The sequence below is a fragment of the Anomaloglossus baeobatrachus genome, chromosome 4, assembly GCF_048569485.1.
Source record: "Anomaloglossus baeobatrachus isolate aAnoBae1 chromosome 4, aAnoBae1.hap1, whole genome shotgun sequence".
NCBI classification, from domain to species: domain Eukaryota; kingdom Metazoa; phylum Chordata; class Amphibia; order Anura; family Aromobatidae; genus Anomaloglossus; species Anomaloglossus baeobatrachus.
Window position 1 is genome coordinate 653833631 of NC_134356.1, and position 144179 is coordinate 653977809.

At 48.5% G+C, this 144179-nt stretch overlaps 3 protein-coding genes across 3 annotated transcripts in view; 2 read left to right on the forward strand and 1 right to left on the reverse strand.

The window, feature by feature from the left end:
* Window positions 1-13461: 13461 nt before the first annotated feature.
* PPAN (peter pan homolog) lies at window positions 13462-29305 on the forward strand. Its single transcript, XM_075346488.1, has 12 exons — window positions 13462-13561; window positions 15205-15375; window positions 15701-15802; window positions 16112-16162; window positions 23149-23319; window positions 24222-24298; window positions 24874-24981; window positions 25854-25977; window positions 26093-26171; window positions 26651-26780; window positions 27813-27970; window positions 28387-29305. The coding sequence occupies exons 1-12, from the start codon at window positions 13547-13549 to the stop codon at window positions 29076-29078; spliced, it is 1878 nt and encodes a 625-aa protein (XP_075202603.1). The 5' UTR covers window positions 13462-13546; the 3' UTR covers window positions 29079-29305.
* A 20651-nt stretch (window positions 29306-49956) lies between these two features.
* Window positions 49957-117662, forward strand: P2RY11 (purinergic receptor P2Y11). Its single transcript, XM_075346489.1, has 3 exons — window positions 49957-50025; window positions 101156-101343; window positions 116194-117662. The coding sequence occupies exon 3, from the start codon at window positions 116227-116229 to the stop codon at window positions 117166-117168; it is 942 nt and encodes a 313-aa protein (XP_075202604.1). The 5' UTR covers window positions 49957-50025; window positions 101156-101343; window positions 116194-116226; the 3' UTR covers window positions 117169-117662.
* Window positions 117663-136870: 19208 nt separating this feature from the next.
* EIF3G (eukaryotic translation initiation factor 3 subunit G) overlaps window positions 136871-144179 on the reverse strand; it is a 27116-nt gene continuing 19807 nt past the window's right edge. The window contains exons 4-10 of the mRNA XM_075343089.1: window positions 139899-139958; window positions 139460-139564; window positions 138980-139172; window positions 138746-138853; window positions 137798-137934; window positions 137390-137496; window positions 136871-137134 (exon numbers count right to left, since the gene is read on the reverse strand). Of these exons, the coding sequence (XP_075199204.1) occupies window positions 137119-137134; window positions 137390-137496; window positions 137798-137934; window positions 138746-138853; window positions 138980-139172; window positions 139460-139564; window positions 139899-139958 (726 nt within the window). The 3' untranslated portion in view covers window positions 136871-137118. The remainder of the gene's footprint in view (window positions 137135-137389; window positions 137497-137797; window positions 137935-138745; window positions 138854-138979; window positions 139173-139459; window positions 139565-139898; window positions 139959-144179) is intronic.

The following is a 144179-nucleotide window of genomic DNA, read 5'->3' on the forward strand; positions in this document are numbered from 1 at the left end:
CTTGTCAAGGTATGCGAGAGTCTGATATGTTGTGGCAGAGTATTCCAGAGTATAGGGGAGGCACGCGAGAAATCTTGGATGTGATGATGGGAAGAGGAGCTGAGAGTAGAGAAGGAGATCGTGTGAGCATCGAAGATTACATGCAGGTAAGTACCGGGAGACTAGGTTAGAGATGTAGGGAGAAGACAGGTTGTGGATGGCTTTGTAGGTCATGGTTAGGGGTTTGAACTGGAGTCGTTGGGCAATCAGAAGCCAGTGAAGGGATTGGCAGAGAGGAGAAGTCGGGGAGTAGTGGGGGGACAGGTGGATTAGTCGGGCAGCATAGTTTAGAATAGATTGTAGGGGTGCGAGACTGCTAGAAGAGAGGCCACAGAGCAGGAGGTTGCAATAATCCAGGCGGGAGATAATAAGGGCATACACTAGGGTTTTTGCAGCTTCTTGGGAAAGGAATGTACGGATCTGGGAAATGTTTTTGAGTTGGAGGTGGAATGAGGTGGAGAGGGCTTGGATGTGTGGCCTGAAAGAGAGAGCTGAGTTACTCCCAGGCAGCGAGCACATGGGACTGGGGAAAGTGAGCAGCCAGTGACATTGATGGATGTGTCAGGTTGGGGAGTTGAGTGAGGAGGAGGAAAGACAATGAATTCTGTTTTGTCCATGTTCAGTTTTAGGAATCGAGCAGAAAAAAAGGATGAAATAGCAGACAGACATTGTGGGATTCTGGTTAGTAGGGAGGTGATGTCAGGTCCATAGAGGTAGATCTGCATATCATCAGCGTAGAGGTGATATTGAAAGCCATGGGACTCTATGAGCTATACCAGGCCGAAAGTGTAGATTGAGAACAACAGGGGTCCTAGAACTGAACCTTGGGGGACCCCAACAGATAGGGGGCGAGATGAGGAAGTAGTGTGAAAGTGCGAGACGCTGAAAGTTTGGTCGGATAAGTATGAGGAGATCCAGGATAGGGCCAAGTCTGTAGTACAATATATTTTTATTAGATTTTTGCCAACACAGACATTACAGATAAATACTTCCAATTTATGGGGGGGGGAATAAGGGTAAATGAGGTAACATCTTATTAGAAGAATATTATTGGAGAAAATGGGAAGGAATAGGGGAAGGGGGAAGTATTCCTAACAATGAAAAATAAGATAACTCTTTATGATTTATACATACAGTACTAAATAACACAGTAAATCACTGATGTACATCTTACTAAATGAGATCAATATATATCATCTGTGCTCACATTCCTCAACCAAAAGATACGGAGTTTAAAGCGGGCTTTACACGCTGCGACATCGCTAGCCGATGCTAGCGATGTTGAGCGTGATAGCACCCGCCCCCATCGTACGGCCAGTATGTGGTGATCGCTGCCCTAGCGAACATTATCACTACGGCAGTGTCACACGCACATACCTGCTTTGCGACGTCGCTGTGACCTCCTTTCTAAGAAAAGGAGGGGAGGAGATGAGCGGCCGGAACATGCCGCCCACCTCCTTCCTTCCTCCTTTTTCAGTGGACGGAGGTAAGGTGATGTCAGTCGTTCCAGCGGCGTCACACATAGCGATGTGTGCTGCCGCAGGAACGACAAACAACATCGTTACTGCAGCAGCAACGATAATTGGGAAGAGGGGGGAATGTCACCGATGAGCGAATTTGAACGTTTTTCAAACGTTTTCAAACGTTTTTTTTGCGACGATTCAAAATTGCTCATAGGAGTCACACACAACGAGATCGCTACAGCGGCCGGATGTGCGTCACTAACTCCGTGACCCCCAACGAGATCGCTGTAGCGATCTCGTAGTGTGTAAAGCCACCTTAATACTTAATGTAAAATACCTGGGGGGGATAGATAGGAGCGGTTATAGGGGAACTGGGGAAGTTCAGGGAAGAAAACCGGGTAGAACAGGTGTCGGGTTATCCTACATTATTTTTTTACTCAATGCCTAACTTATCATGTATAGTTTCTGGAATATGTTTACACTGCTGTCCACACTTTATATCTATGACGTGTTGTCAATTAAATAGGTTGTTCTTGTCGTCAACCGGCTATGCTTTAAGTGTTCTTGTGAAGTTGCTGATCCAAAGTCCCCATCTGGAGTTAAATTTCCCCATCTGGTTACTTCTCAATGTTAGGATAAACTCATAGGAATTATGCAGGGACACTCTTTCTATTAGGTCACTTATTCCTGGTGGGGCTGGATTTCTCCATTTGGCTGCAATTAACAATTTTGATGTTAAAATAATGTGACATATCAGGTGTCAGGTGTAGGGCCAAGTCTGTGATGCCCAGAGATGAGAGAATTTGTAGTAGAAGGGAATGGTCTACTGTGTCAAAGGCAGAGGACAGGTCCAGGAGGAGGAGGACAGAGTAGTGTTGCTTGGATTTTGCGGTTAGTAGGTCGTTAGTGACTTTGGTTAGGGCAGTATCAGTGAAATGATGCGGTCGGAAGCCAGATTGTAGACAGTCAAAGAGGGAGCAGGAAGAGAGGTGTGAGGACAGTTCAACATGGATATGCTGTTCCGGTAGTTTTAAGGCATAGGGGAGAAGTAATATGGGGCGATAGTTTGACAGAGAATGGGTCAAGGGAGGGCTTTTTGAGGATGGGTGTGATCGAAGCATGTTTAAAGCATGAAGAGATAGGTTGAAGAGATGGGTTAGGGTTGGGATGAAGACTGTGGTGAGATTGGGGATGAGGTGGGATGGGAGTGGATCAAGTGGGCAGGTTGTGAAATGTGATCTTGAGAGTAGAGTGGAAAGATGATCTTCTCTCATGGTGGAGAAGCTGGATTTGGAGGAAGAAGGCGGAGTAGTTGTGAGGAGGGACTGAGGTGATTGTGAGCCAAAGCGTGCTCCGATGTTGTCAATCTTCTGCTTGAAGAAAGAGGCAAAGTCTTCAGCTGACATGAGAGGAGAGGGAGGTGGTGCTGGGGAATGGATGAGAGAGTTGAAAGTGTTGAACAGCTGTTTGGGGTTCTGAGATAGAGAGGATATGAGAGATGAGAAGTAGGTTTGTTTTGAAGCAATGAGTGCAGACTTGAAAGTGGTGAGGGCTGTTTGTATGTGGCAAAGTGCTCGGTGGAATGGGACCTCTTCTATCTGCGCTCAGCAATTCTGGAAGCCCGTCTCAATTCTTTAGTCTGACTCGTGTGCCAGAGTTACCTGTTGATTGTGCGGGTTTTGGTATGTGCGAGGGGGCAGCTGATTTGAGAGTTGTAGAGATGGTGGTGTTGTATAAAGTGGCAGCAGCATCTACATCGTGTAGAGAAGCAATGTCTGCAAGAGGGAGAAGGGACTGAAGAAGTGTGTGTAAATCAAGGTGTTTGATATTTCTGTGAGGGTGTGAAAGTTTGTGGAGGGGGGGTTGTGTACTTAGAGAAGAGAGGGAAGAGAATGTGAGAAGGTTGTGGTCAGACAGGGGAAGAGGTAAGTTACAGAGGTTAGATAAGGAACAGAGGCGAGTGAAGATGAGGTCCAGTGTGTGGCCATCTTTGTGAGTAGCTGCAGAGGACCATTGAGTGAGGCCGAAGGAGGAAGTAAAGGGTACTTTACACACTGGGATATCGGTATCGATATTGCTAGCAAGCGTACCCGCCCCCATCGGTTGTGCGACACGGGCAAATCGCTTCCCGTGGCGCACAACATCACTAACACCCGTCACACGGACTTACCTTCCCTGCGGCGTTGCTCTGGCCGGCGAACCACCTCCTTTCTAAGAAGGCGGTTTGTGCGGCGTCACAGCGACATCACACGGCAGCCGTCCAATAGAAGCAGAGGGGCGGAGATGAGCGGGCGGAACATGCCGCCTACCTCCTTCCTTCATTTCCGGTGGACGCAGGTAAGGAGATGTTCGTCGTTCCTACGGTGTCACACGTAGCGATGTGTGGTGCCGCAGGAACGACGAACAACATCGCACCTGCAGCAGCAACGATTTTTGGTAAATGAACAACCTCTCCAAAACCAAAGATTTTTACCTCTTTTGCGATTGTTGAAGGTCGCTCGTACGTGTCACACGCTGCGATGTCGCTAACGACGCCGGATGTGCGTCACAAACACCGTGACTCCGACCATAAATTGTTAGCGATGTCGCAGCGTGTAAATGACCCTTTAGTGTTAGGCTACGTTCACATTTCCATTTTTTTGCATCAGTCACCTGCGTTGCATGACGCTTGTGACTGATGCGTTGTACAACGGGTGTCAAGAAATGGAATTTATTGTCATGAGAAAGCGGATTCCGTGAAATGCTTTCAGTATAAAAACGAGAGAGATAACGATCAGCTGATCGCTCTCAAAAGCTGGCCGCCGGGCGATCAGCTGATTGCTCAGAAAAGCCGACGACCGGGCGATCAGCTGATTGCTCAGAAAAGCCGGTCGTCGGCCTTTCTGAGCAATCAGCTGATCGCCCGGCAGCCGGCTTTTTTGAGCAATCAGCTGATCGCTCAGAAAAGCCAGCCGCCGGGCGATCAGCTGATTGCTCTCAAAAGCCGGCTGCCGGTCGAACAGCTGATCGTTCCGGCCGCTGGAACTGCATTTACAGTGGATCATGGTTTTTTACTGTGCGCATGCTCACAGTAAAAAATCGATCCACTGCACAAAAAAAACGTTATATTCAGCGTTGCTCCCGCCTGCCGGTCAGTCAGTAAACGACTGATCGTCAGGTGGCAGATGCAACGCAGGGCCATCAGTCACAATCCGTCGCTAATAGAAGTCTATGGGGAAAAAACGGATTCCTGCAAAATATTTTGCAGGATACCGTAATTCCTCAAGGCGACGGATTGTGACTGAGGCAAAGCAACGGAAATGTGAACAGCCTTAGAAGTTTAGAGACAGATGAGTGGGAAGTGTCAATGGGGATGTTAAAGTCACCCATGATGATGGTGGGGATGTTGGTGGAAAGGAAATGTAGTAGCCAGGTGGTGAAATGGTCAAAAAAGGCGGTGGCTGGCCCTGGAGGGCGGTAAATGATAGCCAGTTGGAGGCTGGAGGGGGAGTAGATGCAGACAGAGTACACCTCAAAAGAGGGGAGAGTAACAGAGGGTCGCAGTGGAATTGGTGTAAAGGAGCATTGGTCGGACAGGAGCAAACCAACTCCTGCACTATGTTTGTTACTGGGGCGGGGGTATGTGAGAGAGATGGAGACCACCATAAGAAAGTGCAGCAGGAGAGGCTGTGTCAGAGGGGGTGAGCCAGGTTTCTGTGATGCCAAGAAAGGAGAGTATATTAGTGATGAAAAGATCATGGATGTAAGAAGGTTTATTGCAGACAGAGCAAGCGTTCCATAGAGCTCCTGTTAGTGGGACTGGGGTTGCGGGGGCCGGATGAATGGGTATGAGGTTAGAAAGTTTGCGGAAATTTGTATTAGCTGTGGATGGCAGTTAAGCTGGGGTCACACTAAACGACAGCGACAACGACGTCGCTGTTACGTCACCATTTTCTGTGACGTAACAGCGACCTTGTAAGTCGCTGTTATGATCGCTGCTTAGCTGTCAAACACAGCGACACAGCAGCGATCATAACGGCGCTACATGTGCAGAGAGCAGGGAGCCGCGCACACTGCTTAGCGCTGGCTCCTTGCTCTCCTAGCTACAGTACACATCGGGTTAATTAACCCGATGTGTACTGCAGCTACATGTGCACAGAGCAGGAGCCGGCACTAGCAGCAAGAGCGGTGGAGGCTGGTAACGAAGGTAAATATCGGGTAACCAGGGAAAGGTCTTCCCTTGGTTACCCGATGTTTACCTTAGTTACAGCTTACCACAGCTGCCAGACGCCGGCTTCTGCTCCCTGCTCGCTTCATTTCGTCGCTCTCTCGCTGTCACACACAGCGATGTGTGCTTCACAGCGGGAGAGCGACGACGAAAAAATGAAGCAGGACATTCAGCAACGACCGGCGACCTCACAGCAGGGGCCAGCTCGTTGCTGGATGTCACACACAGCGACAGCGATGGGACGTCGCTGCAACGTCACAGAAAATGGTGACGTAGCAGCGACGTCGTTGTCGTCGTCGCTGTGTGTGACACCACCTTTAGATGTGACAATGGGGATGTGGTGAGGAGGGCTAGGATTAGGAGAAATATCCCCAGCAGTGAGGAGAAGCAGAGAGAGTGTTATAAGTGGGAGCTAGAGAGGCCATAAGGTGGCGGTGTGTGTCTGGAGATGTAGCGCCCCATGGGGCAGGCGGTTAACCTACTCGTCGCCGGGCCGTTTCAGGTCGGGTCAGGCGTTGTCACAGGGTGGCCTTGCACGGTAACATTGCACCGAGGTGTACAGTAAATGGTGGAGGCAGCGGAGAATTGGGGAGAGTTTGTCGTGACGCCACCAGTGGTACGCAGCCAGTAGTAGCTGCCGCTGCAGGATTCCTCTCCAGGGCAGGTGTTAAGGCAGCCGGGATAGTGTCGCTCCCCACAGGCGGAGCTGACCCTGGGTGGATGATGAGGGTTGTAATGGCCGTTAGCGCCTAAATGCTGGGCGGCGGCGCAGGTAAGGACGAGCCAACACAGTCTCTACGGGTTCAGGGGAAAGTTTACTCACAACTTGAGCTGCCAGCCCGGTCACACTGGTCACTGCTGTGATGGGCTCAGGTCGATCCCGAATCCGCGGGAGGTCAGAACTGGTAGTCTGTGGGCCCTGCCTCACTGCGCTTTGTAGTGCGGGTCCCTGTGGCTTGAAGTACTTAGAGTCCCTTCCATACTAGGTAGAGTACTGTTCCCTATGCCAGTAGCGGGGATCCCCTTGAGTCTGACCGTGATCTAGGCTCCGGGAGTCCTATATACCACCTGGCTCTGGAAACTTGGGTGGTCGAAGAAGCGTGGAACATCTCGGTCTGGCAGAATCTAGTGATGCAATGTGGAATTACACCACCCTAGGGTGCTGCACCCTGAACAGCGCTGGGGAACTGACATGGTATCCTCCTCAGTGACCGTTAAACTTCTATGTCCCACAGGAGCTACCGTGAAAGACGTCTGCTCACTGTCACTCCTACTGGAGAACTAGAAAATTGTAAACTCCATGTGTGACTCCTAACTCCCCCTTGTGGCCGCTCCTCCCCCTACCCAGGTCCTAAGCTAGTGCATTGGGGCCCCTGTTGTGATGGCATCCTGTAAATGACACACACTGTTGGAAACCCCTTTTATACCTGACCCTAGCCCAGTCCCCAGTGGGGAAAGGACAACCCATGTGTGTATGTGTTGTGGATTATGAAACCGGTACCGACCTCCTTATGGATCCATGATCAGCACTACACCCTGAGTGGGGTGCAGTACCCTGTGGCGACCTGAGCCTCAGGGGCACCAAAGAGACACAGGCTGTTATGTGGAACGGATCTGAAGAGAAGGTGAGGTGGGTGGGGAGGATGGAGTGAGAAATGACCAGTTCATTACAGGTTTTAGAGATCAGAGGGGTAAGTAGAAAGTGAAGTATAATTGGGGTGAAAGTGAAGACTAACACAAACATTGTTTACAGTGACTATGTATGCAGTTACCTTTTGGTCCCTTCTGGCCCAATTCGAACTTAATTCATTTTCTGCACACTTATAGGCTGGTTTCAGACGTCCGTGTTTTAGGTACGTGTGACATCCGTTTTTAATTCGGATGCCACAAGTACCCATGTTATTTGCTGTTACACGGCCGTGTTTTCACACGGACCATGTGATCTCTCATGACCCCGCACGCACACATGTCCGTTTTTTCTCCAGCAGCACGGATGTCACACGGATCGCACACTGATGTGATCCGTGTGACCTCAGTGTGACACATACCGGGGAAAACATGGGTCTTTTTAATAAAAATATTTTCTATGTTTACCTCTCTCCAGCGATGCTGTCTCTGGCTCTGCTGCCTCCCGCTCCTGACCCCCGCTCATTATACTCACTGAATATTCACTGCAGTGAGGAGCTGGAAGCCAGAGCAGCGCAGGGGACTTCAGTGCCGAGGACCGCATCGCTGGGTGAGTATATAGCAGAGTGTGTGTGTGTTCAGTGTATACATGCATGTGCGCTATGTGCTTGGAGTATCCATGTGTGTCTGCTCTATGTGTATACATATGTGTGTATATGTGCTCAGTGTATACGTGTGTGTGTAGTGAGAACCTGAAAGCCAGAGTATCGCGGGGACAGCATCGGGGACTCATCACAGTTTTCAATGAACTCTGATGAACCCGTGAAGCTGTAGCGCGGGTGTACTGGGGGTCATCAGGATGTCACCAGAGTTCATTGGGAAATCCGATGACCTCCTGGATGTCACTGTGCTTGCAGAATACTCACCTGTTTCCGCGATGCTGTGCCCGCGATGCTCCGGCTTCCAGGTCCTGAGTGCGGTTAATAATCGATGAATATAATGAGCGGCGGTCATGAGCGGGAGGCAGCAGAGCCGAATAAAACAGGTAAATGTGAAAAATCTTTTTATTTCACAGACCCGTGTTTTCGCCGGCGTGACACACATGTGACCAAAACCATGCGTGTGACTGGTACCTGATGAAACACGGACGTCTGAAAGCGGCCATAGATCCATATGCCGACAATGTCTAAACCAACAATATGTGCCACATATATAGTGTTAGAAAGCATTCAGGGGGATCACAGAAGGGAGGGTCTGGTACTCATTCTGATTACTTAAATCAAAGCTGAGCCCAGCTGTAGGATAGCATAGGCAGAGATAACAGAGGGTCATAAAGAAAAGTATATTACCTGTATGCCTCATAGCAGAAGCCTTGTTGAGTGTAGGTACTGTCCTGGGTACACCTGTTAAGTCACCACCGGAGTCCGCTCCAGCGACTTCTGCTCCGATTGCCAGGCGACGCCGTGTTCCTGCCGTGGATGGTGCTGGTGATGGGAGAGGAGTCGATGCCAGCGGCACCGGTGGGCGCAGGCTCCAATCATCCACTGGGCTTGGTTATCTTGGGATCTGCAGTACTACTGGCTGACTGTGGGTGGCGCGTGTCTTCCAGCTGAAGTTGCCAGCGTTCAGCTACAGCCAATGGGAAGACACCACACCCTTCTTATTCCCCCTCCTGTCTGCTGACCTCTGCCAGAGATAGTTCTGATTTCCTGGCTCCTGGTCCGCTCTATTCTGTTTTGTGATTCCTGTGTGCTGACTTCTGCGTGTTTTCTGACTACCCCTCTGCCTGCTGTTTTTGTACCTTGCTGCCCGATCCGGACTTGACCTCTGCTCCGTTTTCTGATTACGTCCTTGCCTGCAGATTCTGTCCTTGTTCTGCTATTCCTGGTTTGACCCTGCCTGACGCCTACTCTCATCGGACTGCAGCCTTCCACAGGTAGTGATCTCCAGGGCCCTGTGTAATTCCAAATCCCTGAATTGTATAGGGGTGAAAGGGTTTCAGGGTTCTGGGGGTCCTGCTTGGTGAATGGCTTCCCTCTAGTCTGTCCATTAAATCCCACCTGAGTCTGTTGATCCAGGCAGGCGTTACAACACCTTGTCACGGTGGGATGGCTTTACGCTTTTTTGATCAAAAATAGTGTTTACTAAGTACCCTATGTTTATTTATATATAAATTATGCTTTTACATAGTTACAGCAGAGTATATGTTAATATTATTTTCTTCTTTGTTTTTTTGTGCCTTATGGCCAGTGTGAACATGAGCTTACAAGTTACATGTACACCAACTATACTCCGGCTCCTTTTTTAATTTTCTTGTTGAAATATCATCTTTTATCAGTTTATGTTAATGAGTTCTTTCAGGCTATGGGGCGTATGCTGCCCAGATGATAGCCCTGCCTCCTTGCTTCATTAGCAGAGTTTTCGCAGCCTATTATCATAACAGTCTGCCTGTGACATGTAATTCCTGTTCTGAAATCCCGTGCGTGCACACCAAAAGTTAAGCAAAATAGATATTTAACAGGAGAATTATACTTACTGTGTCTTCTGCACGGCTGTCATACTGCTTCTGGGTCCGCTCTTTGGCTCTCATGCATATTCACTGCTTCCCCCGCCCACCTTCTGTGACAGCATCTGTGATTTGTTGCAGTCAGACTTCCGGCATCTGTGATTGGTTATGGAGTGTAAAAAAAATAAATAATTGGAAAAAATGGATCCCTCGTATTTGGACACCCACAGCAGATAAAGCAGATGGCTACAGGCTGCAGCCCCCAGCTGTGTGTGTTATCTTGGCTGTGTATCAAAATATGAGGGACTCCATGTGGCTTTTTTAAAATTATTTAAACAATTTTATAAAACGACATGTGTTCCTCCTCAATTTTCATACCCAGCCAAGATAAAGAGGACAGCAGAGAGCTGATATCCTCGGGCTGGGGAGGCCCATGGTTATTGAGGCCCAGGACTGTGGTCTCCCCGAAACAGGGAGGCTATAATCCCTACTCGCTGTTCCTCACTCTCTGAGGAATGAGGTCGGAGGTTAAAATATAACCTGGAAGCTCCCTCAAAATCTCTGCACTTATCTCACCCCCAAGAAAACCTGTCAGGGAGGGCATCCTTTGGTTCAGGCTGTGAATAGGCCACTTCCAGCAGACCCACCAACCGCAGATGATGCACCACCTGCAACCGCATCTCCACCACCTCCCCTGAAAGAGTCTGCAGCAGGTGCACCAATGCAGCCATCTGAGCCATTTTGGCTCAGCAAAAGGTATGGCCGGTTATTATGTCACACTCAGACTAGGGGAGGTCCGGTGTGAGGCCAAAAACACATCTAAACAGGGGAAATACCACGACAAACAAGGGGTACACCGGGGAGACTTTAACAACGGTGGGCCCTAGCGCTGAAACCGCATCAAAAGACATGCAGTTTTGGTGAGTTTTTTTGCCAGGAGATGCAGATTTGCTGCAACCAAATACTCAACATGCGCACATAGCCTAAGTCGGTAATCCGGCATGGAGTTCAACTCAGGTGAGTTCACTGAGTTCATCTGAGGTAACAGCTGCAACAACTTTCTGCACCAAATCTGCATCTCCTGGCAGAAGAATGCATCGGATCCGCATCAATACTGCATCACTTTTTCATGCGTTCTTTTTCCAGGAGATGCAGATTTGGTGCAGAAATCTGCATCTCCTGACAGAAAAGCACATCCAAACCACATGTTTTTGGTGCGTTTTTCTGCCAGGAGATGCAGATTTTCTGCAACCAAATACTCAACATGCGCACATAGCCTAAGCCGGTAATCCGACATGGAGTTCACCTCAGTTGAGTTCACGGAGTTCATCTGAGGTAACAGCTGGGGTACTGTAGGAACCCCAACTGTGATTTCAAGAGAACTTACTGACGTCCCCAATCTCACAGCTGCGGCTCTGCCAGTGTGTCCATGAAATCGTAGTAATTGGTCATATTTTCTAATGTGACCACGCACTGTAACCTCAAATGTAGCAGTGCCGGGATCGTTGTGGGACCTACTGTGGATTACTTTGGACCTGCAGGGGTGATTTGGGGGTTAATATTTTGAAAAAAAGAGGATGTTTTTGTGATTCTTTTTTAAATAAAGGATTTTTCTGTTTTGTCTATATTTCTTTAAAATTACAGGGTTAGTATTGGGGGGGTCTCATAGGCCAATATATGGGATCACTATGTATGCAGGCATTACAATATATGGGGGCGCTACAATATTTAGGGGCACAATGTATGGGGGCACTATAATATATGGGAGAGCTACAATATATGAGGGCACAATTTATGTGGGCATTACACTATATGGGGCACAATGCATGGGGGTGCTACAATATTTGGAGGGACAATGTATGGGGGCGCAACAATAAATGGGGACACAATGAATGGGGCGCTATAATATATTGTCTGTACATGTCTCCTCTGAATTGTAAAATACAAAAAAAGACAGTTTTCACTCTGATAATGCTAAAGTATGGAAACCATGAAAGTGTGAACATGGACCTGCATTACTGCTAAGGAAAATCTAAGAAAAAATAATCGTAAAGCGCTGCAGAATATGTTGGCGCTATATAAAAATTATTATTATTATTATTATTAATAATAATATATGAGGGCACAATGTATGGGAGTGCAATAATATATGAGGCACAATGTATGGGACTGCAATAATATATGAGGCACAATGTATGGGGGCGCTACAATATATGGGAGCACAATGTATAAGGGTGCTACAATATATGAAGGCACAATGTATGGGAGCGCTACAATATATGGGGCAACAATGTATGGGGCTCTACAATATATGGGGGCACAATGTATGGGGGGGTGCTACGATATATGGGAGCACCATGCATAGAGGTGCTACAATATATGGGGTCACAATGTATGGGGGCCCTACAGGGGGCACAATAATTTATGGGGGCCAATGTATGGGGGCGCTACAATATATGGGGTCACAATGTATGGGTCGCTACAATATATGGGGGCACAATGTATGGAGAGCTACAATATATGGGGTCACAATGTATGGGTCGCTACAATATATGGGGTCACAATGTATGGTGTGCTGTAATATATGGGGGCACAATGTATGGAGAGCTACAATATATGGGGTCACAATGTATGGGTCGCTACAATATATGGGGTCACAATGTATGGTGTGCTGTAATATATGGGGGCACAATGTATGGAGAGCTACAATATATGGGGTCACAATGTATGGTGTGCTGTAATATATGGGGGCACAATGTATGGGTCGCTACAATATATGGGGTCACAATGTAAGGTGTGCTGTAATATATGGGGGCACAATGTATGGAGAGCTACAATATATGGGGTCACAATGTATGGGTCGCTACAATATATGGGGGCACAATGTATGGGTCGCTACAATATATGGGGGCACAATGTATGGAGCACTACAATATATGGGGCACAATGTATAGGGGTGCTACAATATATGGGGCACATTGTATAGGGGTGCTACAATATATGGGAGCACAATGTATGGGGGACCTACAATATATGAGTGCACAATATATGGGGCGCTACAATATATGGGGGTACAATGTATGGGGATGCTATAATAGATGGGGGTACAATGTATGGGCACTAAACTGACATGTGTAATTCTCCAGAAGAAGAGCGAGGCGTGGATGCTACAAAACAGTCACTGCAGCCACGGATACATTTGTTGAGAGGTGGAATTCATTGAGGAGCCCAGTTTCCAAAATGGGGTCACTTGTGGGGGGTTCTGCTAGTCAAGTACCTCAGGGGCTCTGGAAATGTGACATGGAGCCTGCTGTCTATATCAGCCATACTGGTCGTCTCCTGACCAGTAAGATGGAGTTTCCCTATTGTCCATGGCAACCAATCAAACCGCTTCGTTTATTTACTAACCTGCAGTGTAATAATGAAAGCCAGAATCTGATTGGTTGCTATAGACTCGACCCTATTCCGCTCATTATATACACTATGCTCGTTTTCCCACTGATATTAGATGTATACAGCCCCAATAGACTGTACAGAATGTTCCCAGCAGCTTCCTATTCAGCGCACTCACAATCCCTGCCCGGAACTAAGTGAAGGCGGAACTAACAGAATGCGACTTTGTTTTCAACTCTGGAGACGGCGCAACCGGAAGTGTGTGCAGTTCTACCACGTGTGTGCAGTGGAGACTGGAGAGGAAAGCGCAGCATGGGGAAGGAGAAGGTGAGCCGGGCCGGGACCGGGGGAGACGGCACACTGCTGGGAGTTGTAGTTCTTTGCTGGAGAACCTGGCAAGGTCCTGTCATAACTGGGCATCTGGACTGGTGCTGGCAAGTTTGTGAAATTGGGAAAAACGAGTAACTATGGTGTAGAAACGACTTTGTGCTCCGGTGTGATGTCACCTTACTGTGCACATGACATCACCGCCCAGTGACATCACTATGATTGCTCATATACAAAAAGACTGACCCGCACATCCAGCAGGTGTGAACAGGTGCCAGCTGAAAACACAAAACTACAAAACATACAGCTGCACACTGAAGTGCTAACAATGAATATGGGAACTCTGGTATTGCATTACTGCTATAGGAATATATGAAAAAAGAGATATTTCGCTTATGTATTGGCCAATGCATGTGAGACCGGTCACCACGGCAAGGTAATCTCTGTATACTGGGAACCTACCTGCAATGCCACTATCTGGGGTGAAAAACTCCATGTCTGGGGGTTTTCACCCCAGATAGTGGCATTACAGGTAGGTTCCCAGTATACAGAGATTACCTTGCTATGGTACCGGTCTCACATGCATTGGCCAATACATAAGCTAAATATCTTTCTTTTTTTAAATATTCCTATAGCAGTAATGCAATACCAGAGTTCACATATACAATGTTGGCATTTCAGTGTGCAGCTGTATATGTTTTGTAATCTCTATGATTCCTATCCATCCAGACCGCCTGTTACATTGATTTCTCACCGTTAGCCCCCATGATGGGCATAGTGACTGCCACTTACCATCAGATGCCTCTGGTTTATTAAAGGGGCAGGGGGTCATCGCTGATCCCTAGAAAGAAGGGGGTCTCTGTGTGGGAGCCCTTACCGCACAGAGACACTTACCATTCATTGTCTACAAGATGGGTACAGATAGCGGAGCCCTAAGCCATCTTCTCAGCCCTAGAGACCTTGCAGTAGGGGTCTGTGATATTGCTGACTGGTCTTTAGTCATTGATGTGAGTCCGGTGGTCCCACTGCTCCCTGCACTCTATGGTTGTTGTTCTCGGACACTGCGGCTCAGCTCCTATTGGAGTGAATGTGATCTGAGTATACGGAGCTGTGGTCTACTGGCTCCGTTCAGTGGATTGGTGGGTTGCCCGGTGTCAGCCGTCAGCAGTGGGGCACCCAGTGATCATACATATCACCTGTTCTTCGTGGAGGGGGAATCTCTTTAATAAAGCAGTGCCCCTTATCCACAGTAGCCATATGCTTGGGAGCTACTCACCCGCAGAATATACCTGTCAGTATGGTGCATTACAAAGTACTGCTCATGTTGAAGTCCACCATTCCTGGCTTCTGTCATGGGTCCGTATCCAGGAGACCCCAATACACATGAGAGTATTTCAATGTGTCCTACAATGATGGGTTCATGTCCATCCTCATCGGTCTCTCTCCAAAGGTGTGTGGTCACTGAGGTCTGGACTGCATTTCTCTTTTGCAGCTGGGACCTGTGGCCTCCATCACTTTTTTCCTTTCTGACTTTTTCCTTTCTGACAGCCATGACTAGCTCATCAAACACTGGCTAAGAAAAAAAAATCCTGAAGCCCAGCGTCTCCTCTCCTCCTTACCTCTCACATTCTCTTCTTATTTAGACTAAGAACCAGAAGAAGCTACGAGCGGCCGCCGTTCACAATGCTGAGGAAGATTACTCCGGCGTTCCGCACTCATTCGTCTTCCATCGTGGACAGATTGGGAAGAACGTGCAGCAGTTGATCCAGGATGTGAGGAGAGCCATGGAGCCGTATACAGCCACCTCTCTCAAGGTAACAACCGGAGAGTGCAAGGCCGGGCTGGCATAGAGAAGGCAGGCAGGCTAGGAGCAGTATGTGTTGCATATGTATCAAATATGTATCGAGTGCAGGTTGCCATTGGGTATATCTGGTCGGCGGAGTGCAGGCTGCCGCCGGGCGTGTCTGGTCGGCGGAGTGCAGGCTGCCGCCGGGCGTGTCTGGTCGGCGGAGTGCAGGCTGCCCCTTAGTTATCTCAGCACTACTGCCGCCTTTTCTGGAGCACTTGCACTTCAGGGAGTTGGGCTCTTTGTATGAGGAGGTAACAGATGATTTCCTCACTTTGCATTTTGATTTTTAGGTTCGCAAGAAGAACAGCCTGAAAGACTTTGTCTCGGTGGCCGGGCCCCTCGGAGTCACCCACTTTCTGGTCTTCAGCAAAACTGAGACGAACGTCAACTTTGTAAGTAAACAGCTACAATGGCTCCTGTCCATGACCCTGAGCACTGAGCCCCTCAGTCTGTTACCATTAATAGAGGTCGCATGGTTTCTGGCCTCTGCTGACTATATGCCCCCTCTTCAGCATCAACGGGGGTCCGAACAATAAAACTTCACTTCATTATGTCTTAATGGGTTATACCAGTGGGGCAACAAATGTCCGTTCTCTGCTTTTTGTGCGTTCTTGGAGTTGCGGATGTTTCCTCCACATTCTGTGTAAAATGTTCTTGCCTCATGATGCAAAATTCACTTTTCTTTTTTTCCCCATCGCCAGAAATTTGTCCGTTTGCCGAGAGGCCCCACGCTGCACTTCAAGGTGACGCAGGTTGGTAACACCACCGTATTCTGCTCCCAGCTGTTTTTGGAGTGTTCGTCCTTATATTTTTTTTCTTCATCGTTCCTTATGGGAGACCCAAACCATGGGTGTATAGCTTCTGCCTCCGGAGGACACACAAAGTACTACACTCAAACGTGTAGCTCCTCCCTCCTAGCATATACACCCCCTGGTAGCCAGTCCTAGCCAGTTTCAATGCTTTGTGTTCAGGAGGTCACACACACATGCATTTTCTGATTTTTGATTTTTTGGATTTCAAAGATTTGGAAGAAAAGCGGGTCCAATCTGGACTCCCGGCATGTCCCTTCTCACCCCACTGTGTCGGCGGTGCTGTTAAGGTTGACTTTACAAGGCTGGAGCCTTCACATGCCGCGCTCCTTCACCATCCCCTGGGGCTCTGGCTGAAGTGGGAGCCAACTCGGTTCTCACTGCTTTGCAGGAGACCGGTCTCCATCCGCAGCCCTGTTCAGGATCCTGCCGGACGGAGCGTTTAACCCCCCCCAGGGACCTGGCACCTGCGTCTCAAAAGCTAAGTATGAGACGTTTTTACCACAGAAAGTGGTCTTTCCAGGGTCCCTTGTACTTTATTTATTGGGGGGAGTGTGTTATATGTCTGGGGTAACATTTCCGGCCGGTTCTCCAGTTTTCACTGGAGAACCGCGCCGATGGTGCCTGCACGCTGGCCGCATGTTTAAATCTAGGCCCCGGCTTCGCCTGAGGCCTAGTTTCGGTTTCACTCCCTCTGCATGTCAGTCATGCAGAGGGACAGTGTGGCTCCGCCCAGCGGCTGTTCAGCACAGGGAACGGAACCCCTCACTGAGGAAGGATTCCCTCCCCTGTATACCTCATTTGCCCGCTCTCAGAGTAGGCCCCGCCCCCTCTCCTCGCTCCGGTCGCCATTTTCTCAGCGTTCTCAGTGTCTGTATAGGCACAGAGATACCTCATTGTGACAAGTGGGGGCCAGGGCTGGGGGACTAGAGGGCACAGAAATGTATGTTAAACGGTCTTGCAGCCACAACCTCCAGTTGTGCAGCTGCTTATATTCTCTGTTTATATACTCTGCTGGGGGTCATTCTGGAGATGCATTCCCTCACAGAGCCCCCACTTCTGCAGCATGTCTCACATCAGAGCAAGGCTGCAAGGCTGTTCTTAATATGCTGCATGTAGACTCGTACTGCCTGTACTGAGCACATAAACACAGTGGCCCTCAGCCTGGAGGCTCGTCAGTGGTCCTCCAGCTGCTCCGGGGGTGCTGAGCATGCATTAGCCCCCTTCTCAGGGCGCTTCTGCTGCTACGGCTCGCTCAGCAAAGCTCTTAGAGGTCTCTTCATCTGGTTTTCAGACCCCGTCTTCCTATAATGGAGACGCAGGGTCCCCTGTCCTTCCCTGTCCCGCAGCTCTGATTCACGAGCTGACTCACTGGACGAGGAGGATGTCTTTACTGGGGGCTCGGACGCTACTTAATGTACCATTGATCTGTCCGAAGGTGACGCAGATGCTAATGATTTGATTGCGTCCATTATATTTGTACTGGACCTCAATCCGCCTGTATCAGGGGAGTATCCCCCTCTGGCAGAAAGGCATCAGTATACCTTAAGAGAACAAGGAGTGTGTTCCTTAACCACTCCAGTTTTCAGCCCACTGTGACCAAGCCCAGAGCCTGTCCTGACAGACGCTCCCAAAGCGTGGTTCTGATGACTGTTTCCTCCTTCCACCAGAGGTGGTCAAGGAGTGGGCTCATTCACCAAGCGTGGTCCCTCCGGTGTCTAGTATTTCAGCCCGGATAGTTGTATCAGTGGCTGACGGCACCTCTCTAAGGATCCCACTGTACATTAATTCTGTACTGGACCTCAATCCGCCAGTATCAGAGGAGCAAACTTCTCTGGCAACAGGTCACCAGTTTACCTTGCCTAAGAGAATAAGGAGTGTGTTCCTTAACCACTCCAGTTTTCAGGCCACTGTGACCAAGCCCAGGGTCTGCTCTGGCACACGCTTCCCAAAGCGTGGTTCTGATGACAGTTTTCCCCTTCCACCAGCGGTGGTCAAGGAGTGGGCTCATTCACCAAAGGTGGTCCCTCCGGTGTTTAGACTCTCAGCCCGGACGTTGTATCAGTGGCTGATGGCTCTTCACTTACAGTTTTGCTGTCCGCCAGTTTGTCCTTCTGGTCAAATCTGTATGGAGGCGGCAGGGGCCTCGTTCTCCCCATTTGCAGCAGTGCGGCTTTTAAGCCATCCCTGCTTCTCTAGAGGAGATGCATTCCCTCACTAGGGACTCTTTGCCCGAAATGGTTGCCTTAACTTCCAGACTTCAGTCTTTTCATCCTATACCATGTCTGCCATGCTGGAGACTCTCACCGCACTGCGGTGGCCTCGGCTAATTTTCTCGCTATCCGCAGGCTCCTGTGGCTTCGGAAGTGGACGGCAGATGCTTCTAAAGAAGTTCCTTGCTGGGCTCCCTTTTGCTGGGACCAGACTGTTCGGGAACAACTGGATGAAATTATTAAGGAAGCTCTTGGCGGGAAGAGTTTCTTCCATGCCACAAACCTAAACCAGGAAACCTGTCCAGGGCAGGAATCAGTCGAGGTTCGTTCATTTTGTTCCTCCATCTGATCGTTCTCTAAGCCCTCGGCCTCGCCCACTGGCTCAGCCAAGGATCGTAAACCCAAATGGCGCGCGAGAACACCACAGGACATGCTGCCACTAAGTCAGCCTCCTCCTGACTATCTGGCCACGCCAGCAACGTCCTTGGTAGGTGGCAGGCTCTCCCACTTAGCGACGTATGATTTTAACACGTCTCCGATCAGTGGGTGCGAGATACCATCTCCCACGGCTACAGGATAGAATTCTATCCAGCCCGCCAAACAGATTTTTTCTGTCAACTCCCCTCTGCTCCAAGGCCGCCGCCTTCTCACAGGCTGTGGCATTCTTGCAGGCCACTGGAGTAATTGTACCGGTTCCCGACTGGGAACGGTTCTGAGATTTCTGCTTAAATCTATTCCTAGTACCTGAGGAGGGCGGTGCCTTCCAACCTGGATCTCAAGCTTCTCAAGCATGTTCAGGTGCGGCAGTTTCGCATAGAGTCTCTGCGATCAATCATTGACCCAAGGAGATTCCCTAGCATCCATCGACATCAGAGATGCCTATCTGCATATGCCAATCGCAGTTTCACACCAGCGTTGGCTACGTTTTGCAATCAGAGTGGTCCAATTCGTGGCTCTTCCCTTTGGGTTAGCCACGGCCCCTCGAGTATTCTCAAGGTCGGGGCAGCTGTGATTGTGGTCCTGCACCTCTAGGGGTTGGCAGTGATTTTTTTTTTTTGTCCAGGACAGCCTTCTACTCTGGGTTTCTTCCAGTGCAGACTGTTAGCGGAGTGCCTCGCTCACTCTCGCCACTCTAACCAATTCGGGTGGTTTGTCATTCTGTCCAAGTCCACTCTGACTTCGACCCAGAAGTTGACAGACCCAGGGACGCAATTCGAGACTCTGTCGGCACTTGTGAATCTGCCCTTAGTCAAACAGCAGTTCCTCCGCTGGCGGTCGACGTCGTTCCATCAGGCACCTAATACAGGTGCTGGATCAGATGGTGGTGTCAATGGAAGCAATTCCCTTGCCCAGTTCCATCTGCGTCCTCTACGGCTGGATATTTTCCGCTGTCGGAACAAGCGGACTTCCTCCTTCCTCGGGGCGGTGGCTTTGCCACAGACCAGGGGCTCATTTCAATGGTGGCATCGTCCCCTCTGTCTCAGGGACGCTCCTTTTTGGCTCCGTCCCGGGTGATCCTCACCAAGATGCTAGTCTATCCGGCTGGGGAGCAGTATATCTCCACCATGGAGCGCAGGGCACTTGGACTCTGTCCGAATCAGCCCTCTGGATCAATGTGCTGGAAATCAGAGCTGTGTTTCTAGCTCTCTAAGCCTTTCACCATCTGTTGGCGGCCAGGCACATTCGAGTCCAGTCAGACAACGCTACAGCGTTTGCCTACATCAACCTCCAGGGCGGGGCACTCAGCCGCCTAGCAATGTTGGAGGTTCATCGCATTCTTCAGTGGACGGAGGACTCCTAGTCCACCATATCCGCAGCCCACATCCCAGACATGGAAAACTGGGAGGCAGATTGTTCTGCCGTCAAACCGTGGCTCCACGATCCTCAGGTTTTTGCGGCAGACGCACTGGTTCGAGTTTGGTCCCAGCTTCGTCTGTCTTACGTGTTTCACCCTCTAGTTCTTGCCCAGAGTCCTGCGCAAGATCAGAAAGGAGGGCCGTCGGGTCATTCTCATTACTCCAGACTGACCCAGGCAAGCTTGGTACCCTGACCTGCTCCGTCTGTCCGTAGAGGTGCCATAGCATCTCCCGGACTGTCCAGACCTTCTCTCACGAGGTCCGTCCTTCCGCCAGAACCTACGGCTCTCAGTTTGACGGCGTGGCGTTTGAGTCATGGATCTTGACGACTTCTGGTATCCCTCCTGAAGTCATCTCCACTATGACTCGAGCTCGGAAGTATCCTTTGGCCTTGCCGACCCTCCTGTCCCTTCTGCAGTCCGGCCTGCAGCTAGGACTATCCCTCAATTCCCTTAAGGGACAGGTCTCGGCTCTGTCAGTGTTGTGCCAGCGGCGTATCGCCCGGCTGTCCCAGGTGCGCTCCTTCATGCAGGGCGCATCTCACATCATTCCGCCTTACCGGCGGCCCTTGGAGCCCTGGGACCTTAATTCGGTCCCCACAGCTTCCGGAAACCCCCCTTTGAGCCTCTTAGGGAGGTTTCTTTGTTTAGTCTTTCACAGAAAGTGGTCTTTCTAGTGGCCATGACTTCCCTCAAGGGAGTCTCTGTTTTGGCTGCACTCTCTTCGGAGTCCTCCCTTCATCAAGACAAGGTGGTTCTCCGTCCGACTCCGGACTTTCTCCCTAAGGTGGTTGCTGCCACCTTAACCGGGGCATTTTCCCTGCCTTCCTTTTGTCCGGCTCCTGTTCATCGCTTTGAAAGGGCGTTGCATACTCTGGATCTGGTGCGGGCGCTCCGGATCTATGTGTCTCGCACCGCTGTTCTTAGGCGGTGCACCTTTCTTTTGTGCTGACCGCTGGTCAGCGTAAGGGCCTTTCGGCATTTAAGCCGACCCTGGCTCGTTGGTTTAGGTCGGTCTTTTTCCCAATACCTACCAGTGTACTCAAGTGCCTCTCCCGCCGGGGATCAAGGCACACTTGACCAGAGTTGTCGGTGCCTCTTAGGTTTTCAGGCACAGGCTACGGCTCAGCAGATCTGTCAGACTGCCACTTGGACTAGTCTGTATACCTTTTCGTAGCACTACAAAGTGCATGCTCTTGCTTCGGCAGATGCGAGCTTGGGCAGACGCATCCTTCAGGCGGCTGTCGCCCATTTGTGAAGTTAGGTTTCGCCTACTTCTCAGTTTTTCTGTTTATTCCCACCCATGGACTGCTTTAGAACGTCCCATGGTTTGGGTCTCCCATAAGGAACGATGAAGAAAAAGAGAATTTTGTTACTTACCGTAAATTCTTTTTCTTATAGTTCCGACATGGGAGACCCAGCACCCTCCCTGTTGCCTGTTGGCAGGTTTCTTGTTCCGTGTGTTATCACCGGCTGTTGTTGTAGACAGAGGTTCCGGTTGTTCCGGGTTTTGCTCTGTCTCTACTTGTGGGTGGATGTCCTCCTTCAGCTTTTGCACTAAACTGGCTAGGACTGGCTACCAGGGGGTGTATATGCTAGGAGGGAGGAGCTACATGTTTGAGTGTAGTACTTTGTGTGTCCTCCGGAGGCAGAAGCTATACACCCATGGTTTGGGTCTCCCATGTCGGAACTATAAGAAAAAGAATTTACGGTAAGTAACAAAATTCTCTTTTTTTGTACTATATAATGCTTTACTACAGTATACAGTGGAACCTTGGTTTACGAGAACAATCCGTTCTGGGAGCGTGCTCATAAACCAAGTTACTCGTCCAGCAAAGCAAAATTTCCCATAGGAAATAATGCAAGCTCAGACAATTCGTTCCACAACTTGTTCATTATCCCATCCTGGTCCCCTATTGTGCCATTCCACACACAAACATGCACAAACAAGCACACACACTCACAAGTACGCACAAACACACGTTATGCTCACTTTACCTTCCGTTCCCTCGCCGGCCTCCTGGTTCTTGTAGTTTGCCGGTACAGGATGTATATCTGGTAATCATCGCGACCGATGCTCCGGAGCTTCCGCTGCCAGAGCGCTGACGTCAAAGGGAGGAGCCGCTTGCCTCTGATTGGTCAGTGTACTACCATTTTGAGAAGCAGCTGACAGCAAAAGCTCCGGCATCAGTCACGATGGTTACTGATAAACATCCTCTACCGGCAAACTACAAGAACCAGGAGGCCGGCGATGGAATAGAAGGTAAGGTGAGCATAATATGTGTGTTTGTGCGGACTGCAAGAGTGGGCCAGAGCATGGTTGAAGTACGGACCCGGAAGTGTGTGCGGAGAGTATTTGCTCGTAAACTGAGTTACAAATTTACAGCTAGCTTTGCTCATATAGCAAAATACTCGCACACCAAGTTACTCATAAACCAAGGTTCCACTGTATAGTAAAAATCCTGGTTTCCTATGAAGCTCAGCCTGTGGCTGGACTTCAGAGGAGCATGAACATGGCGACTGTAAACCTTTATTGGCTGCCGCGGTATTTAAGATATTAACAGCAGAATTTAGTGCTAGTGCTGATCGCTGCGATCATAGGACAATGTGACACGGATGATATCTTTTTACATATGGAGCTGGCTCAGCTGCACACACCCTGCTGCACACACCCACGCGACTCCATGACATACATACATACATTAAGTGGAGGGTGTGCCGAGTGCCATACAGAGACATAGTAAGGATCACCGCCTTTGCCCGTACTAGGCTACAACAGTGCGAGGGGCTATATGTAGCTCTGCTGGGTGCACTAGTAAGTATGGAGGACGCTATAGCAATTGGTGGTTTTCTGTTCGCAGTATTCCTTGGTGAAGGATGTGGTCTCCTCCCTGAAGAAGCATCGGATGCACGAGAAGCAGTTCGCCTTTCCTCCACTCCTGGTCCTCAATAACTTCGGCACACAGGGTATGCACGTAAAGGTTATGGCCACCATGTTCCAGAACATGTTCCCCTCCATCAATGTGCACAAGGTAAGGAAAAAAAAAAGTCAGTCGTCGTCTTTTCCTCCTCTATTCTTTACACTGCAGCTCATTTAAAGGGTTAGTCCACAACTGAACCCATTTTTAACAGTTAAACTGCCCATCACAAAATAGAAAATATACTCACCTCCTAGGCCGATGCTGTTCCTCGGACATCGGCACGGTGTCATTGTCATGTCATATGACTGCTGCAGCCAATCAGAGGTTTCGGATTGTCTGCAGCCATCAGTATTCCACCAGAGTGAAAAGTCTGACTCCTCATAATCCTGCCAGTGGATGTCGGTGATGACTTTGTATAGTCTGCTGAGGGTTTCCCATGATCCTCATAGAGTGAGTTTTCTGAGACATCCATGTTATGTTCACTGAGCAGCAGATGAACTACAAGTCCCATTATCCTGCCATGCCTTGTCGTTCCTGTAGCATTGTTGTTATATTAACCCCTTGCCCACGCCCTGGCATACATGTACATTTGTCGGTGCAGGGCTGGCTCTTCTGTGTTATACATCTGGCAGCGACCAGAGCAAACTAAGATCGCTACTGGTAAACCATTTACGTGCTGCTTTCAGTTTGCAGTGGTTGTGTTTGTGCATTCAGGCTCCCACTGATATATATATATATATATATATATATATATATATATATATATATTTCGCTGTGTCTATAAAAGTCCAATATATCCATTTATACCCCTCTGGTAAATGCCAAAGATGCCATATTCGGTTTCCACGCATTTTCCTAAGAATGCCGTAATAAGTAATCAAATATATTGTATGTGCCCCAAAATAGTACCATGAACACTACAGCTCACTTTCAAAAACTAAAAATACCCAGGTGCTGAAAAGGTTAGGCTCCTCATACTCCGGTCCCGGCCGACATTGTGATTTCTCTCTCAGGTTCACCTGAACTCCATTCGCAGATGCATCCTCATTAGCTACAACCAGGACACCCAACTGCTGGACTTCAGGCATTAGTAAGTGAGAAGATGGGGGGATTTCTGCACCCGGTCAGTGCAATGTTGCGTCTCGGGGAATCTGTCCTTGCAATTTGTACAGAGACGATGCCCAGAATTAAATCTTGGGAGTCGGAAAGGCTGGGAACTTGTCTCACATGGTACCTACTTATAACACTGTTTAGTTCGATCTTGTATACAAGCAATTGGCATTTTCTTTGTCGCTCTATTGGGAGACCCAGACAATTGAAACATGTAAAAACCAGACGGTTCAGGATGGAATCCCCCCCCGCTCCGTCATCACCTCAATGTCCCCCCTGCTACGTGAAGGTACTCTGTATCCCTGTGGGGAGCGCGCACGGCAACACCTCAGCTTTGCTGGGTGTGCTAGTACACCGGGGGACCGGTTTAAACTGTCTGGTTTTTACATGTTTCAATTGTCTGGGTCTCCCAATTAGAGCTAGAAGAAAAGGAATTTACGGTAAGTAAACAAAATTCCCTTCTTTCTAGGTTCCAGGGTTGCAGTACCTTTATGATGTCTGTAGGGGGCGATATTGTTCATGAAAATGATAACCTTCCCTTGTGTGTCTCTGCAGCAGTGTGAAGGTGGTCCCGGTGGGGATGAGCAAAGGGGTGAAGAAGCTTCTCCAAGAGAAATTCCCCAACATGAGCCGCTGGGAGGACATCAGTGAATTACTAGTCAAGTAGGTGTACTAAGAAACGACGTAATAGAGCCGTGAGTAGGGGGACATGAAGGTTTAATGTTCCCTAATATTTAGAGGTGACGTCAGACGGTGTCTATAATCTCACTCCTGCAGTGTAAAACAGATAATTCACCGTCCACTAATTCTCAGATTATAACAAATTACAAAATAATAGATGTACATCATTCACACTTACTGAAATACAGCGGGGTTCTTTGGGCGTTACTGGTGTACAGCGGGTATTGTGGGGTGTTACCGGTGGACGGTGGGGCTTGTGAGAGGTTACTGGTGTATGGCAGGTTTTGTGGGGTGCTACAGGTGTACATTAGGGCTTGTGGAGTAGAGCGTTGCCAGTGTACGGCGAGTCTTGTGGAACATTACTGGTGTGCTGCGGGACTTGTGGAGCGTTACTGGTGTGAGGCGGGACTTGTGGAGCGTTACCGGCGTGAGGCGGGGCTTGTGGAGCGTCACCGGCGTGTGGCGGGGCTTGTGGAGCGTCACCGGCGTGTGGCGGGGCTTGTGGAGCGTCACCGGCGTGTGGCGGGGCTTGTGGAGCGTCACCGACGTGTGGCGGGGCTTGTGGAGCGTCACCGACGCGTGGCGGGGCTTGTGGAGCGTCACCGGCGCGTGGCGGGGCTTGTGGAGCGTCACCGGCGCGTGGCGGGGCTTGTGGAGCGTCACCGGCGCGTGGCGGGGCTTGTGGAGCGTCACCGGCGCGAGGCGGGGCTTGTGGAGCGTCACCGGCGCGAGGCGGGGCTTGTGCGGTGTTTGCAGGGTACGGCCGGGCTTGTGCAGTGTACAGCCGGGATTGTGCAGTGTTAGCAGGGTACGGCCGGGCTTCCAGTTACTGACTTCACATTTCTTTCCTCTAGAGGAGCCAACCTCTCGGAGAGCGAGGCCGAGCAAGATGGAGAACATAACATCACAGAGCTGCCCCAGGTATACGCCGGACGTGGCAACCAGAAATTTGAGCAAAGCGCTGTGCGTCTAACGGAGGTGAGTCTGTGACTAGTCGTGTATATAATGAACAGATTGCCGGATATATGAGATATGACGTGATATATTTGTAGCCTCCCATGTCCCCTGATGTCGCTTTCTCTCCTTCCCGCAGATCGGCCCCAGGATGACTTTACAGTTGGTCAAGATTGAGGAGGGCTTAAATGACGGCAAAGTTTTGTACCACAACTTTGGTAAGTTTTAGGTTTTTCCGTTCTTCTCTACAGTAAATTCCTGTTGGGGCATGTTCACACACGGGGATTCTCATCATGGATTTTGGACTGGCTCTGCACTGAAAAACTACTTGAAATACGTATTAATTTCAGTGTAAAAACCACAGGTAGTTGATGCGCACACGGAGTATTTTTCCAGAGTTTTAGGGGCAGAAACTCGCTCATTTTTGAGGAGCTTTGAGATTTGGAGATATTCCACTCAAACTTAGTGTAAATGATGTGTTTTTTTGGGGGTTTTTTTCCCCTATGTGGGAAAATAGGTGACATGTCAATTCTTGAAGCATTTCTGCTTGGAAGGCAAAAAAAAACAAACAACAATCCAAGTTTAATTTCTGACTCAAATGATGCTGAATGAGTGCCCTGTACATAAGGACGGCATCAAAAAATGCGTAATTATCCACAAGATGTGGTATATAATATTTTTTTTCTACCTGTTTTAGTGAAGAAGACAGAAGAGGAGATCATGGCGATGCTGGATCGGAGGGAGAAGAAGCTGAAGCAGAAGAGCGAGAGGCGGAAGAAGCAGGAGCAGAATGTGAAGCTCAAGAAAGCGGCGAATGAGGAGAATAAGTGAGTGTGAGCACCACAACCAGAGGAAAATCTGATCACTGGGGGTCCCAGCCAAGGCGGGATTTAGCCGATGCCTGTGCTGACCACCAGCAGTGGAGACCCCAGTTATCAGACATTTTCACCCATCCTGTAAGGTCTTCCATAGCCAGCATCCCCTCTAATCATTGTCAAGGGAGGAATTTAGGTAAAGACTGCTAATGGAGTCTTCGTTTAGGATATGCAGAGACGGTGCCGTATTAGCTGTATATCAGTGCCGATATATCAATGTATAAGACAATGGACACAGCCATGTTCTCCTTGAGCCAGCTACATCAACTGAACTCGTGTATTGCAAGACATCCAATTATACAGTTTGCATCTCTAACTTTGAAGCTAGTACAAGGGAGTAAGGAGTATTTCACTCCCTATTTTCTCCCAACACATTGTTTGTTTCTTGTACATTCTTTCTGTGTGAAAGCTACTGATAAGACTTTGCAGCTTCACATTCTAGCTTCATTATCTTTGGTTAACTCCTTCATGACTATACAGCTTTGAATTATATTATGGGTCTATGCGATGGCTACGTAGACAGACAGATAATTATGCAACTACATCTACATTTTGATTATTTATATACACCGATATTCTTATTACGTTTGAACAAACAAGCTATAGCTCAGGCGACCTCCACATTATTACCTTAAAGTGGTGGTCCAACTGCTTCTTTAGTGTAGAGTAACACCCTATAAGGTGGGCCCGTCCTCCCATCGTCTCAGCTCCTTATCTGTAGGACCCTTGAGACCACCTTTCTAAATGAAAACTTAGTTTTTACATTATTTTCAAGGAGTTGTCCGGCGCCGTTCACTTCATCGGAGGGGTAAGCGGTGGCAATGACGTTAAGACCCCACATACCTGCTGAGCCTTGTGCACGAGTCGTTGAGTACTTGTAATGTCTTCACTACTGCTTGAGTAGTCCGCGCCTGACAACCCCTTTTAATAGTTTTTCCGAACTCTCTATACTTTAATCTTTTTGTTACTTTAACCCCCCGCAAGGAAGCGCAGCTTGGCCGGCATGAAGCGGAAGCACCCAGAGGATGAGGACGATGAAGTGGAAGACCCCGGAGCTTCTGGGGAACAAGACCCTGCAGAAGTGTCTGAAGATGATGACGCAGAGTATTACAGGCAGACGGTGGGGGAGGAACCAGACAAAGGTACGAATTTTTGGATTATATGGAGCAGGCACAATATGATAGTCCTGCCTGTGTGTGTGGGTACGCCTTGTGTACATCATATGCCCTCAATTAGAATAACCCTTTTAAGTAAAAAAAAAAAAAAAAACCTTCCTTGCACATGTATCATTGGATACTTTTTGGAAGAGGGTGTTTTCAAGCCTCCGCATACCCATAATTTCATTGATCATTTCAGTGGTCTTAATGTTCCCTGCCGATCACTGGCTTGTCTTCATGTAACAAAAAAAGGCTGGTCTTCAAGAAAAGTCTTGTCTTCATGTGTAACGTGTGGTCTGTGTGCAGTTTTCAGACCTCTACTTTGGCAGGTGGCATATTCTTGTGTATTGGCAAAAGTACAAAGATTATTTTCTGTCTTCTTTCTTCACCCCCCTTTGTAGATCTTTTCCTTCATGGCAACAGAAAGAAATCGTTCTCAAGAGGGAAATCTGGACCTCCCCAGAAGAGGTTTAAAAAAGACCCCAAGAAGCAGAACGACGTTTCCCCGTCCTCCAGCGGACATCACAAGGCCAAGTTCTCCTTGCACAAGGGTCCGAAGAGCCCCAAGGGGCAGTCGCCCAAACCTGGTAAAAAGGGCCAGAAACCTTTTAGAAACTTCGAAGGCCCCAAGGGTCAGTCACCAAGACCTGGTAAAAAGGGAATTAAACCTTTTAGAAACCAAGAGGGTCATAAAGGACAGTCACCAAGATTCGGTAAAAAAGGACAGAAACCTTTTAGAAACTTTGAGGGCCCCAAAGGACAGTCACCAAGACCCGGTAAAAAGGGAATAAAACCTTTTAGAAACCAAGAGGGTCACAAAGGACCTGATAAAAAAGGACAGAAACCTTTTGGAAAGTTCGAAAGCCCCAAAGGACAGTCACCAAGATTTGGTAAAAAAGGACAGAAACCTTTTAAAAACGCCAGGGGCCGAACACAGAGTGAACACTTCACTGGTAAGGGGAAGAAGATGGGATTCAAGAAATCCGAAGGATTCGGCTCTAAGGACCAAAAGAGGGGGAAAAAGGGCAAGACTGCTGGAGGACATAAAACGGGAGGTCCGAAGGGCAAAGCCTTCAGACATAAGAAAAAGTAACCATAAGAGGGCGCCATCATGGACGTTCCCTGTAAATACCTGTATTTATAAAGTATAATTCTGCTTTATACCGTGGTGCCTCCAAATAACATTTTATAGTCTATTTCCCCCATTGCAATCCGCAGTCCTCAAACCGGACTTTTACTGTTCCAGCAAAGGGGATATCAGTATAAATAATGCAAAGATTGTGACACTGCAATTATATGGAGAAGTGGATTGTTATTAAAAAAAAAAAAATGCTTTTTGAAGTGATTGTGTGAGGTTATATTTTGTGTTCAGAAACAAGATTTCTCTGGTCAATAGGTTATGTACGATATTGATACCATTGCGGTTGTACTACCAGACTGAACCCATGAACAGGAGTGGTGCTCCACCAGCAGAATAGTGAGTGCAGCTCTGGAGTATAATACAGGAAGTAACCCCAGATCAGTACAGGATCAGTAACGTAATGTATGTACACAGTGACTGCACCAGCACAATAGTGAATGCAGCTCTGGAGTATAATACAGGATCAGTAATGTATCTACACAGTGACTGCACCAGCACAATAGTGAATGCAGCTCTGGAGTATAATACAGGATCAGTAATGTATCTACACAGTGACTGCACCAGCACAATAGTGAATGCAGCTCTGGAGTATAATACAGGATCAGTAATGTATGTACACAGGGACTGCACCAGCACAATAGTGAATGCAGCTCTGGAGTATAATACAGGATCAGTAATGTATGTACACAGGGACTGCACCAGCAGAATAGTGAGTGCAGCTCTGGAGTATAGTACAGCAGGGAACTTCAGATCGGTACAAGATGGGTCATGCACACGCCTCACTGTTGAAATGGCAATACCAAGAAAGATAAACTGGAATTATGTAAGTCACAGGATGGATAAACACTTTACTGATCTGCTAATGATGAAAAATGGGGAAAAAAAATTCAAAGCATCTCACTTCATTCAGTCTGGAGTATGAGCGCCACATGCAGACACCCCGCACTTCCAGCTGTTGTCTAATATCAATAGGTTTATTAATGGTCGCGTTGTGAAGTGCAGTTACCTCAATATCGTGCAATGATTAGGAAACCTCGCAGTGTTCTGTAGTCATGTGGGTTTCCTGTGTGTTTTGGTTTTGTAGAGGGAGGAGGCCACAATATGAAGGAAGTCTGGTGCGCTGTACGCGGAGAGACACCAGACTTTAGTTGTTTGTGTGTGTCACATTTCTTCCATTACAGCAAAACATGGAGATTTGTAGCTCCAGGTTTGGGGGATTGTGGTCTATGACTTGCAGGTCATGGCAAGCTTCAGCAGGAGCTGAGTTCCTCATCTTCGATGGTATGGTTCAGCTGGATCTCTGGGTGCCTCATTTTCAATGGCAATCTTTATCAAGAGCTCAGCATATTTAATCTTCGAGAGCATGCTTCAGCAGGTGCCAGAAGTTCCACATCTTCGAAGACATGATTCAGTAGGGTTTCGTAGCACCTTATCTTTTGATGGCCTGCTTCAGTAGGGTTTTGTAGTACCTCATCTTCAATGGCATGCTTCAGAAGGTTTTAGTAGTATCTCATTTTTGATGGAATGCTTCAGTAAGGTTTCGTAGCACCTAATCTTCAATTACCTGCTTCAGCAGGGTTTCGTATTACCTCATCTTTGATGGCATGCTTTAGCACCTCATCTTCCATGGCACGCTTCAGTAGGGTTTCGTGTTACCTCATCTTTGATGGCATGCTTCAGCACCTCATCTTCCATGGCATGCTTCAGTAAGGTTTCGTGGCACTTCATCTTCGATGACCTGCTTCAGTAGGGTTTCGTAGTACATCATCTTTGATGGCATGCTTCAGTAGGGTCTTGGAGTACCTCCTATTCAAAGGCATGCTTTAGCAGGAGCTCGGCATATTTAATCTTCGCGAGTGTGCTTCAGCAGGATCTAGAAGGTCCACATCTTCGATGGCATGCTTCAGTAGGGTTTCGTAGCACCTCATTGATGGCTTGTTTCAGTAGGTTTTCGTAGTACCTAATCTTCGATGGAATGCTTAAGTAGGGTCTTTGAGTACCTCATCTTCAATGGTATTCTTCATCAGGAATTCTTTGTCTTTGAAAGGCACGCTTCATCAAGATCTTGGAGCTCCTCGTTTTCAATAGCACGGTTCAACAACTTGAAGCTCCTTGTCTTTGAGCCCAGCCATCACATTAACCTGTTCTTGATCAAACCATTTTCCCTCTTCTTGACCAGACACATTTTCATCAGGCTTTATCGTACATGTGCTTGTCAGCTCTAAGAAGAAGAAGAAAAAAAAAAATTAAAAACCTTCTCTTAGATATTCAAATAGTTTTTCCTCTGTTTTGCAATATATGGGGCTTAATCTTAATGGAGGAAATATGTATGTAGTTTTAAGTAGTTTTTCTGTTTTTTTTTTTTTTGTGGGTGGGATGGGGAGAGTGTCATTTTAACGTTTAAAAAATTATTTTTATTGCTCCATTTCCCCTGTAACGCGGGCTGTTTCAGAGTGGCTACATGTGAACACCGTCATCTGCCGGTTAAAGACGATAAAGTGGACACAGAATTGGATTATTAGGAACTAGAGGTTGAAATGCATATTCGTTTGGAGGAAGAGATTGGAGGAGACGCTTTGTCAGGCGTAAGCTGTGGCGCAGTTGGCAAGTTTAAAAGGCCCGGTAGGGCTGAGAAGGATGGGAGTTGGCACCTGGACCTGTAGAAGGACGGTCACGTGGGCAGAGGAGTTGGCTTATTGCCACCAGTACGAGAGACCCAACAAGCGTAAAGGAATCGAGAGAGAAGACCCGAGAGGGACCAGAGCCAGGAGGACTGAGCAGAGTCAGACTCAAGAGAGAGGCGACTAGGCCGCAGTGGAGGGACGTTCGTGTGGGCTGTTGCTTCTGGTGCAGACGTATAGTACAAAGAGACTTGGGCCGTGCTTCAGTGAATGAAGGTGGTCATTGTGAGAAGTGTACCCAGTAACTCACCAATCTGGGAATTGGGGCCTAGTGGGAAAAATTGTTGACCCCCATTAGGGCCTGTGTGACGGGGACTGGCCCAGTAATGACAGTCACTCCAATTGGGGGTGGGGTATTACGACTAAGGCATCTCCAACGATAAGTTATTTAATGGCAGTAATAAAATGATAGTGTGTAAATAGCGTTGTGTTAACTTCTTCCTGCCCACCAACTGTAGATAAATGTCGGCGCTTCCTGGGCTTTGATCATTTGATTATAGTGCGCTTGCTTTTTTTTTTTCTTTATCACCCGAGTGCTTGGGCCTGGCAATCAGGGCTGTGGAGTCGGTAAGCCAAACCTGCGACTCAGACTCCTCAATTTCCCTTGCACCGACTCCAACTCAATGACTCCGACTCCCACATATATTGCTTATATTTAAGTGAAAAATTCATTGTAGTACAATGTGAATATCAGACATTCAATCATTGTTATGATACAATAATCAAATATTTAGAACAAAATATATTGGATACAACTTTAGAACACAAACTGTAATAAATTGTAAATATGTAATACACTGTGATATAGATTTTATAAATATATTTTCTTTGTCGCTCCATTGGGAGACCCAGACAATTGGGTGTATAGCTTCTGCCTCCGGAGGCCACACAAAGTATTACACTCAAAAGTGTAACCCCTCCCCTCTGCCTATACACCCTCCCGTGCATCACGGGCTCCTCAGTTTTATGCTTTGTGTGGAAGGAGGCACACATCCACTCATGCATTCCCATTTTAGTCAGCAGCAGCTGCTGATGTTATCGGTTGGAAGAAAAGAGGGCTCCCACGGGGCCCCCGGCATGCTCCCTTCTCACCCCACTACGTCGGCGGTGCTGTTAAGGTTGAGGTACCCATTGCGGGTACGATGGCCGGAGCCTCATGCCGTATTTCCTTCACCATCCCTTGGGGGCTCTGGGAGAAGTGGGATCCTGAGCGGTCATCCAGGTACTGGGACCGTGCTCCCTCCGCAGCCCCTGTGTGGAATCTGCCGGACCGGAGTATTTTCTTCATCAGGGACCGGGCCCTGCATCTGTCAGGTACTCTGTGTCCCCATGGGGACGGTTTATGGAGCGCCTGGCACCCGGATGCTGCAAGGGCTGCTAGGCCGTGAAAGCCGGGGGACTTCCGCGCCGACCGCGCCTGTTTGTCGGCCGCGGTCATAAATTTAGTCCCCGGCTTCAGTTGCGGCCTACTTGCAAAATATCGCCCCCGGACCTGTCTGTCAGGGTAGGGGCGGGACAGCCGACCGGACGCTGCCTGGGACATACAGCGGCTGCTGATCCGTGAAAGCCGGGGGACTTCCGCGCCGACCGCGCCTGCTTGTCGGCCGCGGTCATAAATTTAGTCCCCGGCTTCAGTTGCGGCCTACTGGCAAGACTCCCGCCCCCGGACCTGTCAGGGTAGGGGCGGGACAGCCGTCCTGACGTCGGCAGTGAGGGCCGGAGCATCCTGTATGCTTCCTCCCCCCTCTTTGATCACAATAGGGACCCCAGATTCCCGCACTTTTTCCTGGTGCCGCCCACCGCTCCACTCCCCCTCTGAGAGCTCCAGCAGCCATTTTTTTCAGACATTCTGCGCTGGAGAATCATCAGGAAAGAGCTCTTCACCGCTGGGAGACCTGGAGCAGGGAATCTGGAGGACACACACGCCGTTTTTTGGCGGTCGGTAAGCCACACCGGTCATCCGGTGCTGGTCCCCCTGGGTTGCCTGAATAGATACGTATTATATATCTTTATATATATATATATATCTCTGTTCGGCCGCGCTGTATACTCTTCCCTTATACCCTCTGTGATCACTCTCCTGGGACACAACAGCATGTCGTCCACAAGGAGCAAGAGCGCTAAGGCACAGGGTTTCTTTGCGACCTGTACCTCTTGTGGGGCTATGTTGCCTGCGGGTTCCACCTACCCTCACTGTGAGCAATGCTCGACCCCTGTTACACTGACTCAGCCGGAGCCGCGACCACTTGTGGGCCCCTCGGCTCAGGTAGACCCCCATGCTACCACTGTCCAGGCGGCAGGGACAGAGTTTGCAGTTTTTGCTGAGAAGCTCTCTGAGTCACTTTCACAATCCATGGCTAAGTCTATGGACAAATGGTCTGCCAAGCTGCTAGAAGCCTTGCAGTCCAGACCGGTCCTTACACAGACCCAGGACACTGTTGGATCGGCGCCTCCAGGTCCCTCTCGGTCCACGCCGCAGCGCGCTCCCGGGGTGGGCTCTAGGTTTCACGTGGAGGACTCCTCCACGGACCACAGCCCCAGACCAGCTAAGCGGGCCCGCTTGGAATCCTCAGCTTCATCACGCTGCTCAGGTTCCCGGCTGGAGGACTCGCTGGAGGACGAGGCGGAGGTCGCAGCTCAGGGCTCTGACCATGAAGTTGCCCTCAACCTTGATACACCTGAAGGGGACGCCTTAGTAAATGATCTTATCTCGTCCATCAACCAGGTGTTACATCTTTCTCCCCCGCCTCCACCTATAGAGGAGTCGGCTTCTCAGCAGGAGAAACACCAGTTTCGGTTCCCCAAACGTACACGGAGTGCGTTTTTCGACCACTCTAACTTCAAGGATGCTGTCCAGAAACCCAGAGCGGTTCCGGACAAGCGCTTTACTAAGCGCCTTGCTGACACACGTTACCCCTTCCCCTCTGACGTAGTTAAGGGTTGGGCTCAGTGTCCCAAGGTGGATCCTCCAGTCTCTAGATTGGCGGCTAGATCTGTGGTATCGGTTGCAGATGGCTCATCGCTAAAAGATGCCACTGACAGGCAGATAGAGCTCCTGGTGAAATCCATCTATGAAGCCACGGGCGCGTCCTTTGCCCCGGCTTTTGCAGCCGTGTGGGCACTCCAAGCTATCTCGGCTTGTCTAACCGAGATTAATGCGGTCACACGTACTTCTGCTCCGCAGGTTGCGTCTTTGACTTCTCAGGCGTCGGCGTTTTCTTCATACGCCATGAATGCAGTCCTAGACTCTGCTAGCCGTACAGCGGTGGCATCCGCTAATTCTGTGGCAGTCCGCAGAGCCATGTGGCTGCGCGAATGGAAGGCAGAAGACCGATGGGTGAGAGACATTCTGTCTCACGGTTACAGGATAGAGTTCACCTCTCGTCCTCCAACCCGTTTCTTCACAACCTCCCCCCCCCCCCCCCCCTGCTCGGGCCGACGCACTTCTTCAGGCAGTGGCCGCTCTGAAGACAGAAGGAGTTGTGATTCCCGTCCCCCCTCAGGAACAGGGGCGCGGCTTTTACTCCAACTTGTTCGTGGTGCCAAAGAAGGACGGTTCATTCCGTCCCGTTCTGGACCTCAAACTGCTCAACAGACATGTGAGAACCAGACGGTTCAGGATGTAATCTCTCCGCTCGGTCATCGCTTCGATGTCACAGGGAGACTTTCTCGCATCGATCGACATCAAAGATGCTTATCTCCATGTGCCGATCGCACCCGAACATCAACGCTTCTTGCGTTTCGCCATAGGGGACGAACACCTTCAGTTCGTGGCATTGCCTTTCGGCTTGGCGACAGCCCCACGGGTTTTCACCAAAGTCATGGCATCCGTTGTGGCGGTCCTACACTCCCAAGGCCACTCGGTGATTCCTTACTTAGACGATCTCCTAGTCAGGGCACCGTCTCGGGAAGCGTGTCAACACGGCCTTACCGTCGCTCTGGAGACTCTCCAGCAGTTCGGGTGGATCATCAACTTTCCAAAATCCAAGTTGACACCGACCCAGTCATTGACCTACCTCGGGATGGAGTTTCATACCCAGTCAGCGGTAGTCAAGCTACCACTGGACAAACAGCTTTCTCTGCAAGCAGGGGTGCAATCTCTTCTTCAGAGTCAGTCACACCCATTGAGGCGCCTCATGCACTTCCTAGGGAAGATGGTGGCAGCGATGGAGGCAGTGCCCTTCGCGCAATTTCATCTACGCCCACTCCAATGGGACATTCTCCACAAGTGGGACAAGAGATCGACTTCCCTCGACAAGAATGTCTCTCTTTCCCTGGCAACCAAGACGTCTCTTCAGTGGTGGCTTCTTCCCACTTCTCTATCGCAGGGAAAATCTTTCCTGCCCCCAACCTGGGCTGTGGTCACCACGGACGCGAGCCTGTCAGGGTGGGGAGCAGTGTTTCTCCACCACAGGGCTCAGGGGACCTGGACTCCGAGGGAGTCTTCCCTTCAGATCAATGTTCTGGAGATAAGGGCAGTGTATCTAGCCCTATTGGCGTTCCATCAGTGGCTGGAGGGCAGGCAGATCCGTATCCAGTCGGACAACGCCACTGCAGTCACCTACATCAACACCAGGGCGGCACTCGCAGTAGTCAAGCCTTCCAGGAAGTACGGCGAATTCTGCAGTGGGTGGAAGCCACAGCATCCACCATCTCCGCAGTTCACATACCGGGAGTAGAAAACTGGGAAGCAGATTTTCTCAGTCGTCAGGGCATGGACGCGGGGGAATGGTCTCTGCACCCAGAGGTGTTTCGAGAGATCTGTCGCCGCTGGGGAACGCCGGACGTCGATCTCATGGCGTCACGGCACAACAACAAGGTCCCAGCATTCATGGCACGATCTCAGGATCACAGAGCTCTGGCGGCGGATGCATTAGTACAGGAAGTTTCAACTGCCTTATGTGTTTCCTCCTCTGGCGATGTTACCCAGAGCATTACGCAAGATCAGGTCCGACTGCCGCCGCGCCATTCTCGTCGCTCCAGACTGGCCGAGGCGGTCGTGGTACCCGGATCTGTGGCATCTCACGGTGGGTCAACCGTGGGCCCTTCCAGACCGCACAGACTTGCTGTCACAAGGGCCGTTTTTCCATCTGAATTCTGCGGCCCTCAACCTGACTGTGTGGCCATTGAGTCCTGGCTCCTAGCATCGTCAGGGTTATCTCAGGATGTCATTGCCACTATGAGACAAGCCAGGAAACCGACGTCCGCCAAGATCTATTACAGGACTTGGCGGATATTCTTGTCCTGGTGCTCTGTGAATGGGTTTACTCCCTGGCCTTTTGCCTTACCCATTTTTCTTTCCTTCCTTCAATCTGGAATGGACAAAGGTTTGTCACTAAGCTCTCTCAAGGGACAAGTATCGGCGCTCTCAGTATTTTTTCAAAGGCGCCTGGCCAGGCTCCCGCAGGTCCGCACGTTCCTGCAAGGAGTATGCCACATAGTCCCACCTTACAAGCGCCCACTAGAGCCCTGGGACCTTAACAGGGTGCTAACGGCTCTTCAGAAACCACCTTTCGAGCCGCTGCGAGATGTCTCCTTATCACGTCTTTCGCAGAAGGTGGCATTTCTAGTAGCAGTCACATCACTCCGAAGAGTGTCGGATCTTGCAGCGCTGTCATGCAAAGCCCCCTTCCTGGTTTTTCACCAGGATAAGGTGGTTCTGCGTCCTGTTCCGCAATTTCTCCCTAAGGTGGTATCTCCTTTTCATCTCAATCAGGATATCACCTTACCTTCTTTTTGCCCTAATCCAATTCACCGATGTGAAAAGGATTTGCACTCATTAGATCTAGTGAGAGCACTCCGGTACTACGTGTCTCGCACAGCGCCCCTGCGTCGTTCAGATGCACTCTTTGTACTTGTCGCCGGTCAGCGTAAGGGTTCGCAGGCTTCCAAGTCAACCTTGGCTCGGTGGATCAAGGAACCGATTCTTGAAGCTTACCGTTCTTCGGGGCTTCCGCTTCCTTCGGGGCTGAAAGCCCATTCTACCAGAGCCGTGGGTGCGTCCTGGGCATTGCGGCACCGGGCGACGGCTCAGCAGGTGTGTCAGGCAGCTACCGGGTCTAGCCTGCACACTTTCACGAAACACTATCAGGTGCATACCTATGCTTCGGCAGATGCCAGTCTAAGTAGGCGAGTCCTTCAGGCGGCGGTTGCCCACCTGTAAGAGGGAGCCGTGTCGGCTCTATTTATCGAGGTATTCTTTTACCCACCCAGGGACTGCTTTTGGACGTCCCAATTGTCTGGGTCTCCCAATGGAGCGACAAAGAAGAAGGGAATTTTGTTTACTTACCGTAAATTCCTTTTCTTCTAGCTCCAATTGGGAGACCCAGCACCCGCCCCTGTTCCCTTCGGGCTTGTTGTTTCTTTGGTTCATGGTTTCAGTTCTCCGAACATCCTTCGGATTGAATTTACCTTAGACCAATTTATAAGTTTCCTCCTTCCTGCTCTTGCACCAAAACTGAGGAGCCCGTGAGGCACGGGAGGGTGTATAGGCAGAGGGGAGGGGTTACACTTTTGAGTGTAATACTTTGTGTGGCCTCCGGAGGCAGAAGCTATACACCCAATTGTCTGGGTCTCCCAATTGGAGCTAGAAGAAAAGGAATTTACGGTAAGTAAACAAAATTCCCTTCTTTATATATATATATATATTATATATATATATATATATATATATATATATTATACAAATATTGTATGTGTGTGTATATGTGTGTATGTATGTATGTATGATATATATATATATATATATATACACGCATATATATACACACATATAAAAATTTCCACCGACATCCCCACCATCATCATGGGTGATTTCAGTATCCCCATTGATACTTCCCACTCATCTGTCTCCAAACATCTAACACTCGCTTCCTCCTTCGTCCTCACCCAATGGTCTTCTGCAGCTACTCACAAAGATGGCCACACGCTGGGCCTCACCTTCACTCGCCTCTGTTCCCTATCTATTATCTCTAACTCACCTCTCCCCCTGTCTGATCACAACCTACTCACATTCTCTTCCCTCTCTTCTCCAAGTACGCAACCCCCCCCTCCACAAACTTTCACACCCTCGCAGAAATATCAAAGACCTTGATTTACACGCACTTTCTCAGTCCCTCTCCCTCTCACAAACATTGCATTTTTACACGATGCAGATGCTGCTGCAACTTTATACAACACTACAATCTCTGCAGCTCTCGAATCAGCTGCCCCCCTCACACACACCAAAACCCGCACAATCAACAGCCAACCCTGGCACACAAGGCAGACTAAAGAACTGAGACGGGCTTCCAGAATTGCTGAGCGCAGATGGAAGAAGTCTCATTCCACTGAGCACTTCATTCCATATAAAGAGTCCCTCACCACTTTCAAGTCCACACTCCCTGCTGCAAAACAAACCTACTTCTCATCCCTCATATTCGCTCTCTCTCACAACCCTAAACAGCTATTCAACACTTTCAATTCTCTCCTCCGTCCTCCAGCACCACCTCCCTCTCCTCTCATTTCAGCTGAAGACTTTGCCTCTTTCTTCAAGCAGAAGATTAACAACATCAGAGCAAGCTTTGGCCCACAATCACCATGGCTCCTCATCATAGCTACTCAGCCCTCTTCCTCCAAATCCAGCTTCTCCACCATGACAGAAAACAATCTTTCCACTCTACTTTCAAGATCAAATCTAACCACCTGTGCAATGGACCCACTTCCATCGCACCTCATCCCCAACATCACCGCAGTCCTCATCCCAGCCCTAACCCATATCTTCAACCTATCACTAACAAGTGGTGTAGTCCCCTCATGCTTTAAACATGCCTCCATTACACCCATCCTCAAAAAGCCCTCCCTTGACCCATCCTCTTTGTCAAAGTATCGCCCCATATCCCTTCTCCCCTATGCCTCAAAACTACTGGAACAGCATGTCCATCTAGAACTGTCCTCCTACCTCTCATCCTGCTCCCTCTTTGACCAGCTGCAATCTGGCTTCCGACCACATCACTCTACTGAAACTGCCCTAACCAAAGTCACCAATGATCTACTAACCCCCAAAGCCAAGCGACACTACTCTATTCTCCTCCTGGACCTGTCCTCTGCCTTCGACACAGTAGACCATTCCCTCCTACTACGGATTCTCTCATCTCTGGGCATCACAGACTTGGCCCTATCTTGGATCTCCTCATAACTAACCGACCGAACTTTCAGCGTCTCCCATTCTCACACCACTTCCTCATCTCGCCCCCTATCTGTCGGTGTCCCCCAAGGCTCAGTTCTTGGACCCCTGCTGTTCTCCATCTACACCTTCGGCCTGGGACAGCTCGTAGAATCTTACGGCTTTCAGTATCATCTCTATGCCGATGACACACAGATCTACCTCTCTGGACCTGACATTACCTCTCTACTAACCAAAATTCCACAATGTCTGTCTGCTATTTCATCCTTCTTCTCTGCGCGATTCCTAAAACTTAACATGGACAAAGCAGAGTTCGTTGTCTTTCCTCCTCCTCACTCATCTCCTCCAACAAGCCTTTCCATCAAACTTGATGGTTGCTCACTTTCCCCAGTCTCACAAGCTCGTTGCCTTGGAGTAACCCTCGACTCTGCTCTATCCTTCAAACCACACATCCAAGCCCACTTCACCTCATGCCGACTACAACTCAAAAATATCTCCCGGATCCGTGCCTTCCTTAACCAAGAATCAGCAAAAACATTAGTGCATGCCCTCATCATCTCCCGCCTCGACTACCGCGACCCCTGCTCTCTGGCCTCCCTTCCAACACTCTTGCACCCCTCCAATCTATCCTAAACTCTGCAGCCCGCTTAATCCACTTCTCCCCTCGCTATTCCCCAGCCTCGCCACTCTGCCAATACCTTCACTGGCTTCCCATCGCCCAACGACTCCAGTTCAAAACATTAACCATGACATATAAAGCCATGCACAACTTGTCTCCTCCCTACATCTGAGTCCTTTTGCGCCTGGCAGTCCTGTAGGCCACTCATCCTAACTGCTACCTCAGTCAGAGCTTCTTTTCCTTTAGTAAGCTGTTGATCATCAAGCAGTATATGATGACTTGGGTCCACATAAACAGCTGCCAGAAGAATTTTATTTTCCAATAGCTGTGTCTCTCTCCGTTTCATTGAAGCAGAAATGCCATCTCCGATTAAACCTCCTCTTTGGGACAGGCAAAATAGCAAGTTCTTCCACTCCCTTACGAAAATTCCAGGAGTTAAATCCCCAGCTTGTAATTTTTTAGTCACAGTAAATGGGTGGTTAAGCAATTCCTTCAATTAAGCCACCTGTGTCCATTTACCTTCATTTAGGGGTACCTGAGAGTTTGCCATATCTATAAGAAACGGTTTTAGTTCAAGCAATCGCTCACTCATTAAATAAGTGCTGCCCCATCGAGTGGCTTGATCGACAATTGCCCCTTTCCCAGCACGTCTCTTCAAGATGGAATCAATTTTAGGGGTTCTATCGGCAATAACCAATTTCCTCACTTTTCCAATCAGATTTCAGCATGTCCCTCTTCTCTTATTTCCAGCTGCAGCGTGTGCACAACACAGCGCATGTGATGAATATGAAAGTGTTTTGAAGCAGCTTCAGCAAGATATAATCCTAAAGTATCATTTTGCTGTTCTTCTGTTGTAATATATGTTTGTTCCTGAGTTACATGAACAGCGCTGTGGCTCCATCTCAAACATACTGAATCCTAAATTTTCTTCTAGCTCTTGTTCATTAGTTTAATTGTACTTATCATGCTAAAGCATTGTCCGCTACAATGGCAAGAACCTGTTCGTTTTTGCGTTCGTAATCTTGCAGAACTTTTTCCACTGGAGAAACTGGAGGCCTCAAAAACGGATCCTCACAAAGAATGAGCAGTCAGTTTGTGGCGTTTTTCTAATCTGCTTTTTCTATTGAAAACATTATTTATGAGCTCAAAAACCTTTCAGGTGATGCGTTTTGTAAAAAGCTGATCTGCTTTTGCAGCTGAAAAACGGATCCTCAAAAAACGCAGCAAAAACGCTGTGTGTGAATGTAGCCTTAGATCAGGAATAGAACAGACATTTGTAGGACATTTCATAACTTTCCCAAATTCATATGAAAAAAAATGCATTGCACTCCTGTCCCAATTTTTTATATATTTTAGGAGTCAGAGTCTGTCCATTTTATACCGACTCCACCAAAATGAACAGACTGCCGAGACCCACCAACCGGTTCCCCCTCCCCACCGCGCAATGAATGAGACCACACATGGAATATCTTTCTTTTGTACTTTATTGAAGGTATCCACGTAACACCATTCAATGTTGATATAAAAGGGGGTTGCTTGTTATTTTGGCCACAGCTTTAACCACAGGCACAAATCCGCCTTAAACCTGAGGGAGGAGGCCCGATGCCTACGGCCGTCCGTGGCAGGTTGGCTCTCACCAAATCCCTCTTCCACCGGCTGTGACTTTGAAATTGAACCATAACCTTTTTCCGTAGGCACAAAACCGCCTTAAACCTGAGGGAGGAGGCCCGATGCCTACGGCCGTCCGTGGCAGGTAGGCTCTCCAAATCCCTCTTCCACCAGCTTTGACTTCCGAACTTGTAACAGAACCTTCTTAAGGGAGGGAGGGCGGGCGATGCTCACCCTGAGGGCAGATGTGGTAAGAGGAAGGAGGGACTCCGGCAGCTGTTTATATGCCCTGGAGGAGGTCCCAGCAGGGAAGGGGGGTCAGCGGGGGGCATTGCACAATGGGAAGGAGGGAGAGGTGACCATGGGGGACGTAGCGAGGGGCTCAGCAGTCAGGGGCAGCGGCATCGGCCGCAGTGCCCTGCAGACTGCCGAGACCCACCAACCGGTTCCCCCTCCCCACCGCGCAATGAATGAGACCACACATGGAATATCTTTCTTTTGTACTTTATTGAAGGTATCCACGTAACACCATTCAATGTTGATATAAAAGGGGGTTGCTTGTTATTTTGGCCACAGCTTTAACCACAGGCACAAATCCGCCTTAAACCTGAGGGAGGAGGCCCGATGCCTACGGCCGTCCGTGGCAGGTTGGCTCTCACCAAATCCCTCTTCCACCGGCCACGGAGTGGCGAAGGCCCAAGCCTGAGCTGCGACCCCCACACAGGGCCCTTATGGCCCGCTCAACCCCGTCCTTACTGTCCGACAGGAAATTGTCTAGGCCTATATCATTAAGGCTAAAACCATCCTCTAGCACCAAACGGCTGACCTCTGATTCCAGCATCTCGTGTCCAGGCACTATCCCTCTTCCTGACGCTATAAATTTGGCGATCTGCATATTAACTTGTTGCCTTAACCTTTCCACAGCTGCTATGTTCCTTGCCCCTGTACAACTCAATCTCGGTAATATACTGGACCGTACCCCCACTACGTTGCTAAAGAAGCTGCTGAACTTATCTAGGAAAGAAGCTGCTGAACTTATCTAGGAAAGAAGCTGCTGAACTTATCTAGGAAAGAAGCTGCTGAACTTATCTAGGACCACTTGCATGACCGCAAGCAGATCCTGGATCCTCACATTTACCAGGTCATTTCCACCCGTGAATGACCAGCACCAGTAGGCCAGTGGCTACTCTGGATATGCTCACTACCACGGGCAGGACTTGGGCCCAGGCCAGGCCCCGAACTCTTCTCCAGTGAAACTTGAGGTCACAAACTCCCAGCACGCTTCCACCCGGTCTCGACTCAGTCCGCCGTGCTGCCCAGAATATGTGTGAGTGACCTAGGATCCAGATGCTAGGTCTCGACAGATCTAAAAGAAAAACGGTTACCTCTCTTGTATGCAAAACATTTTCCATCATCGTGTCAGTAAACATCATTGTATTAATGTTTCTTTAGGTTTGAAGGTGCTTAGATAAATAAATATATGTATATCATTTCGGTTAACAATTTTTTTTTTTTTTTTTTTTTTTTTGTGTAATATATAAACGTGCCAAACAGTGGACAACTGGTGGCAGGGAACTACAGGACTGCCAGGATAGGTATGAAGCTGGCCCTTGCTGCCTCGGTTGTCGTGTCGATGCGGAAGGAGTGCATGCCATAATCTCCTGGTTGTAGGTCCAGGTAGGAAATAGACATTTTGAGCAATGCCGAAAGTTGTGTCGCCATGAGCGGGATCACTCTGCGTGCTCCAAGAAGAATTTGTTGGGAACCCAAGTCTCTAAGTGTCGCTGCAAGGTAAGGATGGGACATAGGATACCTGAAAACGGGAAAATAGGGAACCAAACTCCTCTACCGAGCTGATCTGTTTTGGAGCGCCTTATGCGAACCCGTACTCCACCATTGCAAACTATAACATTGTCGCGTAACAGACCACCGGTGCGACCTAGGGACCTGCTAACTAATTCGCTGACCATCAAAGCTCCGAAGAATGCTAGCGAGAAGGCGGCCGAGAACAAGAGGACCTCGCTGTCATTGGTGCAAACGTCACCTAGCTGGTTTATTATGCCGGAAAGGATGGCGAATGAATTGGCCTTCCTGTTCTCCGTGCACCAGCGCTTTCAGCCTTTAACGGCCTGTTTGAACAGAAAGGCCTTGGTGACATCGGTCCATCCACGAACCTGAAAGTGAGAGGCTATTCCTGCAACCCGCAACTACGCTACTGTGCCCGGCAAGCCACTGGTATGTAGATGCGTTATGTCTCGAGCAACGGAATTGCTAAGAAAAACCGCGGACACCTGGCTAGGCAGCGGTTGAACTATATTGAAATCATTCGTCCCCAGCCTTACCATACAAATGCCACGTTGATGGGATGCCTTAACCAGCGGAATCAACTGTCCACAGGGACCGTCCAGAGGGACTGTGGACACTTTTGGCCATTGTTGTCAGATTCTGGGTGCAATGCTCGAAACTTCTGAAAATCAAATGCAATAAGGCATCAGCGATAGTGTTATCAATCCCCGGTATGTGGATGGCCCTGACCCAGATATTATGTTCAAGGCACTTAAGAACTAAGTATCGTAGCAAGCTGATCACCGGTGGTGAGGAAGATGCGAGGTGGTTAACGGCGTGGACGACACTTATGTAGTCAGTCCTGAAGCGGGTCCGATTGTTCGCCAACTTTTCTGCCCAAAGACTTGTAGCTACTATTATAGGGAACAGCTCGAGTAAAGTTTTTTTTTTTTTTTTGTTTTTTTTTTTTGTCCACCCAGACAGGTGCCATGTGTTGGGCCAGCGATTAGCGTACCAATTGGGACCAAGGTAAAGGCCGAATCCGGTGGACCCGGCAGCATCCGAAAATAGATATATCAGCGCTGGAAACTTCCTGTTCCTGGAAACATGAACGCCCATTGTAAGTAGCTATGAAGGACCTCCATACACCGAGCTCCTCACGTAGAGCGCTGGTGATGCAAATCCTTTGATGGGAGGCAGTTATGCTCCTAGTGGCCAGGCAGAGCCTCAGGGAAAAGCCCCTTCCCATGGGCATGACTCTAAAGGCGAAGGCGAGCAAGCCTAATAGAGATTGCATTTGCGCCAGGGTTACCTTACGAACCGCGCAGAACCCGTCAATGAGCGGTGGTTTTTTCAACCTTTTCGAGTGGTAGCCGAAACATCATGATAATTGAGTCTATTTCGATTCTCAAATGAAAAGGCAGGTCACATGGCCAACTGTTTTTTCGGCCAACAGCGGAAACCAAACTTGTCCGCTAATGCCTGGACAGATTTTAACGCGGTTGAGCATGCTTTAGAGTTGGTGTGGGAAAACGAACAAGAAATCATCCAAATAATGGGTGACCAATTTATTCTTTGCCACGTCCTTAACCACCCATTCCAGGAAAGAGCTGAAGAGCTCGAAGTGTGAGCAGGATATGGAGCAACCCATGGTAATTCACATGTGGTAACAGAATTTTTTTGTTGAAATAGCGCCCTAGCAGGTGGGACAATCGGGGTGCACTAGTAGCGGGTGAAAAGCAGATGCTATGTCCGATTTTGCCATTAGTGCTCCTTACCCTGCTTTTCGCACCAGTGCGACCGCTTTGTCAAAATGCGTAGGAAACTGCTGAGTCCTCTGTGGGGATGCCGTCATTGAATGACCGCCCAGCCGGGAAGGACAAGTAGTGTATGAGGCGAAATTCACCCTTTTCTTTCTTAGGCACTATCCCTAGGGGTGAAACGCGAGGGTTTAAGAATGGTAAATCCATAAATGGGCCTGCTAGTCGGCCTAACGCCACTTCCTTCAGTAGTTTGTTCGCCAGGACCTGTGGGAGGTCCCGGGCCGATTTGAGGTTGGGGGCGAAGGTTAGTTCTGAGGAGAACATAAAGGGGGATAAAGAAACCGTGGTTGAAACCGTCCCTAATAGCGTTGGCCGCAGCCTTATTGGGGTAACGTTCTAGCAATGGCTCCACCACGTGCGCGTTCACTGGAGTCTTTGGGACTTGGTGGTGCATTTTTAGTGTGACGCCTGTCTGGTTGCTTATCGCATTTGGAGGAGGTGTGATTGCCTCCGCACGATGAGCATTCGTGCTTGTATTTGCGGAGTCCTTGAAACCTGCGATGGCCTTCATTGAAAAGCCAACAGCGACCTGGTCTACGGACATTTGCAGCTCCAGGTGTAGCGTGGTGAGAGGAAAAGTTTGGTGGGCCTGGAAACGACTGGTGGGACTTTTGCGCCATCATAAGCCACGAATCGGTGGCCTTAACTTCCAACGGTTGGAATGCCAAGCATCTTCTAAATTCTTCGTCGTACTTCCACCACGCAGAACCCCAATGGGTTTTATAGGAGTTTAAAATGGTATTGCAGTATTTTGCGAATTGACTCTTTTCTTTGTTGACTGTTTTTTGGTCCACTGATATTAGGGAACAGATATCGACGTATTCGTTTGCGCGAATTTTTTATTTATTTATTTATTTTAACTGTATCTGGTGTTAGGTGAGTTCCCAGCTGTGATACACAGCAGTAGAACACGTCCCTGTGTAATGGTGTTAACAAGATCGCCCAATAAAAGTGGCGTACGTTTTGCGCCATTTTCCGAAACCCGTAGCGTTCTCATTTTGGGATCTATGGCGCAATGACTGCTTATTTTGCGTCTCGAGTTTACATTTTTTAATGGTACCATTTTGCGCAGATGCTACTTTTGATCGCCTGTTATTGGATGTTACGCAAAACACGCGGTGACCAAAAGCGTAATTTTGGGTGTTTTTTTTTTTTTTTTTTTTTTTTTTTTTTTTGCTGCTACGAAATTTAACAATCAGATTAGGGACTCTAGATTGTGAGTTCCAATGGGGACAGCGTCGCCAATGCATACAAAGCGCCGTGGACAGCGCTACCCAAGTGAATAAAATTATTAGCATTATAGCATTATTATTCTTTAATTGACTTTATATTTTGATAGATCAAGCTTTTCTGAACTTGGCGATACCAAATATGTGTATATATGTATACATATTTATTTATTTTTTTTTTTTTTTAATTTTATTTATTTTTATTTTTTTTTTTTTTTTTTTATTTTATTTATTTATTTATTTTTTTTTTAAACTTGTCCCTTTAGGGGGATGTATGGATCAACAATTCAATCGCTCTGCACTATCTGCAGATCTCAGCTACACAGCTGAGATCTGCAGATACACTGCTTTACCCTCAATGCCGGAAGTATGCCGGCACTGAGAGCAAGTGACTCAAGGTAGCTACAGGCGTCATCACATGACCCTGTGCTACCATGGCAACCAACGAAAGTCATGTGATCACGCACGTGACTTTCGGTGGGGGCGGTGGTACGTGATAGTAATGCCCGCGCATATACATCTCGCTGCCAGACTTTGGCAGCGAGATGTAAGGGGTTACAAGTTGCAGGTGGAAGCGATTCCACCCGCAACTTGTAGTCACACATGTCAGCTGTTAAAAACAGCTGATATGTGCGCCGAACACCGCATTCTGTTGCTTTTCAGGATTCTGACGTCACTTCCGGTCCGGGACCCGAAACCGGAAGTGACGAGTTATCACGTGATCGCCGCATCACAGGAAGTGACGCGGCGAACATGGATAGCAGGATGTGACGCGACCTCCGTATGCCACAGGGAGTCACACGGGGCCGCGTCATCCCGGCGGGGGGGGGGGGTGCGCGAGGTGGCCATGGCGACCGGCGTGATGTTGGGGGGGGGGGGGGAATCAGGGACTAGGGCCGGGAGCAGGAGCTGAAAGCGGACCGGACCTTCTGGACCGGGCCGCCCTGCGCCTGGAATCTGTGGTGGGGCTTAGACGCTGCGGTGGACGGGAGGGTCTGGAAGACCTGCGCCCACCGCTGCTGGGAACCGGCAGGAGGGAGCTGGTGCCCACAAGGGAGGCAAGCCATTCGGCTCCCTCCCGTCCGCTCCTTTCTCTTACCGCTGCTTCCAGGGGGTCCATCGGCGATGCTCACCCTGAGGGCAGATGTGGTAAGAGGAAGGAGGGACTCCGGCAGCTGTTTATATGCCCTGGAGGAGGTCCCAGCAGGGAAGGGGGGTCAGCGGGGGGCATTGCACAATGGGAAGGAGGGAGAGGTGACCATGGGGGACGTAGCGAGGGGCTCAGCAGTCAGGGGCAGCGGCATCGGCCGCAGTGCCCTGCACCGACTCCGACTCCACAGCCCTGCTGGCAATTGTGTACCTTTGAGCCTGCATGGGTCCAGACTTTTACAGTAAAGGCTTGCCCATCACTACTGCTAAACCTTTAACTCTTCCAACTTCATAACAAAAAATATGTTTCAAAAATGATGCTGATTAAAGCAGACATGTGGGAAATGTTATTTATGAATGATTTTGTGTGCTATAACTAGCGTATCTGGTTTCAGGCCATAAAAATTCACAAAGTTTGATAATTGCTAAAGTTTTCATTTTCTTCATATAATAATAATAATATAATATTGAATAAAACTTACCACTAACATAAATGTGTCATGAAAAAACAATCTCGGGCTCACTGGGATATGTTGAAGTGTTCCAGAGTTATTCCATCATAAAGTGACACTGGTCAAAATTGAAAAAATTGGCCGGGTCATGAAGGTGAAAACAGGCTCTGGCGCTAAATGGTTCATATTCTGTTCATCTGAATTACTGTATTTTTCTTGTAACATAATTTGTCCCATTTTCATTGCTCACACTATTTCTGATATTGTGATAAAGGCACCCATTAAATTGTGTTAAAGGGAACCTGTCACCAGATTTGGGGCCTATAAGCTGCGGCCACCACCACCAGGCTCTTATATACAGCGTTCTAACATGCTGTATATAAGAGCCCAGGCCGCTGTGTAGAACATAAAAAGCACTTTATAATACTCACCTAAAACAGTCGCTGCGGTGGAGTTGGGTCATATGAGTGTCTCCGTTCTCCGGTGCCGGCGCCTCCTCTTTCAGTCATCTTCGTCCTCCTTCTGAAGCCTGTGTGCATGACGCGTCCTACGTCATACACACTCGCTGATACCGCGCAGGTGCACTACAATACTTTGATCTGCCCTGCTTAGGCGCCTGCGAAGGACCTCAATGCCGGCGAGTGTGGATGACGTAGGACGTGTCATGCACCCAGGCTTCAAAAGGACGACAAAGATGGCCGAAAGAGGAGGTGCCGACACCGGAGAACGAAGACACCCATATGACCCAACTCCACTGCATCAACTGTTTTGGTGAGTATTATAAAGTGATTTTTACGTTCTACACAGTGGCCTGGGCTCTTATATACAGCATGTTAGACTGCTGTATATAAGAGACCACTGGTGGTGGCCACAGCTTATAGGCCCCAAATCTGCTGACAGGTTCCCTTTAATCGAATACATAGCTGTTGGTTTAAGTACCACTGTCTCCTCATTGTCTGTGCTGGAGCATCCTTGTACCTATTTACATATTCAGGAAGTCCAACATGAGCAATGCTATCAGCTTTCCCCTACCTAAGGGAAGCAAAATACATAGCAGTCCGGATCATAGGCCGGTATTTTTGCTACCTGTGCACCCCCTATTGACCTGTGTGTAACGGCAATCTACAGAACGGCACATCTGACCTGTAATAATATAACATTGCTTGATAAGGGCACCAGGTTCATATAAGAACCGATGACAACCGGTCACACGTCTCACGATGAAGATCCTCTTCTTCTCATGTAGCTGCTTCCTCTTTCTTGGGTTCAGCCCACGCTGTGTCCTCATCCCAGTAACCACATCAACACTTCGCCTCAGTGCCAGGCGGCTGCCGCACACTCATGATCTGAAGCTGTTGGATGAAGGCTCTGTGTAATGATGACATGACGGTGAGTTTATAGGGGTTATTTTTCCCATACAATCCTCCATTTATATACATATATATATTTTGTTTGGATTCTTTCCAAATTGTATTCTTTATTTTTATCTTCTCATCATTGTCAAATCCTATTTAGCTTTTTTTTAGGATTCTGGTAAGACGCAATGTCAACCAATATGATCGCCATTACTGTTCCCGTGATTTATGGGGATATTTTTTGATTGCTCAAAGTTCCTTAAAGGGATTTCCAAATATTAGTTAACTGATGCACTAAATTTTAGCTCCAGGTTCTTCAATTATTTGTTAGGGCTTATTAAGAAGAGTGTATATTTGGTCCTTGTCCACCAAAGACCCATTATCGCCAGTATACAAGGGCAATTTTTTACATATGGCGCAATGTTCCACGTGAAAAAATATAAAATAAAGCAGCATGCATGTTTCTGGTCTATTTTATGGACCAGAATGGAGCATGCAATTTTTTTTTTTCTTTTTTCTTAAATAAATTTTTATTGAAAATTGAAATGCAAGTTACATCAGAATGTGAATCAACACATGTATCAAAGAACAATTGTAAATAGTCTCATTGCATATCATACCCAAAAGGATATTGAGCCTGTGATAATCCATCAAGTACAACACGTGTAAAACACAATCCTTATGCTATATTAATAAACCCATAACAGAGTCCTTACATCAAGACCATATCATAGAGAGAAAAAAAAGGAAAACAAGATTTAAGACAAAATTGGAAAGAAAGTCAGAGAAAGAAAAGAGACTAAAGAATAAGAGAAAGACGACAACGACAGGGGAACATACAAACAAACAAGACAGATTAAGGGAGGGCTTGGGGGGGGGGATAGGAGAGCTTATGTACCTCGTATTATGTCATTTAAGCGGGCTTTACACGCTACGACTTCGCTAATGCGGAGTCGTTGGGGTCACGGAATTCGTGACGCACATCCGGCCGCATTAGCGATGCCGTTGCGTGTGACACCGATAAGCGATTTTGCATCGTTGCAAAAACGTGCAAAATCGCTAATCGGCGACACGGGGGTCCATTCTCAAATCTCGTTACTGCAGCAGTAACGAGGTTGTTCCTCGTTCCTGCGGCAGCACACATCGCTGCGTGTGACACCGCAGGAACGAGGAAGCTCTCCTTACCTGCCTCCCGGCCGCTATGCGGAAGGAAGGAGGTGGGCGGGATGTTACATCCCGCTCATCTCCGCCCCTCCGCTGCTATTGGGTGGCGGTTCAGTGACGTTTCCGTGACGTCGCTGTGACGCCGCACGGACCGCCCCCTTAGAAAGGAGGCGGTTCGCCGGTCACAGCGACGTCGCCGGACAGGTAAGTATGTGTGACGGCTGTGGGCGATGTTGTGCGGCACGGGCAGCGATATGCCCGTGTCGCGCAACAGATGGGGGCGGGTACCCACACTAGCGATATCGGGACCGATATCGCAGTGTGTAAAGTAGCCTTTAGACCATTCTAAGGTGACCAACCTCTTTATGGTAGGTAGATCTAGATCCACCTCTGGAGATCAGATGAATCTCGGAACATAATCCAGCTTTGCCAAACCAAATAATATCTATCCATGTACAATTAATTGTAGGTAGTGAGCCGTTCCATTCTACTCAAGGCGTCCATTTCTGTCGCCCAATCCTTCAGAGTGGGGGCAACAGATGATCTCCATTTTCTGGGGATAATAGCGTGAGCTGCAGTAACGCAATGTTTTAAAAGACCTTGCTTAATTGTCTTAACTGAGCCTGGGATCATAGATAACAAGCATAACTGGGGGGTTTTGTGAACCTTCACTCCCGTAACCTGAGCATAGACCTCCAGAATCTTGGACCACAATTGCTGTATTGGCTGACACTCCCACCAGATATGTAGCATACTGCCCGGGGCCGCATTGCATCTCCAACACACTTCCGAAATGGAAGGGTAGATTTTGTGTAAAGTTTCTGGGCATTTGTACCATCTAGTAATTATTTTATAGTTCTGTTCCTGTGCTTTACACGCCATCGGGAGTTTGTGTGCACAAAAGAAGGCTCTCTCCCACTGATCCCTTGGTATTACCTCTCCCAGTTCCCTTTCCCATTCTTTTTTAAACCAAGGCTCATCATCATTCTGGTGTTGAGTAAGAGTTGGAGCATGCAACTTTAAAGGTAACTTAAGCACCAATCGGTGATGTGGACAAGCACATGGAGCCGGCCAAGCGCACAATTCCCAGATGCAATTGTTTCTTCTTTTTTCAGTATGCACGTCTCAACCTGGTCTTAAAGGGAACCTGTCACCAGGTTTTTCCCTTACGAGCTGCGGCCACCATCATTGAGCCCTTGTATACAGCATTCTAGAATACTGTATATAAAGTCTGGTGCCTCCTCTCTTCTTGTGATCGCCGTCCTCCTGCCCAGCCCCGTGTACCACGTGTGCACTCCTGCGCATGCGCACTTTGCTCTACCATGCTGAGGGCAGATCAAAGTATTGTAGTGCGCAGGCGGTCTTTGACCTTTCCTCGCGCCTGCACATTACAGTACTTTGATCTGCCATTAGCCGGGCAGAACAAAGTGCGTATGCGCAGGAGTACAAAGGAGGCTTCTCTGTGAATGATGCAGGAGGCATCCTGCACAAGGGGCTAGGCAGGAGGATGGCGATCACAGAAGATGGAGGAGGCACCAGACCGAGAGCAGCAACACCCATCGTACGGGACTGCTCCCTAGGTGAGTATAAGGCCAGAGTCACAATTGCAAGTGACTCGTATTGGCATCACCCTGCACGGCCTGTCACTCTCCAGACAGGAGCGTCTCAGCTGCATAGAAATACATACAGCCGACCCACTCATGTCAGGAGAGTGTGTGGCCGTGCCGAGTGATGCCAATGCGAGACTCGCGCGAGTCACTCACAAGTGTGTCTCCGGCCATAAAAAGGTGTTTTTTACATTATACAGTGCAACCTAGGCTCTTATATACAGTATTCTAGAATGCTGTACACCGTGTGCAGAATTATTAGGCAAGTTGTATTTTAGCGGATTTTTTTTATTATTGATCAACAACTATGTTCTCAATCAACCCAAAAGACTCATAAATATCAAAGCTTAATATTTTTGGAAATTGGAGTGTTGTTTTTTTTTTTTTAGATTTGGCTATCTTAGGAGGATATCTGTTTGTGCAGGTATCTATTACTGTGCAGAATTATTAGGCAACTTAATAAAAACCAAATATATTCCCATCTCATTTGTTTATTTTCACCAGGTAAACCAATATAACTGCACAAAATTTAGAAATAAACATTTCTGACATGCAAAAACAAAACCCAAAAACATTAGTAACCAATATAGCCACCTTTCTTTCTGATGACACTCAGCAGCCGACCATCCATAGATTCTGTCATTGCTTGATCTGTTTATGATCCACATTACGTTCAGCAGCCACCACAGCCTCCAGACACTGTTCCGAGAGGTGTACTGTTTACCCTCCCTGTAGATCTCACACTTTATGAGGGACCACAGGTTCTCTATGGGGTTCAGATCAGGTGAACAAGGGGGCCATGTCATTATTTTTTTATCTTTTGGACCTTTACTGGCCAGCCACGCTGTGGAGTAGTTGGATGCAGGTGATGAAGCATTGTCCTGCATGAAAATCATGGTTTTCTTGAACGATACCGACTTCTTCCTGTACCACTGCTTGAAGAAGTTGTCTTCCAGAAACTGGGAGGTCTGGGAGTTGAGCTTCACTCCATCCTCAACCCGAAAGGTCCCACAAGTTGATCTTTGATGATACCAGCCCATACCAGTCCCCACCTCCACCTTGTTTGCGTCTGAGTCGGAGTGGAGCTCTCTGCCCTTTACTGATCCAGCTTGTGGCCCATCCATCTGGCCCATCAAGAGTCACTCTCATTTCATCAGTCCATAAAACCTTTGAAAAACCAGTCTTAAGTTACTTCTTGTCCCAGTCTTGACGTTTTATCTTATGTTTCTTGTTTAAAGGTGATCGTTTTTCAGCCTTCCTTACCTTGGCCATGTCCCTGAGTATGACACACCTTGTGCTTTTTGATACTCCAGTAACGTTGCAGCTCTGAAATATGGCCAGAATGGTGGCAAATGGCATCTTGGCAGCTTCACGCTCGATTTTCCTCAATTCATGGGCAGTTATTTTGCGCCTTTTTTGCCCAACACGCTTCTTGCGACCCTGTTGGCTATTTGCCATGAAACGCTTGATTGTTCGGTGATCACGCTTCAAACGTTTGGCAATTTCAAGACTGCTGCATCCCTCTGCAAGTCATCTTACAATTTTTGGACTTTTCAGAGCCCGTCAAATTTCTCTTCTGACCCATTTTGCCAAAGGAAAGGAAGTTGCCTAATAATTAAGCACACCTTTTATAGAGTGTTGATGTCATTACACTAGACCCCTCCTCATTACAGAGAGGCACATCACCTGATGTACTTAATTGGTAGTTGGCTCTCTAGCCTATAAAGCTTGGAGTAGGACAACATGTACAAAAAGTATCATGTGATTAAAATACTCATTTGATTAATAAGTCTGTACACAGTGTATATAAGGGCTCATTGGTGATGGCCGCAGCTGATAATAGAAAAAAAACAGCTGACAGGTTCCCTTTAAGGCATCTCAGTTTGGCAGGCTTGCCATCTCGGTGAATTACATGGATAGTTCACTGTTTTTAGCGGGAATTGTGCAATACTTTATTTGTCCTATGGAGGCACTGCAGCTAAATCAAGCAATTTTTACCACTTACTTCCATGGATTTTATAGCCGATCGATAGAAATCCCAACAGTAGGATATTTTGTTGAGGTTCCACAAAATAATAGTGGAAAACCCCTTTTACGATGAGTCATAGCATTTGCAAGCCTAGTCACCCATATCTTTCAGGAACCTGGCTAGCAAGCATGCTTAGCTATGAAAAAATGCACACACTGGGATCATTAATTACATCAACGATGGTAGCACAAATTGCTTCTACCATATATTGATGATTTGTCAGCTTTCCAAGAGACTTTTAGAAGAGAAAAAACTGCATTTTTAAGAAAATGTAGCACATATATACTGTATATATATATATATATATATATATATATATATATATATATATATATATATATAAATATACAAGGTAAGAAAGGAGCATCTATCCTGCAGATGGCACTATAGTCGCAACAGTCAATAATGGAGATTACCAAAAAAAGTCACTTTATAGGGGAGGTTGTTTCTTCGGTGCATCCACTACAAGAAAGGCTACTGGATCTTCTTATTTAGTGACATATCGTCTGGAACTGTAAAAAAATCTAAAAATATCACCCTCCGTGACAGCTCTTGCAAATATCATGCCCACTTCCTTATGAAATTGCAAGTTCTTGCCTTTTTATGTTGTGCAGGCTGCTGGTTTATGTAATCGCTATATGTGCAATCTTAGGGCACACAATGTCTTGAAGATGCCGGCGTACCCACACAATCTTTAAGGGTATGTGAGCACAATGTCTTGAGGATTCCAATGTACCTTCACAATCTTAGGGTATGTGTGCACAATGTCTTGAAGATGCCATTGTACCTGCACAATCTTAAGCGGGCTCTACACGTTGCGACATCGGCAACGAGATATTGTCGGGGTCACGTCGTTAGTGACGCACATCCGGCGCCATTACCGACATCGCAGCGTGTAACGCAAATGAGCGACTATCAACGAGCACAAAAACATCAAAAATCGTTGCTCGTTGTCACGTCCCTCATTTCCATAATATCGCTGCAGCGATAGGTACGATGTTGATTGTCGTTCCTGCGGCAGCACACGTGTGTGACACCGTAGGAGCGAGGAACATCTCCTTTCCTGCCTCCACCGGAAAAGGAGGAAGGAAGGAAGGAAGGAAGGAGGTGAGCGGCATGTTCTGGTCGCTCATCTCCGCCCCTCCTTTTCTATTGGGCGGCGGTTCAGTGACGCTGCTGTGACGTTGCTGTGACGCTGAACGAACCGCTCCCTTAAAAAGGAGGCGGATCGCCGGTCACAGCGATGTCGCAGGGCAGGTAAGTGTGTGTGACGCTGCCGTAGCGATAATGTTCTCTACGGCAGCGATCACCACATATCGGCCGTACGACGCGGGCGGGTGCTATCACGCTCGGCATCGCTAGCATCGGCTAGCGATGTCGCAACGTGTAAAGCCCACTTTAGGGTATGTGTGCACAATGTCTTGAAGATGTCAGTGTACCTGCACAATCTTAGGGTGTACCCGCACAATCTTAGGGTATGTGCGCACAATGTTTTGATGATGCCGGCGTATTCGCACAATCTTAGGGTCTGTGCGCACAATGTCTCGAAGATGCCAATGTACCCTCACAATCTTAGGTTATGTGCTCACAATGTCTTGAAGATGCTGGCGTACCTGCACAATCTTAGGGTATGTGGGCACAATATTTAGAAGATGCTGGTGTAGCGCCCCGCGGGGCAGGCTGTCAGCCTACTCGAGCCGGGCCATTTCGGGTCGGGTCAGGGGTTGTCACAGGGTGGCCTTGCCAAGAAGTGCACAGTTTAATGGTGGGGGTTGCGGGGTATTGGGTAGAGTTTGTCGTGACGCCACCTGTGGTATGCGGCCAGGGAATAGCCGCCACTGACGGGGTCCTTGCCAGGGCAGGTGTTAAGGCAGCCTTGATGGTATCGCTCCCCACAGGTGGAGCGGGCCCCGGGTAGATGATGAGGGTTGTAATGGCCGTTGGCGCCTAAGGGTGTCTAGGGTGTCCCTCTCCGCAGTTAGGTACCCCGGCTGAACTCCCGCTCCAAGCCCCTGGGCCCAGTAAAGTCCAAGTTCTCCAGAGATGTGTTGCCAGGTCTATGGTCCTGACAGGTCTGGTATTTTTATGTGCGTGTGTTGTGCCTATTTCTACCCCCAGTGGAACCCGCCCCCCAGGTGGCTGGCTTCAGTGACCGGGAAGTCCATGTTCGTATGGCCACCCCCCTGCCTACCCTGAGCCATCCCATCCTGTGGGAAGACTCCTAAGCTGTGTGTAGTGTGTGAATGTGGAACACCGGTGATTAACCTCCTCCTTACCTGAGATAGATACCGCATCTTAATTGAGGCACAGTACCCTGTGGCAACCAGAGCCTCAGGGGTGCCACACTAGCGTACCTGCACAATCTTAGAATATGTGCGCACAATGTATTTTAGATACCGGCGAACCCACTGAGTTTTTCTTGAAGCGTAAACTGGAGGCATCTCCTTTTTGGCGTCTCCTTTTTTAAGCGGTGACATTACTACCGCCGTTTTCTTCTTCTTTTTTTTAGAACTGTGTGTACAGTAGGGTATAACAAAAGGAAAGGAGAAAAGTTTTCAGCTTACAGTAATTACAGTCTATTGAATAATCCTCATATAGGTACATGGCCAAAAATCGAGACGGCGATCCCAGTATCAACCGATATATAAAAAATTAAGAAAATGTTAAATCCTGCACAAAAAACATGTAAAAATGACAAGTAAATAAAACCATCATTTATTGGAAAATATTAAAAAAAAAAAGGACATAATGTCATAAAATTTGGGGTACATGTAACTAAAAAAAAAGACTATAAGATAGTCCTTTGTATATAATAAAAAAGAACATAATGGCATAAAAATTAGGGGTATTTATACACCAAAAAAAGTACGTATTTTGGACGATAAACTAATTCTTAGTATATTCTAAAAGGACATAATGTCATAAAATTAGGGGTACACATAACCCAAAAAACCTTACGCAAGGATTAGACAGGCGTCCAGAGCGAGAGTACCTCAGGACAGGCCTAAGGAAGTCGAGGGACTATAAGCCGTCAGAGGCAGTGAAAAGGACCACAGGTAGTCGTGGAGAGAAGAACAGGAGGAAAGCGGAGGCATCTGAAAAACTAAGTCCCAGATAGCAGGATAGACCATGCCGGAGTACCTGGGAAAAGAGCGACAACAGAAGCGTATAAGTAATAAGTGTGGCGATCTTTGGAAGATGTAATAAACCGTTTACAGCTTTTTTGCCAAGAGTTCTCCAGTGTCCTATGTCTATCCACATCTATAATGGCGAATGATTGCAGTGTGATGGACACTGCACTGAAGAATACAATAAGTATCGCACACCCCGCTCAAAGTAGTCTACAAGCACAGGGCCTCTCTGGTGAAGGAGTGCGGAGCCCTCACGGCCTGACGTCTGCACCTTCTTTCTTTGATAACCTCCTTCTCCAGCACCACATTTCATAGGTGTTGATTCTTCTTATGTCTTGTTTCTTTATCATCCAGGTTTCTCATCCATATGTTACTACAGAAAAGACTAGACTATGTATGAGCTATGTCTTCGTCACCAGTGAAATGTTCCTCGATTTCTTATTTAGGCAACTGAATAGTAGTGGTACTTAGAGTTGAGCGCGGTTCGTGGTTCGAGGTTCGCCAGTTCGCGTGATTTTGGGGGCTGTTCTAGATCGAACTAGAACTGGAGCTTTTTGCTAAAGCTCGATAGTTCTAGTTACGTTCGAGAACGGTTCTAGCAGCAAAAAGACAAGCTAATTACTAGCTGGCTTTCCGCTGTAATAGTGTAAGTCACTCTGTGACTCACACTATTATGAAATTTCAGCGCATAGTGTGCGGGAACAGCGCGTTCAGATCACTGCTGCTGTGATCGCCATTTTATTTTTTTTTTCTGATCTTCCTTCCCTCCCTAAGCACGCGTGTAGTGGGGCGGGCCAGCATGTCAGCCAATCCCAGACATACACACAGCTAAGTGGACTTTTGCCAGACAAGCAAGGGCATGTGTCATAGGCTGTCCATATCACATGCCCTTGCATTATAAAAACGGCCATTTTCCCGTCTGGACGCCATTATGTGCCTTCTGCGTCTGGGTGTCAGTCACCGCTGGTGCAGCTCCTGTCTCCGATACTGCTGTGTACGCTCTACACACAGCGTTATACAGAATAGGGATAGAAGTTTCTATCAGTCCTTGTAAGGGCTAATACCGGCAGGCTCAGAGCCATAGGTGACAGTAGGTCCGTGGAAAGAGGTTTTAACAGCTACAGATAAGAGCGTCTGTGTAGCTAAGGTCAGGGAGTTCCTTGCTGCATTTCACCATTAGGAGGGATAGAAAGTGAGGCTTCCTTCCCTGTCCACTGACCCACAACCGGCCACTGTACCCTCCTGCCCTTTGCACACTCAAGCTCATTGTTACTAAGCCATTATACTAGCAAACACTGAGGAAATTTAGTGACATCCTAAAAGTGGCAGTTGGACTTCCATTAGCGTCCCACTGGTGCAAACCTATGTGCAGCACCTCTGCATTGCACACTCAAGCTCATTGTTACAAAGCCATTATACTAGCAAACACTGAGGAAATTTAGTGACATCCTAAAAGTGGCAGTTGGACTTCCATTAGTGTTCCACTGGTGCAAATCTATTTGCAGCACCTCTGCATTGCACATTCAAGCTCATTGTTACAAAGCCATTATACTAGCAAACACTGAGGAAAGTTAGTGGCATCCTAAAAGTGGCAGTTGGACTTCCATTAGTGTCCCACTGGTGCAAATCTATTTGCAGCACCTCTGCATTGCACACTCAAGCTCATTGTTACAAAGCCATTATACTAGCAAACACTGAGGAAATTTAGTGGCATCCTAAAAGTGGCAGTTGGACTTCCATTAGTGTCCCACTGGTGCAAATCTATTTGCAGCACCTCTGCATTGCACACTCAAGCTCACTTTTACTAAGCTATTATACTAGCAAACTATGCTGCCATTTTAAGGGCCATAGTTTCATTGTCCGTGATAGTTATTGTTGTTTATTCTGCTGTCAATAAAGGTAGACTACCGCTGCAATCTACACCACCTCTCAATTTTTACTACCACATTTTAAGTGGACATTCTTGTCGCTAGCAAAATGAGTGGCAAAATGACAGATGCTGGTGGAAAGGGGAACAGGCCTGTTGGAAAAGGAAAAAAAGTTTGTGTCCGTGGGGAAGGTGGCAAAGCTCCATTAACATCTGCTGAAGATAGGCCATCTACCAGCAAAAGGAAGATGTCTACTACTTTCCGTGGACAATCGGATGTGCTCCCTTTTTTACGAACACGAACAACTGGAACAAAGGTAGATGTTGCCCAAAAAAAGAAAATGCTTGAATGGATCTCAAGTGGTCCAACAAGTGCCCTCTCCTCCACCTCAACTACTGCATCCAAAAAACACCAGTCCTCTGAGTTGTCATCCCAATCACACTTGCTTTCTCCCAGCTCTCAAGTCTCCATCCGCCCTGCACAGTATGGTGGAGCAGAGATGGCTGAGTCTGCAGAGCTGTTCAGTCACACTATAGCATGGGAACCAGAGGTCTGCTCCCAAGCTACAGTGAGTACAGACCAGGAAATGGTCTGCAGTGATGCCCAGTGACTCAGATTCAGGCCGTGAGGAACAACTTTCTGAGCATAATATTGACCCTTATTCACCGACTGTAACACCTGTTGTTATAGACAATGAGGAACATACTGATGACGATGAGACGCAGATACCAGATTGGGATGACAATTTAAATATTCGGTCAGGGCAGGAAGAGGCTCGGTCTGAGGGTGAGGGGAGTGCAAACACAACAATTGATGAGGAAGTTCTAGATCCTACCTACTGTCAATCCACAGTCAGGCACTCGAGGAGGTCAACAGAGGCGGTGGAGGAGGATGCAACTGTTACCTTGTGCCTTCCTGGACAGAGGAGGAGTACTGGTAGCACATCTACAACTGCATCCTCAGCCACCACTCTGCCTCTGAGCACTAGTCGGGGGGGCTCAGCAGGTCGCATGCCCTCTAAGCCTTGCCTAGCCTGGTCCTTTTTTGACCTTGCAAAGGATCGCCCAAATCATGTGATCTGTAAAATTTGTCAGGAATCTGTTAGTAGAGGAAAAAACCTCAGCAGTTTGACAACTTCTTCCATGAATCGCCACATGAATAAATATCATATGTCCCAGTGGGAAAGCTCACCGTGCTGCAATGCGGCCTAGCGGAGCGGACCATCCACCGCCTGCCCTTTCCAGTGTATCCGCGCGCTCTTCATCTTCTAGGACTGTGGGGACAGCTGTCACACCTGGTTTTCCACGCACAACTTCCACCACTGTAACCGCAACAGGCATTTTGCTTCGTAGGTCGTCAGTTGGTTTGGAAGGGGAAACAAGTGCGTGTGTACAGCTCTCTCAGACATCAATAGCACCAACGTTGGATGAAGGCAACATCAAGTCTCCGCCTGCACTTTCCTCAGAAACCTGCATTTTTCCAGGGACACCCTACTCACCACCGTCTCCACACAGCAGACAGATCTCTGTCCCTCAGATGTGGACAAATAAAAGGCCATTTCCTGCGACTCATGACAAAGCTAAGAGGTTGACTTTATCCCTCTGCAAGCTCTTGGCTACCGAAATGCTGCCTTTCCGCCTGGTGGACACATAGGATTTTAGAGACCTTATGTCTGTTGCTGTGCCCCAGTACCAGATGCCCAGTCGCCACTACTTCTCTAAGAAAGGTGTGCCTGTGCTACACCAGCATATCACACACAACATCACCGCTTCCTTGTAAAACTCTGTGTGTGAACGTGTGCATTTCACCACAGATACTTGGACCAGTAAGCATGGACAGGGACGTTACATGTCGCTGACTGGGCACTGGGTAACTATGGTGATAGATGGTGAAGGGTCTGCTGCACAAGTCTTGCCGTCCCCACGACTTGTGCGTCAATCCTCTGTCTGTCCAAGTTCCTCCACTGCTTCTGCCTCCTCAACCTCGTCTGGGTCCTCCACCTCCGTCCCAAGCCTGCCTGGTCAGGCCACCAGCGTTGTAACTGCGCAGAAGGAATCACGCACACCTCATTACTATGCTGGCAGCAGAGCGCAACGGCATCAGGTGGTCTTTGTCTTGAAATGTCTTGGAACTAAGAGTCACACAGCGACTAAGTTGTGGGCAGCTCTGGAGACTGAGTTTGGTAAATGGTTGTCTCCACTCAACCTGCAGCCTGGTAAGGCCGTGTGCGACAATGGTGCAAACCTGGGTGCGGCCCTTCGCCTGGGAAAGGTGACACACGTGCTTTGTATGGCTCCCGTGTTGAACCTTGTTGTCCAGCAATTTTTAACACACTATCTCGGCCTAGATGGCCTTCTGACCAGGGCACGAAAACTGTCTGCTCACTTCCGCCGTTCAACCGCCGCAGCTGAGTGACTTGCATCGCTCCAGAAGTCTTTCGGCCTGCCGGTTCATCGCCTGAAATGCGATGTGGCGACACGCTGGAATTCGACTCTCCACATGTTACAGCGACTGTGGCAGCATCGCCGAGCCCTGGTGCAATACATCATGACGTATAGCCTGGGCTAACGAGATGCAGAGGTGGGGCAGATCACCCTGATGGAGTGGTCTCAGATCAAGGACCTATGCACCCTTCTGCACAGTTTCGACATGGCGACGAATATGTTTAGCGCTGAAAATGCCATTATCAGCATGACAATTCCAGTCATTTACATGCTCGAGCACACGCTAAACACTATTCGGAGTCAGGGGTTTGGACAACAGGAAGGGGAGGAAGTACAGGAGGAGTCATATGCGCAAGGGACAACAACATCACCAAGGTCCAGACGTTCATCATCACCAAGGCGGCAGGCATGGGACCATGGGGGACAGGGATCAACAAGGGCGCATGGTAGCAGGAAAAATGTTGAGGAAGGTGCAGGAGAACATGAAGAACTGGAGGACGAACTGTCCATGGACATGGAAGACTCAGCGGATGAGGGAGACCTTGGTCAAATTTCAGTTGAAAGAGGTTGGGGGGAGATGTCAGAGGAAGAAAGAACGGTTAGCACCTCTATGCCACAAACACAGCGTGGACTTGGTCCGCATGGCTGCGCCAGACACATGAGCGCCTTCTTGCTGCACTACCTCCAACATGACCCTCGTATTGTCAAAATTAGAAGTGAAGATGACTACTGGCTTGCCACACTATTAGATCCCCGGTACAAGTCCAAATTTTGTGACATAATTCCAGCCATAGAAAGGGACGCACATATGCAGGAGTATCAGCAGAAGCTGTTACTCGATCTTAGCTCGGCTTTTCCACCAAACAACCGTGCAGGTGCAGGGAGTGAATCTCCCAGTTGTAACTTGACAAACATGGGACGGTCTCGTCATCTCCAACAGTCTACCCGTACCAGTAGCACCGTATCTGGTGCTGGTAACAGCAATTTTATTGAATCTTTTCATAATTTTTTTAGACCATCCTTTGCAAGGCCACCAGAGACAACAAGTCTGACACATAGTCAACGGCTGGAGAGGATGATACAGGAGTATCTCCAAATGAACATCGATGCCATGACTTTGCAACTGGAGCCTTGCTCATTTTGGGCTTCAAATCTTGAAAAATGGCCAGAGCTCTCCACTTACGCCTTGGAGATCTTGTCGTGTCCAGCTGCCAGCGTTGTCTCTGAACGTGTCTTCAGTGCTGCTGGGTGTGTGCTGACAGATAAGCGCACACGTCTGTCCAGTGACAATGTGGACAGACTAACGTTCATCAAAATGAACAAGTCATGGATCCACAAGGAATTTACTACCCCTGTGTCATCCTGGGGAGAGTAAATGCTTGTGTATTTTGAATGTTGTTGATGCAAATCTACCTGTGAAGTGTACAACTGGGGCACAAGTGCTGCCACTGATGGGGTGTCTGTGTGGCCCAATTTTTGGAAAAAAGGGAGACTCCGCTTGGAGTAACCCTTGCTTGCTGTGTTTCTAAAAATGATCCAAGATGAACAGATCTGGGATCAGCAAAGACTTTGCTACCTACCCCGGTGCCATCCTGGGGACAGTTAAGGCTGGCGTATTTTTGAATGTGCTTGATGCAAATCTAACTGTCCAGTTTGCAACTGGGGCACAAGTGCTGCTACTGAAGTGGTGTCTGTGAGGCCCAATTTTTGGAAAAAAGGGAGACTCTGCTTGGAGTCCCCTTGCGGTGTTATACATGATTTTAGAAGGGCATGCCATGCCTATATCTGTGTCTCGTCCTCTTTTTCCTCATTAAGCTGTTTTGTTTTCGCATGGGAATTTGTTCTTGTCACTTTCCCATGTGTTTGTGTTGTGAGTTGTTTGTCACCTTGTGGACACCTTTGAGGGTGTTTTCTAGGTGTTTTTATGTGTTTGTGATTGCCTCCCATTGTTTCCTATGCGGTTTGAGTGGTTCGCCGAACCGAACTCGAGCCGAACCGTGGCCGATTCGCTCATCTCTAGTGGTAATCCCTTTATAGCGCTCATGAATAGGCACCATTTGGTGTAGCTATTTATACATGACTGCATACCATATGGGGTACAGCACATGGCACAATCCAACATAAGGTCAGCTCCATCACAGATGTCCCACATTACAGTAGAGAATATTCCAAGACTAGCCTAGGCTAACCTACTATACCCAAAAACCCAGCCAGGCTTCCCCAAATTGCCTACAGCTAACCAGTTTTGCTGAATTACCAGGCTATATGGTGATATAGGCCAAAGAAATGTACTACTAGACTGTCAAAACCTCTGCCTATACAAGGGGCACACAAGTGAATAGAAGCATTGTTGGGATCAAAATTAGGTCGAAATCAATTTGTAGAACCCAGTCCATCGGCCAAGTTCGTAATCTCTGGTCGACGAACAGGAGCCACGCGAACCGCCTCCTACTTCCTGTAGCTGCAGCCCTTCTTTCCATTATTTGGTATAAAGTTATCATTGCAGTGAGACACACATGTGATGTGGTGCCAAGCCAGCTAATGTAAAAGATTGTGGGAGGTAGGAGGCTGTTCTCAGGGATTTCTGAAGTAGCCTATAGACTGGGTCATGTGAATCGATTCGCGCCACAGCTAGGCCTAATGAAAGTTTCATAGATTTTAATGTTGAAGGTAGACTTAAGTCCTTCTAGTTCAACCCATAACTGTCGCCCTACAGGCGTGGTCAGAGCATTCAGACAGGGGAACATCGGGGACACATTACAACGGAGGTCCCTGCCGCTAGAGTGAGGGGTGAGAGAGCATAAATTCACCTCAAGATGACTCCTGGGCTCCCTAGCGTCCCTATACAGGTTCTTTCAAGCTGTCGGCGAGCAGGATACCTTGGACCCTTAGCTGACTTGTGAGTAGACCGACAAGTTTACTAGACTCGCCACTACAATACGGAAACACAAATTAACAAAAACAAACAGAGGAAATACTGCGACACAAAAGGATAAAGGTCGGCTTCTTGGAATGCTCCAACACAGCTCCTTCCACCAAGGGGGCCAGTGTACAAATGAGTCTGTATCTTCAGCAGGGATTGCTGGGTAACACCTCTATTTAAGCCTGACAGGTGTGACTACAAAGCTACTGAAGCTGAAGCACTCAGCTAGAGACTGCCGGAGAAGCGGCCAGCAGTAAAACTGACATTAACCATTTAGGCACTGAAGGAAACAAAACCATGTTTAAATGTAGATAACCAGATGGAGATGAGAGGCTGCAGTCCGGAAGCTGTCATTAGTCTCCAAAAACAGGGAGACAACAGTGACAGTAACCTAACAAGTTGATTCAAAGGAAGGCAAAACCCCCATGGGGCAGACAGTAAAGCTTCACATTAGGGGAAAAAATTCCTTCCCGACTCCACATGCGGCAATCAGACTAGTTCCCTAGATCAACGCCCCATCACAGAATCTAGTGCATGTAACCAGTAATATATTTTTCAAGAAAGGCATATCAAGATCAATCATAACAACATTATGTGGTGGAGACTTCCATGGTTTCACTGCTCTTACAGTAAGGAATCTGCATCTGTGATTATGATTGAACCTTCTTTCCTCTACACGTAGTCCAAATAAAAAGTAGAACTCCTGTAAATGTATATTATGTACACTAAATAGAAAATTGTATTGGTCAGTGACTCTTCAGCCGCTCTCTGACACTTATAGGAAAGGTAATAGTTGAGTTTGGTCTCATCTTCCTTCCTTGCGACTGTTGAATGATCCAATGGCAAGTTTCTTTTTTGAGTGACTGTGCCCATGACTCGCCCAGCCCAGGGCTATGGGACACCCGGTGCCGGGTCGGACTAGTCCGGGGGTCGTCAGTGGTGGCGGGGCCCGACTCCGTGACCCTGGCGGGAGTCAATTATTATGGCTTCAGTGTTGGGGGTGATTAAAGTTTATATTATTCGTGACGCCACCTGTGGTTTGCGGCTATTAAGCCGCCGCTGCTGTATGGCTTGCAGCGACCCTGGACCTCGGTTTTTACTTTTGGAATTGACTTCCCTTCCTCCAGTTTCTAGGAACCGTCCCCTGTGTGCAGCTTGATCCCTCCACCTGGTTGTTCTGTGGAACAGGCCACTAGCCTGAAAGCTGTCTGTGGCCCTGGAATCCCTTCTGTTCTGGTTGGTGTCACCTAGGCCTAGCTGGGCCCCAGGGTCTTCACCGGGAAGCGTCACTTTCTTCTTCTTGCTCCTGACTGACTAGAGCACTACTCTTCTTACTCCTCTCAGTCTCCTCCTAACATCTAACTCCTCTGCCTCACGCAGACCTCCTCACTCCCCTCCTCCCTGAGGAAAAAAGGAAACTCTCTGACTTGACCTTCCTGTAACTACTCTTCTCTCGGCTGGCTCCTCCCACCCAGTTGCTAAGCTCCCACTCTATGGAAGCAGGGATGGGTCTTACGGCCCCTCCCAGCATGCAGCCTGGGGGGGTGGCTGCCACTGTCCCTGGTCCCTGTGTGTACCTAACAATGGGTGTAGTGCAGATTTACCTGTGGACCGGCGTTCACGCCTTTCCTTACCCAGGATTGGACATCACACCTCTGGCTGGGGTGCAATGTTCCTGTGACGACGGAAGCATCAGGGGCGCCACACCCACCTAACAGCTAATGAGCTAAATGAGTAAAGCAGCCAGCGACTCATTTGTCATATTGATCACTGCCTCCAGCTTCTAGACAGAGCCCAGTAGTCTAGATAAGCATGTTGTCTACAGTGGTGCTCTGCATAGGCAGCAACTGAGATGATGAAGTGAGACCAAGGGACCTGGAGGCAAAACCAGCCGGTCTCTGGCAACCAGCTAACACCTACCAACAGTGAGTAAACAAGTTGCACTGAACGCCTGTGTGGACTACCTTCTTCCGACGCCCACTGCACCATACACCCTCTGGGGCAAAACCCTACTTGCGGAGGTCTACCATACTAGCTGCCAATACGACCTGCCCCAGTAGAGACATTCTGCAGCGGCGGCTCCCTACACTTAGCCGCAGCACCGCAAGTGGCGTCACATGTGAACATTATCTTATTCTCCCCTGTAAATATCCCCATTACAAAAAGGGCCCAGGGCACGGAACCGGGTTACGGCCACCACCGTGACATTCCCAATAGAGACTCTGCCTGGAACCGAGTACCCCATATCCCTGGGTGCTACATTCGCACTGTTTGGCGGTGGCAACGTAGTATAACACAACTAGAGTTGAGCGCGGTTCGTGGTTCGTGGTTCTCCAGTTCGCGGCTCGAGTGATTTTGGGGCATGTTCTAGATCGAACTAGAACTCGAGCTTTTTGCAAAAGCTCGGTAGTTCTAGAAACGTTCGAGAACGGTTCTAGCAGCCAAAAAACAGCTAAATCATAGCTTGGTTTCTGCTGTAATAGTGTAAGTCACTCTGTGAATCAAACTATTATCACATTTCAGTGTATAGTGTGCGTGAACAGCGCCTTCAGATCACTGCTGTTTCTATAATGGCGATCGCCATTTTTTTTTTTTTTTTTTTCTTGTCTTCCTTCCCTAAGCGCGCGCGTCTTGTGGGGCGGGCCAGCATGTCAGCCAATCCCAGACACACACACAGCTAAGTGGACTTTGAGCCAGAGAAGCAACGGCATGTGTGATAGGATCTGCATGTCACATGTCCCTGCATTATAAAACCGGACATTTTCTTCACGGACGCCATTATCTGCCTTCTGCGTCTTTGGTGTCAGACATCACTGTCGCAGCTCCGTCTTCCTGAGTCCTATAGCCGATACAGCTGTATGCGCTGCATACACAGCGTTAGACAGCTTAGGGAGAGCACTTTATAGCAGTCCTTTTAAGGGCTCCAACCGGCAGGGTCAGAGAGCCATAGGTGACAGGTCCTGCAAACAGCAACAGCGTCTGTGTAGCCCAGGTCAGGGATTTCCTACCTGCATTTCACCATTAGGAGGGAATAGAAAGGCAGGCTTCCATTCCTCTACCCAGAGCACCACAATCCTGCCACTGTACCCTCTTGTCCTCTGCACACTCCAACTGATAACTAAGCCATTATACTAGCAAACACTCAGTGTACCTAGTGGCATCCTATACGTGGCTATTGGACTTTGCTATAGTCCCACTAGTGCAAAGACATTTGCAGAGCGCGTCTGCCTGCATTGCACACTACAACTCATTCTAACCAAGCCATTATACTAGCAAACACTCAGTGTACCTAGTGGCATCCTATACGTGGCTATTGGACTTTGCTATAGTCCCACTAGTGCAAAGACATTTGCAGAGCGCGTCTGCCTGCATTGCACACTACAACTCATTCTAACCAAGCCATTATACTAGCAAACACTCAGTGTACCTAGTGGCATCCTATACGTGGCTATTGGACTTTGCTATAGTCCCACTAGTGCAAAGACATTTGCAGAGCGCGTCTGCCTGCATTGCACACTCCAACTCATTAAAACCAAGCCATTATACTAGCAAACACTCAGTGTACCTAGTGGCATCCTATACGTGGCTATTGGACTTTGCTATAGTCCCACTAGTGCAAAGACATTTGCATAGCGCGTCTGCCGGCATTGCACACTCAAACTCATTTTAACTAAGCCATTATACTAGCAAACACTCAGTGTACCTAGTGGCATCCTATACGTGGCTATTGGACTTTGCTATAGTCCCACTAGTGCAAAGACATTAGCAGAGCACATCTGCCTGCATTGCACACTACAACTCATTCTAACCAAGCCATTATACTAGCAAACACTCAGTGTACCTAGTGGCATCCTATACGTGGCTATTGGACTTTGCTATAGTCCCACTAGTGCAAAGACATTTGCATAGCGCGTCTGCCTGCATTGCACACTCAAACTCATTTTAACTAAGCCATTATACTAGCAAACACTCAGTGTACCTAGTGGCATCCTATACGTGGCTATTGGACTTTGCTATAGTCCCACTAGTGCAAAGACATTTGCAGAGCGCGTCTGCCTGCATTGCACACTCCAACTCATTAAAACCAAGCCATTATACTAGCAAACACTCAGTGTACCTAGTGGCATCCTATACGTGGCTATTGGACTTTGCTATAGTCCCACTAGTGCAAAGACATTTGCATAGCGCGTCTGCCTGCATTGCACACTCAAACTCATTTTAACTAAGCCATTATACTAGCAAACACTCAGTGTACCTAGTGGCATCCTATACGTGGCTATTGGACTTTGCTATAGTCCCACTAGTGCAAAGATATTAGCAGAGCACATCTGCCTGCATTGCACACTCCAACTTTTTTAAACTAAGCAATTTTACTAGCAAACACTCAGTGTACCTAGTGGCATCCTAAACGTGGCTATTGGACTTTGCTATAGTCCCACTAGTGCAAAGACATTTGCAGAGCACGTCTGCCTGCATTGCACACTACAACTCATTGTTACTAAGCCATTATACTAGCAAACACTCAGTGTACCTAGTTGTATCCTAAACGTGGCTATTGTACTTTTGTCTATTCACAGTATTGGAACGTTATTTGCAGCACGTCTGCCTGCATTGCACACTCTAACTTTTTTAAACTCAGCCATTATACTAGCAAACACTCAGTGTACCTAGTTGTATCCTAAACGTGGCTATTTTACTTTTGTCTATTCACAGTATTGGAACGATATTTGCAGCACGTCTGCCTGCATTGCACACTCTAACTTTTTTAAACTCAGCCATTATACTAGCAAACACTCACTGTACCTAGTTGTATCCTAAACGTGGCTATTGTACTTTTGTCAATTCACAGTATTGGAACGTTATTTGCAGCACGTCTGCCTGCATTGCACACTCAAACTTTTTTAAACTCAGCCATTTATAGTAGCAAACACTCAGTGTACCTAGTTGTATCCTAAACGTGGCTATTGTACTTTTGTCAATTCACAGTATTGGAACGTTATTTGCAGCACGTCTGCCTGCATTGCACACTCAAACTTTTTTAAACTCAGCCATTTATAGTAGCAAACACTCAGTGTACCTAGTTGTATCCTAAACGTGGCTATTGTACTTTTGTCTATTCACAGTATTGGAACGTTATTTGCAGCACGTCTGCCTGCATTGCACACTCTAACTTTTTTAAACTCAGCCATTATACTAGCAAACACTCACTGTACCTAGTTGTATCCTAAACGTGGCTATTGTACTTTTGTCAATTCACAGTATTGGAACGTTATTTGCAGCACGTCTGCCTGCATTGCACACTCAAACTTTTTTAAACTCAGCCATTATACTAGCAAACACTCACTGTACCTAGTTGTATCCTAAACGTGGCTATTGTACTTTTGTCAATTCACAGTATTGGAACGTTATTTGCAGCACGTCTGCCTGCATTGCACACTCAAACTTTTTTAAACTCAGCCATTATACTAGCAAACACTCACTGTACCTAGTTGTATCCTAAACGTGGCTATTGTACTTTTGTCAATTCACAGTATTGGAACGTTATTTGCAGCACGTCTGCCTGCATTGCACACTCAAACTTTTTTAAACTCAGCCATTTATAGTAGCAAACACTCAGTGTACCTAGTTGTATCCTAAACGTGGCTATTGTACTTTTGTCTATTCACAGTATTGGAACGTTATTTGCAGCACGTCTGCCTGCATTGCACACTCAAACTTTTTTAAACTCAGCCATTATACTAGCAAACACTCACTGTACCTAGTTGTATCCTAAACGTGGCTATTGTACTTTTGTCAATTCACAGTATTGGAACGTTATTTGCAGCACGTCTGCCTGCATTGCACACTCAAACTTTTTTAAACTCAGCCATTATACTAGCAAACACTCACTGTACCTAGTTGTATCCTAAACGTGGCTATTGTACTTTTGTCAATTCACAGTATTGGAACGTTATTTGCAGCACGTCTGCCTGCATTGCACACTCAAACTTTTTTAAACTCAGCCATTTATAGTAGCAAACACTCACTGTACCTAGTTGTATCCTAAACGTGGCTATTGTACTTTTGTCAATTCACAGTATTGGAACGATATTTGCAGGACATCTGCCTGCATTGCACACTCAAACTTTTTTAAACTCAGCCATTATACTAGCAAACACTCACTGTACCTAGTTGTATCCTAAACGTGGCTATTGTACTTTTGTCTATTCACACTACTGCAAATCTATGTGCAGCACCTCTGCATGACAACCTCGTGCTCTGTTTTTAATAAGCTATAATGATAGCACAAAATACTGCCATTTTGTGGCATCATAGAACTGGCTGTTGTATTCCATTAGTGCCCCACTGGTGACAAGCTATTTCTAGCACCTCTACATCACACCCTCATGCACATTTAGCTACGCTAATGTTATAGCAAACTCATGGAATTCATTGCTGCATTTCATAATTCGGAGGGATAGAAAGTCAGGCTTCCTTTAGCTTTTCCTTCTGTTCATAGACAGCATCTCCAAGACAAATTTCCCCTCCACGTCTAAGTGTGGAGAGGCAGCTAGTGCGCATGCGTGTGCCGATGTACCCCAGCTGCAGCATAATTACAGTGTTTCGCCTAGTGAGTATGCTCAGCCTGACTGTGCCATTCCTGACGCTAAGTCTTCATTTCGGGATACAGCGCATGCTCCCACACTAAGTGTGAAAAGCCTCTTTGCACAGGTGCTTGCATTCTGTGCCGGGTCTAAGTCCTGTTTTGTGCCTAGACACCATGCTAAAGCTGATAGTCTTTTTTCAGAGACTGTATTTCATGCTACTGAGCATGCTCAGGCACTTCCTGCATCAGAGACTAGGTCCGGTAATGAACTCTTTGGCCCTGGCCCTGATGTGGGGGTCCCATATAGACCACAGGGCATCAGGTGTCCTCCCAAATGGCTTGCAGAGGCCCACACCTATGACTTGTCACCGCATTATTGATGGTCAGACGATGACTGGTGAGGTGTTTGGGTCATGGCAGCCATGAGGTCATCATTGAAGTTGCGTTTCCAAATAGGACGCTAGTTATGCCACTCATGACGTGTCACTCTGCTTTTGTCTCCAGGAGGTGCATTGTGGTTCACCCTGGTTTGGGGCGGACCCAGGTTATAAAAGGGGCTGGAGCCAACAAGGAGGTGCGCAGTCTTCTATTATGCTCCGAAAGAGCACACCTCCATGTGTTGAACCCATTGCGGCTTTAGGCCAGAGGTAGGCAGGGATAGGGTGGTGGATGCAGGCCACCACCACAGTTGGTAACGCAGAACGGTTAAGACCAGCTCCTGTCCTAACAGTCCTGCTTGTGCAGCCCAGTGGCATTAACAGGCCTGCTGCTGCTGATGCGCCTGCTGTCCACAGGTGTGGCCCCTACGCACACGGTCAGCGTACTCAATGGCCCCTGTGTTGTTAACAGGGAGTTCCTGGGCTGGGTGGGCATGTGGACCCTGTGACGCTAACAGGGCTCACAGTCTCCAGATCCGAATGGCGTCTAACTCGGTTCAGGCTACTATTAGTTTCATAGCCACACAGCTCTGTATCCTCCACCAAACCTTCAAGTTGCCAACCTCTCCTTTTCCAACTGGGAGCACGGTGGACACTGACTGCTGAAGGTGATATATACCTTTCTCTTTCTTTTCTTATTAATTTTTGTTATATAGCGGTCACAGATTATATACCACTTTATCCAAATCTGCCAGTCCCACTGTAACAGATGTTGTTTCTTCAGCAAATGTTACAGTTGTTTAACCACCAAATCCACGGACCAAAATTTTTTTCCCCTTTCCAACACACCTGTTCCCCTTTCCAACAGCATCTGTCCTTTTTCAACTCATTTTGGGATATGACCAAAAGTGCAACTGTGCAGGGACACCGTACTCAACGCCATCTCAGCACAGCAGCCATCCCTCGGTCCCTCCGATGTGGACAAGTAAAAGACCATTTCCTCCTATCCATGACAAAGTGTTGAGATTCACTCTGTGCAGCACTGGTGTTTAGTGGAAAAGTAGATCTAAGATTGCGTACCACATTCTGCAGATACTCCTGTATACGTGCGTCTATTTCTATGGCAGGAATTAGTTCGCCAAATTTTGTCTTGTACCGGGGATCTAACAGTGTGGCAACCCAGTATTCAGGATTACTTCAAATTCATACAATCCGAGGGTCATGTAGGTAGTGCAGCAAGAAGGCGCTCATGTGTCTTGTGCATCCAGGAGGACCAAGTCCTTGGTGTGTTGGTGGCAGAGAGGTGAGAATCGTGCATCCTTCCTCTGCCCTCTACCCACAACCTCGCACAACCGAAATGTGAGCAAGCTCTCACTCATCTGCTGAGTCTTCCATGCCCATCGCCAGTTCGTCCTCCATTTCTTCATGGGCTCCTGCACTTTCATCAACACTTTTTGCTGATACTATGCGCCCTTGTTAATCCCTCTCCCTCACCATGACTGCCGCATAGGTGCCGCTGACCATCTGGACCTCGTAGATCTTGTTATCCCTTCCGCATATGACTCCTCCTGTACTTCCTCCCCTTCCTCTTGTCCCAACACCTGACTCCGAATAATAATTACAGTGTGCTCCATCATGTAGATGACCAGAATTGTCACGCTGAGAATGACATTGCCAGTGCTAAACATCTTCGTCGACATTTCAAAACTGTGTAGCAGGGTGCATAGGTCCTTGATCTGACACCACTCCAGCAGCGTGATCTGCACCACCTCTGGATCAACTTATCCCAGGCTATATGTCTTACCGTATTTCAGCAGGGCTCTGCGGTGCTGCCACACACGCTGCAACATGTGCAGATTCCAATTCCTGCGTGTCGGAACATCGCATTTCCGGCGTTTAACTGCCAGACCCTAAGACTTCCGGAGTGATGAAAGTTGTTGAGCTGCTGTGTGCGCACGATGGAAGTGAGCACATAGCGAGCGTGCCCGCTGCACAAGGCCATGTAGGCCGTGATGGTGTTTTAAAAATTGCTGGAGAATTCGGATCAACACGTGAGCCATAAAAGGCACGTGTGTCACATTGCCCTGAGGATGGCCCGCAGCCAGGTTTGCATCATTGCCGCACACGGCTGTTAAGTCACCAACGGAGTCCGCTCCGTCAATTTGTACTCCGGTCGCCAGGTGACAACGTGTTCCTTTCATGAATAGTGCTGATGATGGGAGAGTAGTCGATGCCAGCGGCGCAGGTGGACGCAGGTTATGCTCACCCACTGGGCTGCATTACCTTGACAGATGCAGAATCTCTGGCTGAATGTAGCTGGTGGGTATCTCACAGATGAAATACCATCATTCAGCTACAACCAATGGGAAGACACCACACCCTTTTTTATGCCCATCCTGTCTGCAGACCACTGCCAGACATAGCTATGAACCTCTGGTTAATTTTACCCCCAGTTCAGTTTTATGATTTTGTGTGCTTGTTACCTGACTACTTTTCCTGCTTGCTGTTTATGTACCTTGTTGGCCGATACGCATTTCACCTCTGCTTGTTTTCTGATTAAGTCCTGGCCGTCCCATTCTGTTCCTGTTCCTCAATTAATGTTTTGACCCTGCCTGACTACTATTCTCTGTAATAGCGGTGTGACTCACATTTCCCATACATTTCAAAGTAAAACTTTGACCGCCTGATGGCATTGAGCTCTGCTGCCAGCATAGTAAGGAGGTGTGTGGTAGTCCTTGTGCGCAGTTGCAAGGAAGGGTGGCCTGACCACACAGGGTTTGCGCAAAGGTAGAGGACCCACACGAGGTTGAAGAGGCAGAAGCAGTGTATTAACTTCTACATACAGAACAAGGATTGAAACAACTCGTGGGGACGGCAAGACTTGTACAGCAGACCCTTCTCCATCTCTCACCATAGTTTGCCAGTGCCCAGTCAGTGACATGTAATGACCCTGTCTATGCTTACTGGTCCAAGTATCTGTGTTGAAATGCACCCTGTCGCACACAGATTTTCTCAAGGAAGTGGTGATGTTGTGTGCGACATGCCGGTGTAGCGCGGGCATGCTTTTCTTGGAGAAGCAGTGGTGATTGGGCATCTGGTACTGGGGCACAGCGACAGACATAAGGTCTGTAAAATCCTGTGTGTCCACTACGCGTAAAGGCAGCATTTCGGTAGCCAACAGCTTACAGAGGGATAGAGTCAACCACTTAGCTTTGTCATGGGTCGCAGTAAGTGGCCTTTTATTTGACCACATCTGAGGGACAGAGATCTGGCTGCTGTCTGTAGACGGTGTTGAGTAGGGTGTCCCTGGAAAAATGCAGGTTTGTGAGAAAAGTGCAGGCGGAGACATGATGTTGGCTTCATCTTGCCTTCAGATCTGTTCATCTTGTATCATTTTTAAAAAACACAGCAAGCAAGGGTTACTCCAAGCGGAGTCTCCCTTTTTTTCCAAAAATTGGGCCCCACACAGACACCTTATCAGTGGCAGCACTTGTGCCCTAGTTGCAAACAGGATGTTTTGATTTGCATCAAGCACATTCCAAATCCACAAGCATTTACTCTCCCCAGGATGACACAGGGGTAGTAAATTCCTTCTGGATCCATGACTTGTTCATTTTGATGAACGTCAGTCTGTCCACATTGTCACTGGACAGACGCGTGCGCTTATCTGTCAGCACACACCCAGCAGCACTGAAGACACGTTCAGAGACAACGCTGGCAGCTGGACACGACAAAATCTTCGAGGCGTAACTGGAGAGCTCTTGACATTTTTCTAGATTTGAAGCACAAAAGGAGCAAGGCTCCATTTGCAAAGTCATTGCATCGATGTTCATTTGGAGATACTCCTGTATCATCCTCTCCATCCGTTGACTATGTGTCAGACTTGTTGTCTCTGGTGGCCTTGCAAAGGAGGGTCTAAAAAAATTATGAAAAGATTCCATAAAATTGCTGTTACCAGCACCAGATACGGTCCTACTGGTACGGGTAGACTGTTGAAGATGACGAGGCCGTCCCATGTTTGTCAAGTTACAACTGGGAGAATCACTCCCTTCACCTGCACGGTTGTTTGGTGGAAAAGCCGAGCTAAGATCGAGTAACAGCTTCTGCTGATACTCCTGCATACGTGCGTCCCTTTCTATGGGTGGAATTATGTCACAAAATTTGGACTTGTCCCGGGGATCTAATAGTGTGGCAAGCCAGTAGTCATCATCACTTCTAATTTTGACAATACGAGGGTCATGTTGGAGGTAGTGCAACAAGAAGGCACTCATGTGTCTTGCGCAGCCATGCGCACCAAGTCCACGCTGTGTTTGTGGCATAGAGGTGCTAACCGTTCTTTCTTCCTCTGTCATCTCCCCCCAACCTCTTTCAACTGAAATTTGACCAAGGTCCCCCTCATCTGCTGAGTCTTCCATGTCCATGGACAGTTCGTCCTCCATATCTTCATGTCCTCCTGCACCTTCCTCAACATCTCACCTGCTACCATGCGCCCTTGTTGATCCCTGTCCCCCATGGTCCCATGCCTGCCGCGTTGGTGATGATGAACGTCTGGACCTTGGTGATGTTGTTGTGTCTTGCGCATATGAATCCTCCTGTAGTTCCTCCCCTTCCTGTTGTCCCACCCCCTGACTACGAATAGTGTTTAGCGTGTGCTCCAGCATGTAAATGACTGTAATCGTCATGCTGATAATGGCATTGTCAGCGCTAAACATATTCGTCGCCATGTCGAAACTGTGCAGAAGGGTGCATAGGTCCTTGATCTGAGATCACTCCATCAGGGTGATCTGCCCCACTTCTGCATCTCGTTGGCCCAGGCTATACATCATGACGTATTGCACCAGGGCTCGCCGGTGCTGCCACAGTCGCTGTAACATGTGGAGAGTTGAATTCCAGCGTGTCGCCACATCGCATTTCAGGCGATGAACCGGCAGGCCGAAAGACTTCTGGAGCGATGCAAGTCGCTCAGGTGCGGCGGTTGAACGGCGGAAGTGAGCACTGCAGACAGTTTCCGTGCCCTGGTCAGAAGGCCATCTAGGCCGGGATAGTGTGTTAAAAATTGCTGGACAACAAGGTTAAACACGTGAGCCATACAAGGCACGTGTGTCACCTTGCCCAGGCGAAGGGCCGCACCCAGGTTTGCAGCATTGTCGCACACGGCCTTACCAGGCTGCAGGTTGAGTGGAGACAACCATTTATCAAAATCAGTCTCCAGAGCTGCCCACAACTCAGTCGCTGTGTGACTCCTATTTCAAAGACATGTCAAGCTAAAGACCGCCTGATGCCGTTGCGCTCTGCTACCAGCATAGTAATGAGGGGTGCGTGATTCCTTCTGCGCAGTGAGAACGCTGGTGGCCTGACCAGGCAGGCTTGGGGCGGAGGTGGAGGACCCAGATGAGGTGGAGGATGCAGAAGCAGTGGCGGAACTTGGACAGACAGAGGATTGACACACAAGTCGTGGGGACGGCAAGACTTGTGCAGCAGACCCTTCACCATCTATCACCATAGTTACCCAGTGGCCAGTCAGCGACATGTAACGTCCCTGTCCATGCTTACTGGTCCAAGTATCGGTGGTGAAATGCACCCGTTCACACACAGAGTTTCTCAAGGAAGCGGTGATGTTGTGTGCGACATGCTGGTGTAGCGCGGGCACACCTTTCTTAGAGAAGTAGTGGCGACTAGGCATCTGGTACTGGGGCACAGCGACAGACATAAGGTCTCTAAAATCCTGTGTGTCCACTAGGCGGAAAGGCAGCATTTCTGTAGTCAACAGCTTACAGAGGGATAGAGTCAACCTCTTCGCTTTGTCATGGGTCGCAGGAAGTGGCCTTTTATTTGACCACATCTGAGGGACAGAGATCTGGCTGCTGTGTGTAGACGGTGTTGAGTCGGGTGTCCCTGGAAAAATGCAGCTTTGTGAGGAAAGTGCAGGCGGAGACATGATGTTGCCTTCATCCAAAGTTGGTGCTATCGATGTCTGAGAGAGCTGTACACACTCACTTGTTTCCCCTTCCAAACCAACTGACGACCTACCAAGCAAACTGCCTGTTGCGGTTACAGTGGTGGAAGTTGTGGGTGGAAAAACAGGTGTGACAGCTGTCCCCACAGTCCTAGAAGATGACGAGCGCGCGGATGCACTGGAAGGGGCAGGCGGTGGATGGTTCGCTCCGCTAGGCCGCATTGCAGCACGGTGAGCTTCCCATCGGGCCATATGATATTTATTCATGTGACGATTCATGGAAGAAGTTGTCAAACTGCTGAGGTTTTGACCTCTACTAAGAGAACCATGACAAATTTTACAGATCACATAATTTGGGCGATCTTTTTCTATGTCAAAAAAGGACCTGGCTAGGCAAGGCTTAGAGGCCATGCGACCTGTTGATCCACCCCGAATAATGCTCAGAGGCAGAGTGGTGGCTGAGGATGCAGTTGTAGACGTGCTACCAGTGCTCCGACTGTGTCCAGGAAGGCGCCAGGTTACTTCGACGTCGGTTGCATCCTCCTCCACCGCCTCTGTTGACCTCCTCGAGTGTCTGACTGTGGGTTGACAGTAGGTGTGATCTAGAACTTAATCATCAATTGTTGTGTTTGCACTCCCCTACCCCTCAGACCGAGTTTCTTCTTGCCCTGACCGAATATTTAAGTTGTCATCCCAATCGGGTATCTGCGTCTCATCTTCATCAGTATGTTCCTCATTGCCTATAACCACAGTTGTTGGAAAGGCAGCATTTTGGTAGCCAACAGTTTGCATATGATGAAAGTCAACCTCCAAGCCATTTCATGCCCTTCTAAAAGCATGTAAAACACAGCGAGGGGACTCCAACCACAGTCTCCCTCGTTGCCACTAACTGGGCCACACACACCCCACTTGACTGGCATCGGTTGAGCCCCCTTTTGAAAAAGAAAAAGATGCTTTGCATGAAGCACTCTCAAAAATACGCGTGCCTTTCCCGTCCCCTGGCTGACCCAGGGGAAGAAAAGTCCTCTGAGAGCCATGACTTGTTCATCTTGGTTCTTTTAGAGACACAGCGAGGGGACTCCAACCACAGTCTCCCTCGTTGCCACTAACTGGGCCACACACACCCCACTTGACTGGCATCGGTTGACCCCCCCTTTTGACAAAGAAAAAGATGCTTTGCATGAAGCACTCTCAAAAATACGCGTGCCTTTCCCGTCCCCTGGCTGACCCAGGGGAAGAAAAGTCCTCTGAGAGCCATGACTTGTTCATCTTGGTTCTTTTAGAGACACAGCGAGGGGACTCCAACCACAGTCTCCCTCGTTGCCACTAACTGGGCCACACACACCCCACTTGACTGGCATCGGTTGACCCCCCCTTTTGACAAAGAAAAAGATGCTTTTCATGAAGCACTCTCAAAAATACGCGTGCCTTTCCCGTCCCCTGGCTGACCCAGGGGAAGAAAAGTCCTCTGAGAGCCATGACTTGTTCATCTTGGTTCTTTTAGAGACACAGCGAGGGGACTCCAACCACAGTCTCCCTCGTTGCCACTAACTGGGCCACACACACCCCACTTGACTGGCATCGGTTGACCCCCCCTTTTGACAAAGAAAAAGATGCTTTGCATGAAGCACTCTCAAAAATACGCGTGCCTTTCCCGTCCCCTGGCTGACCCAGGGGAAGAAAAGTCCTCTGAGAGCCATGACTTGTTCATCTTGGTTCTTTTAGAGACACAGCGAGGGGACTCCAACCACAGTCTCCCTCGTTGCCACTAACTGGGCCACACACACCCCACTTGACTGGCATCGGTTGAGCCCCCTTTTGAAAAAGAAAAAGATGCTTTGCATGAAGCACTCTCAAAAATACGCGTGCCTTTCCCGTCCCCTGGCTGACCCAGGGGAAGAAAAGTCCTCTGAGAGCCATGACTTGTTCATCTTGGTTCTTTTAGAGACACAGCGAGGGGACTCCAACCACAGTCTCCCTCGTTGCCACTAACTGGGCCACACACACCCCACTTGACTGGCATCGGTTGAGCCCCCTTTTGAAAAAGAAAAAGATGCTTTGCATGAAGCACTCTCAAAAATACGCGTGCCTTTCCCGTCCCCTGGCTGACCCAGGGGAAGAAAAGTCCTCTGAGAGCCATGACTTGTTCATCTTGGTTCTTTTAGAGACACAGCGAGGGGACTCCAACCACAGTCTCCCTCGTTGCCACTAACTGGGCCACACACACCCCACTTGACTGGCATCGGTTGACCCCCCCTTTTGACAAAGAAAAAGATGCTTTGCATGAAGCACTCTCAAAAATACGCGTGCCTTTCCCGTCCCCTGGCTGACCCAGGGGAAGAAAAGTCCTCTGAGAGCCATGACTTGTTCATCTTGGTTCTTTTAGAGACACAGCGAGGGGACTCCAACCACAGTCTCCCTCGTTGCCACTAACTGGGCCACACACACCCCACTTGACTGGCATCGGTTGACCCCCCCTTTTGACAAAGAAAAAGATGCTTTGCATGAAGCACTCTCAAAAATACGCGTGCCTTTCCCGTCCCCTGGCTGACCCAGGGGAAGAAAAGTCCTCTGAGAGCCATGACTTGTTCATCTTGGTTCTTTTAGAGACACAGCGAGGGGACTCCAACCACAGTCTCCCTCGTTGCCACTAACTGGGCCACACACACCCCACTTGACTGGCATCGGTTGAGCCCCCTTTTGAAAAAGAAAAAGATGCTTTGCATGAAGCACTCTCAAAAATACGCGTGCCTTTCCCGTCCCCTGGCTGACCCAGGGGAAGAAAAGTCCTCTGAGAGCCATGACTTGTTCATCTTGGTTCTTTTAGAGACACAGCGAGGGGACTCCAACCACAGTCTCCCTCGTTGCCACTAACTGGGCCACACACACCCCACTTGACTGGCATCGGTTGAGCCCCCTTTTGAAAAAGAAAAAGATGCTTTGCATGAAGCACTCTCAAAAATACGCGTGCCTTTCCCGTCCCCTGGCTGACCCAGGGGAAGAAAAGTCCTCTGAGAGCCATGACTTGTTCATCTTGGTTCTTTTAGAGACACAGCGAGGGGACTCCAACCACAGTCTCCCTCGTTGCCACTAACTGGGCCACACACACCCCACTTGACTGGCATCGGTTGACCCCCCCTTTTGACAAAGAAAAAGATGCTTTGCATGAAGCACTCTCAAAAATACGCGTGCCTTTCCCGTCCCCTGGCTGACCCAGGGGAAGAAAAGTCCTCTGAGAGCCATGACTTGTTCATCTTGGTTCTTTTAGAGACACAGCGAGGGGACTCCAACCACAGTCTCCCTCGTTGCCACTAACTGGGCCACACACACCCCACTTGACTGGCATCGGTTGACCCCCCCTTTTGACAAAGAAAAAGATGCTTTGCATGAAGCACTCTCAAAAATACGTGTGCCTTTCCCGTCCCCTGGCTGACCCAGGGGAAGAAAAGTCCTCTGAGAGCCATGACTTGTTCATCTTGGTTCTTTTAGAGACACAGCGAGGGGACTCCAACCACAGTCTCCCTCGTTGCCACTAACTGGGCCACACACACCCCACTTGACTGGCATCGGTTGAGCCCCCTTTTGAAAAAGAAAAAGATGCTTTGCATGAAGCACTCTCAAAAATACGCGTGCCTTTCCCGTCCCCTGGCTGACCCAGGGGAAGAAAAGTCCTCTGAGAGCCATGACTTGTTCATCTTGGTTCTTTTAGAGACACAGCGAGGGGACTCCAACCACAGTCTCCCTCGTTGCCACTAACTGGGCCACACACACCCCACTTGACTGGCATCGGTTGACCCCCCCTTTTGACAAAGAAAAAGATGCTTTTCATGAAGCACTCTCAAAAATACGCGTGCCTTTCCCGTCCCCTGGCTGACCCAGGGGAAGAAAAGTCCTCTGAGAGCCATGACTTGTTCATCTTGGTTCTTTTAGAGACACAGCGAGGGGACTCCAACCACAGTCTCCCTCGTTGCCACTAACTGGGCCACACACACCCCACTTGACTGGCATCGGTTGAGCCCCCTTTTGAAAAAGAAAAAGATGCTTTGCATGAAGCACTCTCAAAAATACGCGTGCCTTTCCCGTCCCCTGGCTGACCCAGGGGAAGAAAAGTCCTCTGAGAGCCATGACTTGTTCATCTTGGTTCTTTTAGAGACACAGCGAGGGGACTCCAACCACAGTCTCCCTCGTTGCCACTAACTGGGCCACACACACCCCACTTGACTGGCATCGGTTGAGCCCCCTTTTGAAAAAGAAAAAGATGCTTTGCATGAAGCACTCTCAAAAATACGCGTGCCTTTCCCGTCCCCTGGCTGACCCAGGGGAAGAAAAGTCCTCTGAGAGCCATGACTTGTTCATCTTGGTTCTTTTAGAGACACAGCGAGGGGACTCCAACCACAGTCTCCCTCGTTGCCACTAACTGGGCCACACACACCCCACTTGACTGGCATCGGTTGAGCCCCCCTTTTGACAAAGAAAAAGATGCTTTGCATGAAGCACTCTCAAAAATACGCGTGCCTTTCGCCTCCCCTGGCTGACCCAGGGGAAGAAAAGTCCTCTGAGAGCCAGGTCCACATTGTCAGTGGACAGACACGTGTGCTTATCTGCCAGCAGACCCCCAGCAGCACTGAAGACAGGTTCCGAGAGAACGCTGGCTGCAGGACACGACAAGATCCTCAAGGCGTACGTGGCGAGCTCAGGCAATTTATCCAGATTGGAAGCCTAAAATGAGCAGGGCTCAAGTTGCACAATAATGGAATCGATGTTTCTTTGCATATACTCATATATCTGTGTGTCTCCCTCTTTTTCCTTGTCCAGCTGTTTTGTTTTCACATGAGTATATGTCCTTGTCACTTTCCCATGTGTTTGTGTTATGTTGTGAGTTGTTTGTCACCTTTTGGACACCTTTCAGGGTGTTTTCTAGGTGTTTTACTGTGTTTGTGATTGCCTGCCATTGTTTCCTATGGGCTCGAGTTCGGTTCGTCGAACGTTCGACGAGCCGAACTCGAGCCAGACCCCCCGTTCGGCGAACCGCCTCGAGCCGAACCGGGACCGGTTCGCTCATCTCTAAACACAACTGAATAGAATTTTTTTTTTTAACACAATCCCCTGTACAGCACAAGACAATAAATCAGATGGCTGGCGCTGCCACCATTGCCAACATTAGAACCAAAAATGTTCAAAAACCTAACCCCGCTCTGCTTCCCTGGATTTCACTGAAGGGGCATCCTGGCATGTGCTATAGATGACCGATCCTTATGATAGTGTAGCGCCCCACAGGGCAGGTGTTTTACCCTACTCGTTGCCGGGCCGGAGGTGCAGATCCTCTGTGTCGTCACGGGGTGGACTAGCCCGGTTCCAATGCCCCGAGGTGTACAGGAAGGAGGATAGGAGGTTAGCAGGGATAGGAAGTAGTAGTTGGGAGGTTAAGAAAGTCTATTAGGATCGTGACGCCACCTGTGGTATGCGGCCAGGGATGGGGGGGGCCGTCGCTGCAGGGTCTCTCACCAGGGCAGATGTCAGGTGCAGCCGGGATGGTGTCGCTCCCCACAGGCGGAGCGGGATTACCTTGGGGAGGATCGGGGGGGTAGTAGTGGTCCCTGTTGGCGCCGCAGTGCTGGGCGATGGTGCTGGTTAAAGGAGAGGCAGAGGTAGGGGCTGCGGTTCCAAGTGTTTTTACTTACAAGTCTTTCAGACGCTGCCCGAGGTACCGTTCTCTGCCACGATGGGCTCCAGCTGATCCCGGATCCGTGAAAGGTCAAGTCCGGTATGTGTGTCAGCCTGTGAGGTCTCTCCTGTATCGGACCCCTGTTGCATGAAGCACTTGAGGGTCTCGGTGTCAGTAAAGTGTGTCCCGTTCTGTATGCTGTTAGCGCGGTTCCGTTATGGAGCCGGTCCTCAACCCTGGATCTTAAGTGCTATTTGCTGCAGACTCATGGGACGGGTCCGGTGACTTTCTATAGCCGCTCCCCGTGTCCCTTGCAGAGTTGGTAGACAACGTGAAGTATGCCTGCCCTAGGAATCTGTTTCCCAACAGCAACAGTCCTGTGGAAGCAGCTGACCTGCTTCTCCCCAGTGACTGTGTAGAACGCCTTGGCCCAAAGTGCTGCGCGCCGCACATCTGCTCTGCTTTGTGTCTGAAGCTGAACTCCACTGTTTTGGTGTGTTGTGTGTTCTGCGCTATTGCCCCCAGTTGCTGTCACTGGCTGGTTCACTACTCTCCCTTGTTGAACAGCTTCTAGCTTCCCAGGTGTAGAAGAAAGTTCACAGAGCAGATTACATGGGATAACAAGCTCTTTACTCTTTGGAACATGAGGTAATAATATGCACAGTCATACAGCATTGCATCAGGAAAAGAATGCGAAACCAGGAAGAAAAAACAAAAGATTTTTTACAATACAAACTTTACACAACATCATCATCTACTGTTAGGTCAGCATAAAGTCCTCCTTCACACAAACATAGAAGTCCTTGTCTGTTGCATATACCAACATCACTAGGTCAACCTGCTCTTCCCACTGTGCTCCTACCTCCCCCTGGTGGTTGCTTCTCCCTGACCCTGAGTCCCCAGTCCAGTGGATCTGGGGAGCCCCTGGTGCGGTGGCGTCCTATAAACCCACTGTTGTAGTGATTCCCTACTGTGATCCGACCCTGGCCTAGTCCCCATTGAGGAGGCCAACCCACTAACTGTATGTTTGTGTACGTGTAAACCGGCCTCGACCTTCCCAGGACCTAGGATGAGTACTACACCCTAATGGGGGTGCAGTACCCTGTGGCGCCTGAAGCCACAGGGGCGCAATAATAGGTCATTGTAATATCGGATTGGTGGGAGTTCGGTCTTCTTGTCACGATTTTTAAGAAATAGTCCAGTAAATTTGGTTTGTTTTGGCCCTAAAAAGGGGCTAGATTTACACAACCCTGGTCATATGTAGGTATTTCTGGTTGGGACGAAATCGGGGCTAAAGTGTCTAAATTGTGAACTATGAAAAAATGACTGGTATAAGGAAGCACCGCCATACGAATACAAGAAGGTGGAAGGTTTCCTACTAGTAGTAATTTTGCTAAACTGTCACTGATAGAAACCAATCACAGCGCAGATTTCAGTCTTCCAGAGCAGTTTCAGAAATGAAAGCTGAGTTGTGATTGGTTGCTAAGGGAAACAAAGAGTTTTCAGAATTAAGGCCCTGTGATTGTTGCCTCAGTCCAGGAAACTTGCACACACATAATTATTCTATCTCTGGGTCCTGTAAACCATGGAATTTCCACCCTCATCCTTCCTTATCATCCTCAGACTATAGGGTCTGGTATAGAGCCCAGAGGCCCCATCACTCCACTTTATTTATTAAGGTGTTGCCATATGTCTATATGTAAATATTCGCCATAGAAAATAATCAGGTCTCATTCCTTGTAGGTTTGGGACACAGTCCACGTCAAATCCGTGATTAAATATCTTTATTGACATGGTACAAAAACAACACAGACTGCACAATACTGGGATTATATACAAATATTATCCCGGATATACTGAGAATTCAAAGGACAGCAAAGCAAAGGACACTTTTTCTCTTCAATAAGACGTTTGATACATGATAACTTCAGAGAATGGGGTCTTGAAATGCCCAATCGGCAAAGAGCGGTGGCCCGCATGCTAGAGATGTCCAAATAAAGCTCCACATGCATCCTACAAGTATCTCTGAAATGCCCCATTGGTATAAAGTCGTGGCCCCGCATGGTAGAGATAAACTAGTACTGCACCCACCCTCCCTGAGAACAGGACTCTGAAAAACCCACCTGGCTTTGAGTGGTGGAGACTCATGCCAGAGATATACAAGTACTGCAACCCACTGATCCAGAGAACGGGACTCTGGCATGTAGGACCACAGCTTTATACCAATAGAGCATTTTACAGATAGACAAGAACTGCACCCCACTAATCCCGAGAATGGAACTCTTAAATGCAGAACCACCACTCTATACCAATAGTGCATTTTAGAGATAGACAAGTACTGCGCCCCACCGATCCTGAGAATGGGACTCTGAAATGCTCGTTGGCATAGAGTAGTGAAGATTCATGCCAGAGATATTCAAGTATTACATCCCACCGATCCTGAAAATGGGACTCTGAAATGTTGCATTGTGATAGGCAGGATCACTGCTCTGCCACAGAGAGCCGAGTAAGGCTGCACTCATAGGAGTGATAATTCTTTCCTCCGAGAGAATTGGATCGATTGGTAATAACACTTGTCTCAAACTCTGATCGGAGCACTTGTGCAAAGAAGATGGATAATATAATTTCTCATCTTTTCCATTGTCTGTGTCTACCTAAATGACATCTGAGTGCAGTACGATCTATTAAACACACCTATAGACTTGAATGGGTGCGCATGGTCCAATTTGCGGAGCCAGATGCAGAATGCAATTCGGCATGAGACACAAAAGCAGATCTGCACCGAGTGCTATCCGATAAGACATCAGGAAGCACTCAACCAAATTATATGTGAGCGAGCCTTAATCTCAACAAGACTTTGAAATGAGTTCTTCAGAGTAGAGTGATGGCCCCACATGTCAGACCACATGTCAGATATAGCCAAGTACAGCACTTGACAGATCCGGAAAATGTGACTCTGAAATGCCCCATTGGCAAAGAGTAGTGCTTGCTGCAGAGGGCTTAGTATGCACCCCACCAATGCCAAGAATGGTACACGAAATACCCTGTCCGAGTGGAGCAGTGTCTTGCTCATCAGTGATAGCCAAGTACAGGGGCCCACAGATCCCATCAGAGTAGAGTGGTTGCTGTGCATGCCAGAGATAGCTGAGTAGGGCACCCCACCGAACCAGAAGAAATAGTTCAGGAATGCCGACAAAAATAGAGTGGTGGTCAACCATAAGGTGGCAGTCACATAGAGAATGAATTGAGTTATGGTGAGCATGTTCTGCCATTTCTCCATTCCAACAGTTCAGCTCAAAGCCACGTTCTTGACATTGGTGGGAGTAAGTCACAGTGATCGGACCACAAACAATTCTCAAGGTGTCATCTATGATATAGTTATTGATAACTTTTAATGGTGGGAATAATCTACTCTTGACTACAGGACATGCCATAAATGTCCACCTGTGCATGTGCAACTCCCTTTCATCATTAGTATAGCAATGTATAAAACTCCTTATGAGTGTTTGGAGAGATAAACATCCGCAGCCACTTCTCCACTGACACTGTGTCGCCCAGGGTTATGGGGTACTCGGTCCTAGGCGGTGTATAACTGGGGAATGTCACTTTGGTGGCCGTTGTCCGGTTCCTTGCCATAGGTGCTTTTTGAAAAGGAAATATTTACAGGGGATTGTTGAATAAAGTTTATACGTGACGACACTTGCGGTGTTGCGGCTATAGGGATGGAGACGCCGCTGCACAATGTTCACTACTGGGGCTGGCGTTAGTGGCAGTCTGGATGTTAGGCCCTCTGCAAGCAGGGCCAGGCCCCAGAGGACAGGTGTTGCAGGTGAGTGTTGAAAGAAGGGAGGCCACAACGGGAGTTCGGTATAACTGGTTCTTTTTACTCACTGCGAGCTGGTAACTGGTCACCCGAGGCTGGCTGGTCTTAACCGCAGGTCCCCATAGTCCAAGTGCCGCTTTAGTGACCTGGTCGCTTCTTTCCCTGTACCTGTCTTTGGTTGGTGGGTCCCCATGGCGTAGAGCGGCTGGGGGTCCCCTCTTGGTTGTCTTCTTCAGCAGTCCGTATGACGGTAGCGTGAAACCTATGGGGTTGGAGTCTCTGGTCCTGTCCCCGGTTCTCCCTTTGCTACTGAGTCCCGAACGTCAAGGTAAGTGAGATCCTTGATGGTCCCCTCACTGTGCAGATTTTATCAGGTCTGCCTGGAGCTTTTTCCTGACCTAGGATTCTGTACCCCGTTGGTGCGAAGTTCCGGAGGTACTCCACCAGCAACTAACCGCCTGGGCCCTTAGGTCACTGTTCACTCCTGTCAATGCGTCTGCTCACTTTCACTGTCTCCGACACACTCTCCTCCACTACTCCTGCTACTACTACCACCGTGTGTCTTCTCCACTGTCTGAGTCTCCACTGTCTGCCCCTCCCACCTGGTTGTCCAGTGGACTGGATTGGCTCCACCTCTAGGCGACCATCTATTGGTCCAACCCTAGCCTGGTACCATTCTATGGGGGATAATTGGAGAAAAACAAGGATTTTGTGAGTGTTTGTGTGTTACCGGCACTGGTCCTCTGGGTCCCTAGGGAAAGGGCCCTGCATCCTGGTGGGGATGCAGTACCCTATAGCTCACTGATGGCTTCAGGGGCGCTACAACAGGAATTACAAGATGGAGGTCAGGGGAAGTCTTGTTCTAGAGATTGCTGCAGGTCTTTGACAGGACTGGTGCCAGCTCTCCCCAAAATTCAACAAGTGCCTAAAGTGCTTTGGGGGGCCCACTCTGCCCATTGGAGTGCACACTACATGTAGGAAGTGTATTACACAGCAGTTACCTGAATCCAACTGCTGTGATTGGGTTCACTCTGATCGCCGCAGTTTACCGTATTAGGCTGCTTTCACACATCCGGTTTTTGTAGTGCGGCACAATACGGCGCTTTGCAGAAAAAACGCAACCGTTTTTTTTTTGCCGCCGGTTGCGTTCTTTCCGCATAGACTTGCATTCGCGCCGTATTGTGCCGCATGGCCTTGCGTTGCATCTGTTTTTTGCCGGATGTGGCATATTTACCCCATGCGGCGGCCGGATGGAACGTTGCCTGGCACGTTTCTTGTGCGGCGAAAAAAACGCAATTTACAATGCAAGCCTATGGACGCCGGATGCGGCATCCTGCGGCAAAAACCGCATCTGGCTGCCGTATGCGTTTTTTTGCACTGCGCATGCTCAGTATCAAGCCGCATCCGTCAAAAAATGAAGAAAAAAAAGGAGCCAGCACGATCTGAAATTGGCATGCATCATATAAAAAGTGAAAATTCACAGATTTATTCCAACTGTACTATAATAAAAAAAATGAGATTTTTATCAAATAATTGATCAATTTTTTGAGCCACCCCTGCCAACGTCACGGCAAATCTCAATAGTGGGGTCCTACTCTATATTCTGTATTTCATGTGCCATGCGGCCTCCTATATAAAGTTAAAAGCAAAACCATAATGGAGCACACATACCTGTAACCTGTACAATGCAAGCCTATGGACGCCGGATGCGGCATCCTGCGGCAAAAACCGCATCCGGCTGCCGGATGCGTTTTTTTGCACTGCGCATGCTCAGTATCAAGCCGCATCCGTCAAAAAATGGACGGCCGCATGGAAAAACTTATGCAACGGATCCGTTTCTTTCGCCGCATCCGTTGCATAGGTTTTTGAGCCGCATTGCAAAAACCGGATGTGTGAAAGCAGCCTTAAGTGGGCTTTACACGAGGCGATAGATTGTGCGATATGTCGTCGGGGTCACGGTTTTCGTGACGCACATCCGGCATACCGCACAACATCGTCTCGTGTGACACCTCCTAGCGACGCAGTAACGCTCACAAATCGTGAGTCGTGTACTCGTCGCTAAGTTTCATAAAATTGTTTAATTAAAATGGCGGAGGTTGTTCATCGTTGACGTGGCATCACACGTTGCTCCGTGTGACACCATGGGAACGATGAACAGCAGCTTTACCTGCCTCCCGCGGCACCCGACGGCTTAATGGAAGGAAGGAGGTGGGCGGGATGTTTACATCCTGCTCATCTCCGCCCCTCCGCTTCTATTGGCCGCCTGCTGTGTGACGTCGCTGTGACGCCGAACGTCCCGCCCACTCCAGGAAGTGGACATTCGTCGCCCACAGCGAGGTCGTCCGGAAGGTAAGTATGTGTGACGGGGGGTAAACGAGTTTGTGCGCCATGGGCAACTAATTGCCCGTGACGCAAAAACGACGGGGGCGGGTACGATCGATTGTGCTATCACACAATCTATCGTCTCGTGTAAAGCAGGCTTTAGATGCCACCACCATCAATCATGAAAGAACATCCAAGAGGTTCAAATGGGGGAATGTGTCTCTTCCAACACCCATGGCAATCCTTCCCCGCAACATGATTGTCGGGTGCAAATGGCAGTGTCATGGCAGCTGAAAGGTCTACTAAAGACCCCATCTATGCCATGTTTGTAGACCTATATTTGCCTGTGTCTGGGCTTCAAAAGACATAGGAACATTTTCATTACACTGCAATATTACAGTATTTCAGTGCATTATACAAGTGATTACTGAGTCAAGTTCCCTTGGGGATTTGCAATTTAGTGAATACTTAAATGTAAAAAAAATGAATGGAATTAGCAGATTTAGTGTTTTTGGTCACTTTGGCCTCCCAAAAAATGGAAGAAAAAATAATTAGAAAAGCGTATTTGGCGCCCCTAAGTTTCAGTCGCCACAGAGGTACTGCACCTCAGCCAGAAGTGTGGTGCTCCATCCTGGGTAAGGAAGAGGTCATCCACCGGTATGCACACAAAACACGCAACACTCTGAATTAGCAGCTCCCCTCCGGGTCAGGGTTAGGGCTTGGTGCCATTAATCTTATGTATAGCCACCACTGGTGATGGTTCCTCCCTCCCCCTAATGCGACAGAGCTTGGGGGCGGAGTCTAGTTAGATAGGGACACTGTAGTGTCAGAGAGTCATGAAGGAGCAGTGGAGGAGTCAAAACCTGTGGTCGACCCAGGCACAAGACAGAAATGGTCCTAGAGCCCATGGGACGTGCACCATACTCCCATGGTCTCGTTCCACATACAACATATTGGAGTGAAGGGACTTGGCCACAAAACAGGGACTGGTCCCTAGACTAGAGGAGAAGAATCAACGTGCTCATATAGTAAAACCAGAGGCTAAGGACACATCTAGTACCAAAGCCAACTTTGCACACATAGGGCCAAAGGATACAGCTTCAAGCCACCTGACAGAGTCCGCGGACACCGGCTCAGGGCACTGTGTGCGTAGGCGCAGGACAGGCAGGTGGGAAGTCAGCGCAGAAAGACAACCAGGGAAGGAACATTAGAAGGGTGCACCGGTCTTGACCTTCAAACTACCCGTGATCGACTGGAGCCCATCACAGTGGAACCCAGCACTCCAAAGGCAGTTACTGACTAGTCGTGTTACCTTGGAACCTGCTACAGTGAGTAAAAACCTTGAGACTGCATCCCTGTGTTATTCTGTTATTCGCCTGTACCTTCGGCCCTACACCCCCGCTATCACCAACTACTACCCCAACAGCCCTGGGACCCAGCTCTACCTGTAGGGAGCTATTGTACCGTCCCGCGCTCGGCTGCAGCCGAGCCGCTCGGATCCGGGCTCGCGTTGGTGGGTGGCTGGAGCGCATCCGGACCTGGGGTCACTTCGCTCTCAAAGAGGATGCTGGCGCTTTTGGTGGGGGTTAGGTAGGTGCACGGCCAGAGCCGCGCTTGAGTTCTTGACTCCACCCACGGGATGTGGTGAAGGTAGACACCACCGCTGCTGTTACGGGGCACTCGGGGGAGATGTTTATGCAGCAAGTTGTTAACCCCTCCGTGGGCAGGGATGATGGCCCCGGGACCCATTGGGGATAGCTGGGTGGTGCAGGGCGGTGCACGGCCGGATGGCACTGTTGTACTCACTGTTATTGACACACACAAGTCTCTGGTAAACCAAGTTGATGGTGGTCGGTGCCCGCAGCCGGCTGCGTCTGGTCCCCCACCCGGTTCGGTGGTCTTGGCCTTTCTCCTGCACCATGTTGTGTAACTGTGGACTGCCTGCGCTTCAGCGACGGTAGTCCGCTCCCCGGCTTTGTGTATGTCGGGAGAGCCCTTTTGCCCGCAGACGCTGGCCTGTGGGATCTCTCTGCCTGTGCGGTGGCTTTCTATCCCCCTCATTGGGCTGTTGTCTTCAGTCGGGACTTGGGTGGGAAAGGACCTATAGTCCAGACCGCAATCATTTAATTAACTCAGTCCAGTGGATTCTGGACCTCGTTTCAGGGTCTGAGTACCCCCCTGTGTGCTCCGGTTTACGAGTCGGTTCCCCGGGTCGGTACCGGTGGGCCACTACCCTGTCCCAGTCCACCATGGTTTCACCGAGCCGTTTTCCCGGCTCCTGCAGGCTAAGGCCACCGTTTGCCTCCTAGCCAAAGGTGCCCGGGCTCCAACCCGGGCACCTGTCAGACTCCTTCACTCCTCACTCACTAAAACTCAACTCTGCTCTCTCTGTTTCCTGCCTCAGGCCATATGAACTCCTCGGTGGGCGTGGTCAACCACCTGGCTCCGCCCCCTGGTGTGTTCATCAAGCACTGAGAGAGGTGACTAGGTTTTAATGGTTGGCTGATGTTACCTTATTGGGGGACAGGTTTTGTGCAGGGGTCTATCTGTGACTACCTGGCTAGTCCAGGGCGTCACACTCCCCCTTGGTTAACTACAGACCGTCCGCGGGCTGTCCGACCACCACCGTTTATTTTGTAACTGAAAAAGATAAAAGTTTTAGAACATTTACAAATATAATAACATATTTACATTTTGAAGGTTTATGATTCATCACTTGATGGGAGGCATTTTGCTTAAACGTTACGGAACATTTTTATTAAATTGGGAACGGGATGGGACCGGGTCCTTCCATTTGCCCACCCAAACAAACCTAAACCTTGATGCTGCCTCTAAAAACAGGTCAGCATGCCTTTTCCCCAGTCCAGGAATCGGGTTCAGGTCCGGGTATTGCCCACACGGGCCGGGTAAAAGTTCCCTACCCGGCAGTCTCTCAGAGGCCCCACGTCCAGGGGACCCCTGGTCCGGAAGGCAGTCACCGGTCTGCATGGTGACGGGACCTCGACCTCCTCTGCCGCAGGCCCTTCCTCCAACCAGCCTCTCCGGAGACCGTAGGACGGGAAAGGTGGTCCGGGACTATTTACAAACCCAAAAGTTATTGGGTGGCCTGCAAGTTCTCGGACATGTTCATTTAAACGGGCAGTAATGGGGGTCAAACAGAGGGAATCAACAAAGTCCCAATGGGGATGGGCAGTATGGTAGCCAGGATCCGTTACCTTTTAATATTCTTCTTCTTCGGGACTGTATGGCGGGGGAGGGGACTGGGTGTGCCTCTGGGCACTGCGGCTTACCCTCCTCCTGACATCGAGGGCAAACCACCCCCTCTACCCGCAATGCCGGGTGTAGCTCACCAGCTCTCCAGGTCACGGTCTGGGTAACACATTGGAAGGTGGGAGTTGATGTCCCGCCGGGATACGAATATCTCCGCCTCCAGGTCTGGTTCAAAGATGAACCCCCATCCACGCTGGGGGTCAAACTGCCGGACTTGGCCTTCGTGGGTCGGGCCCCGCACCCGATAGGTGGCACTGCGAAGATTCTCCTTCTCCCTGGTGGTCAGGTCCAGCACCTCTGCCTTCTTCTTTTCCCGGGCCGCGATTTCCCGGCCCAGCAGGTGCTGCTGCTGCTCCCAAAATGGAGCGTCTACCTGCTCCCTTTGCGCGGGGCTCGGGCCCAGCTGGAGCTCCCCCGTGCCAGCTACAACCGGCACCTTCTGCACTGGGGGACTCCATTGTGACGTGGCCTGCTGTGCTGCCTTGCAGTGGCAACCCTGCGACGCCTCATCCGAGGCTTGGAACCTGGGAGAGGCCAGCTTTACCTGCTGGGCTGGCTTCCGGACAACGGCCACCTCCATCTTGGCCGGGCGGACTGCTGGGGCCTGGATCTCTTGGGCCGCGGTCACTTCCAGGACTGGCGGGTCCATACCGGGAGCGGGCATCCTCTGGAGATGGGTCTTCCAGGGAAGCAGTATTGTCGCCGGTCGGATGACTGGCCGCCATCTTGTTGCTTCCACCGGCGGGTCCTCACGGGTGGATTGAACGGGCTCCGCTGCCGGTGTCGAGGGCAGCGGATCGAGCGGAGGAGCAGCGGCAGCCGGTACGGGCAGTGAGGGAGGCAACATAGAGGGCAGGGGCAGACCGGGTCCCTCAGCCGCGTCCGCCGGTCCCTCGGGGACACAGGGGCATGGGTCGCTTACCCGCTCCTCCAAAATTGCCTTTACTTCACGTACCCACACGGACGCAGCTATCGCCTCTATCTAGGCCACCCACCGCTCCATTAGGAAGCTCACCTGGGCCTGCAGACGGCGGCACATCAGTGTCGTCCGGGCTTGCACCCACGCTGCTGTTCCAGGCGCGGGCTCCGGTGCTGCGGGCTTGCAAGGCCATGGCGCTATCGTGGGGTCCAGGAACCAGAAGTGTGGCAGGGTCCTGGAGTCCCTGCCCTTTATCAGCTCAGTCACATGCCGCTGAATCTTCACCCGCCCCCCCCTTGGTCTTTTCGCGGCACTCCCTTCTTTTGCTGGGTAGTTTCACTTTTCGACCGCGCGCTTTGCTGCACGGCCGTGTTCCCAGGGGGCGGGGCTTCGGCTTTTGCACCCTTTCTGCGGGGAAGAAGACTCTGGTGGGAATCTGCGCGCCAAAAGATGGCGGCAAGATGGCGGATTCTGAAAACTTTGCAACGGATCACCGCTGACTTCACTTCAAGGCACACTTCACTAGGTAAATGAATAGGTAAGTATCCTGTTCGTGACGCCAGAAGAGTCGATGTGTACCGCCCCGCGCTCGGCTACAGCCGAGCAGCTCGGATCCGGGCTCGTTGGTGGGTGGCTTGAGCGCTTCCGGACCTGGGGTCACTTTGCTCTGAAAGGGGATGCTGGCGCTTTTGGTGGTGGTTAGGTAGGTGCACGGCCGAAGCCGCGCTTGAGTTCGTGATGCCACCCACGGGATGTGGTGAAGGTAGACACAACCGCTGCAGTTACGGGGCACCCGGGGATGTTTATGCAGAAAGTTGTTAACCCCTCCGTGGGCAGGGATGATGGCCCTGGGACCCGTTGGGGATAGCTGGGCGGTGCGCGGCCAGATGGCACTATTGTACTCACTGTTATTGACACAAGTCTCTGGTAAACCAAGTTGATGATGGTCGGTGCCCGCAGCCGGCTGCGTCTGGTCCCCCACCCGGTTCGGTGGTCTTGGCCTTTCTCCTGCACCGTGTTGTGTAACTGTGGATTGCCTGCGCTTCAGCGACGGGAGTCCGCTCCCCTGCTTTGTGTATGTCAGGAGAGCCCTTTTGCCCGCAGACGCTGGCCCGTGGATCTCTCTGCCTGTGCGGTGGCTTTCTATCCCCCTCATTGGGCTGTTGTCTTCAGTCGGGACTTGGGTGGGAAAGGACCTATAGTCCAAACCGCAATCAGTTAATTAACTGAGTCCAGTGGATTCTGGACCTCGTTTCAGGGTCTGAGCACCCCCCTGTGTGCTCCGGTTTACGAGTCGGTTCCCCGGGTCGGTACCGGCGGGCCACTACCCTGTCCCGGTCCACCATGGTTCCACCGAGCCGTCTTCCCGGCTCCTGCAGGCTAAGGACACCGTTTGCCTCCTAGCCAAAGGTGCCCGGGCTCCAACCCCGGCACCTGTCAGACTCCTTCACTCCTCACTCACTAAAACTCCTCTGCTCTCTCTGTGTTTCCTGCCTCAGGCCCTCTGAAATCCTCGGTGGGCGTGGCCAACCGCCTGGCTCCGCCCCCTGGTGTGTTCATCAAGCACTGAGGGAGGTGACTAGGTTTTAATGGTTGGCTGATGTTACCTTATTGGGGAACAGGTGTTGTGCGGGAGTCTATCTGTGACTACCTGGCTAGTCCAGGGCGTCACACTATACCAACCAAGCTGCATCACCATCTGCCCCAACGATCCCCATCTCGCAGCGTCGGCTATCTCTGGCCGAGTACCACAGGTGGTGTCACGAGAGACTACTACTTTATTCCCTTGTATATAACCCCCCCATTTTATGACCACCGTCGGGGTCACAGAGCCGGGTCCCGCTGCCATGACATCCCCCAAAGAACAGAAGCCGCGTCCCAGTAACCCCCATGGCCCCGATGTAGACGCGTCATGTATGTACCCCAAAATGATGGTGACAAAAACTACAGTTTATACCTCAAAAACACAAGTCCTACCAAAAATGTACAAAGTTATAGTTATTGGGAGCTTGAGAGAGAAAAAAAAAAATCGAAAAGCAAAGAGGGGCTCACTGCGATGGGAATGCTCCTTTACATAGGGCTTCTTAAACATATGGAAGCTCTTTCGCTGTCACTATGATGGTTTGGCCCATATGTGAGGACCATGATTGATTTATAGAGTCTCTTTGTAGACCCTCAGACTGTGAGCCCCATTGGGGCCTGGCACAGATAAGAGGGATGATACTGTGTTATATTATCAAGGACAGAAGGTGGAGGAGGGGGTCACTGATAAAACCAATGTTATGTTTTGCCCCTTCCCCCAATGGACATCTCCTATCATACTACCTCTCCATGTTGACATCTGGTTTGTAATCAGGAGCTGTAACATGACGGGAGTAAACACTGACTGCTGGGGGAAGGGGCTCGAAAGTGAGAGTTATGTGCGGAATTTAGCCCCCTGGGGATGTCATGGCCACACCATCCCTGTATGTATATTGTTCTGTCATATTCTTATCACTTTCAAATTAAACCATTTGTGATTCAATTGCGTAAGTGGCACAATGTGGTCATAGTTAATAATGTGCCCCTTCCTGAGGATATAGAATATAATGTGCCCCACCTTGATGGCATAATGTATAATGTGCCCCATTCTGAGGGCATAATGTATAATTTGCCCCATCCTGAGGGCATAATGTATAATGTGCCCCATCCTGAGGGCATAATGTATAATGTGCCCCATCCTGAGGGCATAGTGTATAATGTGCCCCATCCTGAGCGCAGAGTGCGTAATGTGCCCCATTCTGAGGGCATAATGTATAATGTGCCCCATCCTGAGGGCATAGTGTATAATGTGCCCCATCCTGAGGGCATAGTGTATAATGTGCCCCATCCTGAGGGCATAATGTATAATGTGCCCCATCCTGAGGGCATAATGTATAATGTGCCCCATCCTGAGGGCATAATGTATAATGTGCCCCATCCTGAGGGCATAGTGTATAATGTGCACCATCCTGAGGGCATAGTGTATAATGTGCCCCATCCTGAGCGCAGAGTGCGTAATGTGCCCCATCCTGAGGGCATAGTGTATAATGTGCTCCATCCTGAGGGCATAATGTATAATGTGCCCCATCCTGAGGGCATAGTTTATAATATTCCTCATCCTGAGGGCATCGTGAATAATGTGTCCCATCCTGAGGGCATAATGTATAATGTGCCCCATTTTGAGGGCATAATGTGCCCCATCCTGAGGGCATAGTGTATAATGTGCCCCATCCTGAGGGCATAATGTATAATATGCCCCATCCTGAGGGCATAATGTATAATGTGCACCATCCTGAGGGCATAATGTATAATGTGCCCCATCCTGAGGGCATAGTGTATAATGTGCCCCATCCTGAGGGCATAGTGTATAATGTTCCTCATCCTGAGGGCATAGTGAATAATGTGCCCCATCCTGAGGGCATAATGTATAATGTGCCCCATCCTGAGGGCATAGTGTATAATGTGCCTCATCCTGAGGGCATAGTGAATAATGTGCCCCATCCTGAGGGCATAATGTATAATGTGCCCCATCCTGAGGGCATAATGTATAATGTGCCCCATCCTGAGGGCATAGTGTATAATGTGCCCCATCCTGAGGGCATAGTGTATAATGTGCCCCATCCTGAGGGCATAGTGTATAATGTTCCTCATCCTGAGGGCATAGTGAATAATGTGCCCCATCCTGAGGGCATAATGTATAATGTGCCCCATCCTGAGGGCATAGTGTATAATGTGCCCCTTCCTGAGGATATAGTGTATAATGTGCCCCATCCTGAGTGCATAGTGTATAATGTGCCTCATCCTGAGGGCATAGTGTATAATGTGCCTCATCCTGAGGGCATAGTGTATAATGTGCCCCATCCTGAAGGCAGAATGTGTAATGTGGATCATACTGAGGGTATAATAAATACTGTGCCCCACCCTAAGAGCAAATTATAAATTTTATGTGCCCCATCCTGAAGTTGTACTGTATGTTGTGCCCTATCTGGAGGGCAGAGTGTTTAATGTGCCCCATCCTGAGGGCATAGTGTATAATTTGTTCCATCCTGAGGACAGACTGTGTAATGTGTCCTATCCTGAGGATATTGTACACATAATGTGCCCTAATTCAAGCTGCAGTGTATATTGTGTCCCATCCTGAGGGCATAGTGGATAATGTTCCCCATCCTGAAAGCATAGTGTATAATATTCACCCTCCTGAAGGTGTAGTGTAAATTATGCCCCATCCTGAGCGCAGAGTGTGTAATGTGCCCCATCCCGAGGGCATAGTGTATGATGTGCTCCATCTTGAGGGTGTAGTGTATAATGTGCCCCATCCTGAGGGCATAGTGTATTGGGGAACCCCCCTGCAAAAGGGAACAAAAGATGCACAATGTGTCGCCCGGGGACCAGGGGGTACTCAGATCCGGGCCACGAGGTCACTTCTGTGGGTATCACGGTAGCGTGACCCGGTCTGTGATCCCAGGCTCCACAGTAAAAGGGGGTTTGTTAAGGGAGATTGTCCGTGACGCCACCCACGGTTGTGGTGATTGTGGACACCACCGCTGCTCTTTATGGGGATCCCGGGAGCGGTGACAGGGAGCAGCTTGGTTGTTATTTCTCCCCTCCGTGGGTAGGGGGTTGGTTGTCCCGGGGCCCGGTGATGGGGATAAGCAGGGAGCAGGGCGCAGTGCTGTGGTGCGGTGCCTGAGGGCACGGACGTACTCACAAGTAGTTCACACAGAGTCACTGGTAACTAGGAATTGCCGGTGTCCGCAGCCTTCGGTACGGGGGTGTTAGTGTCCCACACACGGTGCAGCAGCTCCTGTTCTTTCCCTGCAGCCAGGTGCCTTTCTCTCCACTCTCTTCCTCTTTCTCCTCAGCCGGGAACGGGGAATCCACTCCCCTGCAGTGATCCGGGTCACCCTAGGTACCGAGGGGCCACCGCCCTGCTCCGGCTACCTCTGGCCCCTTCCTCACTACAGCCTGTCCCGGCCCTCTCGGAGCACACTTTGCTATCAGCCTGGGAGCTACAACTCCAGGCTCCACTTCTGTCTGTCTCCCCAAACACTCTGCTCCAGCCCCTCCCCTCTGCTCTGCTTTTCTCTTACCCTGGGGGATGTGGTTTGTCCTGCTGCACCAGTGTGAGATCAGATTACCAAGGAGGATTAACTCTTTCTGTGACAACCTGGCTTTGCCAGGGCGTCACACACAACACCCCACCAGATGCAGGACAATGAATCCTACTGCAGGCCTAATTACATTAGAGTCTATGAAGGACAACTTTGATTCTGATATTTACAACCCCTCCCCCCTTCAAATTGTGTACCATAAACTGACAAGCAAGCAATTTCAAATTAAACACAACAATGAGCTACCAGTGCTGTGTGCTGTAAAAAGTCTGAATCCCTTAGAGCTGTGGGCTCCTCTCTATGTCTATTGGTCCAGTAGTGTTTAGTCTGCAGCCATATCCTGACAAATACCTTTGATTTCAACAGGCAAGGTGAAATACCTTGTTTGCCCAGTGGTGGCACTGCAGGGAAAGTGCACACTGGATAGCCTATCATGACTGAGCTTCTTATTAGGGGACACCTGGCAAAGCAAAGGAATAATGAAGCCCTCTTTTAAGATCCTAACAATTGATAAGTTTATGAAGGGCCCCACATTTTCCAGCATTCAGTACAGTTAGAAAAGCTGAATCTACCCGGCCATAGACTTGGGATATTTACTAGCTAGATACCGTGGAATTCCTCACATCGGTACGAGTTCGTAGATACCAAACATGTATAGTTTTACTTTTATCAAAGGAGTGAAAACAAAAATTCTGTAGTTTGTCCAAAAAAAGAATTGCGCTTTTGTCGCCATTTTCAGAGACCCGTAGCGTTCTTATTTTTCGGGATCTGGGGCTCGTTGATGGATTATTTTTTTGCATCTTGAGCTGCTGTTTCTAATTATACCATTTTTGGGTAGATTTGATGTTTTGATCACCTGTTATTGCATTTTATTACATTGTTGCGGCGACCAAAAATCATAGATTTGTCGTTTGGAATTTTTTTCTCGCCACGCCGTGTACCGATCAGAATAATTGATTTGATATTTTGATAGATCAGGCATTTCTGAAAGCGGCGATACCAAATATGTGTATATTTTTTTAAACTGTTTTATTTTCAATGTGGTGGAAGGGGGGTGATTTGAACTTTTATTTTTTTTTTAATATTTTTTTTTAATTTTTTGCTTTTCTGATTTACTTTTTTATTGATTTTACTAGTCCCCCTTAGGACTTTATCACTGCGCAGTCTGATCACTGATGCTGCAGCATCGCTCTGATCAGCAGAAATGCAGCATTGATGTGAGTGCCGACGCTCTGTCGGCTCTCATAGGAAATACATCTTGGTCAGGGGTCATCAGATGGCTACACATTGGCGCCCTGTGAACACGTCACAGGGCCGCCAATGGTGGCGGGGAACGGCGTGAAGTCATAAAGGATCACAAAATAGAATTTATGGAATTATATTTTTTTGATGATTAATTTAATTTAATGATTATTTTATTTATCTATTTTATTTATCTTTTTTGTACATATTATTACACTATTTATTTTATTTCTTTTCTTTTATTTATTTTCTTTTACATTATTATTATTATTATTATACTATCTATTTATTTTATTTGTTTCTTAGTTTCTTTTATTTTATATTTCTTTTATATATTTTTTTTCACATAATATTATACTGTTTATTTATTTTATGTTTTCTTGTTTTTAATTAATTTAATTTCCTATATGGTTTGTATTTCATTGTCCTATTTGGTCTGTTTTAGGTTTTCATTTTTTTTTATCATATTTTATTCAATTTTTTTATTTTTCTAGTATTGTTTTATCTTTATTTCTTGTAGATTTTATTATTCTATTTTTATGTTAGTTTTCTATAGTGTTGTGTGGTTTTCCATTTTAATATTGTACCTTTTTTTTTTTTTTAGGATTTTTAGGATTTTTTTCTCTCTAGGTTTGTACTTACATCACTTTTTGAACGAAAATAGTTATAAATGTGTAATTTGCGCTCGTTTCTGCGTGTCTGGCAGGAGGAAACTTTATGTTGTGCCCAGAAGAGGAGGGCGGGTGAGAGCACAGAGCCTGTACTGTGAGGGGGTGGAGAGGAAGCACACTCATTAACACACGAGGTGGAGGAATGTGGTATATTGAAGACCAAGGAAAGCCTAAAAGTGTAAACCAAACCTACAACTCTGTAGGAGACGTCGCCTAATCCCAGGTAAGTTGTCTTTGGTTCCATTATATGATGAGCAATGATGCCAAAGGAGGTTTTCATCAAGATAGGATTAGGCAATTGCTTAGAAAACAATTCCCTAATGTAAAATGGGTATAACGGGGAAGCTATTCTCCTTGCGGAGACTGACACACCATTCAAGCATGCCAGAGGTGAGGAGACTTTAATCCGCAATGCTCCTCTAAGGGTAACTTTAGTGATGCGTAAATGATATTGGGAAACTACAACTCTCAGCGTGCCTTGATGGCCACTTTCCGGCTGGGTTCAGACAGATTTATATCACGGTCCACAACATTCATCCATATGAACCTCATTTAAAGGGGTATTACGAGAGCGCTCAGCTATTCGCGTACCTCTCATAGGTACAATTTTCAGAGCTGGTTGCACAGCCAAAAAGTGCAAGGGGTGTCGATGAACCCCCTATCTCAATACTTGTTTACAAAAGGGGGTGCGGTACGAACCCCATGCTCTATTAGTGGCCTGTGATATAAAGGGGATTTTAAGGTTTATGGAAATAGGTTGTAATCACTGTAGAATGATTTTCAGTTTTCCTATATAATGTGTGGTTCAATGTCTCGCCATGATTTAGACCTCCGCTTGCTGTCAGTGACCGAGAATATACTTTTTCTAAACCTAATACCTCTTAACAAACCCACAGCTGTGAATAGTTTCGGGCCTTTACATAGATAGAAAAGGCCTTTGAATAAGAGCAAGAATGTTCCTATAAAACCTGTTCTGGTTTTTCTGATGTTATTCCCATTCACTGACAGCAAGTAGTGGTCTTCTCTATACACTATAGACTTGATGAAGGTAAAAGCTTTCTTGATAAGCTTATATACCCCTGACACTAGCTCCTGGTGGAGTCATGTTATCAGCGGGGCCCATGGAAGAATCACCCAGGGCCCCAGTCACTCACCTACATATGAGGCTCTTCTGGTTTTTCTCAGTATTGAAGGCAAATGACACAAAGTAGTGATCGTGCGGCAGAGAGATTCCTAGAATTTTCTGTAAGTCGTGTCATTAAGGTCTGGTTCAGAAAGACGTATTTCAGTCTGTATATGGAATGCAATCCATGGAGTGACCGGGGGTCTACTGACCCAAACTTGCAGCCTCATACGTGTCTGTAGCATCAATGCTCTGAAATTAGGTCATGGCACTGGGGTATTGCCCATAGGGAGGTCTCGGTGTTGGGGGTATTGCCTGTGGTGGGATCTCGGCGTCGGGGTATTGCCCGTGGTGGGATCTCGGCGTCGGGGTATTGGCCGTGGTGAGGTCTCGGCGTCGGGGGTCATGGCCGTGGTGAGGTCTCGGCGTCGGGGGTCATGGCCGTGGTGAGGTCTCGGCGTCGGGGGTCATGGCCGTGGTGAGGTCTCGGCGTCGGGGGTCATGGCCGTGGTGAGGTCTCGGCGTCGGGGGTCATGGCCGTGGTGAGGTCTCGGCGTCGGGGGTCATGGCCGTGGTGAGGTCTCGGCGTCGGGGGTCATGGCCGTGGTGAGGTCTCGGCGTCGGGGGTCATGGCCGTGGTGAGGTCTCGGCGTCGGGGGTCATGGCCGTGGTGAGGTCTCGGCGTCGGGGGTCATGGCCGTGGTGAGGTCTCGGCGTCGGGGGTCATGGCCGTGGTGAGGTCTCGGCGTCGGCTTAAAGGTGCGCTGTTACTTTTTTTAGCAGTCAACATCAGGAGTAGGGATGAGTGAACCCAAATGGGAAAGCTCAGGGTTCATACCGGACACCTGGAATTCAGGACTCGAGCTCCAACACAGACGTTTCATGGAAGTCTGTGTCTGAGTTCTGGTGCTGTTTGTATGATAATGAAGTTTGTTGAAAGGCTGCAGCGTGGTCAATGGCAGACCTGAAATTTCTCACGCTCATACCTGCTGTTCACCGGGAGTGACCTATGGAGCCTTGTTCTGAAAACATTTGGGGCGCCCTGGCCTATCAGGTTGTCACAGGGTATTGTGCAATCTGCCCTTCTGGACAGTATCCACCCTCCTTGGTTAATGGATCCCAGTCCTTTGGTGGTGTTAACAGCTTTTGCAATCAAAATCCTAGGAACACTTCCCACTTGACCCTACCAGACACACCATTGGGGGGCCTGAAGGGAATAGGGCCACCCACATGGGGGGTTGGTGAGGAGAAAGTGAGAATAGTGTCAGTTGAGTTATGAGTTGAATTCAGGGAGGTGAAGTGGCTCTCGTGAGGAGATGCCACGGAGGAGAGCTCCTGCTTACTAGGTGGCAGATGTTGGTCTGGGCCTGGTAGGAGCTGGAACCCGGTCGCAGGGGACAGTGTCAAGGGGCACGGACTGCCGAGGAGAGCAGCCAGCGGCCTTGAGCTATCACTGGGCAGGGGCAGGTCACGATGGGGTATGTGGACTGGCAGGCAGGGGGCGGGGATTAACCTCATACGATCCATGACGGATATATCCTTCATGGGTCGTGAAGGGGTTAATTATTCCATATCCACATTTGTTTGCCCCCCAGCCGGGCTGCTCGGATCCAGATCCGCGGTTCGAGGGGTCTCCGGACCCGGGGGTCGTGTGGCCACTCAAATGAAGGGGGTGATTTACAGGGGATGTATTAGAGTTCGTGACGCCAGTCGTTGTGTGTGGTAATGTGGAGTACCACCGCTGAAGTTGGTAGTACCCGCAGATGATGGAATGGGGCAGCCAGGTGTTGTGACCCTCCACAGGTAGGGGGGATAACCCGGGACTCGGTGATGGTGGGGGAGTGCCATTGGATGCAAAGGGGTCACTTGTGTACTCACTCAGTCCATTAAGCTGACACCGACAACTGGATAAACCAAAGTTCTGGACACCGCTGCCGCTGAGGGGAGATAGTTCGGGTCCTGTCCCCATTGGTGCTGCCTGGTGATCCGTGATCTGTCTCCTGGCACTAAGTTTACTTCTCTAGTGGTCCCGGTAGTATGGAACTAGTCGGGTCCCGCTCCCCACTACGGCTAAGTGTGAGAGCTTGCTCTCAGGGTTCACGCTTGGGATTTTCTGGACCGTTTTAGTGGAAAGTCCTATCCCCCTCGTTGCGCTAGTACCCCCGATTTTTGGAGCGGGTGGAGAGCGGATCTTGAAGGCTCCGTTCTCGTCGGGTAAATTATCAGGTTGCCTGAAGCTACTCCCTGACCTAGGGTCCACGTACCCTGTCGTGCCTGGGTCCCTGCCCGGTGATGGTGCAAGGCCGCCGGCTGTCCTCCTCGACAGATCCGTGCCCCTTGCCACGATCCCCTGCGACCGGGGGTCCAGCTCCTCTAGGCCCAGACCACCGTCTGCCACCTAGATGGGTTCCTAGGAGCCCGGCTCCTGACCTCCTCTCTCTTTCACTTCCAACACACACTCTCCTTCTCCTGACCTCCCCTCTCCAACCTCCCAGGTGGGCGACCCTATTCCACTCCGGCCGTCCACTGGTGTGTCTGGTGGGTGTGGTGCAGAGTGTACCTAGGATTTGATTAGCTGATGTAGGCAACACCATGTAGTTGGGGACCCATAATCAAGAAGGAGGTGGATATTGCACGGGAGGGCAGATTGTGCAATACCCTGTGACGACCTGATAGCCCAGGAGTGGGGCGGCACAGTAGGAGCTGGAACCCCAGTCCCATGGGATAGTGTCAGGTGGCACGGACTGCCGAGGAGGGCGGCCGGCCGCCTTGAGCTATCACCGGCCAGGGGACAGGGCACGACGGGGTACGTGGACCCTAGGCCAGGAAGTAGCTTCATGCGCCCTGGTAATTTACCCGACGGGGGTGAAGACTTCAAGTGTCATCCCAAACCCGCTCCAAAATCGGGGTACTAGCGCACCGATGGGATAGGACTTTCCCAATACAGTCCAAAGAAATCCTATGCGTGAACCCTGAGAGCAAGCTCACTCCGTTAGCCATACGGGTGAGCGGTACCCGAAAAGTTTCAGACTTGTGGGTCCAAAGAAGAAACACAGGTGCCAAGGAAAGGGCCACAGACCAACCACAACACCAAGGGCACGGACCCAAGCAGGCTCCCTCCCAGTTGCAGTGGTGCTCAAAACTCTGGTTTACAAGCTGTCGGTGTGGTTATTTCTGGACTGAGTGAGTACACTGAAAACCCTTCTCCTACCCCCAACGGCACCCCAAACGCCAACCATCCCCAACGGGCCCCGGGACACCAAACCCTCTACACACGGAGGAGATAAAACTCCTTGCTGCCATACCACCGCCACCGGGTGCCCCCAACAGCAGCGGTGGTACTCTATCTTACCACGCATCGTGGGTGGCGTCACAAACTTTCATAATCCCGTGTATATACTCCCCCACTCCTTTTTTAATTCGAGTGTCCGCGCGGACCCCCGGGTCTGGAGACCCCTTGAGCCACCGCGGCTCCGGATCCGAGCAGCTCTGCCACTGCTACGGGGGCGGTACACCTCCAGTGTGTCTGCAGAATAGATGCTGATTTCATGTGCTCTGGATGCTGCCTCTCCCATAGACAGAGCGGGAGCTGCATCCAAGACGCATGAAATAAGTGACATGTTACTTTTTTGAGCGCAGCGATTTGGATCAAAATTTCAGCATGCAAATCGCTGCGCTCAAAAAAGCAATGTGCGGATAGATTGTGCATAATCTTCATAGATTGTGCTGGGGATGCAGGATGCATGCGTTTACGTTGCAGTGCAATATGCAACGTACACGCATGAAATTACGCAATGTGCGCACAAAGCCTAACAGTCTCACAACCCTACAATCTATTCTACACTATGCTGAATGACTGATCCACCTGTCCCCCCGCTACTCCCCGACCTCTCCTCTCTGCCAATCCCTTCACTGGCTTCCCATTGCCCAACGACACCAGTTCAAAACCCTAACTATGACATACAAATCCATCCACAACCTGTCTCCTCCCTACATCTGTGACCTAGTCTCCCGGTACTTGCCTGCACACAACCTTCGATCCTCACAAGATCTCCTTCTCTACTCCCCTCTCTTCTCCTCTTCCCACCATCGCATCCAAGATTTCTCCCGTGCCTCCCCCATACTCTTGAATGTTCTACCACAACACATCAGACTCTCGCCCACCCTGACAAGCTTCAAAAGGAACCTGAAGACCCACCTCTTCCGACAAGCCTACAACCTTCAGTAACCCTCAGTCCGCTATAGCACCACACGACCATCTCTACCATCACCTACTGTATCCTCACCTATCCCCTGTAGACTGTGAGCCCTCGCGGGCAGGGACCTCTATCCTCCTATACCAGTCTGTGCCTTGTTTTGTTTGATTATTGTACTTGTCCATGCTATGTATACCCTTTTCACATGTAAAGCGCCATGGAATAAATAGCGCTATAATAATAAGTGTGCAGGAGGAGGTCTTCTTGGGATATGAGGGAAATCTTTCATCTCTGCTAATTACATTCTGTACGGAACAACAAACGGGAAGAGTCGGAGGCTGCGGACCACCATTATGCCAACCTCATAAATTGTCAGCTCTCGTGAGCAGGGTCCTCGTGCCCCTTGGTTGATTTGTTAGGCTCCGTTCACATGATGAGTTTTTCATGCTGCATGTTTTTGGTGCGTTAAAAATGCAGCAACTTACAGTTCCAGCAAAGTGAATGGGAATTTTAGAAATCTCTTGCCCACTGTACTCATATTTTTTTTTTTTTTTCACCCAGCAGGTTTCAGATCCACACATGTTAATGTCGCGCCCAGGGAAGTGGGGTACTTGGTTCCGGGCGGTATATGTCTTGGGGTGGCCGTTACCCGGTTCCATGCCCTGGGCCCTTTTTGTAATTGGGTGTATTTACAGGGGATTTAGGTTAGTGTTCATACGTGACGCCACTTGCTGTATTGCGGCTATATGTACGGAGCCGCCGCTGCAGAATGTCACTACTGGGGTTGGTGTTAATTGCAGCCTTCAATGGCAGGCCCTCCGCAAGCAGGGCCAGGCACCAGAGGATGGGTATTATGACGGGCGTCAGAAGAAGGTAGCCCACACAGAGGTAGAGTGCAACTGGTTTTTACTCACTGCTGGTTGGTGGTAACTGGTTACCCGAGGCCGGCTAGTTTCACCTTCAGGTCCCCTTCGTCCCTTTGCCAGTTCAGTATTCTGGTACCTTCTTCCCCTGCACCTGTCTTTGGTAAGTGGGTCCCCGTGGAATAGAGCAACTGGGGGTCCCCGTTCTGTGGTTTGTCCACTTCTGTCCGCCTGACGGTAGCATGAACCCTGTGGGGTTGGAGTCTCTGGTCCGGTCCCCAGTTCTCCCTTTGCTACTGAGTCTACGGATTTTTAGTGTCAGCGAGGTCCTTGATGGTCCCCTCGCTGTGCAGGTGTTAACAGGTCGGCTTGGAGCTCTTTCCTGTCCTAGGGTCCTGTACCCCCTCGGTACATAGTTCCGGGCGTACTTCACCATACTCCACTGGCAACTACTCTCCTGGGTACCAGGTCACCGTTAACCCGGGTTAGAACGTCTCCTCACACCCACCTTCACTCCTCTCCTCTCTCTCTGACTACTCTCCTCAGTCTGCTCCTCCCACCTGGTCAACTAGTGGACTGGAGTGGCTCCACCACCTCTAGGCGGCCATCCATTGGTCTGTCCCTAGCTATGTACCATTGTATGGGGAATTGTTGGGGAATCACTGTCAGATTTCCCATCTGTTGATACCTCGAGCCGCCATCACAATTGTAATTTGCTTTCTGGTGGCCACGTGCGATCAACTGACCATATATATTAATGTACCACCCCGCTCTCAGCAGCCGACGCTGCTCTGATCCGGACCTTCTGTGGGTGGCTCGAGGGTCTCCGGACCCGGGGGTCTCGCAGTCACTTCAATTGAAAAGGGGGTTATGGTGTATGGGATTTTGGAAAGTTTGTACATGACGCCACCCACGGTATGTGGTAAATGGGGTAACACCGCTGCCATTGAGGGGACTCCCGGGGGCGTTGGGCTGGCAGCTGGATGTTATTAACCCTCCGTGGGTAGGGATGGATGCCCCGGGGCCCAGTGGGAGTTGTGGTGGCAGGGATTGCAGGGAGCAGGAAACTCACAGTTCAGTTGTCCTGGTGTTGGATGAGGCTGCTTTCAGGTGTAGGGTCAGGAAACACAGGGGTACTCTCCACTTCAGCTCCAAGACTTCTGCTTTCTCTTGGCTTCACTTCCCCTGCAGCACAGGGGCTACAACCCTGTCTGCACTCCTCTCCCTCCTTCTACCGACTGACTGGGGAAGGAGGTGTAGCTGCTTCAATGTACCAGTGTGGGATCAGGTGGTACCAAGGAGGTTTAACTCTTTCTGTGACTGCCTGGTTTTGCCAGGGCGTCACATTACCGCCAGATTATGACCGAACAATACTGATTATTAGTGAAAACCACAGTACTATCATTAAAGGGGATGTCCACTACTGTGACAACCCCCTTCTCATTCCCCTTATTTGCCCCCTTAAAAATAAATAAGCCTTCGGTGTAATTGTGGTTCCAGCGATGTCTCAAACCACATTCCTGGGGCCACATGATATTGGTCGCTGGGCCCACATGTCATAACAATCAGCGCCCAGCATCTGTCATCCCACCTTTGGACATTTGAGCAGGATGTGAGTGCAGCGCTGACGCGTCGTCGGCACAGTGCAGGGCTAAGGCACGCGTCGTCGTCGGCACAGTGCAGGGCTAAGGCACGCGTCGTCGTCGGCACAGTGCAGGGCTAAGGCACGCGTCGTCGTCGGCACAGTGCAGGGCTAAGGCACGCGTCGTCGTCGGCACAGTGCAGGGCTAAGGCACGCGTCGTCGTCGGCACAGTGCAGGGCTAAGGCACGCGTCGTCGTCGGCACAGTGCAGGGCTAAGGCACGCGTCGTCGTCGGCACAGTGCAGGGCTAAGGCACGCGTCGTCGTCGGCACAGTGCAGGGCTAAGGCACGCGGCGTCGTCGGCACAGTGCAGGGCTAAGGCACGCGTCGTCGTCGGCACAGTGCATAGTAAGGGTTTATTTTATTTTTTTTTAAAGTTGTATAACATGTTATATAAAGTGCAGATTTGCTTTTCTTTTGTTCGTTAGTCCCAGGATGTGGTGAGATGGTGATGTGTAAGTGTTATTGTCGACACAATGTGAAACTTTCAACCTGAAAGTCACAGTATGTGCATTATGTACAGTATGTCCAAATACACAGTGGTCCTGGGGAGAGGGGAAAGTGGACTTACTGGAGGATCTGAGGTGTCGTTCTCCTTCTATCACTAATTAGCAAGGTTCATGTAGTGACCCTAAAGTATTATGGTAGATACAATGGAGAGAATAACTATTTTATCTTCTGCTGGTTTTGCAAGTTTTCCCACCTACAGAAAATAGAGAGGTCTTTAATTTTTATTGTAGGAAACTTCAACTGTGACAGACAGAATAAAAAAAAATCCAGAAAATCGCATTGCATGATGTTTAAATAATTACCCCTTCACCCTCGGGCGATTTTTTTTTTTTTTTTTTTTTTTTTTTTTTTTTTTTTTTTTTTCCTTCCGAGAGCCGTAACTTTTTTACTTTTTCTGTGAATCTTGCCATATGAGGGTTTTTTGCAGGACGAGTTGTACTTTTTAAATGAAATCATAAGTTTTACCATATAGTGTACTGGAAAACAAAAACTGCAAAACAAAAAGTGTGATCGCACAATAGTTTTTGGTATAGTGTATTCACTGTGTTCACTATATGGTATAACAGATGTGTGGGTGTGATGCCTCAGGCCGGTGCGAGTTTGTAGACAGGAAATATGAATAGGTTTACTTTTATCTAAGGGGTTAAAAAAAATGCATAAGCGTGTCCAAAAAAGTCACGCACTTTTTGCGCCATTTCCGAAATTCATAGCGTTCTCATTTTTTGGGATCTGGGGCTCAGTGACTACTTATTTTTTGCTTCTCGAACTGACTTTTTAACAGTACCATTTTTGCACAGATGCTACGTTTTGATCGCCTGTTATTGCATTTTGCGCAAAATTTGCGGCAACCAAAAAGTAATTTTGCCGCTACGCCATTTACTGATCAAATTAATTGATTTTATATTTTGGTAGATCGGGCATTTCTGAACGCGGCGATACCATATTTTTTTTTTAATTTTTTTAACCCTTTGATTTTCAATGGGCCAAATTGCAGGTGATTTGAACTTTTTTTTTTAAAGTTTTTAAAACTTTTTTTTGTTTTTATTTCATTTTTACTAGTCCCCCCCTAGGGGGCTATAAGGATCAGCTGTCTGATTGCTCTTCTATCTGAGATCTGGAGAAAAGCTGCATTACTCTCATACACGGGAGTCTGCCGGCAGTGAGAGAAAGTGACTCGTGATAGCTACAGGAGTCATAACATGACCTTGTGCTACCATGGCAACCACCGAAAGTCACGTGACCACGTCTCGTGACTTCCGATGGGGGTGGGTAAGTTATCCTTATGGCGGCACGCTGATACAGCTCGCTGTCAGAATTTGACAGCGAGATGTAAGGGGTTAATAGGCGCGGGTGGAACGCGATTCCAGGCAGGCGCATGTCAGCTGTTGAAATCAGCTGATGTGCGCGGATAGCCGCGGATTGCCCATGGTAACCCGCGAGTATTAACCTCACATGATCCATGACATATCCAGCACGTCGTGTCGTGAAGAAGTTAATTTGCATTTGATTGCATGAAATAAGTATTTGATACAATAGCAAAACAGAACTGATTATTTGGTAGAAACCTTTGCAGCTACAGAGGTCGGACATTTCCTGTAGATCTTGACCAGGTTTGCACAAACTGCAGCAAGGATTTTGGCCGACTCCTCCATATGTGACGCCCTGGACTTGCCAGGTAGTCACAGGTAGGCCCTTGCATAACACCCATCCCCTAAAAAGGTGTCATCAGCCAACCTTAAAACCCTAGTCCCCTCCCTCAGGGTTTGATGTACACACCAGAGGGCGTGCCCAGGTGGTTGGACATGCCCATCGAGGAGTTCACAGGTCCTGAGGCAGGAAAAACAAGCAGATCAGTTTTGACAGTGGAGTGGTGAAGTTCAAGTGCAGAGGCAGACCTGTGCCCAGGTCTGCAGACTGACAACAGGTGTCTGGGTCGGAGCCCAGTCACCTCTGGCTAGGAGGCATACGGTGGCCTCAGCCTGCAGGAGCCGGGAAGACGGCTCGGTGGAACCGTAAGGGACTGGGACAGGTTAGTGGACCGCCGGTACCGAAGCGGGGAACCGACTGGAAACCGGAGCACAAAGGGGTGTACTCAGACCCTGAAGCGAGGTCCAGAAACCAGTGGACCATGTTAATTAACTGATTGAGGTCTGGACTTTAGGTCCTTTCCCACCCAAGTCCCGACTGAAGACAACAGCCCACCGAGGGGGATAGAAAGCCACCGCACAGGCAGAGAGATCCCACGGGCCAGCGTCTGCGGACAAACGGGCTCTCCTGACATACACAACGCCGGGGAGCAGGCTCCCGTTGCTGAAGCACAGGCAGCCCAGAGCTACAGTACAAGGTGCAGAAGAAAGGCGGAGACCACCAACCCGAGTGGGGGACCAGACACAGCCGACTGCGGGCACCGACCACCATCATCTTGGTTTACCAGAGACTCTTGTGCATCAATCATAGTGAGTACAACTGTGCCCTCGGGCCGCGCACCGCCAAGCACCGACATACCATCCCAAGCGGGTCCCGGGGCCATCACCCCTACCCACGGAGGGGTTAACAACTTTGCTGCGCCACATCTCACCCGGGCGCCTAGTAAACAGCAGCGGTGGTGTCCACATTCACCACAACCCGTGGATGGCGTCACGAACTTAACCAAAACCACGGCTCCGGCCGTAAACCTAACCCCTTCAAAGCGCCAGCCCCTTTCAGAGCGAAGTGACCCCGGGTCCGGAGGCACTCGAGCCACCCACCGACGACCCCGGATCCAAGCGGCTCGGCTGCAGCCGAGCGCGGGTCGGTACACATACAGATCTTCTCCAGATCCTCAGGTTTTGGGGCTCTCACTGGGTAACATTGAGTTTCACCTCCTTCAAAGATTTTCTATTGAGATCATGTGGCGCCCCTGCGGCTTCAGGGGCCACAGGGTACTGCACCTCACCCGGGGTGCAGTATTCATCTCAGATACGGAGGAGGTCATCACCGGTAATCAACCATCACAACACATAACATGGAAGCTCTGTCACTGGGACTGGGCTAGGGTAGGTGCCAAGGGTGGCCATCACGAGATATGGCATCTCTTGAACACTAGTTCAGCAACCCGGGAGGTGGGGCACCTGCAGGGGAAGTTAGGAGCCATCTCACACAGCAGTTAGTTAGCTCCGGGCGCGGCAAGCGCTAGGTCGCACTCAGGAAGAGACAACAGTCAGAAGTGACAAGGACAGACAGGGGCCCGTGGTCCGGAGCTGGAGGTTCGATCCGGGTTCTTGGGGAAAAAAGGGAATCTTGGGGTTCGCGGGGAGTTCTTCAGGCACCCGTGACCCGTTACACGGCCCAGGAGCTGGGGTGTAAGGAAGACGATTGGAAAGGACACACAGAAGGAAATGCCAGCCTTGACCTCCAAACTATCCGGGATCGGCTGGAGCCTATCACAGCGGAGTCCGACAGTCCAAAGGCGGTGTGGCTTTAGTGAGTAAAGAACTTGAACGGTGCTCCCATCATCGCGCCCCTGCGCCATCGGCAACTACTACCTCCAACATCCTCACTGGGGCCTAGCTCTATCTGTGGAGAGCTGCAACTACCCTCATCATCCCCATCTTTGACACCGCCAGGGTCATGGAGATGGGCCAGGCCGCTGTGACTTCCCAAACAGACACCGGCCCATGACGAGTACCCCAGAGATCCCGTGGGCGCGTCATTCAGGTCTGGAGACTGGCTAGGTCGCTCCAGGACTTTGAAATACTTCTTTCGGAGCTGCTCCTTAGTTGTCCTGGCTGTGTTTCAGGTCATTGTCATTCTTGAAGTCTCAGGCACGACCCATCTTCAATTTTACTGAGGGAAAGAGGTTGTGGCCGAAATCTCATGATATATGACCCCATCCATCCTCCCTTCAATACGGAGCAGTTGTCCTTTTCCCTTGGCAGAAAAGCCCCCCAAAGTATGTTTCCACCCCCATGCTTCACGGTTGGGACGGTGTTCTTCGGATTATATCCACCCTTCTTTTTCCTCCAAACACAGTGAGTGGAGTTGATACCACGGTGGCTCAGTGGTTAGCACTTCAGTCTTGCAGCACTGTGGTTTTGGGTTAAGATCTCACCAAGGAGTTTGTATGTTCACCCCATGTTTGCATGGGTTTCCTCTGGTTTCCTCCCACACTCCATAGACACACTGATAGGGAATTTAGATTGTGAGCCTCAACGGGGACAGTTATGCTGATGTATGTAAAGCGCTGTGGAATTAATAGCGCTATCTAAGTGAATAAATATTATATTATAATAATAATTTGGTCTCATATAACCACATGACCTTCTCCCATACCTCCTCTGGATCATCCATATAGTCATTGGTGAACTTCAAATAGGCCTGGACATGTGGTGGTGTGAGCAGGAGGACCTTGCTTTCCTTACAGGATTTTATTCCATGACTGCGTAAAGTGTTACTAAGGCTAGGTTCGCACACTGCGTCTTTTTGACGCTGCGTTTTTGTGCGTTTTTGGCCGCTAAAAACGCACAAACGCACCTGCGTCGAAAAAACGCATCAAAAAACGCATGCGTTTTTGCCGCGATTTGGTGCGTTTTTGGCTGCGTTTTGCTGCGTTTTTGATCTCTGCGTTTTGCTGCGTTTTTCCAATGCATTGCATGGGGGGAAAACGCAGAAAAAGCAGGAAAGAACTGACATGTCCATTTTGTTTTTTTTTTAACTCAAAAACACAGGTAAAAAAAACAGATGTGTGTGTGTGTGTGGACAGCAAAAATGAAAAGTCATAGACTTTGCTGGGGAAGCAAAGTCCTGCAGTTTTGAGGCCAAAAACGCACCCGAAAAACGCGCAAAAACGCTGTGAAAAACGCACTGTGCTCACATAGCCTAACAGTAATCTTTAAGACACTGGTCTCAGCTTTCTTCAGGTCATTTGACACCAGGTCCTCCTGTTTAGTTGTGGGCTGATTTCTGACCTCTCTCAGAATCATGCTTACCCCACAAGGCGAGATCTTACATGGATTGACAGTCATCTTGTGTTTCTTCCATTTTCTAATAATTGTGCCAACAGTTGTTGCCTTTTCACCAAGCTGCTTGCCTATTTTCCTTTAGCACATCCCAGCTTGTGCAGGTCTGAAATTTTGTCTCTTGTGTCGTTTTTATTTTTAATTTTGCCTGTCCCGTTTAAGTTACCCATGATTAACATTACAGACCTCTCCGTTCTTTGTAGGTGGAAAAACTTGCAAAATGGGCAGATGATCAAATACTTATTTTCCCCACTGTGTACATAAGTTAGGCTAAAATAACTAAGTATTGGACACCAGGGACTAGGACACAAATCCACGAGGCATTTGGGGCACCAGGTGAAGATATCAGAGTGATATTAGAGGCTAGTACACATCACACAGGACTGCGGGGACAAGAGGGGCGCTTTACCCTTCAGTACTTTTTGGGGTGCTAACTTGAATGTCAGCAGAGACTGTCACCAACCATCAGGAGCTGCACCACGGCGTCCCTGCTATCAAAGAGTGGGAAATACTGGGACATGTAGTTCCTAAAATTGCCTCTTATACCTGCTGAGATTTTGTATTCTTATTAGTTTTTATGCTTTTCTCCTGTGTGTCACGTGGGAGTCAATGCCTTAATATATCTATATTCTGGTAATATCACACTGCGCTGTATAATGATATATCTATACACTGATAATCACACTGCGCTGTATAATATATCTATATACTGATAATCACACTGCGCTGTATAATGATATATCTATATACTGATAATAATCACACTGCGCTGTATAATGATATATCTATATACTGATAATAATCACACTGCACTGTATAATGATATATCTATACACTGATAATCACACTGCACTGTATAATATATCTATATACTGATAATCACACTGCGCTGTATAATGATATATCTATATACTGATAATAATCACACTGCACTGTATAATGATATATCTATACACTGATAATCACACTGCACTGTATAATATATCTATATACTGATAATCACACTGCGCTGTATAATGATATATCTATATACTGATAATAATCACACTGCACTGTATAATGATATATCTATACACTGATAATCACACTGCACTGTATAATATATCTATATACTGATAATCACACTGCGCTGTATAATGATATATCTATATACTGATAATAATCACACTGCACTGTATAATGATATATCTATACACTGATAATAATCACACTGCACTGTATGATATATCTATATACTGATAAAGATCACATTACACTGTATAAGGACATATCTATATACTGATAATCACACTGCGCTGTATAATGATATATCTATATACTGATAATAATCACACTGCACTGTATAATGATATATCTATATACTGATAATAATCACACTGCACTGTATAATGATATATCTATACACTGATAATAATCACACTGCACTGTATAATGATATATCTATATACTGATAATGATCACATTACACTGTATAAGGACATATCTAGATACTGATAATCACACTGCGCTGTATAATGATATATCTATATACTGATAATCACACTGCGCTGTATAATGATATATCTATATACTGATAATAATCACACTGCACTGTATAATATATCTATATACTGATAATGATCACATTGTCTTTTAATATTTACTACTTTTTTCTTAGGATATTTAGATTTTAATATCATTATACATTTTTTTTCTGTTTCTTATTTTGATAATTGATGTTGTACCCTTTGTTTTCTCTGCAGTGCTGGCCTCGTTCTACAGAAGAGCATTGATATATGGAGACCCCCAAGTGTAATAACATCTCCTTCTCCCACGTCCAGATTAACTACCTTGCTCCAGTCTACGGGGTGGAGTTTTTTCTTGCTTTGGTTGGAAATGGATTTGCTATCTGGTTACTGGTGCCTCGAGGATCCAAAAAAAGCCATGCGGGCATCATCTTCTCTCTGAACCTTGCAGTGAGTGACCTGGCCTATGCATTGTCCTTGCCTCTTTTAATCGCTTACTACTCTATGGGCAAAAATTGGGTCTTCGGCCTGGCCCTGTGTAAAGTGGAGAGGTTTCTTTTCAATTGCAATCTCTATGGAAGCATCTTCTTCATTACTTGTATCAGCGCCAACCGCTGCCTGGGTGTAGTGTACCCATTCTATGCCCGAGGTAAGGTAGAGAGTAAACATGCCAAGGTGGCCAGTGTGATTGTATGGCTGATCGTAGCCACCATCTCCGCCCCCGTCTATAAATTCGCGACCACCAAGCAAGAACTAAATGTGACGGAGTGCATAGGAACGGCCCTTGATAGCATGTTGCCCTCTTACTTGCCCTATAGCCTCTTTCTTGCTGGATTCGGCTGTGGACTCCCATTTGTGATCACTCTCTTTTCATACATTGGCATCGCGAGGGCTGTCTGTAAAAGCCACGGGCTCGGGTCAAGAGATAAGAGGAAGGTAGTCACTATGGTCTGCATTGTGGTGGCCCTTTACTCCATCTCATTTTTGCCATATCACATTCTGAGGAACCTCAACCTTATGAACAGACTGAAGCCGCCATCCTGTGCCCGTTCATCTTACGTCCACTCTGGTTTCCAGATAACCAGAGGTTTGGTGGCTTTGAACCCTTGTATTCATCCATTGTTGTACACATCCGTCGTGGACAACGTGAGGGCGAGGCTCGGATGCGGCCAAGAACACGTAGAGAAAAAACCTGAGGAGATCCGACTGTGATATGAATCCGTCTAGAGAACCTTAATTCTTCTAAGGTGGAAGAGACAAGGAATCGTCCTAACAAATGCGAGGACAAGACAACTGGTGGATGGAAGGAACATGAGGGCTGAAAAAAAGTCAAGGGAATTGGTCAGGGTTTAGTCTGCCTTGTTTTATGAGTTTGCTACCGAATCCTACCTCAGATTCACATTATCTGAGGTAAAAGTGGAAGTGAAAATGGAACCATTAAACCATTACAGCGCATTGTATAAATAGCAATAGCAGACACAACCCACGGGTAGGTGCGGAGCTGTTGTTGAATAAGGGCAGCCATGTTTTTCTAATCTCGGATGATCTCTTCATCTAGGTATTCATTATCTCGTTTTATGTGGTTGTGATGAGTGATGGCCGCAATTTAATTTTAATGGAAACTTCAACCTGTATTAAATTATATGTCGTGATGTCTGTAAAGCATTTAATGGCGCAGTTTACGTGAATAAAATAAATTAAATATTTGCTATTTATTTTATTGGAAGTCAAAAGCTTTGTGGTAAGCTGCGGTATCCTTGTGATGGCACCACTCATGACTTTTCCTTTTTTTTTTTTTTTTTTTTTTTTAATCCTACCTGCAAATGTACTACAGGCAAATTGTACAGTTGTCAGAGGTTTAATGATTTTGCTGTCCACATAATTGATGAGTTTACATTTTCTATATCTAGAATAGAGTTCCTCAGGGGTGGTGCTTATTTGACCTCCTCAGGGGCGGTACTTCCCAATTTATTGTCTCCCATCAATCCAAGGCTTTTGCTTGTGTGTTATCTAAAAATAACCCATGGAATAAATCAATTTTTTTTAGGATATGGATATAATAAATATATATATATATATATATATATATATATATATATATATATATATATATATATATATATATATATTATTACAGTGCCTACAAGTAGTCTTCAACCCCCTGCAGATTTGGCAGGTTTGATAAGATGCAAATAAGTTAGAGCCTGCAAAGCAGGATTTATTAACAGATGCATAAATCTTACAAACCAACAAGTTATGTTGCTCAGTTAAATTTTCATAAATTTTCAACAGAAAAGTGTGGGTCAATTATTATTCAACCCCTAGGTTTAATATTTTGTGGAATAACCCTTGTTTGCAATTACAGCTAATAATCGTCTTTTATAAGACCTGATCAGGCCGGCACAGGTCTCTGGAGTTATCTTGGCCCACTCCTCCATGCAGATCTTCTCCAAGTTATCTAGGTTCTTTGGGTGTCTCATGTGGACTTTAATCTTGAGCTCCTTCCACAAGTTTTCAATTGGGTTAAGGTCAGGAGACTGACTAGGCCACTGCAACACCTTGATTTTTTCCCTCTTGAACCAGGCCTTAGTTTTCTTGGCTGTGTGCTTTGGGTCGTTGTCTTGTTGGAAGATGAAATGACGACCCATCTTAAGATCCTTGATGGAGGAGCGGAGGTTCTTGGATAAAATCTCCAGGTAGGCCGTGCTATCCATCTTCCCATGGATGCGGACCACATGGCCAGGCCCTTTGGCTGAGAAACAGCCCCACAGCATGATGCTGTCACCACCATGCTTGACTGTAGGGATGGTATTCTTGGGGTCGTATGCAGCGCCATCCAGTCTCCAAACGTCACGTGTGTGGTTGGCACCAAAGATCTCGATCTTGGTCTCATCAGACCAGAGAACCTTGAACTAGTCTGTCTCAGAGTCCTCCAAGTGATTATGAGCAAACTGTAGACGAGCCTTGACATGACGCTTTGAAAGTAAAGGTACCTTACGGGCTCGTCTGGAACGGAGACCATTGCGGTGGAGTACGTTACTTATGGTATTGACTGAAACCAATGTCCCCACTGCCATGAGATCTTCCCGGAGCTCCTTCCTTGTTGTCCTTGGGTTAGCCTTGACTCTTCGGATAAGCCTGGCCTCGGCACGGGTGGAAACTTTCAAAGGCTGTCCAGGCCGTGGAAGGCGAACGGTAGTTCCATAAGCCTTCCACTTCCGGATGATGCTCCCAACAGTGGAGACAGGTAGGCCCAACTCCTTGGAAAGGGTTTTGTACCCCTTGCCAGCCTTGTGACCCTCCACGATCTTGTCTCTGATGGCCTTGGAATGCTCCTTTTGTCTTTCCCATGTTGACAAAGTATGAGTGCTGTTCACAAGTTTGGGGAGGGTCTTAATTAGTCAAAAAAGGCTGGAAAAAGAGATAATTAATCCAAACATGTGAAGCGCATTGTTCTTCTTCTTCATTGTTCCAAACAGAATTCTGGTGGTTTGAGGGGTTGAATAATAAATGACCCTCTGAATAAACTTTTCACAATTTAAAAAAAAAAATAAATAAAAAAAGAAATAACATTCTTTTTTGCTGCAGTGCATTTCACACTTCCAGGCTGATCTACAGTCCAAATGTCACAATGCCAAGTTAATTCCAAATGTGTAAACCTGCTAAATCTGCAGGGGGTTGAATACTACTTGTAGGCACTGTGTGTGTGTGTGTGTGTGTGTGTGTGTGTGTGTGTGTGTGTGTGTGTGTGTGTATATGTATGTATATATGTATGTGTATATATGTGGATAGATATATCTATATATCTAGATATAGATATAGATATAGATATATCTATAGATATAGATATAGATATAGATAGATATATATATATACATATATATATGTGTGTGTGTGTGTGTATATATATATATATAATTTTTATATTATATACAATTTTCACGCTGGCTATTAGGCCTATAGAAGAGTCATATTTACTGTACAGTATGGGAGACTTTCTAGCAGTCTCTTATTTTTACAGCTGGGATTACCATGACAGGTAACACTTCTATATACAGTAGATATTACCTATTGTGAATGGTGGATCCTGGGATATCTATTGTATATAGAGGTGTTGTCAGCCATTGAACAGGAGGAGGTGAGCTGTGATAACACAGGATCCACCATTCACAAGAAATGTCACAGCTCTCCTCCTTCCTCTAATGACTAAAAACACATCTATATACAGAAGATAACACAGGATCCACCATTCACTATAGATGTCACAGCTCACCTCCTCCTCCTTCCTCCAGTTACTAAAACACCTCTATATACAGCAGATAACACAGGATCCACCATTCATAATAGATGATGTTACAGCTCACCACCTCGTCCTTCCTCCAATAACTAAAAACAGCTCAGTATACAGTAGATGACACAGGGTCCACCATTCATAATAGATGTCAAAGCTCACCGCCTTCAATGACTAAAAACACCTCTACATACAGTAGATAACACAGGATCCACCAATCACAATAGATGATGTCACAGCTCCCCTCCCCCATCCTCTATAATGACTTTTGTACTGATTAGAGCAGAAAATACTTCTAAACAAGGGTCAGGCAGTTGGCTACCTTTGGTCATGTGGCTTCTGCAAAGAACAACTCTAAACTGCAAGACTGATTATTTTTTTCATTATTTATTGTAACATGGAAAATGGCAAATTATTCAAAATGTAAAAAATTGTATTAACAAAATTTTGATAAAAAAATCGGCTATTTTGGTATAACAACTTCTATACATGCAGGGAATCTCTTTCCCAGACATCCGGCTGGACGGCAAGAAAAATACCACCATTGAAAGACACCAACTCAGTATTGTAGAATGGCCACTGTGAAATATTCTATATCTAACGTCCAATGATCCAGAAAGTCTGATACTCTGCTTGTATGCGACACTAAGCTGACTTTCATGCAACCACTAAAATATTAATATTTAACTTTTTGTTGGTGTTTCAGGTTTCTTTTGTATTTTTTTTTATTCATCTAATACAAAGTGGAGCAACCAATGTCTATAGGCGGCCTGTAAAGCATTACCATTATTGTATAGGTATTGACACTTGTGATTCATAAAAAGAAAAGAAATAACACCAAGAAGTGCATTTTCTTCTAAGTTTGATCACTCCGCTCCTGTCACATCTCTGAGATGACAGATATAGGAACGTTTTTTCTCCCCCCCCCCCCCCCCCCTTGTAGTTTCAGAGAAGCAGGTCCATGTCAGAGAATTAGTGACAATCTTATACACGATAGGGAGAAAAGGAGAGGGACACGTCTTAAGTATTAAATTCCAGTTTCTCATTCGGACCTAGTGTATAATGTCCGGCCCCATCGCTGCCACCCCCCCCCCCTCTACTCCCTGGTATATAACTCCCAGCCCCTTGCCCGTGGTGTATGTGTGCCGCCCCCGTGCCAGCAGCCGCCGCTGCTCGGATCCGGACCTTCTTAGGAGGTGGCTCGAATGTCTCCGGACCCGGGGGTCTCGCGGACACGCCGAATAAAAAGGGGGACGTAGATGTACGGGCTAGGCCATATTAAGTTCATGACACCACCCACGGTGTGTGGTGAAGTGGGACACCACTGCTGCTGTTGTGGGGCACCCGGGGGGAGATGTTGTGGCAGCTAGATGTTAACCCCTCCGTGGGTAGGGATGACTGCCCCGGGACCCAGGGTCTTTGTGCAGGGTATAGCAACAGCAAGGGGATGCTTGATTACTCAGTCAATGAATCACGAGTCTTTGGTAAACCAAGGTGCTGGTGGCCGGCACCGCGGCCGGTTGCATTCGGATCCCCCACCCGGGCTGGTGGTCTCTATCCTTTTCCTCTGCACTGTTTGTGTAAGGTGGACTTCCTAGTCTGAAACTCAGGAGTCCGCTCCCGGCTGCATGTGGCCTTAGGAGCCGTGCCCACAGATGCTGGCCCGTGGGATTTATGGGCCCTGGCAGTGACCTCCTATCCTTATCAGTGGGCTGTTGTCTTCTATGAGGGACTTTGGGTGGGACAGGACCTCTAGTCCTGGCCTCAATCGATTAATTAACCAGGCCGTTGGTTTCCGGTCCTGGCTTCAGGGTCCGATTACCCCCCTTTGTGCTCCGGTTTCCGGGTCGGTTCCCCGTGTTGGTACCGGCGGGCTACAACCCTGTCCCGGTCCACCTCGGTTCTGCCGAGCCGTCTTCCCGTCTCCTGCTGACGGAGACCACCATCTGCCTCCTAGCCAAGGCACCAGGGCTCCTACCCTGCCACCGTTCAACTTGAACTTCTGCTGGAGCTACACCTAGCTCCAGCCCACCTCCTCTCAACTTGAACTACTAAGCTTATCTGCTTGTTTTCCCGCCCCGGGCTGTCTAGACCCCTTGGTGGGCGTGTCCAACCTCCTGGTCCCACCCACTGGTGTGACTGTCTTTCCCTAAGGGGGGGTGACTAGGGTTTCAGGTCGGCTGTGTGTTTCCTAAGTGAGGGAAGGTGTTATGCGGGGGCCTATCTGTGACTACCTGGTTTTGCCAGGGCGTCACAATTGGAATTCAACCTCTCGCCCCTAGTATGTAAGATCTGGCACCCCGCCATGCCTTTTGCCTTTACTACCATGTGACAGAGCGGCCGCTGCTGCAGAGCTCACTGACACCCATTACAGGACCGCGGTTGTAACTAGTCCATTCCTGACATTTCTTCCTCCTGAATCTTCCCCCATTACCTGTGAGTGATATTATTGAGTGCTGGAGGGAACCTCAGCAACTCAACCACAAAGTGGAAACCCCCTAACATCACAGAGCGGGGGACCGAACGCTGAGGAGCAGAGGGCAGAAAAGTAACCACCGCTCTGTTGACCCCATAACTGCAGAGTCGAGTCCTCCTCTTGTAACATCAGCACAAACACACTGCCTGCCAGGAGCTTCATGGCCGAGCACCTGCAGCTGTACATCACCGAGCACAATGCTGAGCCATATACTACCAAGCGCTATGCTGAGCCGTACACCACGAGCACAATGTCGAGCCGTACACCACCAGCACAATGCCAAGCCGTACACCACCAGCACAATGCCGAGCCGTACACCACCAAGCACAATGCCGAGCCGTACACCACCAAGCACAATGCCGAGCCGTACATCAGCAAGCACAATGCCGAGCTGTACACCACCAAGCACAATGCCGAGCCATACACTACCAAGCACTATGCCGAGCCATACATCACCAAGCACAATACTGAGACATACATCAACAAGCACAATGCCGAGCCATACACCACCAAGCACAATGCCGAGCTGTACATCACCAAGCACAATGCTGAGCCGTACATCACCAAGCACAATGCTGAGCCGTACATCACCAAGCACAATGTTGAGGGTTGAAGGGAGCGGTGTAAAGTTGCCATTACTGGACTCTGGAGGAGACGTGTTCTGTGCAGTGACGGATCACACTGCTCTATCTGCGTCTGATGGAGGAGTCTGGGTTTGGTGAAGGAGAACGTCCCCCCCCACCCCCCACCCCGACTGTATTGTACCCGGTGTACAGATGGTGGAGGAGGACAATGCTCTGGGCTGTTATCAGGGGTTGTCCTTGGCTCTTAATTCCAAGAAAGGGAAATCTTAATCCTCCAGCACAAGACACTGTGGAAACTTGTAGCTTCCAGCTTTGCGGCAACAGTTTTGGGGGGGGGGGGGGAACCCTTTTCTGCTCCCCATAACAGTACCCAGTGTACAAAGTCTCCATACAGACATGGGGGTGGGGAGAACCCAAGCCCCATCCAGTTTCTATGATGGAGATTGTGAGCCCAGCCTCCCCCAACCTCAAAAATGTTAAAGAAATCTTGTAGAAATTTTTCCCAGAAGAGCGGGGGCCGTTATATCTGCAGAGGGTCCGACTCCATATTACGGTCTATGGATGTAAAATGGGAGGTCAGAAAAGCCCCTGTAGTGTAATGTGGAGGGGCACAGAATTTTCTCAATATATTTTGCAGGTACCATTATATTGAGAAAATTAATGTCTGAATTTACAGTGGTAAGAGAAAGAAGGGAATTTTGTTACTTACCGTAAATTCCTTTTCTTCTAGCTCCTATTGGGAGACCCAGACGATTGGGTGTATAGCTACTGCCTCCGGAGGCCACACAAAGCATTACACTAAAAAGTGTAAGGCCCCTCCCCTTCTGGCTATACACCCCCAGTGGGATCACTGGCTCACCAGTTTTAGTGCAAAAGCAAGAAGGAGGAAAGCCAATAACTGGTTTAAACAAATTCACTCCGAAGTAACATCGGAGAACTGAAAACCATTTAACATGAACAACATGTGTACCCGAAAACAACCAAAAATCCCGAAGGACAACAGGGCGGGTGCTGGGTCTCCCAATAGGAGCTAGAAGAAAAGGAATTTACGGTAAGTAACAAAATTCCCTTCTTCTTCGGCGCTCCATTGGGAGACCCAGACGATTGGGACGTCCAAAAGCTGTCCCTGGGTGGGTAAAGAAATACCTCATGTTAGAGCTGCAAGACAGCCCTCCCCTACGGGGAGGCAACTGCCGCCTGCAGGACTCTTCTACCTAGGCTGGCGTCCGCCGAAGCATAGGTATGCACCTGATAATGTTTGGTGAAAGTGTGCAGACTCGACCAGGTAGCTGCCTGGCACACCTGTTGAGCCGTAGCCTGGTGCCGTAATGCCCAGGACGCATCCACGGCTCTGGTAGAATGGGCCTTCAGCCCTGATGGAACCGGAAGCCCAGTAGAACGGTAGGCTTCAAGGATTGGTTCCTTGATCCATTGAGCCAGGGTGGATGTTGCAGCCTGCGATTCCTTGCGCTGACCAGTGACAAGGACAAAGAGTGTATCCGAGCGGCGCAGGAGCGCCGTGCGGGAATGTAGATTCTGGGTGCTCTACACCAGATCCAACAATGCAAAGCCATTACATATCGATGAAATGGATAAAAGGAAGGTAAGGAGATATCCTGATTGATAAAAAGGGAATACCACCTTAGGGAGAAACTCTGGGATCGGACGCAGCTCTACCTTATCTTGGTGAACACCAGGAAGGGAGCTTTGGATGACCGCGCTGCTAGTTCGGACACTCTCCGAAAAGACGTGACCGCTACCAGAAAGGCCACTTTCTGTGAAAGTCGAGAAGTGAAAACATCCCTCAGAGGCTCGAAGGGCGGCTCCTAGAGAGCAATTAATACCCTGTGCAGATCCCATGGGTCTGACGGCCTCTTGTACGGAGGGACAATGTGATAACCCCCCTGCAGGAACGTGCGTACCTGAGGAAGTCGTACTAGGCGCTTCTGAAAGAATACAGACAGCGCTGCGACTTGTCCTTTAAGGGAGCCGAGCGACAAACCTTTTCCCAATCCAGATGCAGGAAGGGGGGAAAAAGGAGACACTGCAAATGGCCAGGGAGACACTCCCTAAGCAGAGCACCAAGATAAGAATAACTTCCACGTCTTGTGGTAGATTTTGGCAGACGTCGGCTTCCCAGCCCGTCTCATGGTGACAATGACGTCTTGAGATAATCCTGAAGACGCTAGGATCTCGGACTCGATGGCCGCACAGGCCGGATCAGGGCCGTAGAATTCAGTGGAAAGAACGGCCCTTGGGACAGTAAGTCTGGCCGGTCTGAGAGTGCCCACGGTTGGCCGACCGTGAGATGCCACAGATCCGGGACCACGACCTCCTCGGTCAGTCTGTGACGACGAGGATGGCGCGGCGGCAAGCGGAGCTGAGCTTGCGTAGCACTCTGGGCAACAGTGCCAGAGTAGAAAACACATAGGGTAGCTGGAACTGCGACCAATCCTGAACTAGGGCGCCTGCCGCCAGAGCTCTTTGCTCGTGAGACCGCGCCATGAAAATCGGGACCTTGTTGTTGTGCCGAGACGCCATTAGGTCGACGTCCGGCATCTCCCAGCGGCTACAGATTTCCTGACACCATACTGGGTGCAGAGGCCATTCCCCTGCGTCCATGCCCAGGCGACTGAGGAAGTCTGCTTCCCAATTTTCTACGCCCGGGATGTGAACTGCGGATATGGTGGATGCTCTGTCCCCCACCCACATCAGAATCCGCCGGATTGCCTGGTAGGCTTGGCGATGCGTGTTCCGCCTTGGTGGGCGATGTCTGCCACCGCTGTGGAATTGTCCGACTGAATTCGGATCTGTTTTCCTTCCAGCCACTGCTGGAAGGCTTGCAGGGCAAGATGCACTGCCCAGATTTCCAGAATATTGATCTGAAGGATGGACTCCTCTGAAGAGAGTCCTTGACCGTCTGAGAAGGGAAACGTTCCTTTCTAGGGACGTCGACTCCCCAACCCATTGGCAAAGCATGTCCCATTGAAGTGGACGCAGATGAACTGCGCGAAAGTGACTGCCTCTGCATGAGGCGTCTTAAGGGGTGTGACTGGCCTTGAAGGAGAGACTGCACCCCCGACTGTAGTGAACGCTGCTTGTCCAGCGGAAGCTTCACTATCGCTGAGGGAGTGTGAAACTCCGTGCCCAGATATGTCAGCGATTGGGTCGGTGCCCGATGTAACCTTGAAAAGTTGATGATCCACCCGAAACTCTGGAGAGTCTCCAGCGCCACGTTCAGGCTGTGTCGGCATGCCTCTTGAGAGGGTGCCTTGACAAGTGGATCGTCCAGTAAGGATCACAGAGTGACCCTGAGAGTGCAGGACTGCTCCCACTGCTGCCCTGAACTTGGTGAAAACCCGTAGGGCTGTCGCCAGACCGAAGGGCAGGGCTACGCACTAAAGATGCTCGTCTTCAATAACGAAAACGTAGCAAACGCTGGTGCTCTGGAGCAATCGGCACGTGGAGAAAAGCATCCTGATGTCTATTGATGCTAGGAAAGCTCCTTGCGACATTGAGGCAATGACGGAGCGGAGGATACATCCGGAACCGCCTGGCCTTCACGTGCTTGGTGAGCAGTTTTAGGTCCATAACGGAACGGAAAGAGCCACCCCTTTTTTGGCACCCCAATCAGATTGGAGGAAAAAACCGTGTCTTGTTCCTGAAGAGGAACAGGGATTACCACTTCTTCTGCCTGCAGAAGAGCATCGGCTCGGTGGGGGGAGGGGGGGGGGGGAGTTCTGAAGAGTCGAGTCGGAGGACGAGAACAGAGCTCTATCCTGTACACGTGAGACAAAATGTCTCTCACCCACCGGTCTGTGACCTGTGGCAGCTAAATGTCGCCAAGCGGGAGATTCTGCCACCAACCGCGGATGCGGAGAGAGAGAGCTGAAAGTCATGAGGAGACCGCCTTGGTAGCGGTTCCTCCTGCTGCCTTCCTTGGGCGTGATTGAGCCCGGCCGGAAACTGAGCCCCTCTGAGTCCTTTTGGACGAGGACAATTGGGACCTGCCCGAGCCTGGGAAGGACCAACCTCGACTGTCCCTCCAGGACAGCATTACTAGGGTAAGTCGCAATGCAGACATTGCGAGGTTAAGGACACCACCTGCGGCACAGATGTACATGTGCTCAAGACCAGCTGCGCAAGCCCAGCTGAAATAGGATAGAGTGCCCATACGGCTGCGAATGCCGGAGCAACCGGCACACTGATAGCTTCACAGACAGATTTCAACCAGAGGTCCATCTGTCTGTCAATGGCATCTTTAAGTGAAGTCCCATCTCCACTGCAACTATGGATGTAGCCGCAAGCCTGGAGATTGGGGGATCCACCTTTGGACCCTGGGTCTAGCGCTTTACCACGTCAGGGGAAAGGGATAACGTGTATCCTTAAAACGTTTGGAGAAAACGCTTATCTGGTAAGCGTGGTGTTTCTGAGCTGCTTCTCTGAAGTCAGCGTGGCCAGAAAAGTACTCAATATACGCATGAGATACTGAAAAAAGGATTTCTCCTGCTGTAAAGCTGACTCCTCCACTGGGGGAGCTGAGGGAGAAATATCCAACATTCCATTGATGGACGCTATAAGATCATTCACTATGGCGTCACCATCCGGTGTATCCGGATTGAGAGCGGTGTCAGGATCAGAGTCCTGAACAGCTACGTCTGCATCATCATACAGAGAGTACTGTGATGAAGTCGAGGGCCGTTCTAGGGAGCTCGCTTAGGCCGTCTGGGACTGTCGTCCGTGTCTGGGATGCATGGGACCCTCCTGGAGCCATGATTTGTTTCGAAATCAGGGTGGCCAGGGGCATTGAATCAATATTGCCCAAGGTCTGTCTGGACTGCAAAGTCTGTAAGATGTTAGTCATAGTCACAGACAATATATCAGCGGAAACTGCAACTCCGTCCCTGTCCCTGGACAGGAATCACAGGTGGTTCTTTTGGCCACCTGTAGCAGAGACCCCGTTGAGTAATTGCACACACTGGGGGTCCTGGAACAGTTCTAGCCATCTAGGAGCATTAGCCAAGAATAGCGACCGTACAGTGCAATGTATAGCATACAAGCATGAAGTACAATAAACACTTCAGCACATGCAGTACAAGGAGCATAGAAAGCCTGTGCCTTGGCACCTTTGCTTTTCAGCTGCCGTTGTTTAGTTATTCAGGAGCATTAGCCAAGAAAAGCGACATACAGTGAATGTATAGCATACAAGCATGAAAATAACCACTGCAGCACATGCAATCCAAGCAGCATTGAAAGCTTGTGCCTTAGCACCCTTGCTTTTCTGCTGCTGTTGTCTAGTCATCAAGGAGCATTAGCCAAGAATAGCGACATGCAGTGAATGTACAAGCATGAAAATAAACTCTGCAGTACATGCAATCCAAGCAGCATTGAAAGCTTGTGCCTTAGCACCATTGCTGTTTGCTGCCGCTGTCTAGCCATCTAGGCGGGTAGACAGCCAAGAATAGCCCTTACAGTGCAATGTAAATACAAGCATAAAGGACACATGACACTGCAGCACATGCAAGACAAGCAGCATATAGAGTCTGTGCTTTAGCACCCCTGATCTTTTGCTGCTGTTTCTAGGTCTGCATCCTGAATAGCGACCGTACAAAAGTACAACAGGACACTTCGGCATTAGTGGATCAGCACTTTAGTTGCCGCTTACCGCCCGCACAAAAGCGGGTGTGTGGCGCCGGAATCCTGTGCTGTAGCTCAGCGCTTGTCTCCGTTTTCCCGCTCTGCGTGCCGGAATGGCTGCCGGCGTCCAGAGGAGAGGGGCGGGCCGAGGGCGTGCCCGAGACAAGAGCGGGAACCCGGCGCCCAGTGTGTCTAGTGAAGGGGGCTGGAGAATGCAAATAAGGCTCCAGCCCTCGGCGCTGCTATAGAGCAGCGTCTCTCCCTTTCCCTGAGTGACAGGGTGGGGGCGGGAACGAAGCGGCGCTAGGCCGCAAAAGCCGGGGACTAAAGTTAGAAGCGCCGCCGCCGTAAAAGCGCGGTCGGCGCGTCCCCGGCGCACTACAAGTCGCAGCTGCGCCGCCGCTCCAGGGGCGGTCGGCGCGGCGGTCCCCACACGTAAAGTCCCCCAGTAATCTGCAGGGATTATAAGCCCAGCGCACAGCGCTACAGTCCCCGGCGCACTAGCACACCCAGCAAGCCTGGAGTGTGCGTGGCCTGCCATACGGGGACACAGAGTACCTGAAAGTTGCAGGGCCTTGTCCCTGAACGGTACTCCCGCTCCACATCCAGCAGGTTCTATGGGTCTGTGGATGGAGCCCGGCCTCAGGGCTTGGTGGCCGGAAAGATCCCACTTCCTCAGAGCCCCTCAGGGGGATGGGGAAGGAAAACAGCATGTGGGCTCCAGCCTCCGTACCAGCAATAGGTACCTCAACCTTACAAACCGCAAGTGGGGTGAGAAGGTAGCATGCTGGGGGCCCTAGTATGGGCCCTCTTTTCTTCCATCCGATATAGTCAGCAGCTACTGCTGACTAAACAGTGGAGCTTATGCATGGATGTCTGGCCTCCTTCGCACAAAGCAGAAAAACTGGTGAGCCAGTGATCCCACTGGGGGTGTATAGCCAGAAGGGGAGGGGCCTTACACTTTTTAGTGTAATGCTTTGTGTGGCCTCCGGAGGCAGTAGCTATACACCCAATCGTCTGGGTCTCCCAATGGAGCGCCGAAGAAATAAGTATTATTCTCTGTTATCAGCCATTTTCGGCTGAAGAGACACCCCATGATATCCCTCCTAATATCTCCAGATATTGTAGACCCCTTTATGTCCCCATGTGGGCGAGCTGCTGACCTGACACAGACTGGTTACTAGGGAAGCTCTGCCTGACAACCTCACAATGTTTACATAGCAACCGGTTAACCTTAACTTCAGAAGGATTTGTCCATAGCAACCAACCAGGATTAAGTACAGCGCGGATGGCACTTTTTACTGCCACAGATACAGGCCACGTCTGCCGCCACATTATTTGTGTGAAGAGGGAAAGCTTTATATTGCGTCTACCACATGGTAAGATCTCTGCTGTCAGTCACATATTTGTTTAAAGTCTAAAAACTGATCCTAATCATGTGACGGCGCATTAACCCCCCTCTAAGAGGAAGACGCTGCTCAAATATATCCAACCTTTAAAAGGGGTACTCCTATCTCAATAGCAGGTGTAATAATAATAATATTACTAAATGTAATTAATTCTCCAGATTAGCTATATAATTTACCTCATGTGCAGGGCATTGCAGCAGCTTAGTTATCCATAGGGACAATTTAGTTCCTAGTGGTCATAACCATGGATACCAAAGCTGCTGCAATACCCTGCACATGAGGTAAGTGCTATAGCTAATCAGAACTATACTACATTTGTAAATGGGGGCCTTTGCTAATATTATTACATCTACTACATATTGGGATAGGATCTTGGAGATGGGAGTACCCTTTTAACGTAACACCATCTTGAGAGGAGCAGTTTTCCCCAGACGTGTGGCACAGGCCTCTCACCCAGCCCATCTTGAAGGAAAAAGTCCTCTAAACCCAATTGTTTGTTTTACCTTTTAACTTTTTCCTATCAAAAGTGACGAGACTTGTTGCACACCTCCTGTAGGTGACACTAGAGGCGGCTTTCTTTAGCTTATCGGAAAATTAATTTACATAGCACTTCCCCAGGGGGCATGGCCTGACTCATGTACCACTAAATACCTTCATTTATAAAAGTATATTCCATATAGCAGTAAAGCAAAGCAAACATCATGTTTACTATTCACATATACAGTATATTGGCGCTTACAGAGCGCTGCTGTATTCTTTTGTGTATTATGCAGTCACAGCAGCTTGCACCTATTCACACTTGCTTTGTGTTTGCAGGTGCTGGTCAGTTTTATTTTTTTTAATGGAGGATTGTGACTGCCTCCTTTCCTGACTGAGCTCTCCTTCCGCCTGCCTAAAGGCTATTTTTTGGACTAATGCTGGATCCTGCCTGCTCATAAATTTGTAGGCTTTTAGCCTGGGAGAGACACGATATTAGGTTAGGATATCAAAGGAGGACACCTTGCCAGGGCTGACTGGGTCTCATGAATTGGATAATTTATGCACGAAGTACCTTTTTATTTTTATTTTTTTTTAATATAATATATATTCCATTTAGCAGTAATGCAATTCAATCAAATATCTTGGTGCTTACAGAGCGCTGCTGTATTCTTTTGTGTATTATGCAGGCATAGCAGCTTGCACCTATTCACACTTGCTTTATTCTATTTGCAGGTGCTGATCAGTTTTTGTTTTTAATTAACTATCGGACGGCTGTGACTGCCTCATTTTCTGACTGAGCATCAGCCTAAGGCTATGTGTGCAGTGTGTTTTTCATGTTTTTGGGGCGTTTTTGGGCTCAAAGCTGCTTAAATTTTGCTTCCCCAGCAAAGTCGGACTTTTCATTTTTGTTGTCCGCACACAACTTTTTTTTTTTAGCTGCATTTTTGAGCTGGAAAAAAAAATGGTCATGTCCATTCTTTTCTGCGTTTTCCACCCATGCAATTCATTGGAAAAATGCACCGAAATGCATGGGTTTTTACCGCAGGTGTTTTTAGCAGCCAAAAACGCTGCATCTTAGTGGTCACAAATAAAGGCAATGTGTGCACATAGCCTTAAGGGGGCTTTACATGCAGCAACATCGCTAGCGTTCGCACCCGCCCCCGTCGTTCGTGTGTTACGGGCAAATTGGTGCCCGTGGCGCACAATATTGCAGGTGCACGTCACGCGAACTACCTGCCTAGCGACGTCGCTGTGGCCGGCGTATCGCCTTCTTTCTAAGGGGGCGGTTCGTGCGGCGTCACTAAGCAGCCGCCCAATAGAAGCGGAGGGGTGGACAGCAGCCGCATGAAGGTCACGCCCACCTCGTTGCTGGCAGGACGCAGGTACGGTGTTGTTCGTCGTTCCCAGGGTGTCACACGTAGCGATGTGTGCTTCCTCAGGAACGATGAACAACCTGCGTCCTAAACGAGCAATGACATTTTGAAAATGAACGAAGTGTCAACGATCAGGTAAGTCATTTTGATAGTTAGCGGTCGCTCATACGTGTCACATGCAACGACATCACTAATGAGGCCGGATGTTAGTCACGAATTCCGTGACCCCAACGACATCTCGTTAGCGAGGTCGTTGCGCGTAACGGGGCCTTAAGGCTATTTTTTTTTTTTTTATTGATGCAGGATCCTACCTGCCCCATGTATTTGTAGGCTTTTAGCCCAGGGGAGGCAGGATTTTAGGTTAGGATCACATCACAGGAGGACACTTTGCCGGGGCTGATCGGCTCTTATGAGTTGGACAATTTATGTATCTTTAATTTTTTTTTTTTTTTTAAAGTATATTCCATATAGCAGTGATGGGATTCAAGTGTCATGTTTAATCTTCACATATCCTGGTGCTTACAGAGCGCTGCTGTGTTCTTTTGTGTATAGCTTGGATATACATCACTCTGTGTGTGGATATAGTGCCCAGATGTGATAGCGCTCCATATGCTAATAATGGAGGAATGTGGCACTCTTGAATTCACAAGGAATATACAGTTAGGTCCAGAAATATTTGGACAGTGACACAAGTTTTGTTATTTTAGCTGTTTACAAAAACATGTTCAGAAATACAATTCTATATATAATATGGGCTGAAAGTGCACACTCCCAGCTGCAATATGAGAGTTTTCACATCCAAATCGGAGAAAGGGTTTAGGAATCATAGCTCTGTAATGCATAGCCTCTTCTTTTTAAAGGGACCAAAAGTAATTGGACAAGGGACTCTAAGGGCTGCAATTAACTCTGAAGGCGTCTCCCTCGTTAACCTGTAATCAATGAAGTAGTTAAAAGGTCTGGGGTTGATTACAGGTGTGTGGTTTTGCATTTGGAAGCTGTTGCTGTGACCAGACAACATGCGGTCTAAGGAACTCTCAATTGAGGTGAAGCAGAACATCCTGAGGCTGAAAAAAAAGAAAAAATCCATCAGAGAGATAGTAGACATGCTTGCGAGAAGAAAGGGAACGGCACATGATCCAAGGCACACCACATCCTCTGTAAAACATGGTGGAGGCAACGTGATGGCATGGGCATGCATGGCTTTCAATGGCACTGGGTCACTTGTGTTTATTGATGACATAACAGCAGACAAGAGTAGCCGGATGAATTCTGAAGTGTACCGGGATATACTTTCAGCCCAGATTCAGCCAAATGCCGCAAAGTTGATCGGACGGCGCTTCATAGTACAGATGGACAATGACCCCAAGCACACAGCCAAAGCTACCCAGGAGTTCATGAGTGCAAAAAAGTGGAACATTCTGCAATGGCCAAGTCAATCACCAGATCTTAAACCAATTGAGCATGCATTTCACTTGCTCAAATCCAGACTTAAGACGGAAAGACCCACAAACAAGCAAGACCTGAAGGCTGCGGCTGTAAAGGCCTGGCAAAGCATTAAGAAGGAGGAAACCCAGCGTTTGGTGATGTCCATGGGTTCCAGACTTAAGGCAGTGATTGCCTCCAAAGGATTCGCAACAAAATATTGAAAATAAAAATATTTTGTTTGGGTTTGGTTTATTTGTCCAATTACTTTTGACCTCCTAAAATGTGGAGTGTTTGTAAAGAAATGTGTACAATTCCTACAATTTCTATCAGATATTTTTGTTCAAACCTTCAAATTAAACGTTACAATCTGCACTTGAATTCTGTTGTAGAGGTTTCATTTCAAATCCAATGTGGTGGCATGCAGAGCCCAACTCGCGAAAATTGTGTCACTGTCCAAATATTTCTGGACCTAACTGTAGGTTGTAATAGAAATCCCCATCCAGAAACACATAACGTTTCAGTCAACAAGACCTTCTTCAGACGTAGCAGGAAGAAAGCGAAATAGAAGAGCGGTGGATGCCCACATGCGTTTCCTGCCTGGACAAGGTGTTGTTGACTGAAACGTTATGTATTACTGATTCCGGAGTGCGATTTCCATTACAAGCTATATTCCTTTTCTTTATTGCCTGACTCCTGGTCGCCTCGTGGATAAACATAACCTCCTAGACGGCCGTAGACTCTTGTTGACAATTCTGTGTTCATGTCTTAACTTGGTGATTTTCTCAAGGACCACCACCATATAGAATTCCACCGGTAAATAAAAACCACTTAAAAGAAAAAACTATACCCACTTGAAATTTGGCAATTGGGGGATGTTACAATCGCTTTTAGAAAAAAGTTCTTCATATTAACCTGCTTTATCTATTATTCATTATAGGGGAGAGCTTGTTGATCGCAGCGAAACCCCCCCCCCTCCTCCCCAACAATCCTGAGATCGGAAGCTGCAGTCCCACCGAGAATAGCGTGGCCTTTGTTCCATTCATTTCCTGTGGGACTAGCCAAACGCAGCACTTGGCAGTACCATAGACCGGAAAGGAGTGGCAGGCACGTGCACCTCTCTTCCATACAGGACAGGGATGCAAAACCTCATTCTTGGGGTTAATGAGTACATGGAATCCCAACAATCCGACACCTAGTGGATCCAATGAATACTTTTATGAGAATAACCCTTTAAGATTAAAAAGAAGCCTTTAATGTCATAAACGGTGATGGCATATGCTTTGAATACATTGATATATGACCCCTTTATTCTACAGGAGACAGGATCCTCCCTCTCTTTTGTAGGTAGGAAGCAGCGATGAGCGAGCACTACCATGCCCAGTACTCATCACCAGCAGCTGGATGTACGATTCGGTGCGACTGGAGCACCCGAGTATAATGGAAGTCACTGGGGAACTCAAGCACTTTTCCGGAAGATTTCCCTGAAGAATGCTCAAGATCATCATTAACTTCCATTACACTTATACTCGAATCACACTCATCCAACTGCTCGTTATGAGTACTGAACACCCGAGCATGGTAGTGCCCGCTCATCACTAGTTACGAGTACTGAGCACCCGAGCATGGTAGTGCCCGCTCATCACTAGTTACGAGTACTGAGCACCCGAGCATGGTAGTGCCCGCTCATCACTAGTTACGAGTACTGAGCACCCGAGCATGGTAGTGCCCGCTCATCACTAGTTCCGAGTACTGAGCACCCGAGCATGGTAGTGCCCACTCATCACTAGTTCCGAGTACTGAGCACCTGAGCATGGTAGTGTCCGCTCATCACTAGTTACTAGTACTGAGCACCCGAGCATGGTAGTGTCCGCTCATCACTAGTTACGAGTACTGAGCACCCGAGCATGGTAGTGCTCACTCATCACTAGTTACGAGAACTGAGCACCCGAGCATGGTAGTGCCCGCTCATCACTAGTTACGAGTACTGAGCACCCGAGCATGGTAGTGCTCACTCATCACTAGTTACGAGAACTGAGCACCCGAGCATGGTAGTGCCCGCTCACTAGTTACTAGTACTGAGCACCCGAGCATGGTAGTTACAAGTACAGAGCACCTGAGCATGGTAGTGCTCACTCATCACTAGTTACGACTACTGAGCACCCGAGCATGGTAGTGCCCGCTCATCACTAGTTACAAGTACTGAGCACCCGAGCATGGTAGTGCCCGCTCATCACTAGTTACGAGTACTGAGCACCCGAGCATGGTAGTGCCCGCTCATCACTAGTTACGAGTACTGAGCACCCGAGCATGGTAGTGCCCGCTCATCACTAGTTACGAGAACTGAGCACCCGAGCATGGTAGTGCCCACTCATCACTACTTACGAGTACCGATCACCTGAACATGGTAGTGCCCGCTCACTAGTTACTAGTACTGAGCACCCGAGCATGGTAGTTACAAGTACAGAGCACCTGAGCATGGTAGTGCTCACTCATCACTAGTTACGACTACTGAGCACCCGAGCATGGTAGTGCCCGCTCATCACTAGTTACGAGTACTGAGCACCCGAGCATGGTAGTGCCCGCTCATCACTAGTTACGAGTACTGAGCACCCGAGCATGGTAGTGCCCGCTCATCACTAGTTACGAGAACTGAGCACCCGAGCATGGTAGTGCCCGCTCATCACTAGTTACGAGTACTGAGCACCCGAGCATGGTAGTGCCCGCTCATCACTAGTTACGAGAACTGAGCACCCGAGCATGGTAGTGCCCGCTCATCACTAGTTACGAGTACCAAGCACCCGAGCATGGTAGTGCCCGCTCATCACTAGTTATGGGTACCCGAGCATGGTAGTGCTTGCTCATCATTAGTAGTAGGCTTTTTGACATCATGATCATCGTGTTAAGCCACTCTGAGTATTAAAATGTGAATATAAGGGTGCAGGTAGGGGAACTTCAGTGATAAGATCGGTTACTTTGCATCGCTAAAATCCAGGGTACCTGCCAATATGATTTGGATTGTGTACCAAGTTTAATTAATTGCTCTCTCTGTAGTGTGGCTAGTAAACAGCCGGGGGCCATATTGGACTGATATGGGATCAGTGTGTAAAGAAAACTTCCCCTTTATTACTCAGCAACTGATGTCAGCAGCATAATCTCTGCCTGACGCCGGTCACCGCTGACTGAGGACGGCCAATAAAGCAGAAGCGGAAGCTGCGGGTATAAATAACATCACAGACTGCTCGGTGTTCAACTGATTTATTAGCATCAAGATAGAGATAAGAAAAGCGTCCGTCTTCTGACCGCGTGCTCCGCTGTTCTAACCGCGTGCTCCGCTATTCTAACCGCGTGCTCCGCTGGTCTAACCGCGTGCTCCGCTGGTCTAACCGCGTGCTCCGCTGTTCTAACTGCGTGCTCCGCTGTTCTAACCGCGTGCTCCGCTGTTCTAACCGCGTGCTCCGCTGTTCTAACCGCGTGCTCCGCTGTCCGCTCAGTTGGTTGACGGTCTGTGAGTAAAAAAGAGAGATGATGAGGGTTAATTACAAAGCCTTCCTCGCCATATTAAAGACTCATCCTCTCGGTGTTACCTATACATAGAGGGTTTGTAATGGGAGCACCGGAATAGATAGAATGCATTTTTTTTAGAATATAAAATGCTGATGTGCCGCCTATGTCCAAGGTTGACAAATTCCCCCAAAACTTTACACCTCCCCATGCAACATAAGAAAATGCTAACTTAGGAGCCTCGAGGTGGCACTTACTTGGCCCATTCCACGTTCAGAATTAGATGGTCGTAACCAAAGCCAGAAACGCCGGCGATGGCGCGAGCTGCGTCCTCTCTGCGGTGGAAACTGATGAAGGCAAAACCCTGGAGGAGAAGACACGAGTGATGTAGGAAAGACAAAAACCATAATGTCCTACAACATCTGAAAACTGACGGTGTTATTCCTATTACAGGCCTGCGGGGGGCACTACATGACACGGATCCCCCTCAGGCCTGCATGGTGAATAGCATAGTATCTGCTTTGGTAGCATTCCCTCCACCAATACAGGACCCAAGAGTCTCCCATCCAGTCCCTGAGAGAATGAAGTGGATCTCTTTTTGGGATGGTGATCAGGCAGATTATTAACTCTTAAATGTCTCGAAAATCAGATTTAGAATCGGTTACCTTTGACTGTCCGGTAGTTTTGTCCTTGGCCAGGTAGATACGAGAGATGGATCCAAAAGGTCTGAAGAGCTCCTGGAGGTCGGTCTCTCGGGTGTCTTCAGATAAGTTGGTTACACGGATAGTAGCATTATCATCAGCTACGGAGAAAACATGGACATCCGGGGATTACCTCAGCTCCATAGACAATGTGTGCGGACCCTCATTTATACTGGGCCCTCCACATCTTTGTTACTTGAGTGCACCCCCCACCATATCTATCTACATCCTCCAGGGCTAACGCTCTAATTTGTTTCAGGCCTTATTATTTACGTAATAGAGGTAAAATGGATAAAAAAGTGTAACATATGAGCAAAGCCCAAGATGGTGATAGCCAGAACACCCCCTCTCCGAGGAAGGGGGGACTAAGGTGGACAGAGCCACCCCAGAGCGTAGGGGCCCAGGGCCAGGGGAGGGGAGGAGCCAAAGGCGCTAGAGGGGGAAGGGCCCAGGTGGCCAGGAACCCTAGAGGGGGGAGGACCCAGGTGGCCAGGAACCCCAGAGGGGGCAGGGCCCAGGGCTCCCTGAGGAGGGTCCAGGGCCATTAAAGGGAAGGTCCCAGTGGGCCAGGGTCCCGAGGGGAGGGGCCAAGTAGCCAGGGTCCAAAGGAAGAGGGGCCAAGTAGCCAGGGTCCAAAGGAAGAGGGGCCAAGTAGCCAGGGTCCAAAGGAAGAGGGGCCAAGTAGCCAGGGTCCAAAGGGGGAGGGGCCAAGTAGCCAGGGTCCAAAGGGGGAGGGGCCAAGTAGCCAGGGTCCAAAGGGGGAGGGGCCAAGTAGCCAGGGTCCAAAGGGGGAGGGGCCAAGTAGCCAGGGTCCAAAGGGGGAGGGACAAGTAGTCAGAGTGGTAAATCGGAGTTTGAGTGTTAATATAATCAGAGCGGTAATTAGGATCGCAGCAGTGATAGTATCTGTACCTCTGCGGTTGGGCTGCATGGACTCTCCTCTCCGGCTTGCTCCATCTCTCAAACTGGGTGGAACGTACTTTCCTGTTTTGCTCACTGGAGCCTGTGCTGGTTCTGGTTCTGTATAAGAAGCAACATAGAATACAATCATTAGTGAAGTTCCCCACCAGACAACCCCTGTCCATGTGGTGGTGGGATCCAGGTAATCCTACATATCCGAGGTCAGGTGATGTCCACAATACTTACCAGCCCCCGGCGCCTTCTCCTTGTCCGCGGTGGACAGACCCAGCTGCTCGGCCAGTTCCTTCTGCATGGGACCCAGCGTGTCTTTGTAGGGACATCTTGTGGTCCAATGGTCTCCTTTACAAATCCTACAAGAGACGATCTTCTGCCCCTTCAGTTTGTTCATTGGGTCTTCCTCCTCTTGGTTGTTCAGATCCTATAAAGGCAGAAGAAGTAGAATCAGACTAAACTGCACAGCGATGCACCCGGCTATAAGAGAAAGACCACAGTCAGCGGATTCAAAGCCCAGAAACCGGGCTGCACATGACATACGGCCAACATCTTCTACCCAGGAACCTGTGAGGTATGAGGTGTGTTCTCCTCTACAAGCCACAGACACCAAGAGATCCTGCTCTGGTGGACTCCATCAACATCATCCAAGATAGGAGGGGTCCTGGCCCGGTGTCCCCCCTGTGATTTAGAACTAGGCCTCAAGGCTCTCACCTCTTTATTGGTGATGAAGGTCATCAGGACGTCGTCACTAACGGTGGTGGTGGCCACGTTTGGTCCGGGTGGGTCGAATTCGGAATTTCCAAACTTCTTCCAGTTCTGAAGTCAAAAAGGAGAGGGTATTAAAGGGGTCTTCCCATCTTGCCCTCATCTTATGATCTTAAAAGGTCCCAGCAATCTTGGAATCAAAGAGGATAACGCAAGTGTAATAAGTCCTCCTTGTCTCCCGGCTCAGAGTCCTATTACACCAAATGGGGTCTGCTGCGGCGGTCTCCCTGCACAGTCACGTTGCTCAGTGAAAGGCTAAGTCAGTGCAGCCCCTTACTCATTCCCAGGATCCAGTAATGTCAGACCCTAAAGTGATGGCATACCCCATTATATAGGAGTCATGTGATCATCTTGGGGGGAGCGTCTATGTCCTCGCTGCACTCACCTTCCTACGAGCCACCACTTTGGATGCTTTACGGGTTTCAATTTTGAAGGTGCGAATAATCTGAAAAGAAAAGAAAAACATAAAAACGTGTGGGGTGTGACGTGCGCCCCCTCTACTTCCTACCCAACCTCCTTTCCATCATCCCACGAAGCATTCACATCGATGGACAAAACATTAGCGCCGGTAAATCCATCACACCTGGCCTCCAGTCATGGGGGGGTGCCAACTGTGTTACACAGCCGGCGCCTGCCTCTAACAGCAGTGATCAGCGACATCTCTGTTCGCGGCTGTTTGACCACTTAATTGCTACAATAAAATCTAAAGACCACATTTAAATAGAGCCATTGTGACCGTTTCGGGCTTCTCCCCTCCTCCACCGACTTATGGGTGTACATAGTTTGCAATGACAGCCGAGGGTTTAATCAAGTCACCCTTCCTCCCACTGGTTTCATAGGCGATTGTCATTTTTTTTCTATATCCAGCAATACTGTCTGTAATAGGCTGGGGCCACATGGGGGACTACTGCGATCCTCGCATGACACTCAGCTCACACTGGCAGCACAGCAGGAGCCGAGTGTCATTGCAACTGAGGTCCGATCATGGAGGGGCGGGCCGGCGCTGAGGAAGGGCGGGCCGGCGCTGAGGAGGGGCGGGCCGGCGCTGAGGAGGGGCGGGCCGGCGCTGAGGAGGGGCGGGCCGGCGCTGAGGAGGGGCGGGCCGGCGCTGAGGAGGGGCGGGCCGGCGCGGAGGAGGGGCGGGCCGGCGCTGAGGAGGGGCGGGCCGGCGCTGAGGAGGGGCGGGCCGGCGCTGAGGAGGGGTGGGAGGGATTTATCTCCCACTCTCCTCGGTTGCCGGCTATTGCCATCCTCACCCTGCACTCGCAGTACACCGGTGTAATGCGAGTGCAGTGCGATTTTTCTCTCGCCCCATAAACTTGAATGGGTGCGAGGGAAACTAGGATCGCATTAGTCGCAGCATGGGCTGAGAAAATAATCGCTCCTGGGTGCTGACACATAGGGTAATATGGGTCCGAGTGGAATGGGATGTTTTATCGCATTCCACTCGCTCCGATTTTCATGCCGTGTGGCTTAGGCCTAAATGAGGCATTTACAAGAACAAGCAGGGACCAACAGGATGGGACTAAAGAAGAGAAGAAAAAAAAAAAATTCAAAAGGAAGGATATTTGACCTCTGGCGCCATCTACTGAACATAACAATGCTAAAAAGTCAATTAACCCTATTAAAAGGGATAATATTGACTTTTAGGATTGTCATAGCCAATAGATGGCGCCAGAGGTCAAATCTTCTTCCTTCTGAAGAGGCCGTTTGTATCTTTAATTTCCCAGAGGAGCACTGCATGGCCTACAAGTCTCCTTACACTGTCACTCACTGCAAGGAGAAACATCCCCATATTATATATATTATATATATATATACATACATATATATATATACATACATATATATATACATACATACAGGAGCTACAGAGACAGTGGTATTCCAGATTCTGACCATTCACATTCATGATGCTTAAGGGCACAAGACTTTTTATAGGAACTCTAATAAGTGAATGGGATTCACTGTTCTACTGCAAAACACTGGATTAGTAAACACAAAAAGAACATTTGAAGGAGCAATGTACTGTACATTTGCCATATAATTTATATTTAAGAACTTTTTATTAAAAGTTTCAAAATTTCAGGTTGCTGCTACGATTAAATGTAGTTCGTTGCCTGACCACAATTCTCTATTTTAGTATTTTTTGTAATTTGTACTGTATTTTTCCTTGCTAATATTGAAGTTACAGACCATTTAACTTTTTTCTTTTTTTTTTTTTGTGTTCTACTGAGTAAAAAAAAAAATGACTTGTTGACTGTGAAAGTGAATTTCTTTGATGTGTTGAACAATCAGGATTTTTTTTTTTCTCATTTTTTTTTTCCCAAGAACTTTGTAGTATAAGCACAGGCCGTTTTTTACATTTCATTTTAAACATGGTATAAATAAAATGTAGCTACAAAAGAAAAAAAATATTCAAAACATTTAACAGTATTGTTGGGTCTGTAAAAAAAAAAAATAAAAAAATGTACAAGTTACTCAATAAAAAAGAAACAAAATTCAATGTGTGTAGTAATGGGCATTACCCTCGTTTCAAAAAGAACCACAAGTACCACGCCACGGTCTCTAGAAAGTTATGGTTGATATGTTGACCCATGCATGCTGGGAATAAACTAGATCACAAAAGGTCCGTAAAACACATATTGTTTTTTTTATATATATATATAAATTTCAGTAAAGAAGTACTTTTATAAAAGATTGAGCTATGGCCTAATATGTTTAGGCTTGTAGATAAATTAATATGACGTAAAACACTTTTTAGAAAGTGCATCCGCTCAGCATCACATGGGGTTAAAAAATAAACAACAAAATATCAACATAATAATGATATATACTTACGCCACAAAGTAAAAATAAAGTGATACATATATATATGTATACCCCGCCCACCATTCCTAGGAGTAAGCAGCATTGAAGATGAGCTCCTGAGTTTTTCATCATTTATACCTTGTAATGAGCGAACAGTAAGACAAAACCTTGAAAAATTCGACTCTGTGGAACAGGAAAGCGAGCTGGACTGAGCTGGACTAAAGATTTTTATGAAAAAAGAGGAAATAGAGGATTTAAAGGACATAAGAAAAAACCTGTTGAAGGACAGATCACATACAACAGGAGGACTCCAAACTGACATCTGACACCCAGAGATCTGCACATCTAAAGGTAGGACCATCCTCCATCCATACCACAACCTACAGACAGTGCTGTAATTACATCTCTGATAAATAAGGATTATTATAAAAATGGAAAATATAAATGTAGAACAAGTAACTGGGCAGAGAGCAGAGCTGGAGACACCCGACACCAGGAGGTCACACACTCTGGAAATCACATACTCTGAAAGGCAGAAAAGCATTCATGCACAAAAAGCCATTAAACATGCAAAGATTAGAGAAGAGCCAGAGACCCTCTTTCCTGATTTTACCTCTAAAGAGGAAGATAAAAGGAAAACCAATTATTTATTTTTCACAGACCAGCCCTTAGCCTGGCACACCGCTCTGTGCAATCAATATAAGTATATATCCAAGAACGGCAATACTAAGGGCCAGCAGATCAGAATTAGAAACCAAAAAGAAGACGAGACCAACTCACTGACCATAAACGTGTACAATAACGGCATAATCATGGTACAAGGGGCTGAGGAAAACTTACAGAAATTTGAAGACAGCTTTTCTCAAATTAAACTCCAGGCACAAAACTGCAAAGAACAACAAACCCCAGCAGCCACCATCACCTCTACAGAGACCTCCAGAGACAGAACTGCAGCCCCCAACACTTCACACCCCTCACCCGAGACCCTCAGAGACTGTTTATCTCAACTAGAAAGAGACTTTGTACAATTTAAAGAAGAACTTCAAAGAAACCTTGGTGACAGAAATGCAAATGACCAAGTAATGAATGAGATAAGCACACTGAGATGTGAACATGCAGCAGTGAATATGCATCTGCAGGAAATAAGAAGCAAAATGTGTGAACTACAGCAAGAAAATGCCCGACTGAGACTGGAGATAACAGAGCTGAAGACTCCGGGACACCTGAAACAGGAGGACGCCATAGAAACACAGAGGAGTGAAGACAACATGGCCCCCACTGGCCAGGAGGGAGCTATGGTAACTAACACCAGAACAGACACAATGGCCTCCACTGGCCAGGACACTGAGATACCAAATAACTCCAACAATATGAATGCTCCTGAAAATAACATAAGTGAACCACAAACCAGAGAAACAGAAAAGAGAAGAGAACTAGCCACCAGCAAAATCTCCAGCACAGACACCCAGCTTCACCCACGTACCCCACCCGTGACCTCACAACGTTTTGATACCATCCTAATAATGGACTCAAATGGGAAATACCTGAAAACATGGCGACTATTTCCAGGAAAAAGGGTCAAAAAAATCCACTGTGCAACTATTGAGCAGGTGATGGCAGTCATCAATAACCCACGGTTCACAAGTCCAAATCATATTTTTATACACACAGGAACAAACAATCTGCCAGCCCAACACCAGCAGATCGCAGGACAACTGACCCAACTAGCAAAGACGGCAAAACTAAAATTCCCAGACAGCAAAATAATTCTATCATCTCTGCTCCCAAGAAATGATGTATCCAGCCAAACTACCCAGAACATCAACACGGACCTGACCACAAGAATCAAGGCTGT

Coding starts and splice junctions, on each gene's coding strand:
- P2RY11 (XM_075346489.1), top strand. CDS start 116,227: ATGGAGACCCCCAAGTGTAATAACATCTCCTTCTCCCACGTCCAGATT.
- PPAN (XM_075346488.1), top strand. Junction 15,803..16,111: donor CTGAGACGAACGTCAACTTT/GTAAGTAAACAG, acceptor CCCCATCGCCAG/AAATTTGTCCGTTTGCCGAG. Junction 24,982..25,853: donor ATCAGTGAATTACTAGTCAA/GTAGGTGTACTA, acceptor TCTTTCCTCTAG/AGGAGCCAACCTCTCGGAGA.